The 144,179-nt window shown below is 41.4% G+C and overlaps 1 protein-coding gene across 1 annotated transcript; it reads left to right on the plus strand.

Moving 5' to 3' along the window:
• The first annotated feature begins 3,231 nt into the window (after nt 1-3,231).
• On the plus strand, nt 3,232-70,099 carry LOC124804961 (46 kDa FK506-binding nuclear protein). The gene is made up of 9 exons (XM_047265353.1): nt 3,232-3,387; nt 27,316-27,567; nt 27,647-27,712; nt 56,925-57,032; nt 59,163-59,303; nt 61,077-61,243; nt 61,566-61,763; nt 65,535-65,713; nt 69,708-70,099. The coding sequence occupies exons 1-9, from the start codon at nt 3,378-3,380 to the stop codon at nt 69,787-69,789; spliced, it is 1,203 nt and encodes a 400-aa protein (XP_047121309.1). The 5' UTR covers nt 3,232-3,377; the 3' UTR covers nt 69,790-70,099.
• The last annotated feature ends 74,080 nt before the right edge of the window (nt 70,100-144,179 follow it).

Here is a 144,179-nt window from a genome sequence, read left to right on the forward strand (position 1 = left end):
AACATACCTTTTGCAAATGTTTTGGGTGTGTAGGGAAAACTGATGGTACAGCATTTTCTCGGAGCCTTACTGTTGAAAGGGAAGTTCGGTCTATGTCCTCTTCTCGGAAACGCTGAGAACATATAGTGCTCCATTTAGACGCACGCCAATTCTTCCTCCTCACAGCATTCTCCCACAGAGCTTTCCGACTTTCGTTTTTAGGAAATCTAAAATCATACAGCAGAAAAACACGCTATAGTATAAGTACCGATGTAGCACACGTTCATTCACAATGAAGTTGTAAAATCACACTTAACGAGACAACTTACATATGAAATGTTATTCCCTTCGATTTCGCATCACAATCAGAACGCTTCGTACATCCGAACACCACACAAGTCACCATAATAGCGCAAAATCCTTCCAAAAGCGAGCGACAATCCTATGCACACAAGCTTACAGCAGCAATGTTTTGGTCGGATTGAGATGTCTACCCTCGGCTTCACATAGCTTCACAGCTGTGACGTCACGGCGTCTCCCTCTATTCTTACCTCCATGGCTATAGCACACTGGCAATGTTTTGGTCAGAGTGTCATGGCAGCGAGCCACGCCCCCATGGCTTCAAAACGTAGTACGGCTGGGATACGTAGCGCCATCTCCCCTTATTCTTACCTCCATGGTTTCAGCCATATTGGTCTATTTCTTTGTGTTTGGCATGCGTGTGAATCAAGGAAGTCGAATGATTGTCAAAAAATGGACGAAAATAGTTTCGCGTGGTGATTAAACATTACTTTATGAAAGGCAGAACGCCTCAGGAGACTAAAGAGAAGCTTGATAAATATTACAATGATTCTGCACCTTCGATTAGAACAGTTTATAAGTGGTTTCAAAATTTTCGGAAATGCCATATGTGCACAAGTGATGCTGAACGTTCTGGACGCACTGTGGCGGTTACGACTCCAGAAATCGCTGATAAAATCCATGATATGGTGATGGATGACAGAAGAGTTAAGGTGGATGAGATTGCTAGTGCTGTGGGCATTCGAATGAATGGGTACATAATATTTTGCATTAACATTTGGACATGAGAAAGCTATCTACAAGATGGGTTTCGCAATTGCTCAAGCTTGACCAAAAACGGTATCATGTGAAGTGTTGCAAGGATAGTTTGTAGCTGTTTAGGTAGAATCTGCAGGACTTTAAGCATCGTTTCATCACTGTGGATGAAACATGGATACTTTACTGTACTCCTGATACAAAACAACAATCTAAACAATGGGTTACCAAGGGAGGATCTGCACCAAAAAAGGCAAAGGACATTCCTTCGGCCGGAAAGGTAATGGAGAGTGTCTTTTGGGATTCATAAGGGATAATCCTCATAGCCTATCTGGAAAAGGGTAAAACTATTACAGGTGCATATTATGCATCGTTATTGGACCGTTTGAAAAGCGAAGTGCAAGAAAAACGCCACCATTTGGATCACAAAAAAGTCCTTTTCCATCACAACAATGCACCAGCACACACCTCAGCAGTTGTGGTGGAAAAATTAATGGAAATAGGATTCCAACTCGTTTCACATCCCCCTGTTCTCCAGATTTGGCTCCCTCAGACTACTATTTGTGCCCGAATTTGAAGAAATGGCTGGCGGGGAAAAGATTTAATTGAAACGAGGAGGTGATTGCAGCAGCTAATAGCTATTTTGCAGACTTGGACAATTCCTATTATTTGGAAGGGATCAACAAATTAGAACAGCACTGGGCAAAGTTTATAAGTCTAAAAGGAGACTATGCTGAAAAATAAAAAAGGTGTACCCCAAACACGCAAGTAGTTTGAACAGACTTTTCAAATAACCCTTGTACATAACAAGTCCTGTAGCTAGCCAGAAATCACTGTTACTGGGGACACTGGTTGGGATACTTACACTACCATAACTTGTTTCTTTAGATTATTTTTCCAATGTACATTAAATTTTTAAAAGAAGTTTGTCTTTTAACAGGCAGTTCAATCTACAAATACAAAATTATGTTCATTATTTGCAAAAACTAATAATCTACAAGCAATAAACTTGCTTGCGGCAACTCCTGTGCCCCTCTAAGTAGCTACTGTTCCCTATGGGAAATTAACTAAAACTTTTTTGTGAACAGCAGCTTATTTATTGTCAAGCACTGGCTATTAGAAAGCTCCTGTTCCCACAATTCAAAATACAATTTATCAATGAATAAACTTTCATATGCACCATTCCATAATATAGAAACATTATTTACCTGTGCATTGTATCTAAAGGCTACAGGGAGACAATGGAGACATGAAGCAAATAACAGCACTTGGTTTGTGCATGCACCATGAGTGAAACTGAGCCACGCCAATAGATCTGAGATCTCAAGACTACTTTTGAGGGTGGAGGATACCAAACAGTGAAGTCACCAGTCCCATTGGCCCAGGAAAGAATGGGGAAGAATGTCGACAGTGACCTTTCACCATCCTGTTATTCGCCTGAAGCGATTTAGGGAAAACCTAAATCAGGATGGCCAGACTCGAGCTTTGAGGGTGGGGACAACCCGCACTCTTACGACTGAACATTTAAGATATTAATTGTTGAAAGAACATGGACATAAAACGTCAATTACAATTACAAGGACACAGAGTATAAAGAAGCCCTGAAATATCATATTTATGATAAAGATTGTATCATAAAATTCTTTGCACTCTTAAGGTTTTTGCGCTGGGGCATCTGCCCTACTAGACTCCCGACGGTACACCATTGTTTCTAGGCCTGAAGCGAACTTGCTAACCCAGTCAAATATGGTGTCTGGAAAACGGCTGTTCCAGTTTCTGATTTAGTCAGTGCAGTCACTATTTCTCTTTAATTAAATATTAAAAGTTTAGACAACTTCATGCTCAGTCTAGTAATTCTACTTCTCCTTCAATGTAGAAAAAGTTACTCCGATGATATTGTCGAAAATGTTTAAAAACACAACGTAATTTGACCACCCACGCACGTTTCAAAAACGGTTGTGCTTTTGCATCGGAGAGAAAATCGGTTGTGGAAGTAGGAAACCGGCAGCTAGAACCGGATTTCCAGAATGAATTTTGAAATGTTTCTATAACCAATAAGCCAGAAGAAGTACCGGCAAATAGGTCTACAAAATCTAGTTGTACTAGCCCTAGGTGCTTCCGTTTCCACGGACAACGCATTAGTCTAAAAGTGTTTATATCTATGCTTTATATTCACTGGTATGTTCAGCGCGCCAAGATCTTTGTATACGACTAGGGAAAGCCATTTGTATAACGTGAGGTGGTTGTGAAGTATTGTTGCCGAGTTGATTAAGGTAGCTGATTAACAAGCTATCCACATATTTTTTTTTAAACTTCGCGCAAGTAATACAATTTAGAAGACAATGTTTTGGGGTAAGTGCTCAGTGTTCGTAGATTTGTTTAATTTAGTTAATTGCCGGTGGTTAATGGCCTCTCCATGTGGCTGTGTAGTGATGTACGATGAAGTTACTGTGTAAAATTGCTGCTGGTGGCGTGTATCCTACTTTAATTTGATTTTAGAGTTTAAAGTACCACATCCAATAAAGTTTCACTTCTGAATACTTTGACTGTAATTTTCGGGTAACGCACCTCATGGAATCGGGTATTGCTCAAATTGATGTCAAAAGATACACATGCTTAGCTAGCGAGAAGAGACTACGGAAACTATGATAAAATAATACTTTTAAAAAAAATCAGTACATTCCGTGGAAGTGGATGAAGAGAGATGAATATTTTACGTACCGGCATGCGGCAGAGTGGGTTTGAGAACGACACGTGTTTGCGGCCCAAATAGTGTTAATGCAAAAGAATCGTCAAGCGATGTAACGTTTCATCTGATCCCAGGTTAAGCGATACTTTTAAAAGTGTTTTATTCGGGCCACAAATTACACGCTGAATAGTTTTACCGGACAATGTGGCATATTGTTCTGGATTAGCTTTAGTCGGCAGGATCGTGGAAACTCTTCCGGTCATGCAGATTTGTTTTCCGTGGTAGAATTGAAACATGTTGGCAAGTAATGGGATAGTACCTTCGTAAACTGCACTGTCGATTCCCTCTTCCACCATTCTCTCGTCGGACATCAAATGTTCCCCATTATGCTGGCTCAGAAGGACGTTTTCGGGGAGCGATTAAGTTCTTACATGCTTTCAGCAGTCACAAGTTTATTCCTTCAGATATCCTCGTTGGATATGACGCATCTCATTCTGAAAAATATTTATTCCAATTCGCTATCGTCTGCTTGGCAAGTCTCGTGTCCTTGTTACCGTTGTGCAATTGCTAAGCCATGAATTACCTCCACCCTACTCCAGTTTTTTTCGTAGTTGGTTTTATGTATGTTATCGTATATATATGTAAATGCTCCACGATTTTCGTTATGTACTCATATTCAGATGTAGCTAATTTGTATGGCAGTTTCAGCTATTTTTTAACAAACATGCGTTGTATGTGGACCATTTTGTGACACTAAGGAATTATGCTCGTAATTAGAGATGCATTATTTGCACTGCAATTATAAATCCACAACTTAAATGTGGAGTGAATACCAGTAGCGACCAAAAAGTATTTCCATCTATGCTACAAATTGGTTTGCCATACTCTAGAATTTGGGTAAAGAGACAGTGTCTGATTCCCCCTTTGATTTGACCTGTGATAAGTGTTGACGTCACTGTGGTGCTGTGTTTTTGAACCGCGTCATGTTTGTGGATGGCCTGTTGTATTAAGTGGCGAACTCATGTGGTGAATGTTTGTGTTGTTGGAAGACAGTGATGTGTTGGCAGATATTTTGATTTATTGTAGAGGGGGGGGAGTTGTTAAATGTCCCTGTTTATGTGATATATGATTTGTATTGTATGTTTATGGACCAAAACGTAATAGCCTTAAAAAAAATACGCTGAAAAATTAAGTTATTCGTTATGGGCTGTGTTGGGAAATGATATGACAAGTTTTTTTACAGCAGTGCGACCTGATTGCCAAAAACTTCGTGTCATACATGTATCGAGAGTATGAAGTTGTCTACGCTTTGTGTGTCGAGGTGTCACTGTAACAATATTTGGCGTGCTTGGTGTGCAACCTTATACGTGGTCCAGTCTCATTGTGACCATTGCCTATGTTCGATGTCAACATGCAATAACCAGTCACTGATAGCAAGTGGCATCACTAACAGTGCAGGGTATATAAAGTTTCGGGAGGGGGAGGGGAGGAGGAGAGAAACAGTGCAGTCGTCATCTACCGCTACATGGATACTATGCAAATCACATTTAAGTGGCTGGCAGAGGGTTCGTCAAACCACCTTCACAATTTTCTATTATTCCAATCTCATATAGCGCGTGAAAAGAACGAACACCTAATTTTTCCGTACAAGCTCTGGTTTCCCTTATTTTATCATGGTGATCATTTCTCCCTATGTAGGTCGGTGTCAACAAAATATTTCCACTTTTGGAGGAGAAATTTGGTGATTGGAATTTCGTGAGAAGATTCTGTCACAATGAAAAACACCTTTCTTTTAATGATGGTCCAGCCCAAATCCTGTCTCATTTCAGTGATAACTCTCCCCCATATTTTGTGATAATACTTGATGTACTCAGTCAGTCCTATCTGGTAAGGATCCCACACCGCACGTCTGTATTCTAAGGGAGGACGGACAAGTGTAGTGTGGGCAGTCTCCTCAGCAGGTCTGTTACATTTTCTAAGTGTCCTGCCAATAAAACACAGTCTTTAACCTAGTCTTCCCTGCAACATTTTCTGTGTTACTTCCAATTTAAGTTGTTTGTGACTGTAATTCGTAGGTACTTAGTTATTTATGGCCGTCATATTTGACTGATTTGTCATGTAAACAAAGTTTTACAAATTCCTTGTAGCACTCGTGTGGATGACCTCCACACTTTTCGTTGTTTAGGGTCAACTGCCAATTTTCGCAGCATTCAGATATCTTTTCTAAATTGTTTTGCAATTGTTTTGATCTTCTGAGGACTTTATTAGTCAATAAATAACAGCGTCATCTGCAAACAACCTAAGATGGCTGCTCGGATTTTCTCCCAAATCGTTCATATAGATAAGGAACAGCAAAGGGCCTGTAATACTACCTTGGGGAACGCCAGAAATCATTTCTGTTTTACGCAATGACTTTTCGTCAATTACTTCAAACTGTGACCTCTCTGACAGGAAATCGCAAATCCAGTCACATAACTGAGACAATATTCCACAAGCACACTATTACACTACAAGCTGCTTGTGTGGCACAGTGTCAAAAGCCTTCTGAAAATCCAGAAATACAGAATGTATCTGAAACCCCTTGTCAGTAGAACTCAACACTTCAAGAATAAATAGCTAGTTGGGTTTCACAAGAATGGTGTTTTCTAAACCCGTGTTGACTGTGTGTCAATAGACAGTTTTCTTAGAGGTAATTCATAATGTTAGAACACAATATATGTTCCAAAATCCTGCTGCATATTGATGTTAACGATATGGGCCTGTAATTAAGTGGATTACTCCTACCTTTCTTGAATATTGGTGTGACCTGTGCAACTTTCTGGTCTTTGGGTACGGATCTTTCGTCGAGTGAATGATAATGCATCAGTGTACTCTGAAAGGAACCTAATTGGCATACAGTCTGGACCAGAAGGCTTGCTTTTATTAGGTGATTTAAGTTGCTTCACTACTCTGAGAATATTTACTTCTATGTTACTCATATTGGCAGCTGTTCTTGATTCGAATACTGGAGTATGTACTTCAGTGTCTCTTTTGTGAAGGCATTTTGGAAGGCTGTGTTTAGTAACTACACTTTGGCAACACTGTCTGTGCTACTATCTCCATTGCTATCGCGCAGAGAAGGCATTGTTTCTTGCCGCTAAGATGCTTCATATACAAGCAGAATCTCTTTGGATTTTCTGCCAGGTTTCAAGACAGTTTCGTTGTGGAAACTGTTATAAGCATCTTGCATTGAAGTCTACGCTAAATTTCGAGCTTCTGTAAAAGATCACCGATCTTGAGGATTTTGTGTTTGTTTAAATTTGGCATGTTTGTTTCGTTGTTTCTGCAACAGTGTGCTAACCCATTTTGTGTACCAAGGGGGATCAGCTCCGCCATTTGTTAACTTATTTTGTATAAATCTCTCAATTGCTGCCAATACTATTTCTTTGAATTCAAGCCACATCTGGTCTACACTTATATAATTAATTTGGGAGGAGTGGAGATTCTCTCTCAGGAAGGCGTCAAGTGAATTTTTATCTGCTTTTTTGAATATGTATGTTTCTTTTTTATTTTTGGATGACTTAGGGGTTACAGTATTCAGTCTCGCTACAACAACTCTGTGTTCACTAACCCCTGTATCTGCTTTAATGCTTGTTATTAACTCAGGATTATTTTTGCTAAGAGGTCAAGTGTGTTTTCACAACTGTTTAATATTTGCGTGGGCTCATGAACTAACTGCTCAAAATAATTTTCTGAGCCAACATATTGAGGGTAAATTAAAGTCATCACCAACTATAATCGTATGAGTCAGGTAGGTGTTTGAAATCACTCAAGTTTTCTTTGAATCTTTCAGCAACTGAATTTTCTGAATTGGGAGGTTGATAAAAGGATCCAGTTATTTTATTTCAGTTGCCAACAATGACCTCAGCCTATGCCAACTCACAGGATCTATCTACTTCAGTTTCGCAACAAGATAAACTACTTCTGACAACAACAAACATGCAACCACCAACAGTTTTTAGCCTGTCCTTTTGGAACACAGTTAGGTTCTTTGCAAAAATTTTGGCTGAGGTTATTTCCGCCTTTAGACAGCTTTCAGTGCCTATAATGATTTGAACATCAGTGCTTTCTATTAGCGCTTGGAGCTCTGGTACTTTCCCAACACAACTGCCATAATTTACAAATGTTATACCAGTGGTTCCTGTGTCTATGTTCTTCCTGTGTGTGGCATTCACCCTTTGTGGGAAGCCCTTTTTGTGTTTTCCCAAGGCCCTCTAACCTTAAAAACAGCCCAGTCCATTCCATACAGCCCCTGCTACCTGTGTAGCTGCCTCTTGTGTGTAGCGGACACCTGATCTATTCAGTGGAACCCGAAACCCAACCACGCTTTGGCACAAGTTGTGGAATCTGCAGCCCTTACAGTCGCAGAACTGTCTGAGCCTCTGATTCAGACCCTCCACTGGGCTCTATGTACCAAAGGTCCACAATCGGTCCTGTCGACTATGCTGCAAATGGTTAGCTCTGCTTTCATCTTGCAAGCAAGACTGGCAGCCTTTACAACTTCCGTTAGCTGCTGGAAACCAGAGAGAATCTCTTCTGCTCCAAAGTGACACACATCATTGGTACCGATGTGAGCAACCACCTACAGTTGGCTGCACCCTGTGCTCTTCATGGCATCCAGAAGGACCTGTTCCGCATCTGGAATGACTCCACCTGGTATGCACACGGAGTGCACATTGGTTTTCTTTCCCTTCTTGGCAACCTTGTCCCTAAGGGACCCCATTAAGTGCCTAACGTTGGAGCTCCCAACTATCAATAATCTCACCTTCTGAGATTGTCCTGATCTTGCAAACTGAGAGGCTTCCTCTGAAATAGGAGAGGCAACAGCATCTGGCTCAGTGACAGTGTCAGCCACAGACAGCATGTTGAACCTATTTGTCAGGCAAACTGGGGAGGCCTCACATGCGGCCGCCTGGGAAGTCTTTCGCTGCCTACTGCACCCCGGGGTGACCTCCTTCTCGACTACAGATGAGGCATCAACCTCAGTGCGAGCTGTAACTGGGCTGGCCACTGGTAAGGACCAATTGAAGGACTCGGCCGTGCTGGACATCCGTTGGATCCCCACAGCCGGCCTACAACAGTGTTGCACGTCCACTGCAGGTTCAAGTTGTGTAACCGAAGCAATCACAGCCTGAAGCTGAGAGCAAAGTGTCACGAACTCGGCTCGCATCCGCACACAATCGCAGTCCCTGTCCATACTAAAGACCATGGAAAACTAAACTATGCAGATAAATGGACTACTGGCACGTGCTGTGCAACTCTACTGTAGACCCTGGCAAAAACGCAGGAACTGTGTCTAATAAATTAGATTAATACGCAGAGATTCAAAAACATAACTACCGAAGCCCTCAGGTGAAACTAAATAATTTGCCCCTGATTAAGAACGTGTAAAATGTCACAAAATTAGATTACTTTGTGATGCAAACAAAAATGAGAGAACTGTGGCTATTGGATATTAAGTTTATATGCGGAAACTCAAGAAACTAAACTATTAAAGGACACAGATGATATAAAATTCACTCCTGGTTAGGAACTCATAAAAGTCACAATATCTGTTGCTCAGGACAAGGGTAGAAGCATTCCAAAAGGGCTAAGTTTGTAAACTGTTTTCATGCTGCTGTGGATAAACTATACCATGCACGGCAGAATGGTGCTATCCAAAGCCAACACTGAGGCGACTGGTGCATCACGGGCTACAAATGACAGGGCTGAACGACTGCTGTGTATGGGTGACATTTACTGAGTGGTGACAGATTACAAAAGTTTTATTCTCCGTGGGACAGGTGGCCTTTTGCATGTACGTTCTGCAACGATCATTGGATGGCTCAGGCTGGTGGAGGCATTATGGTCAGTTCTTTCCAAAACTTCATTGGGTCTTCCTGTATGTCTGCTGCAGAAAGGTGGTTATTCAGGCTTTTGTCATATATTCATATTAATGTGACTGGACCATGTAGTTTGCAGCTGCTAGTAACCTGAGATTCCTATCTAAAAATTCACTGGGAATGATTTTCGCATCTCACATTTCCTTCAGTTTGTTGATGTACGACAGTTGGTAACCATTTCATACTGTCCATGCCACCTGTATTTACTGATTTAATGGCTGTCTTGTTTCTTGAAGCTGATGTTTTTTATTATCAAGACAGTCCAGGCGAAAAAATCTCACCTTCATAGTCTCAGATGTTATTGAATTTGCATATGTTGAAATGAAGGACTAAGTAAGGAACACAATTTTTTTTTGTTTTCTCAAAAAAAAAAAGCTCCAAGATACAGCCTCCAAAGACAACACTATGCATACCATTTTGAAGATGCGAATTTTGGAAAAAAATTTAAAATGCTGTATGTCTGGAACAGGTCTACATATTTTGTTGGTTTTTTATGTGAAAGATAATTGCTTTATGATTACAAAGAAATCATCCAAGTGGACTTACCTGTCAGTTCTTTTATTATAGTGTCCTGAACTTTTTATAACTTATGAAAAAAAAATTTATCCAAAAATGCCAATCCATAAAATTTTGATTTTCCCTCTTGATTAGTACCATATAGTTACACATTCCCTGAAAAGGAGAGCTTCCACTTAAGGTTGTTGTAAACAATTCCCCTCCTGCGGGTATGGAGGTTAGAATAGGCCTAAGGTATTTCTGCCTGTCGTAAGAGGCCACTAAAAGGAGTCTCTCACATTTCGGCCTTCATCGGATGGTCCCCTGCAGGGTTTGACCTCCATTTTTCAAAATTTTCGCAAAGAGCGAGCCAATTGGAGAAGGGTGCCTTACCTGGTGTGCAGTGTCCATCATGTGCTGAGACCTCTCGCATCCTTCTTCAATGTGCATCTGACTTCTGCTCATTCTCCAGCTGTTGGGTGAGGTCACCCTCCTGGGTGCATTTTCCTCCATTCCCTGTGCAGTATTTCTGTCTGTGCTGTTGACGATAAAGGACTTCATGCCCATTAGCGCCTGATATACAGCACTGTAGCCAGTCAGTTGTGGTGGGGCCGCCATGTACCCTGATAGCTGTAACCCCCTGACCGAACAGGGAGCGCTTTGCTGATGCCTGCACTGTTAACTCCCCACATATGCCAAGGAGTTGCCTATCTACCTGGGGCATCGGGACTCCCAGCAATAGCCATCCTGCCAGATGGCCTTTGCTGTTGCTGGATGGCACCTGGGGGGAGGGCCCCTGGTTGGAGTGGGTGGCATCAGGGTGGATGACAAGCCATGAAGTGTAGTATGTCATCTCTTGCTGTCCAAAATATGTCAGTGTCGGTCTTGATCAAAATGGCATCCTCTGCCCAGTCACAGGCACTACTCGCCTGTGACAAGCTGTGGGATGTTAGTTTCCATCCCATCCCATAAGAGCTTAAATATGGTCCAGGGTATCATATTTCACAGGGACCTTCTTTTGCAGTCTGAGAATGAGCTGCACTCCAATTTAGTGTTGAGGTGTCCATTGCGTCCACTGTGGTCAGAGGGATAATCAGGTTGCCACAGGTGCCTTTATCTTGGCCTTTGAGGGTGACCCATTACCTGAGAAGGTCAAGCTGATTGTCTACCTCTGGGACATAAAGCCATATATCCCTCCCCCATTGCGGTGCTTTAAGTGCTGGAAGTTTGGCTGAATGTCTTCCCGCTGTACTCCCAGCATCACACGTCGAGATTGCGGATGCCCATCAAATCCCAATACTCCATGTGCCCCACCTCCCGTCTGTGTCAACTGTGGAGAGCACCATTTTCCTTGCTTGCCGGACTGCAGGATTCTCCAGAAAGAAAGAAAAATAATGGAATACAAGACCCTGGACTGACTGACCTACACTGAGGGTAATAGAAAATGAGAGGCTACGTCAGTAGCGAACCCCCCCCCCCCTCCCCCCTCCTACCCTCCCCACCCCAACCATCAAGGATGTCAGTCCCCACTTCTCAGCTGGAGAAGTGTAAGTCTTCCTCAGCTCCTCTTGTCAGGAATGGATCCCTTGTGTCACTCCCTTTCCAGGTTCCTACCAGTGGCAAAGTTGAGACCCGTGAGTGGCTGAAGCAACCACAGGTAGCTGGTTGTAGGGCTTCACGGTCCTCCTCAGTCCCTGAGACTGAATCAGTGAAGCCCTCCCAGCCGGACAAATGTAAGGAGCAGTGACAGAAACCTAAAAAGAAAAGGACCGCCAAGAACAAAGGCACTGCGGTGGACCCACATCACCACTACCTACAAGCTCTATGTCTGAGGATGTGGAGATTCTGGCGTCTGCTGAGGACCTAGATCTCGCTTTGCCCTCAGACACAATGGATGTCAATCACACAGGTACTCATCTAGTGGCTGCAGGTGGCCCTGAAGTGTAGAATGCCTCATTGTTTTATATGTTCCCAGTCTTGTGATCATGTAATCCTCCAGTGGAATTGTGGCAGTGTTTTCCACCACCTGGCTGAACTATGGCAACTGTTAAGCTTTACACAAGCTTTCTCATTGCCCTCCGGGAAACCTGCTTCCTGGCAATGTGGACTGCTGCTCTCTGTGGCTGTAAGGGGTACTACAGGAACTGTAGCGACTATAATAGTATGTCAGGTGGAGTTTGCACCTCTGTCCTGACCTCAGTATGTAGTGAACCTGTGCACCTTCAAACCCCTTTTGAAGCTGTGGCTGTCAGGATAAGGACGACGAAGGAAATAACTGTCTGCAATTTATATCTTCCTACAGATGGTGCAGTACCCTTGAACATATGGGCTGCACTGATTGACCAACTCCCTAAACCTTTCCTACTTTTGGGAGATTTTAATGCACATAACCCCTTGTGGGATGGTGCCATGCTTACTGGCCAAGGTAGGGAGGTCGAAAATTTACTGTCACAACTCGACCTCGGCCTCTTAAATACAGGTGCTCCCACACATTTCAGTGTGGCACATGGCACATACTCGACCATTGATCTTTCGTTTTGCAGTCCTGGCCATCTCCCATCTATCCACTGGATAACACAGGTGACCTGTGTGGTAGTGACCAGTTCCCCATCTTCCTGTCACGTCACTCCCCCGGCGTCCTGGTGGAGGCCGGGGTCCCTCCACTGAGGGTTAGGTGTGCACAAGTGCTTGCCAGTTATGTTGCACACATTCGTAGTTCTCCTGCGCATACGAATTACAGTCTCCTTTTCCCAACCACCACGGTTCATCTCCTGCACCAGCAGCTCAGGCCAGGGCTTACGATTGCGCTTTGCGTCCGGTTCCTTGTGTCTGAACTGGAGTCCGTCCTGTTACCTCTCCTCAAGGTCCATTCACGTACACCTCCATGGTGTACACATAGGCCGCAGATCCTTCTGGAACTTTCGTATGGCCCTAAGGGCTCTGTTAAACCTGCAGCTCTCTGATACCACTTCCTCTTGATTCTTGACGTGTACTGGGGCCATGAAGTGGTTTACACCCCTGGCTCGATTGCGGATGGTCATGTAGGCTTTGCGTATCTTCATGGAGGACATATTGAACAGCACTCCTTTCCAGATGGCTGCAGTGTTTCCACTGCATAGCTGGGAGCCATATCTCTTGCACTTGAGCACACCCACTCGAGTCCTGGTGAGTCATTTCTCCTGTGTACTGACTCCTTGAGCAGCCTACAAGTTATTGACTTGTGCTACTCTTGCCATCCTTTGGTAGCATCCATCCAGGAGCCCATCTATGCCCTGGAACGATCCTGTCGTTTAGTGGTGTTTGTGTGGCCCCCAGGAACTTGCTGGCAGGCTGGCCAAAGAGGCTATGCGGAAACTGCTTCTGTAGATGGGCATCTCCAAAACTGAGCTGCATTCTGTCTTACACTGCAGGGTTTTTCAACTTTGGGAAGCGGAATGGCTTAACAGTACACACAGCAAACTGTGTGTCATTAAGGAGACTAGGAATGTGTCGAAGTCTTCTGTGCGGTCCTCTCACAGGGAATCAGTTGTCCTCTGCCGGCTCTGCATTGGCCATACGTGGCTAACATATAGTTACCTCCTCAGTCTCTGAGGACCCACCTTGGTGTCTGTGACTCACAAATGACGATTGTCCACCTCTTGCTGGACTGCCCACTTTTAGCCACTCTGCAGCGGACTTTTAAATTTCCCAACACCCTACCTTCTGTGTTAGGTGACAATGCTTCAATAGCAGCTTTAGTTTTCCGTTCTCTTCGTGAGGTAGGGATTTATCGTTTGATCCAAGTTTGAGCACGCCCTTTGTCCATCTGTCTCCACCCTAGTGCTTTTAGGGTAGAGGTTTTAATGTGTTGCAGAGTGGCTGCCCCCCCCCCCCCCCCCCCCCCAGGGGGCCCACAACACTTTCGTGGATACGTGCGTAGCGAACACGGGACCCCGAGCTAATGTGGCCTTCCTTCCTTTCTGGGCTGCATACCTTCCTTTTCCGCATCCTTCCCTCTCCCCCATCTTTGCCCCTCCTCCCCACACCTCTAGCGGTTCAATCACACCAGCCAGTCCTGTTCCAATCTGGCCAAATGTGTTACGTGTGGCAAGGATGCCCATGAGGGTGCTTGTCCACCTCCATCCCCTCGCTGCATCAACTGTATGTGTGACCACGCTGCTTCCTCTCCAGATTGCCACGTTTTTAAGGACGAAAAGCTCATCCAGGAAATCAGAGTGAAGGAAAAGGTGTCGACCTTTGCTGCTCGAAAATTATTCGCCAGTCGACAGCCCACTGTGCCTCAGACAGGAAAATACAGCACTGTCCTTGCTTCTCCTCGGCCAACAAAGGAGGCGGCAACACAGACTTGCGACCTCACCTTTAGTGCCACGGTCGTCAGATCGGCCAGCGCAAAGATCGCCTGTTCAACCTCACCACTTTCGCCTGCCCACTCTCTGGCTCACCCTTCATCGGGTTCTGCTAAATCTCGAGCCCAAAAGTCAGACACCAAGACTTCGAAAAAAGAGCATACTCGTGAAGATTTTTTACGTACCCCAACTTCACAACCATCGGTTCCTCCTTCATCTAAACATCATGTTTCCAAGAAGGCTACAAAGAAACCCGGTTCATCTCCTTCTCCGCCAAGGCGTGTCCCATCTACAGCACCACCTGGCGGAAATCGCCCTCGGCCGTCTTCTGTGTCGCCGGGGCGCACTGCTGGCGGCCGATCAACCGGCCGATTGCTGGTGGCAGGAGCTGCTCCTGAACAACCTATGGATCAGGATCTTCTGCCTTCGGCTGAATGCCATTCCATGCTGTCGGTCGCAAGCTCTTAGCAGTCGTTTAGTTGACAGCAACCTTGGTCACATTCCTCCATTTTCTGTTCACCCTATGTCCATTATCCACTGCGGCATTCGAGCCAATCAGGATGAATTGTCGATCCTCTTACGATCCTACTCGCCGGTCATCTTCTGTCTTCAGGAAACAAAGCTGCGTCCCCATGACCGCTTTGTTCTCCCTCATTTTCAGTCCGTCAGATATGATCTCCCCTCTGTTGAAGGCACTCCCGCCCATGGAGGACTCGTGATTTTTCTCCATGATACTCTCCATTATCACCCAATCCACTTAAACGCTTCCAAGCTGTCGCCGTCAGTCTTTCCCTTTCTGGATACACGTTCTCTCTTTGTACTGTATACATTCCATCGTCCACACCAATGGCACGAGCTGATCTCCTTCATCTTCTTGGTCAGCTTCCCCCCCCCCCCCCCCCCCCCCCAACGCCCCAACCCCCATATTTCCTGGTTGGGGACTTCAGTGCCCACCACCCGCTTTGGGGATCTCCACATCCTTGTCCACGTGGCTCACTATTGCTAGACGTCTCCACCAAGTGGATCTACACTGCTGGCCACCGTAAATGCAACACCCTGAAGGAAGCATCCGAATCAAGTGAAATTTACACCATGGGTTTGCAGCGATGAGATATGCAACTGATTAGAATTTCAGCGCAGACGCACATCACGCGCGCCTGTGGCGCCACCTCATAGCGCCATTTAAGGCTTGGCGATTTCGACGAGTGTACGTTCGGCACGTGTGTTTACCTTGTGGTTGTTTCACAAGACGATCAGTTATGCCTCGTAGACAACAGCGAACATCGTTTGATCAAGTATCAGAGTTCGACAGAGGAAGGATAGTGGCTTACCGAGATTGTGGATTATCATACAGAGAAATCGCTAGTCGTGTTGGACGAAACCAAACAACTGTAATGCGGATATGTGACCGTTGGATGCAGGAGGGTATGACGGACCGACGTGGTCGATCGCATTCACCTCGGTGCACCACTGCACATGCTGATAGGCAAATTCTGCGCATGGCAGTGATGGATCGCTCAGTGACATCCCGAATCATAGCACAGCACATTGCGTCTGTAACGCATCATCCAGTGTCTGCGCGTACCATTCGGCGCAGTTTTCAGCAGAGTGGTCTGTCCGCAAAACGTCCATTGCTTCGTCTACCATTGACGCAGAACCACAGACGTCTCTGTCGCCAATGGTGTGATGACAGACGGATGTGGACGGCAGAATGGAATGACGACGTCTTTACTGACGAGGCACGCTTCTGTCTGCAGCACCACGATGGTCGGATTCGAGTGTGGAGACACCGTGGAGAGAGGATGCTGGACAGCTGCATTATGCACCGCCACACTGGTCTTGCACCGGGTATTATGGTATGGGGCGGTATTGGATATTACTCTCGCACGCCTCTAGTAAGCATTGCCGGTACTTTAAATAGCCGGCGCTACATATCCGAGGTGCTGGAGCCAGTTGTCCTTCCTTACCTTCAGGGCTCGGCCACAGCCATATTTCAACAGGATAATGCGCGACCACACGTGGCACGCATTGTCCAAAGGTTCTTCGTCAATAACCAGATTGAAGTGCTTCCCTGGCCGGCTCGCTCTCCGGATCTTTCGCCGATAGAAAACATGTGGTCCATGGTTGCTCAACGAGTGACCCAGATTACATCCCCAGCTGCCACACCAGATGATCTTTGGCAACGTGTGGAAGCTGCTTGCGCTGCTGTACCCCAGGAACACATCCAACGTCTCTTTGACTCAATGCCGAGACATGTGGCAGCGTTGATCTCCAACAATGGCGGCTACTCTGGCTACTGATTCTGGCAGGAACCACATGTCACAGATGTCTGTAAACGTAATCATTTGATACTTGGTCAACATGTTATCTACAAAATAAATTTTGTTGTGCTACCTCTTGTCTTTCTTGGTGTTGCATTTACGGTGGCCAGCAGTGTAGTTTGCCTCAACACTGGGGTCCCTACATTTTTGTCTGCCTCCACGACAAATTTATCTCATTTGGACCTTGCGGTCGGTACTGTTCCGCTAGCTCGGCGCTTCAAATGGTTCGCCCTTGATGACACACACTCGAGTGACCACTTTCCATGTGTCCTTAGACTGCAGCCTCAACTGCCATATATGCACCCGCGACGCTGGAAGTTTGCCCAAGCCGATGGGACACTTTTTTCGTCTCTAGCGACATTCGATGACCGTCACTTTCCGAGCGTCGACGATGAGGTCACACATATTACCGACGTTATTCTTACAGCTGCGGAACGTTCAATACCACGCACCTCCGAATTGCCCCGGCACCCCCCAGTTCCTTGGTGGAACGAGGCATGCCGTGACGCAAGACATGAGCGGCGACGTGCTCTTCGCATTTTCCGCCACCATCCTACTTTGGCCAACCGTATCCGCTATAAGCAGTTCCGTGCGCGATACAGTCATGTCATCCGCTATAGCAAGAAGGCAAGCTGGAAATTCTTTATCAGCTCATTTAACACCTTAACTCCCTCCTCGGAAGTTTGGAGTCGGCTTAGACGGTTCTCAGGTGCGCCTAGTTTCTCCCCCGTCTCTGTGCTCACTGTCATGCATGATACATTAGTGGACCCCGTCGCAATTTCTAACTCATTGGGTCAGCACTTTGCTGAGATTTCGAGCTCTTCAAATTACCCGCCAGCGTTTCTCCCGAAGAAATGTGCAGCGGAAGTGGGACATCTTGCTTTCTCCTCTCAAAATCGCGAAAGCTACAATACTGTCTTCTCCATGCGGGAACTCCAGCATGCACTCTCTTCTTCTCGCTCCTCTGCCCCAGGACCGGATGGTATCCACGTCCAAATGTTGCTGCATTTATCAACCCATAGTCTGCGTTACCTCCTTCGCATTTATAATCAAAATTGGACCGACAGTATTTTTCCCAGACGATGGCGGGAAGCTATCGTCGTCCCTGTTCTGAAACCTGGAAAGGACAAACATCTCCCCTCTAGCTATCGCCCCATTTCTCTCACGTGTAGTGTCTGTAAGGTTTTGGAGCGTATGGTGAATTACCGTTTAGCTTGGTGGCTGGAATCCTGCAGTCTTTTAACACCTGCCCAATGCGGATTCCGAAAACATCGTTCTGCAGTTGACCATCTTGTTGCTCTCTCCACTTATATCATGAACAATTTTCTCCAGAAACGCCAAACAGTAGCAATATTTTTTGATCTGGAGAGAGCATATGATACCTGTTGGAGGACAGGCATCCTCCGCACACTGTTCTCTTGGGGCTTTCGAGGTCGGCTGCCCCTTTTTCTTCGCAAATTTATGGCAGAGCGCACATTTAGGGTGCGGGTGAACACTACTCTCTCCCGTACTTTCTCCCAAGAAAACGGGGTACCCCAGGGCTCTGTGCTGAGTGTTGTACTGTTTGCCATTGCCATAAATCCAATTATGGGTTGTCTCCTTCCTGATGTCTCGGGCTCCCTCTTTGTGGACGATTTTGCGATCTACTACAGCTCTCAACGGACCAGCCTTCTTGAACGTCGTCTTCAAGGATGTCTCGATCGCCTCCACTCTTGGAGCATCGAAACCGGCTTCCGTTTTTCTCCCAGTAAGACCGTTTGTGTTAATTTTTTGTGACGTAAGGAGTTTCTTCCACCCTCCTTACAACTAGGACCTGTCAACCTTCCGTTTTCAGACGTCACTAAATTCTTGGGTCTTATGTTTGACAGAAAACTGTGCTGGTCCTCCCACGTTTCCTATCTTTCGGCTCGCTGTCTGCGATCCCTCAACACCCTCCGTGTCCTGAATGGTACCTCCTGGGGAGCGGACCGAGTGGTCCTTTTCCGCCTCTATCGCGCCTTAGTGCACTCGAAATTGGACTATGGAAGCATAGTCTACTCCTCTGCTCGGCCGCCTATTCTTCGGCATCTCGACTCTATCCACCACCGTGGATTACGTTTAGTGTCTGGAGCTTTTTACACCAGCCCTGTGGAAAGCCTTTATGCTGAGACTGCTGAACCTTCGCTGTCCAACTGGCGAGCAGTCCTTCTGAGTCGTTATGCTAGCCATCTGTGTTCCATGCCTGCTAATCCAGCCCATGACATTGTTTTCGACGCCTCCTTTGATGTGGGGTATGCAGGCTGCCCCTCCTCCCTACCACCACCGGGAGTCCGCTTCCGTCAACTGCTCCATTCTCTTCCCTTCCGCTTTCCTAAAACCTTCTTGACAACTTAGGGTACAGCACCGCCTTGGCTCCGTCCCCGGATCTGTCTACTCCGTGACCTTTGTTGATTTCTCAAGGATGGTACCCCTTCACTTGTTTATCGTCAGGCATTTGCTGCTCTATGTGCACAAATGACGGAAGCCACATTTATTTACACCGATGGCTCGAAAACATCGTTAGGTGTAGGGAGTGCCTATATTGTTGGCGACACCCCAAATCGCTTTCGGCTTCCCGACCAGTGTTCGGTTTATACTGCGGAGCTTTACGCTGTTCTCTAGGCTGTCCACTACGTCCGCCGCCATCAGCGTATACAGTACGTTATCTGCTCAGATTCTCTCAGCTCTCTCCTCAGTTTCCAAGCTCTTTACCCTGTGTACCCTCTGGTCCACCGGATTCAGGACTGTCTGCACTTGCTCCACCTGGGGGGCGTCTCGGTGGCGTTCCTCTGGCTCCCGGGACACGTTGGTATCTGTGGAAATGAGGTGGCTGATATTGCAGCCTAGGCTGCAGTCTCTCTTCTTCGGCCAGCTATTCAATTGATTCCCTTCGCCGATCTACGGAGCGTTTTATGTCTTCGTGTTGTTCTTTTATGGCACGTACATTGGTCGACACTTCCCCATAATAAATTGCAGGACGTGAAAGCTCTTCCTTGTGCTTGGACCTCTTCCTCCTGAACCCGTCGTCGGGAGGAGGTAATTTTAACTAGACTCCGGGTAGGGCACTGTCTTTTTAGCCATAGACATATTTTAAGCAGCGATCCTCCCCCACTCTGTCCCCACTGCTCTCAGCTGTGGACGGTAAGACACCTTTCAATTGAGTGCCCCTATTTTACTCTGTAACGCGCCCGTCTACAGCTGTCGCCTGATATATCGTCAATTTTAGCAGATGACACGCGCTCGACCGATCGCGTTCTCGAGTTTATTAGTGCCAGTGAAACGACGTCAGTCATTTGAAGCTTTTTTTTTGGGGACAACCAACCCCTTTCTGTAGTGGATTTTTAAGCCTTCCTTCTGCTTTTAGTTTCTCCAATTTTATGACTTTCGTTCCCATTGCTGCTGGTTTCCACTTTCGGTTTTTTACTGTTTCCTAAGTCACGGACCGGGCGCTAATGACCATAGCAGTTTTGCGCCCTAAAACAAAACAAAAAAAAAAAAAAAAAAAAAACAGAAAAAAGGTGGCTGGCTTCTCCTTTTTATTTTCATTGCCTGCCAGCCAGCCATGGTAATCTGCTTTCTTGTTTCGATCTCTTCATGTTTCTTGCGTTTCTCTCTGGTTTTCTTCTCCGATTTTGTCCATTACCGTGTTTGTTGCCCTTCTGTCATTCTTGTGGTTTCCTCCTTTCTTCTAGCTGTGTTTTGTATGTATCAATTATTTTTCTCCCACCCTTGTGAAATTACTTTAATCAGAACGAGGGACCGATGACCTTGCAGTTTGGTCTCTTCCTCCCTTTTAAACCAACCAACGAACCATAAGCAATTGAAATTTTTGCCATACGTAAAACCTGTTTTACCATCACATAACAGGGTTGTGCAACTTCTGTGCACTTGTTTTGTACTGAAATTAGCCAGTCGGTGAACTAAAAATGTGTTCCACTGCTTCAGTACCTTCCTTTGATATAGTGATGCCTTCCCGTTGAACCAATAGGAATTGGAGCACTTACAAGCTTCAAAACATTGTGAACAGGAAGTGAGCACTGATGGCATTGTTGCTGTCCTTCAGCTGGAAACCTATATCCAGCTGGTCCATGTTGTAGCATAAAGTTCACTACAATTTCATTTAACTCATAACTGGTGTCTGTAATCTCTGCAATTCACCAGTCATACACACACGCCACAAACATCCCCGTTCGCAGGTTGTGAATCTGAATATTATTCTGCTGTTGTTAAGGTGTTGGATGAAAGAACGAAATTTCTTCTTTCTTGCTCCTTAAAGTGCGTGCAATAAGAGTTCGCCCATCACTTTGAGTCCAAATATGTCCCCTGAATTCCTTTCACAGGAGTAGTATGCTTGGGCCGTTGATCTTTTTTGTGCTCGTGGATTTTTTTTGATTTCCTCTTTGGACAAAAGGCTGAGGGCTGTGGATGTTTAAGATTTCATGACTCTCGTAAAATCCTGAGCATTCTGAATCGCAGCTGTATTTGTTCTGGAAAGGTTGTGCTTTGTAGCATGGTGCTTCAGCAGGCCTCCTACACCATGACAAGGCCCCTTCCTATGACTGACCAGTAGCACTGTATACGTAAATCAGTTGTCACAAATGATTTACTGAATTCAACATGATCAGAAGTAACTAGATTCTCTGCCCCTGTTTGCAGTTGAAGAATTTTGTGCATTGCTAGCAAAGCATGTGCTGAGCCATGTCCTGTGTCATCACTTATAACTGCAACACTTGTAGTCGTGTTTTGAAAATACGTTACTCCTGTGTAAATTGAAACCTGGTAATTACTCCAATGATATCTTTCAGATAAAATGACTGCACTATTTGAACTTTAGCTGCTTTGCAGGATGACCATAATAGGGATATGGTCTTCCAAAGACGCCTTTTACAGATCTTACATTTCTTGATTTGTCTGCCATGTGCTTTGATACTGATGGAATGTGGTTCAAAATTGTTTTCTTCGAAAATGTCTCTGGAAAATAAGTTGAAACTTGCACTTTTCACTGTAGAATGTACAGTATTCAACAGCGAATTGATATTTGTGAAAAATTCGTGGCAAGAGGTGCAAGAGTGCTTTGGTTCATTTTCTTCTGAAGATGGAAAGTCATTCATTGAAGAATGTGGTCAGTATTCATCCATAGCTTTAGAGTAATTTGTCTGGGCTTTCTTGGTGCATATCAACAGTTTAACAGGACTAAAACCTGCCTCTGTAGTTGACTGATTCAGGGTATTTAATTCTTCGTCTATTGATGCAAAATCTGCATCATTGCACCATAGAAGGCTTCACCTTGTTCAGATACTATCTTTGTTATGCTGTCAAAACATTTAGAACACACAAAGTTGTCACTGGAAACATCTTCACTTTGAAACGGTCTTCAAATGAGAACATATTCCCAACCTGAACAAAGTCTGGTTATTTGTTTATTCTATATATCACTCTTTTATGGCTATGCATAGTCAGCACATTTCTTTCCTGTGGCCCCAGTCACAAAACACCCTGCAACTGTGTCAACTGGCAAATTCCTCACAAAACACGGAACTTATGGTCTCAGTTTCTTAGAAGAAAGTTAAAAAGCATAACTGCAACAAAGAAAGTGATAAGAAACAACTGTAACAAAGAAATTAGTAAGAATCAGCTTCAGTGAAGACATATATTAACCTTGTAAGTTAAAAAAAAAATTTTTTAAAAAATGAAATTTGTCCAACTTAAAAGTGGAAGCTCTCCGTTACAGAGAATATAGTACTACATGGTAATAATCAACAGAAAAAAATCTAACTTTTCGGAATTGGCATTTTTGAAAGAGTGTTTCGTAAATTATAAAAAAAATCGAAAGGCGACAGTAAAAGAACTTTGACATTTATGTCCAAACAGAGGATACTATTGTAATCATAAAGCAGTTATCTTTCAAATAAGAAAAACTCTAACAAAATATCTGGAACTGTTACAGGGCTACAGCATTTTTTAAAAATTTCCAAAAGTCAAGTCTTGAAAATGATGTTTGCGGTGTCATCTTTGAAGACCTGTATCTTGGAGCAGGAATTTTTTGAAGAAAACAAAAATACGTGTTTCTTACTTACTTACTCCAGAATTTTAACATATGCTTAAATTCAATAAAATCATAGACTTTGAAGGTAGCCCCATCCCTGTCTGAAGTGATACGTATTATGCGTCATGTTATTTCTGGCGCAGAAGTCTCACCTTCGGTGTATTTTCTGCATATTTGGAAGGCCCCATCATATCTATGAAATTGAACTTAGGTGTTTAGTCCTCTGCTATATTGTAATGTTGGCCCCGTGTACTATGTCTTCCATATTTCCAAGGAACTCACCATCCTCATTGTTATATCCTCTGAGGAATATGCCTGGTTTGAGAGACTGTTATTGCCTAATTTCACCCTGGCTTTGATGGTTATTTCAGCTACATAGTTAACACAGTATCAGTTGTGGCTTGAGTATCTTCATTCAGCACAAAATCGTCTCCGGTCTTTGCTTTCTTATTACTATGCTAGTATAGCATGTAATCTTTGCTGTGTTTTCATCCTTTTTCATTTTGTCTTGCTTATTCCTAGTACAGTACATGTACATTTGTCCTTTCCATAAAGTTGCCCTTCAGCAATATACTTCGCCTTCAGTTTACGAGGGTAAGTCAATTACTATCCGCAGTTTACTTATATTTTTGTTTATTTTTGTAGTACTTTCGTTTTACGTTGATGAGGTGTGGTTTATTTGTTGTTATATCTTTGCAATTTTCAAGCTGCTTGGTAAGTTTAGTTATCACTGCCATCCTGTTAATCATGGCTGCTCCTCTGTCTATTTGCACCAAAGAAAAGCAACATTCGGTGATCCATTTTTTGTGCTCGGAAGGCGTATCAGAGCCGAAATTTGTTGAAGACTTTCAGTACAGTATGGGAACAGTGTTTTGCCACAATGGATTGGAAAATTCCAAAATAGTTGGACAAGTGTTACACACGATGAAGGAGCCGGACGACTGTTTAGCGCCACAAATGAAGAAACCATTGAGCGTTCATGTGAACTGATTCTCTTAGACGATTAACTATTGACGAAGTGGCACATCATCTACAAATTAGTCACGGTTCTGCCTACGAAATCATCCACGACAGACTTGGGTTTCATTAAGTTCGTGCAAGGTGGGTCCCAAAACAACTCATACAGTTGCATAAACAAACATACTTGGACATCTGCAAAAAAGCATTTGGATCCCTATGGTAACAAAGCGGACAACTTCTTAGGATCATTACTGGCTGGCCTCTGTAGCTGAGGTTCTAGATGCTTCAGTCCGGAATTGCACTGCTGCTACGGTCGCAGGTTCGAATCCTGCCTCGGGCATGTATGTGTGTGAGGTCCTTCGGTTGGTTAGGTTTAAGTAGTTCTAAGTTTAGAGGACTGATGACCTCAGATATTAAGTCCCATAGTGCTTAGAGCCATTTGATCATTACTGGTGATGAAACATGGATCCATCATTACGAGCTGGAGAGGAAACGGCAGAGTATGGAATGGAAACATCCAAATTCACCGTGCAAGGGAAAGTTCAAGACCCAACCATCCACAGGAAAACTGATGCTTATGGTTTTTTGGGACGCACAAGGTCCAGTACTGGAACGTTATGGGGAAAGGGGCACATCCGTAAAGAGTGTATCTTACAGTGAGATGCTTAATGCCAGGCTAAAGTTTGCAATTCGAAGCAAGCACTGAAGATTGCTGTCAAAAAGTGTTCTGTCGTGGCACCACAATGCCTGTCAGCATACTGCTGCCAACACTGGTGAAACGCTCCAGAAACTAAAATTTGAAGTACTGGATCATCCTCCGTAGTGCCAATCTGGCTCCTCCTTACTATCACTTATTTGGTCCACTCAAACATGCATTAAGGGGCCGTCGATTTGCCGTGGACAAAGCAGTGAAAAAAGCAGTTCATTCGTGGCTCGCAGCTCAACTGAGATTTCTGGATCACAGCTCAACTGAGGACCTTCTTTTGAGGGCATCAGGAAACTTGCACAACAATGGACCAAGTGCGTTGAAACGCAAGAAGACTTATGTCGAAAAATGGTGTTCTTGTAAGTTTCCTATTTGATTACAATAAAATTTTATAACTACTTTGCGGATAAGAATTGACTTTCCCTCATAATTATGTGTGGGGTTCCTAGTCACTTTGGTTTCCTGGTAAGATCAGTTCTGGTGTTTGGTTCTTAGGTTCTTTGGATGAGCATCGGTCTCTGTAGTTACCATGTATTCCTGAAGTGATAGAAGTGGAGTTTCCATTTAGTGTGCTAGATAGGAGGCTTGTCTTTGTAGTGAAAACAACAAAACAGTTCTTTTCTACTGGCTTTTAGACCTAACAGGGAGGATTTTCTTTTGGGGTTTACTCCCTTAGCCTTTGAAGATCCCTCCTCATGCCATGGAGCAGTAGGATTTATGTGCACTATCATCAGAGGAATGGTCTGCCAGTTCCACTGTACTGAATCATCTCTGCCATTGAGGCCTTCAGCTGTAATTGTGGGCATGAACTCCACGGTATGCCTAACGGTACTGGGTCCCTGTCTGGACTCAGCCCAAAATCTTGGTTGTTGTGAAATACTGATATGTATTGTAGCATGTGATATAAGTAGTCCAGAAGTCAGTAGCTTTGTTTTGAGGTGGGGAAGCCAACAAATGTGAATAAGAAAGGCTGTGGCTAAAGGTTGATCTATTGAGTTGACCCAGGTTTGTGTTCACTCCATATGTAACATGCCTTACATGAGGTAAACCTGTTGTCAATCTGAAGGTTTATTTGAACACACATGCTTATCTAAGCATGATCCTTTTAGAGGTAGTGTGCTGTTGTCTTCATGTGTCTTTTGAGGTGGTTTTGCCCAGCTGTTTACAGGGGGCCTACAGTTTAGCATGGATTCCAAACTGTGATGCAGCATGGCATTTTTAAGTATTAATGAATGTTACAAGAAGTGAAAGGTGTAAAGGGATATAGATTGTAGGACTGACAGGGGATCAAACTAGAGACCATCTTGATTGGGGGGGGGGGGGGGGGGGGGGGGGAGGTTGGTGGCGGAAATGGAAAGACTGTGGATGTATCTGTTGCAGAAGGAGGTTTTGTAGTGCTAGGGTGGGAACAGAGAAGGGTAAAGGTGGATGAAGGACAATGACTAACAAAGACGGAGGCCAGGACGGTTGCAGGAACGTAGGATATATTGCAGGGAAGGGTCCAGATGTCAAGGGCAGTCATCGAAATGAAGGTTGTGGTAGGCAGCAGGCTCAGCTACTGGGTGATCCAGCTGTTTCGTGGCTACTGTTTGTCGGTGGCCATTCATTTGGACAGACAGCTTAGTTTGTAGTTCACATGACTGCTTTGACAGGTAGCCCTGCCTTTGATGGGATAGATGATGCATGTGTCTTGACTGGAGGTGGTGATTGTGGGAGGAAGTAAGAGACAGGTCTTGCATCAGGTCTGTAGCAGGGATATGAGCCATGAGGCAAGGGATTGGGAGCAGGGGCTGTGTATAGTTGAAGCAGCATATTGAATACCACTTGGCGGGGGGGAGGGGGGGGATAGTGGGTAGGACATTCCGCATTTCAGGGCTCAATAAGAGGTAGTCGAAACCCCGGTGGGGAATTTGATTCAGTTGCTTAGCGTACTAATGTTTGGCAGTGAAATAGTATTTGGCTGTGAGAATAGTCTGACAAGTCCAGTTTGTTCATTGATCCCAATAATTATTTAAGCTTGGAAACTATGCTCAGCCCCCCTCCCTATTTTTCCTATAATGCTGTGACTGAAATAGAAGGAAAATTGAGGATCTTTGATGCATTTGCATGAACTAGTTTGTTGCTTAGTGACACCTCTACTGATACAGAGAGCCTGTAGATAGAAGCAAGTGTCACATTATATTTTCTGTGCTTCTTTCTTCATATATTTCATCCTTATAAGAGGTGCCAGCTACAGAAGGGTTTTTGTGTACTTTCATCCTATTGAACAATGATTCCAGCTTGACTGAATGTGAAGTTAGCTGTCTCAAAAGTGTGTATGGTGGGACTGGATAAAATTATAAATTGACTGATTGGAAGCAAATGTAGCAGTGTGTACAGGAAAGAGAGAGTCTTGCTGTTGTCCACAAGACTTAATTGGCCTCTGTTGCAATTTCTTTATATTTAAAAATTGCTATCAGTTGCCTTTCAAAATAGGTTTTTGTGATTGTTTCAAATTGATGCAGAAAAGATTAACATGTCTTGACTTTGGAAAGGCAAATGTACAACTGATATTTTAGGATACTGAGGAAATGGGTTTCCTCTAACAAGTTTTGACATACTGTGTAATGATGCATGCAAAACCAGATTAAGAGTATGCCTGGATATGGGTCATTGTGTGGGGTAGTGGGTAGTTTGACAGAAGTGAAAAGTGCCATCATGAAATGTTGCCAACTATTTATAGTTTTTTGTTGTGCATCTAAAAATGCAAGTTTTGAACAAACAGATATTTCCTTTCAGGACTTGTGTTGGAGCCAGGAAAGAGGTATGCGCAGACAGTGGATAAACCATTCCATATATCGATGGCTAGTCTTGATGTGATGCATTCTGAAAATGATTTGGTGTCAGTGAATGTTAACTTCCAGAATGCAGAATTTATTCTGTGTAACCTACAGAAAAATAAAGTTTTTCAGACACCCCTAGATTTAAACTTCATGGCAGGAGACAAGATTGCATTCTACACCTCAGGAAAGGGTCGCGTTCATCTGACAGGTATGTTATTCCTTTGAGATGATTTTTTCATTGTTCAAACGTTGACTATAGCAATGTCTCATTGGTTTGTGTTTTAAAGGTTACTTGATAGATGACGACGATGACATGGGTATTGAAGCTGAAGATGAGGAATCTGAAGAGGATGGTAAGTACTCGAAAATAATTGTACATAAATGTAAATACCACTCATGAATTAGTCTGTAAGCCTGGTTCAATACAAGGAGTGATCTGTGACAATGGGACATGTGATAGACATGTCGCCAAACCCTTTAGCCGTTATTGTCAGTAGATGAATCCTGATGATTCTGCTGCTTCTTTGTTCAAGCAGCTCCTTATTTGGACTAAAGAGGCTGAGCAGACACTGTTCCAGACTTTTCTACTCTGAGGTGGTACCAGGAATCAAACGCAGGTCCTGTTGCACCAAAGGCAGCAGTGCTAATCATTAGGCTACGGGGGCAGTAATTGTAAGTGTTGATTATTTTTACAGTGAAGCAATCATTAATGTCAGGATTTTTAATGCCTCATTTCTGAATCCTCAATTCAGAAAAGTACTCATAGAAACAGTGGCAGTGAGCTCTTAACTACTGGTAATTATTAATCCGAGAACAAAGTAATTTGATTCTAACGTGGATTTTGAGAATGGCTGTAGACTATTCAAACACCTCAACAAGAAAGATAATTTTCTACACTTTCTGGATGAGCTCATTGCAGCAGTGAAGATCAGATTGGAGACAGCAACTCGTGACACTGAATGTTTCCAAGTAATCTACTGTGCATAAGTGTCTTTGTAGACATTTAGCATCTGAAATATCACATATTATCCAGCAAACAGAACTGGAAATCAGGCCAGCTTATTTGCTCTCAAGAAACAGGATGAAGAGAAGGCACAAGTGGGGACTCTGGTACCCTTAAAAGTGGAGCACTGCCATACACTGTATGCCATTGTCTTGTGTAGAACAACATTTAAATGCATACTGGATTTTTGAGGATACTTCTCAGACACTACTACTTTCCCAGCATTTGTTTGTAGAACAGGAAGAGTCAAGATTTCTTCTAAATAGACTATTACCTGCTTTAATCATTTTGCCGTGTATCTTGCTAAATATCTAAAGTTTGTTCCCTGTTTCAAAGCTGTCATCTCATTTGTACATAACTCTTATACTTAAATATTTTAAAAACAATTAATAGAGAGAAATTTCATTCACAAGGAAAGGGTATGAGGCTCAGAGAACGGACAGAATGGTGAGGTAGTTTAAGAGGCCAGCTGTCTTGTAGTAAGGCCATTCACACTGTTTGGTTTTCATACAGGAGGTTATCCTCCTCAGTAACTGGACGAGATCAGTGAACTTAGTGTCTGTTCACAGTACCTGTATTAAAAATGGTAAGTTAGCTGAGCATATGTAGCATCAGAATGGCACTCTTATCTTTGGTTAGGTGGAATGCAAATCATAGACTGTGGAACCTCACATAGCGAGCATAATTCATTTCAGAATCTTACTCATAGTGCAAAACACTCATTAAGCGAAACACACACATAAATTAATGTAAAATACAATGTGTTCCATGCAGAAAAAATACTAAGTTTTATCTTATTCGTGCCATTTATTCAAAGAAAGTTATACATGCAGTATTGTGTACTTCATTATTCATGATACATAACATAATTCTTTTTTATGTACAGTCATTTGTTTCTGTCAGCGCTTCAACACTTGGCGAAAATGCGGCACAGCATTGTTGTCAGATTTGTAGTGCACATAGCCACTGCCTTATTGAGATGATTATTTTCAGTGTTTGATGCAGCCGATTCCCATGCTTTCAGCATTTCTCTTATTTCATCATCATCAGAAAAACTCCTCTCCACAAGTTCATGCTGTGAAACACACTGCAACTCTGTAAGCTCTTCCGTGGTCATTTCTTGGGTGTGATCTTCCACAACCTCATTGATATCATTGTTATCCACTTCTAGTCCCATGCTTTTGGCCAAAGACAGAATTTCGTTCATTACAGGTGCCACAGGTACTGACTCAGATGCCTTGGTCACATTCAACAAAGCATTCTGGCCAAAGCTTCTTCCAAGCAGAAGTTAGAGTTCTCTTGGTAACCCCTCCCCATGTCTTTTTGATCATTTTGACACAGGCAACGATGTTGAAATGATATTTCCAGAACTCTGACTGGAGATTGGTAGCTTCAGTTAACTCAAAGCAATGCTTGAAGAGTGCTTTAGTGTAGAGCATCTTAAAGTTAGACATAATCTGTTGGTCGATAGGCTGGAGTCACATAGTAGTGTTGGGAGGCAGAAATTGGATTTTGATTAATTGAATTTCTTCAAGGAGGAGGTCTTGTGGGTGTGGGGAATGGGCAGGAGAGTTGTCCATAACCAGCAAGACATTGAGTGGCAGATTCATCTCGAGCAAATATTTTTTCACTGAAGGACCAACCACTTCGTTGATCCAATCACAAAAGAGATCATTTGTCACCCAAACCTTGTTGAATCTCCACAACACATTTAACCTCCTCTTCTGGACTTTACATGTGTTGAAGGCATGAATGGTAAACAAGCAGCAGTTGAATTTTCAAACTGCTGCTTGCATTGGCACAGAATAGTAGTGTGACACTCTTTTATTGGCTTCTAACTGGGCAATACATTCTCCTATGCTATTATATAGATGTGGTTTGGCATATTTTTCCAGAATAGACCCATCTTGTCAATTAAAAATGTTGCGGCAGATAACCATTAGAATCTACAAGCATCCTGCAGTTGCTGACGAAGTTCTCTGTTGCCTTTGTGTCAGAGCTGGCTGCTTCATCGTGCCTCTCAATACTGTGGATGTCGATTCTTCTCTTAAACTTCTCCAACGCCCATGGCTTCTGTGAAACACTTCTTCGGTCTCTGATGATCCTAGCATCTTTTTAACGAGGTTGGCGAAAATCGTTCTCACCTTTTCACAAATGATGTCCTTGTTAATAGTGGCACCTTGCAATTGGTTTTCATTTATCCATATAAGTAGCAACCTTTTGAAATTGTCCAGAATATGAAACCGTTGTCCAGAGACTCACATCACTCCCTGAGAAGCATCTATCTCCTTGATCTTGTCTTTGTTTGTGAGGATAGTGCAAATAGTTGATTTAGACTTATTATATGTGTGTGCTAAATCAGCAATGCTCGCACCACGTTAGTGTTTTTTCAATGATTATATGTTTCACTTCTAAGGTCTTTTCTTTCTCTTATGGTTGTCGTCTTGCGGCTTTATCTTCGGGAACATTTTGCTTTCATTAGCAGAGAAGAAATTTAACAAAGTAAAGCATTAAAATAGTGGTTTAAACTGGCAAATTTTAGCGGGAACTACAGAAAATCATTTTTTGGCAGTTGATGAAACAATAATTCAGGTCAGCTGATTTTCAAGTGCACAGCATATTTTCTGGCCAAAGTTAGTGACAATAGTGAAAGAGATGTATTAACATTGGACCTTCAGCCAGGACAATATGCTGCATGCATTTATGAAAAAGTGCTGGATTGGAAATACTTGAGACTTCATCTTAGTAGAAGTATTCTTTAATAAGCTTTATGTACCCACGTAGCCAAGCAAACTCATTTTATTTGCTGTCAAGGACTGAAAAGTGCTGGATTCCAAAACTACACATTATTGCATTTACTTCAGCACTCTCAGTAACATTGCTTGGCAGACAGCATAGTTTTCCGCGTGACCCGGTATAGCAAATTAATGAAATCTGAAAAAAAGAAAGCATTGTGAAGGAAACATAAGCTCAGGCTAGCTTTATTGTCTGGTACCTTAAGAAATGTATTGGGCATGGGAACCTGTGATAAAGAAACACACTGGTGGACACTGTTACACAGCTATTGAGTGTGGGTCCTATGGCAGTGAGGATGCTTTTTTGGGCACTTTAAAAGAAACCAGCAGTGGTTAAGCCATCACAGACCAAATCAACACATTTACACAATTTCAAATTGGTTCACAGAACTACAACTCAGCAAGCACAAAATATGCTATACTTCGATCTAACACGTCAGTAACATTGCACAATAAAGACATTCAAAATTCTCTAGGAGTCCTTCCCAGAAAGTGTCAGGCAGATGGTTATGAACTCCCCAAAACTTGATGCAATGTGACAGTGGTGTAAAACTTGAAGACAATTTATACAGTGAGTGTTGCAGCTATGCAAAAATTTTACCATCCTTGTGTCCCATGCCTTGGTAATGAACACTTAAATTTTGAAATTTATAACTGTTTTGATTCATAAGTTACCATAGCAGAAAAACGGGCTGAAATGTCATGACGACTTGTGACAAAACACATTCCTTCTTCAGTGTTATACTTGTTCTGACTGGATCTCACTTCCTGGACATTAGGAGTTTCGCTGTTACCTTCCTCAGAGAGTGTTAAAAATTGTAGAGTCTAATAAGATGTCAAGATTTTAGGACCAGTGGAACATGGCGTATTTTAAAAGCACCTCCATATGGTTGTCATTTTTTGGGGTCCATATATGCTGATATTGCACAACCAAATCTATTTTTTTTAGGTGGTTTAGTACATGGGCTGTCTAATGAAAATGATTTAAGAGTTTGCAGGTGACTTTTTGTAAAAGTGGTCAATTTTGGCATGTACAAATATCAACAACTTTGCCCTCTATGTGTAAACCTTTGGAGTATGGTATTCTAAAACCTTGTAAGTTATCATGATCAAAGTTTCAGATTTATACTGCAATTACTTCAGAAGATATAGAAAGCCAAACTTCACATTTTTTTAAGTTACAGGAATTGTGTATTATCTGACTTTGCTTCAAATAGTTTATCTGAAAATTGTTCAAGAAATCTTTTTATATTTCACTGGTATAGGCATGTGTATTCAAATACAGAGATATGTAAACAGCCAAGAACAGCACTGCGGTCGACAACACGTATGTAAGACAAGTGTCTAGTGCAGTTGTTAGATCGGTTACTGCTGCTACAATGGTAAGTCAGCCAAGATTTAAGTGTGTTTGAACATAGTTTTATTGTTGGTCCACAAGCAATGGGACACAGCCTGTTCGCGGTAGCAATGAAGTGGGGGGGAATTCGGTAAAACATCAAATCTCTAACATCGATGCAGCTGGAAATAAAGCCTGCAAGAACAGGTCCGACAACAACTGAAGAGAATCGTTCAACATGACAATTTCAATGCTGTGCCATCAAGTGTCAGTGTGCGAATGAAACTTCATCGATGTGGGCTTTTGGAGCCGAAGGCCCACTCATGTACCCTTGATGACTGCACGACACAAAGCCTTTACACATCGCCTGGGCCCGTCAACACAGACATGGGATTGTTGATGACTGGAACTATGTTGCCAGATCAGATGAGTCTCGCTTCAAATTGTATTGAGTATGGAGACAACCTCATGAATCCATGGACCCTGCATGTCAGCAGGAGACTGTCAAGCTGGCGGAGGCTCTGTAACGGTGTGAGGTGTGTGCAGTTGGAGTGATGTGGGACCCCTAGATACAACTGACAGGTGACATGTACGTTGTCATCCTGTCTGATCACCTACATCCATTCATGTCCATTGTGCGTTCTGACGGGCAATTCCAGCACGACAGTGCAATGTCCCACACGTCCAAAATTGCTATAGAGTGGTTCCAGGAACACTCTTCTGAGTTTAAACACTTCTGTTGGTCACCAAACTTCCCAGACATGAACATTGAGCGTGTCTGGGGTGTCTTGCAACATGCTTGTTCTCTTAAGGATTTATGGACAGCCCTGCAGGATTCATGGTGTCAATTCTGTCTAGCACTATTTCACACTTAAGTAGAGTCCATGCCACATCTTGTTGTGGCACTTCTGTGTCCAGAATGAGATTTTCACTCTGCAGTGAAGTGTGCGATTATGACTTTTCCTGGCAGATCAAAACTGTGTGCTGGACTGAGACTCGAACTAGGGACCTTTGCCTTTCACGGACAAGTGCTCTACCAACTGAGCTACCCAAGCATGACTCCCGCCCCGTCCTCACAGCTTTACTTCTGCCAGAACCTTGTCTCCTACCTTCCAAACTTTACAGAAGCTCTCCTGTGAAACTTGTAGTACTAGCACTCCTGAAAGAAAGGATATTGCGCAGATATGGCTTAGTCACAGCCTGGGGGATGTTTCCCGAATGAGATTTTCACTCTGTGTTCACGGGAGCCCTAGATGATATTAGGCAAGTGTATTAGTTTCTTTGGCTCTTCAGTGTGTTTTGTTTAATAGTGTGCAAAAAGTTACGCAAGATGGCCTAGTTGCGTTTCTTTCAAGAAAATATTGCCAGAGATGTTATGTCTCAAAGTTGCTGAAAACTCTAGGTGCACATAAGCTCTGCTTTGGGGTCAAACAAATGACTATATTTCTGGAAGTATTATACTGGTGAAAGTAAAACTTCACCATATTCATTGGGAGCATGGACGAATGTCCACAAAAAATTTCAGCACAATCTGTGATGGTGATGTAGGAACTCTTCTGAAATTAGACCACTTTGCATGGAATGGCCCTGCTTTAACTAGTATGGCTGTACAGTCTTGACAGCCAATTCCCACTATTGCCAGGTACATGTTTGGCTTTTGCCGTCTGACATTGTGGGTACTGGTAGCTGTACTCCGTGGGCACTGTTGGCTTCCACCAGACATCTAGCATATAATTCATAAATGTTCTCAGTTCTTGGCTGTTTTTCAGATTCCTTTTGATACTGGAGAATAAAGTTGTTGATTACTTGACATTTGGGTTCGTGTTCATCATTACTGTGAATAAGAACTACAGTATTACACATAAATACAAAATTTAAATATGTTGCATTCTCATTTTACAACTACACAAACACTTGAACAACAACATGTTTGAATACTGTTATCAGTGTTTAAGTACCCGAATTGCACAACTTCACGCTACAGTTTGGCAACACTTGCAAGGAGTTGATCAGTTGAACAGAATGGGTACTCCTAAACAGGTTAAATGATGACTTTACAATTAATCAGTTGATGTTGTGCACCTCTGTGCTATCCGAAGTGGAAATGGAATTCCCTATCTGGATATTGTAAAATAAGATTCTGTAAAAGGTAAATTATCTCAGAAATGGTACAAGCAAAAGTTTTAAAATCTGTTTGTATCATATAGATTGCTTGTATAACTGGTAAAGTTACAGGAATTGTGTATTATCTTGTAAGGGAAAATATTTTTTCTTTAAGCTAGACTTTTTCTTGTAAATTTTAGCCTTATTTGCCTGATAAAATTCTGAAAACATTTTTGTTCATATTTAAAATAACCTCAGGGGCTGCAAAATATATATTTGAGTATAACCTGAATATTTTAGCTTTCTGTATTGAGTAGAAACTGAGAAAATGAACCTTTTGTAGTGAAAAAATGAACTTGGGGAAATTGAGAGTCCAAAGTTGAGATGTCAAAACTTTCTTGCTGCACAACATGGATCATCAGGGTCTTCATCTCTCAATGCTAATTTCTTGTTGGCACAATTTTTTGTCATGTGCATCCCTGTTGTATATCTTTAGCTTGTTTTCTGCATTCCTCAGTGTGTTGCTGTCCAAATGTTTGAGTGTGACGTTCATATGTCCACACACACATTTTTGAGTAAGCTGATCCTTATGACATTGTTCACTCTTTGTATTGTCCTGCCTACAAAGACGTTAGAAGAAGATTAGTATTTGCCTTGCCAAGTCTTTCAATTCTGACTTTGTTGTCTCCGTAACACCAATAGACAAGTATAGATATTATTTTTTTCACCAGTTACTAAATCCTTATCAGTATCCTTGTGACACCATGTATACTTAGTGTGTCCAAAATGTCATACACAAATGGAATTTTTCAGTCATACCTCAGGTTCTATTGATCATAAAAAGGTAGGGTCAAATATTTGATAGCAATCGGGTTAGGGACTATTTGTATACCCAAAATTGTAATGGTGTCACTGTCCTACAGTACAAAGTATGAATATTACACACTTCCTCCTCCTTAGACAAATGGGAGCAAATTGGTTCGCTCGTTTTACATTTGATGTGGTCTACAGTGGGCTTGATGGGACTTATGGAGGCACCATTAGTTCATGGGCAGTTCCTTGGAAAATTCCACAAGGTTTTTTACTGCTTTTTGCTGTTTCCAGCAAACCGAAACCCAGCAAAGGATTTCAAGGTGTTTGTGCACAGCAAATGGCTGAAAATTTCATGGTATATTCTGAAGACCTGAATTGTTGAACAATTTGAAAATTTTCTTTCTGTTTCCAAAATACAGAGGTTCAAAGTTACACTACTTGTACATGTAAAATCTGGTTTGAGGCAAAACTGTAGCTCATAAAGTGACGTTGCATGGAGAAATATGTTGTAAAGTGTCTTCGTTATCCTCTGGGAACACAATGTCTTGTACTGAAGCACATGCAAAATTTTGTGCATGTAAAATCCAGTCAGAGGTGTAGAATTAGTTTTGCATTATTTCCATTTCATGAGAGTTACATGCCCTTCTGCACCAGGGAAGAAAAGGTAATGAGCAGAAAATTCTCCTGTTAGAGCACAAAAATGCGAATATGTCTGGCTGAAAAGTGGAGTACCAGCTGCCTCATTCTACCTTCCTCAATGCCTTTAAAATTTTTCCCATAAGTTTTGGCATTTGAACATGTTTGTCCTTTTTTATGCTGAGAGAGACAAGTGGCGGTGGCAGAGAGACAAATAGTAATAAATACTAGAAGATAGTAAACTGGTTGTTTCAGAGAAAGAATGAGGGAAGACAGTGGCATTGTAACATTGTTGAGTGTCAGAACAGTGCTAGAGAGAGAGAGAGAGAGAGAGAGAGAGAGAGAGAGAGAGAGAGAGAGAGAGAGAGAAGTGTTGGTAAGGAATAAGATATTAGCTATTAGCAGTAAGAGAGAAGAGGGAGACAATGACAGTGAGAGGAGATTGTAATACTAAGACAGAACAAAGGGACTGCCTGTGATACAGGAGGCAATGACAAAGGGGCACAAAGATAATGGCAAAGAATTGGGCTGAATGAATGAGAAAGGGATCTGGGAGTAGATGGGTATGTGAGTTAACATTTAGTGGAATTTAGGTGAGTTGACTCTTAAAGTGAATATGTTTGCATGCCATAATTTTTGGGAAATTCTGTAAAGGTGCCGAGGAACGTAGAATGAGGCAGTGGGTGCTCCACTTTACAGCGTTTTAAATAAACGAGAAGATATTCACGTTTTTTGTGCTATGATAGGAGCATTTTTCCACTGGTTGTATTTGCACTAGCTCTCCACACCTGTCTGGTACAGTCAAAGTTGAGGTTCATCATTGTTGGACAGTGTATGAAAATACACTGCCCATACAGCTTTCTCAATTGCATCTACTCAGTGAATATTCTGCCTAATTTCTAATCCATAATGATCTTGGCGTGTCTTTATAGCTGGCAGTGTCAGTCTATCCTTGGCACTAATTGGTTTCCAATCATTAAGGCAAGTTTACTCCTAATGACGAGTTCAGTTTTTGAAAATGGGCCCCATTCTCTTCTCCACATGCTCCACACACTCAAATTTCTTTATCTTTACCCTATCCCCTTATGGTTTGGATGGAACAACTTCATTATAGGCTCTGCAGTCTCCATTGCCTAAAGTAACTAATGTGCTGTACATCATAAATGAATGTTGAGAAAGTTTCTTCACTCCTGCTGCTTCCATGGGTCCACTTGCATGACTGAAATTTACTGTAAACTTGTGCAAATGAAGCTGCTTTTGTCTTTTCGGAAGTCTACAAAATTTGGATGTAATAGGAACGTCACTTTGCCTTTGTCCACACTTGGGGGCTGTGATGACACCGTTTTTTGAAGTGTGCCTCACTTTCTCCAAGTTCCGTCACATGCTGCACTTGCATCCCTTTCATTGCCACAATCCACATTTTGCAAAACTGCATCCTCTACTGCAAGTTCCATACATATGTTGGCAACATCTACAGATGCAGACCCCCATATGTAATTATAATTGCTAAATTTTGATGGGGAGGAACCAGGTTCATTCTCCCACATAGCATATGTCTGGCTGCTTTTCCCTCCCCAATGAAGTGTAGGCCGTATACCAGCCTAATATTGCAGCTGTAGAATTGACTATTACTATCAGTTGTATCACATGATGGAAAAAGCTAACACTTCATTTATAAATTAACTGTAGCTCTGTAGGTATTTCTATATGTTTATTTCCAATTCCATGCCTTAACTCTTCCATTGTTTGCACTCTATCTAGTTCTCCAAAACACCGGATAAAATAGAAATGCCAGCTATTTCAAATTCTTCACTGCCGTTTTTTACAGTATTATACTTATTCTTTACAGTGTTCAGTTTCTTGTGCTTCGAAATAGGCCTGTTGAGGTTAGAAGGCACTGGTGAAACATAAATTTGTAAATTCACTGTTCTCTCACTTTTTTCTCCAGTCAACACATTTGAATACTTTTATTCTGCCTAAGCCATTAATAATTAACATGAAACTTCCTGGCAGATTAAAACTGTGTGCCGGACTGAGACTCGAACTTGGGACCTTTGCCTTTCATGGGCAAGTGTTCTATCATCTGAGCTACCCAAGCTCAGCTTGGTAGAGCACTTGCCCACAAAAAGCAAAGGTCCCGAGTTCGAATCTCGGTCTGGCACACAGTTTTAATCTGCCAGGAAGTTTCTTATCAGTGCACACTCTGCTGCAGAGTGAAAATTTCATTCTGGAATAATTAACATTACTATTATTAGAAAAATTAATCACTTTCTCACAGTAATCACTCATCACCAGAAACCATGTGTATAAATCCAAATATACAGAAAAAAAGAAAGAATGAAACAGGCGAACATAAAGTCCCATGAAGCCAAGTGTTACCAGGCTAGTCAACACAAAAGAATTCAGCTTCATATCTCATACAAATAGTGGCAGATTTGAAAGGAATCTCTAGGAGAAAATTTTCTCAGGTTGACTGCTAAGGCTGCTGCCATATTGATGTCTAGAACACAAGCAAAAAATTAAACACCAATTGAAAGACAAGTCTAGAGATGCAGAAAAAAATAGACTGAAATTCCACTTGGTTTCCTATAATTATAACCGAAATTAGGCTATGTAATACTTCCTAAGAGCAATGTCTATGTGACAGCAAAGATACGTAACATGTTGTCTGCAGAGACAGACAATACTGAGCTGTGTCAACAGTTACCTGTATGGCTCACAACACAAGGGATGTACTCTCCAACTACGTGGGGACTCTGTGTTTCTGGCCCACTTTAAAGTAATTTGAGTGTGGAACATGATAGATATCTCTTGCTAATGTTATATTTATTCACTTTTCCACCCATAATGAGTCCAAGGAAGAATAAGGAGAGACAATTCTTTCACTACAATTACATTAAAATTAGTTTGTGATTTGGCATTTCAGTGAGTCAGGTGGCTGGGGCTATCTGCTGTCCAATCGTAGCTCTTTCTTGATTGCCACAGGCCCACTGTGTTGCCAATTTTGTAGGTACGTCCAGCACCTTCCGAAGTATGGCTGTCAACACTGCCGCCCTCCCCCTTCGCCACTCTAATGTGTTAGTAACAAAGTAATTTTAATCAGAGTATAGCAGGTGTGTGGAAAGTTCAGAGCCATTGTAGTCCCACAATCTCCCCCCCCCCCCCCCCCCCCCTGTTTCCTTCAGTCTGTGCTTCCCATCTGACCCACAAACCATGATGATGTGGATTCAGCTTCTGAAAGGGAAGCAATGATTAAGGGAGTCACAGGATTGTAAGCTATCCCTGAGCAGGCGGTAAAGAATACCAAAGAGAAATTTGGAAAAGGCATAAAAACTTTTCTGCCGATAACATTGTAATTCTATCAGGCAGCAAAGGACTCAAAAGAAGATTTGGAATGAATTGATTGCTTTGATAAATATCAAAGTAAAATAACAGATTAGATTAAGAAATGATACTCTAAAAGTGGTAGAGTTTCGCTATTCGGGTAGCAAAAATATATAGTGGTCGAAGTACAGATTCTGACCCAGAGCTATACTTTGCTACACAGTATGGACATTGTTTAGTAGTTCTGAATTTTGGGACTTCTCTGACAAGGAACTGACTTAGCTGTCTCATATTTGCCAACTAAAAACTAACTCTATGTGAAAGCTTTGAAGTTCGCATACGGCAAGCAGGATGAATGGTCTTGTATTAGCTTGTTTTGTCTGATGCTATGTGCTATGAAATTTTATCATAAGCAAAAGTTGAATTTAATCTCTGAAAATTATCACAAAATGTGGGCTCAACTTCGCACCATAAGAAAAAAGAGTTTATAGGGTCTCAATTAATTAACCTGGCAGATTGAAGCTTAAATGCATTATGCACTATAGTTTCCTAGTTTTGCTAAAGTCCCCTGAATAATGGAAATTATTACTTCAGTGTTAATGACCAAAGGTTTTATTTGAATTAGAAACTTTGTCTTGTATATTTCAACTACAATTACATATATTGCCGTAAGCAGAATGCAATAGAAGTACCTTTTCATTTTTACATTGTAATTTTTATTCCTATGACATTTCTGTTTGACGAGAGCACTTTTGCTCAGATGCTGTAAACTGTGGTATGATTACATGTAGTCCATGTAACTTCTGTTCTGCTGAAGATTACCCTAGTGCTGTCGAAACCATGGTCAATTGACAAATTTTTGTGCAACCGAAGTGGCTGTACATAAGTTTCTGTAATTAAATACCGTATGGTTGCTGAATCACAGCCAATAAAATGTTTAAAATTTCAAGACATATAAAGATTTAAAAATATACTATCTCAGTATGATAAGTTAGGTGCTTCATTGCCCACACCTCTTGGGGTGCAGATCGTGCCACTCTGCTTCGTATATACCAGTCTCTGGTCCAGTCCCCCTTGGTCCGTAGTTAGCAGGTTTATGGCTTGGTGGTGCCTTCAACTTTGAACTCATTAAACCCAGTCCACTATTGCGTTTAACTGGCTGCTAGCACCTTCTGGATTAGCCCTGTAATCTCTTCCCTTTCCAGTTCAGATAGTCCCAACTTTTGGTTTCCTATGAAATTCCCACCTGTGGGTCCGGGGTTAGAATAGGCCCGAGGTATTCCTGCCTGTCGTACGAGGTGACTAAAAGGAGTTTCACATGTTTCAGCTTTTATGTCACGGTCCCGTATAGGGTTTGATCTCCATTCTTCAAAATTTTCCCAAAGAGTGAGCCAGTTGGGGAAGGGCGCCTTACAAGGTGCATCGTGTCCATCGCGCATTGAGATCTTTAGCCCACTTTCTCACCGCGCATTGCAGTCCTGTCCATTCTCCAACTGTTGGGCGAGGACACCTTCCTGGGTGTGTTTTCGCACACGCACTCTGGAGTGTCAATTTCTGCGTCTATGATGACCATGGACTTCTTGCACCTGATATCCAGCACGGTAGCCAGTCCGTTGTGTTGGGGCCGCCATGTACCCTGTTGGTTGTAGTCCCCTGACTACACAGGAATCACTCTGCTGATGCTTGAGCCATTAATTCCCCACATATGCCAAGGGGTAGATGCCCATCCCCCTGGGGCATCGGGACTCCCGGCAAAGGCCATCCTGCCAGATGGCCTTTGCTGCCGCTGGGTGGCGGCCGTGGGGAGGGCTCCTGGTCAAAGTGGGTGCCATCATGGCGGATGGCATGCTATGAAGCATAGTCCATCATCTCTTGCTGGTGGTGAAACACCAGCAGTCTCTAAGCGATCTCGAGCTCAATTCAATGCACAGAAGTAAGACCCCAAATCGTTCCCCTCCCTGGCCACACCATGGGAGGAACGTCAGGCTAAGGATGGCAGCAGATCTTATTCTCCCCTGTACCTTGTATGTTCGAGAGCTGATGGGGAATCTTTCATGACGAAGCCACAGTTTTTTGTTGAGCATTTAGAGGAAATGTTCAGGGAGGTTGAGGGCTTATCCATAGTGAGATTTGGGTCAGTCTTGATCAAAACAGCATCCTCTGCCCAGTCATGGGACTTAACTTGCTTGTGACAAGCTGGGGGATGTTTCTGTAACCATCACGCTCCATAAGAGCTTAAATATGGTCTAGGGTATCATATTTCGTAGAGACCTCCTTTTGCAGTCTGACGATGAGCTGTGCACCAATTTAGAGTGGCGAGGTGTACATTTCGTCTGGAGTGTCCACGGGGTCCGAAGGATAATCAGGTTGCCACCGGTGCCTTCATATTGGCCTTTGAGGGTGATACATTGACCGAGAAGGTCAAGGTGATGGTCTGCCGGTGTGATGTAAAGCCCTATATCCCTCCCCCGATGCGGTGCTTTAAGTGCTGGAAGTTCAGTCATATGTCTTCCTGCTGTACTTCCAGTGTCACATGCTGAGATTGCGGACACCCATCACATCCCAATACTCCATGTTCCCAACCTGCCATCTGTGTCAGCTGTGGAGAGCACCATTCACCTTGCTTGCCTTACTTCAGGATTCTCTAGAAAGAAAGGAAAATAATGGAGTAAAAGACCCTGGGCAGACTGACCTACACGAGGCTAAGAGAAAATTTGAACTCTTGCATCCTGTACGTATGACATCTTACGCTGCTGCTGCAACAGTTGTGGCACCGTCAGCTCCACCAGCCCAGGTCACCTCTCAGAGCTGGAAGACTACACCTGCCCTCTTGATGGTGGGGGCATTTCCCTCCCTGTTGCTGCTGCACCACCCACTTCGGGAGCAACACCCCATCAACCATTGGGGACATCCATCCCAACTTCTAAGCCGGAGAAGCATAGGTCTTCTTCAGCTTCTCTCGCTAGGAAGGGGTCCCTTGGGTCACTCCCTTCCCAGGTTTCTTCTAGTGGGAAAGAAGACACCCGCCAGTGGCTGAACAGCCGAAAAGCAGCTGGCCGTACGGCTTCATGCTCTCCTCAGTCCCAGAGACTGAGCCTGTGAAGTCCTCCCAGCAAGAGAAACACAAAGAGCAGCGAGAGAAATCCAAAAAGAAAATCCCTAAGACCAAGGAAATTGCAGTGGCACCCACACCACTGCTACCTACAGGCTCTGTGTCTGAGGATGGGGTGGAGATTTTGGTGTCCACTGGCATCCTAGATCTCGCCATACCCTCAGACACAACGGATATAGACTGCTCAGGCAATAAATCGGTGGCAGCGGGTGACTCTGCCTCATTGAATGTTCCATGCCTTCCCAGTCTCATGATGTAATCCTCCAGTGGAATTGCGGCAGTTTTTTCCACCCCCTGGCTGAGCTGTGGCAGCTGTTAAGCTTTACATCTGCTATCTGCATTGCCCTCCAGGAAACCTGGTTCCCAGCACTGCGGACTCCTGCCCTCCACAGCTATAAGGGATATTACAGGAATTGTAGCGACTATAATTGTCAGGTGGAGTTTGTGTTTATGTCCTAAACTCGGTGTCTAGTGAACATGTGCCCCTTCAAACCCCCCTTGAAGCTGTGGCTGTCAGAATAAGGACGACGCAGGAGATAACTGTCTGCTATTTATATCTTCCTCCAGATGGTGCAGTATCCCTGAATGTTTTAGCTGCTCTGATAGATCAACTCCCTAAACCTTTCCTACTTCCGGGAGATTTTAATGCCCATTACCCCTTGTGGGGTGGTACCATGCTTACTGGCCAAGGCAGAGATGTCGAAACTTTACTGACTCTGCCTCTTAAATACTAAGGCTGCCAGACATTTCAGTGTGACTCATGGTAGTCACTTCGCCTTTGATTTATCAGTTTGCAGTCCAGGACTTTTCCCATCTATCCACTTGAGCACATGACGACCTGTGTGGTAGTGACCACTTCCCCACCTTCCCCACTTTCCTGTCACTGTCCCAGCATCAGGCACATGGATGTCTGCTCAGATGGTCTTTGAACTAGGTGGATTGGGGAACTCTCACCTCTGCCATTACCGCTGAATCTCCCCATACGGTAACATCGATGTGATGGTTGAGCAGGTGACTAGCACAGTTGTTTCTGCTGCAGAAAATGCGATCCCTCTCTCTTTAGGGTGCCCAAGGCATAAGACAGTCCCTTGGTGGTCACCGGAAGTCGCTGAAGCAATTAACGAGTGTTGGTGAGCTCTAGAGCGGCATAAGTGGCACCCTTCCCTGGAGCACCCCATAACCTTTAAACGGCTCTGTGCTCGTGCTCGCTACCTTATCAAACAACGGAAGGAGGAGTGTTGGGAGAGATATGTCTCCACCATTGGGTGCCACACGTTACCTTCCTAAGTCTGAGCAAAGATCAAACGTCTTTTCGGGTACCAGGCCCCAACAGCTGTCCCTGGTGTTACCATAAATGGCGAGTTATGTACTGACGCAAACGCAATTGCTGAGCACTTTGCTCAAGCCTCTGTGTCGGAGAATTACCTCCCAGCCTTTCGCACACTCAAACGGCGGCTGGAACGGAATGTCCTCTCATTCACTACACACTGCAGTGAATCCTATAACGCCCCATTTACAGTGTACACAGCTCCTGGGCCTGATCGCCTCCACAGCCAGATGATAAAACATCTTTCAACTTAGTACAAGCGACACCTTCTCGTCATCTTCAACCGGATCTGGTCCGATGGCGTATTTCCATCACAATGGCAGAAGAGCAACATCATTCTGGTGCTCAAACCCGGTAAAAACGCACTTGATGTGGATAGCTATCGGCCAGTCAGCCTCACCAACGTTCTTTGTAAGCTGCTGGAACGCATGGTATGTTAGCGGTTGGGCTGGGTCCTGGAGTCACACGGCATACTGGCTCCATGTCAGGGTGACATTCACCAATGTCGCTCTACCACTGATAATTTTTTGACCATCGAGTCTGCCATCCTAACAGCGTTTTCTAGACGGCAACACCTGATTGCCGTCTTTTTTGACTTATGTAAAGCATAAGACATGACTTGGCGAAATCATATCCTTGCCACATTGTATGAGCGGGGTCTCCGTAGACCACTCTCGATTTTTACCCAAAACTTCCTGTCGCTCCGTACTTTCCACGTTCAAGTTGGTGACTCCCATAGTTCCATCCATATCCAGGAGAATGGAGTCCCGCAGGGCTCTGTATTGAGTGTCTCTATTTTTAGTGGCCATTAACGGTCTAGCAGCAGCAGCAGCAGTCGGGCCCTCCATCTGACTTCTGTATGCAGATGACTTCTGCATTTTGTACTGCTGCGCCAGTACTGTTGTTGCTGAGCGGAGCCTGCAGGGAGCCACCCACAAGGCGCAGTCATGGGCTCTAGCCCACAGCTTCCAGTTCTGAGTCGCAAAGTCGTGTGTCATGCTCTTCTGTCAGTGTCGTACCATTCGTCTGGAACCCACACTTTACCTTAACCCTTTTAGTGCCAGACGTTTCCTCAAAAGATCATGTTAAAAGTGCCATGAGGTTTTACAGTAAAATACAGACCTCTGCCATACTTGCAATAAAATCTAAACTAATGCATAAAGGAATGTTTTTTAATTTTTAGGGAATGCTGCTGGCTACAGTAATATGTGCACTACACATTGTCAAAGAACATATTTTCAGATAAAAAAATATTTTCATGATGGGGTTTATCGAAAAAAATTAAAACTTTGATTTCAATTTACTCTGAGACCCATCAAATGATGATATACTCAAAAATTTCAGGTATATATGGAATCTCTGTAGTTTCCTTAACAAAATATCATAAAGGAATACAAAATTTTTTGTTATACTAAGGAAAAAATCAAAAAGAACATAAAAAAAATGTTTTGCTCTGAACATGGTCAGTTCTTCAGTCATAAATCACTGACAAATGTGAGGTTGCAGTTATGACAACTACTTGCACACATGCTGACCAACACATGAAGGATGCAGTCCTTTCTTGCAACAAACACATACTGTTCGTGAACGCTGTTTCTTATCCTTCGTAGAACAAACACTACAGTAGTGTTCCTTTCTCCCCGGAAGAGTCTCTACACCGTATACTGTTGGAACAGGTACATTTATATCTATTGCACTTGGGGTTGCAGTCCTTGCCTGAAACCATTGTTTAGAAAGTTTGCAAATGACTATGCTGTTAAGCTTCAGCCGTGTAAATGGTTTGTTGTTGGAGTTTAGGCTTTCCTTATACAGAACATATGCATTCATCAACATCCTGGCAATTATGCTGAACACTACCTTCTTCCACATGTTGACAGTGCTCCTCTCATATAAATAGCAGTATGCCATCATATCAGATGAGCCAATACCACCCATATACTTATTATATTAAAAAATCACATCTGGTTTCTTGACCGACTGTCTGTTGCGAATTGTCTTTTCTGATGATGTAGCAGAGGATGATGTACTCACAAGGAGGACTGAGTTTCTCTGTGATTTCTTCTGCCTGAAGCCACAGAGAAGTATAAGAGATTTCTTGAAAAACTTTAACTGACCTACAGCATAATTCGACAGAAGACCACATGGCAGGAATTTTCTGTTTCTTCTAATTGTTCCCGTTAGATAAGTGCTGACTGAAAACAGCTTTTCTGCCAGAGGAATAGGTGTAAAAAAAAGTTACCGCAAAACACATGGTAACCTAAAGCATGTAGCTCCCAAGAGCTAGTAGTTTCATGATGACTACATATCCCAGGCCATTCTCTTTTATTTCGTTTTTGTCTTCATCAGTTTTTGCACCATGGTATGCATAAAACCCTAGGCAGTAATTTACTAATGAATCACATAGCATCCAAAATTTGACTCCCCATCTGTGATGTTTATTGGGGAGGTACTGGATTAGCTGTGAGTGTGCCTTTGTCCCAACAAGACTTTCATCAATACTCAGTTGCTGGTGTGGAGTGTAGCAGCGACGGAAAACATTGTTGGCAATATCCACCAACACTTGAAATTTGGCTGTTGGATCGTATTATGCGTGACCAGGAGGGTGAAGTTTCGAATTGTCTACAAAATGTAAGAACCGCAACAACAACTGAAACCTGTTGCGTGAAAACATTTGCAAAAACCACGGTGTCAGAAGGTTTGCATCAGTTGATCAATAACTAAAAATTTTCGGTTTATCAGTCCCATATTCAAAATCACTGCTATAAAAGCCCTCATTTCTGATACAGTTGTTGGTTGCCACTGTTTGATTCTCAAATTTGGCGATAAATGCGTTGACTGAATCACCTGGCGAGCGTATCTGTTAGTCTGTCACCATAATAGTAAGAAGCTGCTGCGAAAAACAAAACAGGACTTGAAGAAGAAGAAGAAGAAGAAGAAGAAGAAGTCCTCTTCTCCACCAGACATCTCATACTCTGATTCACTTTCTGCAAATTCATCTTCACTTTCACTGCTTATCATATTATTGTCTAAATCACTTGTATCGAACCACAACTTCTTACTTGACGCCGCCATGCTGCCGCGGAATACTCAGTAAATATACAGCACCAGAGAAGTTTATTTTACTCGAAATATCGCACTGACAATCGAAAAGAGGATCTATATGCTGTGCCTTTGACCTTCCTTCTGCGTCTTGGCTAGGAAATACTAACAACTTTGTCTTCAAGCGCGGAAAAAATGAACGAGAAGGGCATCACGATCAGATCGTTTCTGGCACTAAAATGGTTAATGACGATCCACTCTCTGTAGTGGACACACACACATTCCTAGGACTGGTTTTTGACACTGGATTGACTTCGCTCCCTCGTCTTCATCAGCTTAAGCAGAAGTACTAGCAGCACCTCAATGCCCTCCGTTGCCTGAGCAACACCAGTTGGGGTGCTGATCACTGCACGCTACTGCAGCTCTACAGAGCCCTTGTCCAATCACAAATGGACTATGGGAGTGTGGTGTATGGTCCGGTTCGGCGACAGGAGCTTTTAGGACGAGTCCAGTGACCAGCGTACTGGTAGAGGCTGGTGTCCCTCCACTGCAGATCAGACTTGCACAACTGCTCACCAGTTACGCAGCACACATTCATAGTTCCCCTGCGTATCCGAATAACCGTCTCCGTTTCCTGCCCGTGACAGTCCATCTCCCGCATCGGCGGACCAGATGGGGGCTAATGATTGCTGTTCGCGTGTGGTCCCTTATCTCCGAACTTTAGTCTTTCCCTTTACCACCTCTGCTTGCAGCACGTTCACATACACCTGCATGGTGTACACCTCGGCTGCAGCTTTGTTGGACCTTTTGCATGGGCCTAAGGACTCCGTTTACCTCGTCGCTCTCTGCTGCTGATTCCTCTAGATTCTTGACGTGTTCTGGGGCTCTGAAGTGGTTTACACCGATGGTTCAATGGCTGATGGTCACGTAGGCTTCGCATTGTTCATGGAGGACATTTTGAGCAGCACTCCTTGCCAGTTGGCTGCAGTATTTTCACTGCAGAGCTGGTGGCCATAGCTCGTGCTCTTGAGTACATCCTCTCATGCCCTGGCGAGTCATTTCTCCTGTATACTGACTCATTGAGCAGCGTACAAGCTATCGACCAGTGCTACCCTTGCCACCCTCTGGTAGCGTTCATTCAGGAGTCCATCTATGCCCTGGACCAGTCCCGCCGTTCCGTGGTGTTTGTGTGGACCCCAGGACACGTCGGAATCCTCGGCAATGAACTTGCCAACAGGCTGGCCAAAGAGGCAACGCGGAAACCTCTTCTGGAGACAGGCATCTCCGAAGCTGACCTGCGTTCTGTCTTACACCTCAGGGTTTTCCGGCTTTGGGAGACGGAATTTCATAACAGCACGCTCAAGTAACTGCGTATCATTAAGGAGATTATGAATGTGTGGAAGTCTTCCATGCGGAGCTCTCACAGGGAATCAGTTGCCCTCTGCCTGCTCGCTTTGGCCATATGTTGCTAATGCACGGATACCTACTCCGTTGCGAGGACCCACCTCAGTGTCACTGTGGCTCCCAAATGATAGTCGTCCACCTCTTGCTGGACTGCCCACTTTTGGCCTCTCTGCGGCAGACTTTTAACTTTCCCAGCACCCTACCTTCAGTGTTGGGCACTAATGCCTCCACAGCAGCTTTAGTTCTCCATTTTACCTGTGAAAGTGGGTTTTATACTTCTATGAAAGTTTAAGTGCATGTCCTTTGTCCCTCTGTCTCTTCCACCCTAGTGCTTTTGGGGTGGAGGTTTTAATGTGTTGCAGAGTGGCCGACTTTCCCTTTTTACCTCATGGTTGGCCATCCACTGTAATCTGCTTTCATGTTTTACTCTCTTCTTTTTCTAGAATATGTTTTCTTGTCCTCTTTTGTTCCTTTTAGTGTTCGTTGCCTTCCCTTTGTTCTTGTGGCTTTTCCTTTCTTTCGATTTTGTGTTATGTGTTTCCTTCGTTTTATTCTCAAACTTGTGGCACTGTTTCATTAGGAACAAGGTACCGATGACCTTGTAGTTTGAGCCCTTCTCCCACCTTTAAACCAACCTACCTATGAAATTAACATGTGACAGTTTGCTGACAAACCAACATATCCTATTATTATTATTATTATTATTATTATTATTATTATTATTATTATTATTATTATTGCATGCAAGGAGTGTTGACTACCTACCACCCGCCCTTGGGTGGGATTACCATTTGGAATGTGCCTTATAGCTCTCTGGTATGACCTGCCCATCTTCCTTAGTGTATACTTCATGTTCCATCTCCCCCCCCTTTTCTTGCATTAGGTGGTACCTAAGTCACGAGTTAGGACCAATCTATTTCAAGGACCTAACGTCTGTCTGCTCCCATGACCTTTTGATGTCTATTCCTTTCAGTTTAATTTCAGGGTACTACTGTCTCTGACACAGATTGTTCTAAAATTATGGGTAGGACAGGTTATATGTTTCAGACTCATCCGTCGGAACACCATTAATTTCAAGGAACGTGTACTTTTTTGACAGAGCGCTTCGCCATTGATATAGCCCACCATTTTATGAAAGACCTCCCTCAGTTGTGTTTTAACTTGTAGTGACTCTGAGCAATCTCCAAGCCGTTGATCGATGTTTATCTTGTCACCCTGTGATACCTGCTATTCATGATCTTCTCTGTGAACTGCCTGCTCTGTTTTTCTCTGGTCCCAAGTTGTGTGGATACCCAGGGAATGAACTGGCTGACCATTTGGATAGAGATAAGATTACCCCTTCACTTTGATGATCCCAGGGTGGATTTGCAGGTGAAACTAAGGCCTCTGCTCACTTGGAGATGAAACATTGGGGTACTGCTGCTTGTTATAAACTCTGCACTATCAAGGAAACTATTGCTGCATGGCACTCGTCCCAGTGTTCCTCCCAGAAGGAATGCCCCATATGTTGATTCTTTATTGGTCATTTGGTCATACTGGACTGACCCATAGTTTTATTTTATGTAACAAGCACACCCACATTGTAGTTGCAGAGCCTTACTGACATTTGCTCGTATTCTGGTGGAATGCTGGCTCCCCATGCAAGGCATAGCATTCCCAATTATTTTCCTAATGGTTTTTATACTCAGTATATTAAATTTTAACTACCTTTTGGCTGGGTTTGTTGGGAGTTGGAACTGTTTCTTGCCACATACTTGGTCAGGGTGACTCTTTACCCTATTTGCTTGGCCTGCTGCCTCCATCTTCCTTTCTTCTGTATTAAGTGCTTTTAGGTGGTTTGCGTCTTTTTCTGCTGCAGCCTGTTTCCCATATCAGGAGCAGCAGTCCATTGATTAGTGGGTGCTGCCTCCTCATCAATGCTTTACTTGTGATGAAATGGGGGTGGGATGGCTGTGGAAGATAGACCATTGCTTTCACAGGTGGAAACATTAGTAGTACTCACTACCCATCACTCGCTTGCACACGATGCAGAAGCATGTTGCTGGTAGTTTCATCACTATGTATTATCGTATGGTGTGCTCTCAATGAGTGTGGGTCAATGGACATGTTGCCCGACCATGTGACGGAAGAAATATGGAATCTATAAAACTTCATTGCAATGCAGTGGCACTAATAGCCCTGGCAAGTGTTGGAATCCATTTAGAATTTGAATTTCTTAGCAGCTATAGATTTTACATGTTTTCTGTGGAGGAACTGAAAGCTGTGGGCCTGAGATTTATAAAGTATTAAACACAGTGACTGAATATGATTATGTATGACGAAATGTAAAGTTATAATCTAATATTGAGTGGAACTCTAAATTTACATGAAAATGAAACCTGATGGAATAATACTCGCATTCAATGTGCAGTTAAAATCGCAATTACGTTGTTATATCTGTTGATGAGGCTAACAACTGACTGTGGTTGTCTATGTTCTTTATAATTAACAAAAAAAATTCAATTGAGCTACACTGTAAGTTCTCTCAAGTAAATCAAGCAAGCAAACTAACATTACTTGTTACAGCTGTTAATATTAAACAGCAATTGATAGTGAAGAGGAGAAGGAAGGGCAAAGGAGTAGTAGTGATGGGCATTATTTGGATAAATATCTAGCTGCATAATTATTCAAATAAGTGGCTCTTTCAAACAAATTTTTTTGCAAGTAAATTATTTGTAACTAAAATAATGAATAATATAGAATGCCACTGTGTTTTGTGTGTTTCCTTCTATTGAATTCTATAACTAGCATTTTCCCTTGGCTCTGTCCAGTTTGTGTGATAAAGAATTTTTCAATGGACTAAAAAAGTTCCAGATTAAACAGTTAAAAGGTTTTGCAATAAATTTCTCTGTTGCTCTCCTAAGATTATTTATCACTTCTTTCACTTCTAGCAATGGCAAAAATGCCAAGTCAAGTGGCACTTGGTTGGAGTACTGGCTGTATGTCGGTTCAAAGTTGGACGTCAGGGGTTGTCATCATGCCTAGTAAAGCACTGTAGTGTTCAGCGCAACCTTCCAGTTCAGTGCAGCTTTACTTACTTCACAGTGTAACAAATACAGCATGAAAATACTGGCTGACGGCCTTAGAAATTACGCTACCAATGCAGCCCAATTCATCTAAGAGGGCGGTTCAGAAAGTAACCTTCGATTGGTCACAGTGCGGGTTGTGGGGGGAGTAGCGACGCCATCTGTGCGTTCACGCACTCAACAGGTCAGTCGGCATCAAGCCGTGGTCGAGTGAACGTCGTACCTGCGCTAGTTTAGTTTTTGCGGCAGTTTGAAATGTGTGCTGCAATAGAAAACCCCGCCAAATGTGAAGTGCGTGCTGTCATAAGGTTTTTTACAGCCAAAGGATATTCTGCAGCAGCTATTCATCGTGAGCTTTGTGCCGTGTACGGACCAAGAGTTATGAGTGAAGGAGTTGTCCGTGAATGGGTACGTTTATTTAGAAGTGGACGAGAAAAGGTTCATGATGAAGAGAGGAGTGGTAGACCATCATTGGTGACTGACGAACTCGTTCAGACAGTTGATGCGAAAGTTCGTGAAAATCGACGTTTCTCAATGTCGGAGTTGTCTACTGGTTTTCCACAGATTTCTAAGACACTCTTGTACGAGATAGTGACAGGAAGATTGGGTTACCGTAAGTTCTGTGCACGATGGGTGCCCAAAATTCTTACCGACCACCACAAAACTCAAAGAATGGCCTCTGCATTAGACTTTCTGTCACGTTATGAGGACGAAGGAGAACCATTGTTAAACAGAATCGTGACCGGTGACGAAACCTGGATTAAGTACGTGAACCCTGAGACAAAAGAACAATCAAAGATGTGGGCACATTCAAATTCGCCTACCAAACCAAGAAAAGCCTCGCAAGATTTTTCTGCCAGAAAACTGATGGCAACGGTGTTTTGGGATGCCAAAGGGGTGTTGTTGGTTGAATTCATGGAACGTGGTACGACCATTAATCAAGACGTGTACTGTGAAACAATAAAAAAGTTACGACGGGCTATACAGAACAAACGCCATGGTATGCTGACTTCCGGTATCGTTTTTTTTTGCACGATAACGCCCGTCCTCACTCTGCTCGCAGAACAACGGCCCTTCTTGAGTCCTTAAAGTGGGACGTTATCAACCATCCACCTTACAGCCCAGACCTGGCGCCAAGTGATTATCACCTCTTCATGCATTTGAAGAAATGGCTCGGGTCACAGCGGTTTGATGACGACGAAGAGCTCAAAGATGCGGTCACAGGCTGGCTCCAGGCACAAGCGGGTGATTTTTATGCAGAAGGAATTTCAAAGCTTGTGAAGAGATACGATAAGTGCCTCAATCGCTATGGAGACTATGTAGAAAAATAGTGCAAAGATGTAGTTGTAAGATGTATATATTAACATATTTTTATTTAACTTGGTGTATTTTTTTAAATCAACCGGAGGTTACTTTCTGAACGGCCCTCGTATTTCTGCCTCTGCCAGTGCTTCCCTCGCACCCTGTACAAACATGTGCAAATACTCAATGTAAGTAGCCAAAGATGGGAATGCAGATGACAGAAAATCTTAATATGCACATCTTAGATTACTAACGCTAGTGGATGTGGGCGTCTCCTTAATATAATTAAACACTTTGTGTTTGTAGTGTTACAGATTGGGTGAACCATGCAAGAACTCCATGGTTAGTAATGACTAATGTCAAACTTTTAATGTAAAATCGCCTAAAACATTCCTGGGACATTGCTTAACATGGTCATTCAAAAATCTTTTAGAATTGACTCTGAGTAAGCTTGCCATTAAAAGATGGAATAGTTTTTCAATGTTAAATTTGTCTATGCAGCTACATAGAACTTAGATTGAAAAAGTCTAGGAGAGAGAGTGATATTATGAGAAGGAAACTTGCTACTCACCATATTGTGGAGATGCATTGCCTGAGACTGCAGTTGCATGAGAGTTGTGTGTGTGTGTGTGTGTGTGTGTGTGTGTGTGTGTGTGTGTGTGTGTTGTTGTTGGCAAAGGCCAATGGCCAAAAGCTTCAATTGTGAAAGTTTTTCTGTTGTGCCTACCACGACTCAGGATCTCCGCTGTATGGTAAGTAGCGACTTTTCTTCTCATAATATTGTTACATTCCATCCTGGATTTTCCATTGTTTGAGAAGAGAGACCCAGGTTTGAGTGTGTAAGTTCATAACATTGTATCACACTGGTAACTTTGAGGCAGTGTCGGGGGTGATTCGAAGTGTTTCACCTTTTCACACCAACTGCAGTTACTGTAGCAATGTCTTACCTATAATTTAAAAACCAGCAGTTCACCTGCTTTCCTGTGAATGACCAATGTAGGCTTACAGCAAACTACAAGCTACAATAATAGCCAAAGAAATGTTAAAGAAATTGGGTCAGGAATTTCAAATGATGTTATAGCATAAGCAAATAAGTTTTATTTCGAGCAAGACTTGGGAGACGAAGCTTATGTGGGATCACAGTGAATTACTTGCAAAAAAACTAGAGCAGAATTGATGATTTCTCAGTTTTTGTAGAAGACGATTGCGATTTGAAAGTCCTGTGTCGCCATCCTGAAAAAGATTTCAGGGAATGTCACACACCAATATTTTCTTCACATATGTAACACTTTCTTTCTTTAATGATATCAATATAATGGAAGGAAACATTCCACGTGGGAAAAATTATATATAAAAACAAAGATGAGGTGACTTACCGAACAAAAGCGCTGGCGGGTCGATAGACACACAAACAAACACAAACATACACACAAAATTCAAGCTTTCGCAACAAACTGTTGCCTCATCAGGAAAGAGGGAAGGAGAGGGGATCTGCTTGTGTCTGTATGTGTGGATGGATATGTGCGTGTGTGCGAGTGTATACCTGTCCTTTTTTTCCCCCTAAGGTAAGTCTTTCCGCTCCCGGGATTGGAATGACTCCTTACCCTCTCCCTAAAACCCACTTCCTTTCGTCTTCCCCCTCTCCTTCCCTCTTTCCTGATGAGGCAACAGTTTGTTGCGAAAGCTTGAATTTTGTGTGTATGTTTGTGTTTGTTTGTGTGTCTATCGACCTGCCAGCGCTTTTGTTCGGTAAGTCACCTCATCTTTGTTTTTATATATAACTTTCTTTCTTTAGTGTGCAATAATGGCAGATCACCTCAAATCAAACTTTTCAGTCAGATGTTTCTAAAAAAAAAGTTTTAAACACCAAATTAAAATCAGCAAAAAGTACATTTGTTTAATAAATGACAAAGAATTGTAGCAGCATTGTTATTCACAAATAATAAATCATTATTTTAATCTGTATTCATAATTTGAATAAATGTGCCCTTGGTGGGAAGCAAAGCACATCTCACATGTGCACACTGCAAATTTGCAGTCTACGTGCGAGTGTATGTGAGCACATTCCTGGTGGATGTCACAACTTTTGGATGAAGGAACCCTTGACTGAGGGACTCAAGACCTCATTGTTTAATCCTCTACCCCCAGTCAACCATCCAACAAAAATCTGGGCAGTATTAAGGAGATAATTATTGTGTGGTGTTTCTTCTTCAGTTTCTTGAGAGTTCACTGCCTTACAATGGCTTTGTTTTGGTCAAGTGTGTCTGATCCATGCCTTTATCCTCTATAATCAGCCACCTTCCTCTCTCCCACCAAATGTGTTGGCAATTCTTTGCTGACAGTAGCTCACACCCTCGTGGAGTGTTCCCTCCTTACAGCAAATTGACCTGTGCAGTGTCTTCAGCTCTCCTTACCTTCAGTGTTGGCTGGTTATGAAAATACAAATAGATGTCTTCTAGTGTATTATTTTTCTTTCTCCAGCATCAGCACTCAGATCAGGGTTTGACCAGTTGGTGGAAGGATGCCAGAGGCTGCATGCTGTGCCTCGTCTGTTCCTGTCCTGCTGGCAGCAAATGTTGTTTCCCTTTTACTATGTTTCTATTACATTTCATGTTCTTTGTCTGCTACAATCTCAGTACTATGGACCTTTTTATGTGGAGTGAGCCCTCCTTTATCTGAGTAGAAGGTTGTTAATTACATCATTATTTTATGCATGTCTCTTGTTGCTTGAGGATTAGGTATGGGAGGAGGTAACTGTTACAACAGCTACAGCTCAAAGCTTCCCTATCTGCTTCTGACATACTGTTAGTTTACAAAGCCCCAATTTGCATCTCTTTTATATTTTGTGGAATTACTTTGTAAGTCTGGGAATTATAAAATGGTCTGGACGTGTCTATACTATTTTCTGTGCACTATGGTACATTTTAGTGGCTTTTGCTTCTGGTTAGCAACATTTTCTCTATGCACTTGTTTTGTGGATGGAGGCCTGATCCCTTAGTTCGGTCCCTTAATCCTGCAAACAACTGAACAATCAATTATGATAGTCCAGTTGAAGGGAAAAAATTGTATCTTGAGAATTTCCACCTTGTGTAAATTTGTCAACCAACCAAAAGGCTGTGAATGAAAGGAGAATAATCTTCAAATTAATCAACTTGCAATTTTAGAATGGCTGTAATATAGAATTGCTAATTAGCTCTGTGGAGGAAGAAAATGCACTGTGAAGTATGACAGTTCTTACATTTCACATTGTATGAATTTACATTTCTTATTGATACTGATGTTTATGGAGTGATGTGATTAAAATGTAGGGGTTCCTTTTTGATGACGGGAAGGTTCCTTGAGTAATACATTCAATTTGGAATGTGTGCTTAATGAAAGGCTTCAGTTTATTTCATCTGCACTGTACAGTTGACAATTATTGATCTACATGAAATAAAGTCATCAACTTCTGATCAGTTTGCGTGAGGACGTTCAAACTGCGCAGTTGGCTGTGGGACATAATGGGAATTAGTATGTGCATGCATGGTTTGGTTTAGCAATGAAGCCCACTTTCATTTGGATGGTTTCATCAGTAAGCAAAATTGGCGTTTTTGGGGGACTGAGAATCTGCTTTTCGCTATCGAGAAGTCTCTTCACCCTCAGTGAATGGGTGACTGTGTGGTGTGCAATATCCAGCCATGGAATAATCTGTATGATATTCCTTAATGGCACAGTGATTACCGAACGGTATGTAAAGGTTTTGGAAGATGATTTCATCCTCATTATCCAAAGTTACCCTGATTTCAACAAAATCTTGTTCATGCAAGATGGAGCTCAATCCCATCGAAGCAGGAGTGTGTTTGATGTTCTGGAGGAGCACTTTGGGGACCGCATTCCGGCTCTGGGGCACCCAGAGGCTACTGGCATGGGCTTCAGTAGGGCACCATATTCTCTGGATCTGAACACGTGTGACTTATTTTTGTGATGCTATATTAAGACAAGGTGTACAGCAATAATCTCAAAACCACAACTGAGCTGAAAATAGCCATTCAGGAGGTCATCAAAAGCATCTCTATTCAGACACTTCAGCAGATCACACAGAATTTCGCTATTCGTCTAGTCACATCATCGCCAATGATGGCAGGCTTATCGAACATATCGTAACATAAATCCGAATAGCCGTAGTGATGTTTATATATTGACTTAAGTGTGCGCATGCTGTAGTTCGTTAACTAATTTACATTTTTTCACATAGTTCAGTAACTGTCACCTTGTATTGTTAATATTTAAATTTGGTCTGTTTTTATCAGTTGTTATTCTGTTGCAGAAACCCCCCAGAAAAATGATGTTAAAGCCACCAAACAAGAAAAGCGGAAGAGTGTAGGGCATACTCCAGGAAAACCAGCACTGAAGAAGAGCAAAATGGAAAGTGAAGGTACACAATTCCATAGAGCTTATGGGTGACTTTTTCTCCTATCAGGACACTGTTTTTTAGGTGTTGATTTTAAAACTTCATAGTAGTTGGCCAGAAGAAAGTAAAACACTAGACTCAACGCAAATTCGGTCCCCAGTAGTCCGGTCTCTCAATAGTCAGGCGCAGATCCAAAAACACGTGCCACAGTGAATTATCGTGTGCAACAATGCGTAGCTAAACAATGCTTTATATACTGTATTTGAAATTGTAGCTTTGTTTACAGTTCGGAATCATGTCTTCTAAAAGGAAACAAGTTATGCTAGACCTCTAGCAGAAAATCGAAATTTTAGATAAGTTAAATCTAAGTTCTTAGCAGAAAGTCATTGCTGATGAGTTTAGTGTTGGATGAGCAACTATTTATGACACAAAATAAAAGATAGTGATATTCAGTGGTACTCAACACGAATGGATAGAGAGTTTGGAAAACGGAAGGTTATGCGAAAGAGTGAGAATGAAGAACTGGATGTAGCTGTTCACAGATGGTTCATACAACAACACAGTAAAGGAATTCCAGTTAGTGGCCCGATTATAAAGGAAAAAGCAGCTCCATTTAACGAACCACTTGGCAGTAGTAACTTGGTTGCAGCGAGCGAAGGTTGACTATCAAACTGAAAAAAAAAAAACATCGCATTCAGCAGCAGTCAGTCACCTAACGATAAGAATGCTGATAAGTTTGTAAGCAAGATATGGAAGATAGTAGAGGAAGAAGATTTAACTGCCAATGCCTTGTATAATGCTGATGAAACAGGACACTTAAAAGATGCATCCTTCAAGAACATTAGCTGCTAAGAACTAGAAGGAAGCTCATGGTTACAAGCAACAGAAACCGCATGTAACATTAATGGCATGTTGTAATGTAAATGGTAGGCATAAACTACTGCTTATGGTGTTTGGAAAATCCCAACATCCATTTTGTTTCCGACGCACTGACAGACTCCACCAGTCCAGTATTGTGCTCAGAAGAAAGCGTGGATGGACAGACAAATAGTCTCTCGTAGGTCATTATTGACATTCACTTCTCGTCTCCTTGCTGAACGAAAGTGAAAACTACATTATCAAGGTTATGCTGAAGGTGTGGAAAGCAGTTAACATAAGTGATGGTGTTTTCCAAGCAACCAAAGCATGGGATAAAGTGGAGAGTGCTTCCCTAATGAACAGCTGGAGAAAATTGTGGCCAAGTTGGATCCAGTAGTGACAGTGATGAGGCAGTCAATTCGGAATTATCAATTACTTTGTACAGATATGTTCCACAACCTTCCAGGAGGAAAAGAAATTTATGATGATGTTACTAAGTGGCTGAATGAGGAATGTAATATGGACCAAACTTCAGCAGATGAAGAAATAATCAAAAGTGCGCAAGAAAGTAATGATTGAAAGTGATGGAGAGGACGCAGGAGTAGAGAGCATGAAGATTTCTCACACTGCTGGTGCTGAAGCTGCAGAGGTCTTCCTGGAGTACATTATGCAAAAACCAGATACATGCAGTTCCAATGTAATGCTTCTAAAGTGGTTGCATGATAAAGCATGCCACCGTCGCGTATCATTATTGCGACAGTTCAAAATTAGGGACATATTTCATATTGAGTGATAAGACTATAATTATGTACAGTAGACACTCAAGGACTAAGTTGTCTTTGAAAATTAATATATTTTTGCATTTAGTAAAGTGTATCCTCTGTTTTAAAAATGTATACTTTGGTTTGATGAAATACAGTACACTATATCCTGTATGTTTTCAAAATAAATAAAATAAAATAAATTTCAGACACTCAATAATATGGCACTTCTGCTAATCTGGCACCCATGTGTGCCAGGAATGGCCGAATTTGCGAGAGTCTAGTTTATATGAAATAGAAGTGTGATATGTATGCTGGAAGGAATGAATAGTATGTCTAATTTCTGTTTCAGGAAAAATATTGTCAGTGACAGGTGATTGCATATTGTCTCTACTCAGAACTTTAGTCTCAATTAGCTTCTATTTTTTACTTTCTATTTTGGATTTTCCTTTTGGCATTGAGATGCTACTGTTGCATTATATGAAGCCCGTTTTGAGTGTTTTGCATTGATAAACAGTAGATTGTCTCGTTTTAGATGAAGACGATGGTGATGACGATGATGACAGTGATCTTGAGAGCTTGGGAGACAGTGATGAGGAAATGGAAGTAGAAAGTGGTGAAGAGGATGAAGATGATGACGATGATGGGGAAGAGGAAGAAGATGACTCAGACGAAGGTAAGTCAGGTTGCTCATAAAGTGTGGGCTGTCACAGCCTTCGTGATTTTTATGAGCATTAGACTATGATGTAGATGTATTTCTTTGCCTAACTTCCAGTGATGTCTCCAGTAGTGGTAGACAATGCATTAGACAGAAAAATATACTTTGGGCTATGGCCCGATGACCATAAAACAAAAATCACCAAACCCAGGTTGTTGTTAATAAAACAAGCTGTGAACTTAACATTAGTCATAAGTAGTGAATGCTGGAATGTGGCTAGTATCTTACTTATTCAGTGCGATAACAACTTTGTGTCAAATAAGAAGAGTAAATTTATATTACATTGTATTAAAAATTAAGCTCTAGACAGTCAATCTTTAAAATGCGAGACTGATTCAAAAAGTATCAGCAAACTACTTTTTGTGAAGCATATACGTATCACACATATGGACAAGGTGTCATTTTTGCAACATAATTACCCCCTTTTCGATACACTTCTCATACCATTGCACCGACGTTCCTATTCCATTCGAATAAAAGGTTTTTGGTTGTGCCCAATGCAATGAGTGCACCACTTTTTTAACCTCATCATAAGTTTACGATTGTTGTCCTCTGAGAGTGTCCTTCAGGAGTCCAAACATGTAGTAATCTGAAGGAGTGAGATCAGGGCTATATGGGGAATGCAATACAGTCTGAAGTCTGTCTCCAAATGACAGAGTTACAGCCGTGGTGTGAGGGCATGCATTGTCGTGAAGGGTAAGAGTGCCTCTAGTGTGATGGCTCCATATTGCTAGCTTTAGCTCATTCGGGAACATGGAGCTGTACTTAGCATTGTTCACTTTTTTGCCCCTTTGCCAATAGTGGCCCAAAATCAGCCTGTTCATATCCCAGAAGAGGGTGAAAAGGACCTTTCTGGCAGAGGGCTGGAGATGTCGCCATTCTGAAGACATTCTTTAACTTCCTGGTTCATAGTGATGGACCCAGGTTTCATCTCCTGTGACAATACGGGTCAAAAAGTTGTATCCTTCAGCATTATATTGTGCAAGAAATCATGTGGCAGCGTGAACATGTCATATTTTGTTCACCAGCAAGCATCCTATGCATGCATTGGGCGCACAAAAAACGGTACTTGAGAACCTCATAATAACAGTAAGAGCAGATCTGCCATTGGTACTCAGTTCCTAGGCTAAAATTTCTAAAGAAATTTGCCGGTTCTCATGAATAATGGTGTCAATATGTCCCACATTCTCATCAGTAACGGACGTGCTGCGACAACCAAAGCTTTGGTCATCTGTGACTGACATACGTCCACTTTTAAAGGCATTTACCCATTCTTACACTCTTCTCTCACTAATACAGTTATCTCCACATCTTTCCAACATCCTTCTATGGATTTGTCAAGATTTTACACCATCTGACCTCAAAAATCATATTGCTGCTCGTTGTTCTATGATGCACACAGCTATGAACGCAGCCACTTTGTTTAAACTGCCTTTCCCAATCAGCTTGTCATACCATCTGTTGTTGGCATATATGCAAGAACCTTCTCAAAACATGCAGCTTCACTTCCCAGTAGTTTCAAATGCCTGACATGTTAACTGCATTCAGTATTGATAGTTTGCTGCTAATTTCTGAATTGGCATCTTATAAGAATTGATACAATGATTTTTGTGAGATAATAAATTAATAAAGTCACTAACAATACAGCTTTTTTGGATAACATTTCAGCCTTTATCATAAGATTGTTCATGTTTGATGCTTCACGAATTTGACTAAAATTCTCTCTTTTAGTTGAAGAAGAAACTCCTCAGAAACAGCAACTTCAAGGAAAGAACAAAGAGAAACAGCAGAGTGCGCAAAAACAGAATAAACAAGTGAATACTCCAAATGAAATGAAAAAGAAAAAGGGTAAAGGTCCTGATGCTGTAACTCCCAACACTCCAATAGTTCAGGCAAACGTGAGTGCTTGTGCTGGTTAAGTTTTTAATAATTGTAGTGTGGGTTTTTTTGTGCTGTAAAAAAAATTGTGTATGTTCCATAAGAGGCAAGGCAAAAATGTGAAAATTGACTGAAATAGGTTTGCCAATTTGTTCGTCGTAGAAGTGAAATATGTATGATTTAAATTTTTTATTTGCTTAAATTGTTAGAAATAAATATTAGGCAGGTTAAAGAGCAATTTGCTATTCAGCATTAGCATTTATATTTATTGTTGAGGGAACATTTAAAATAAACAAATATTATAGTTCATGTAATACTAACAGGCATATGACTTTTTAACAGGGCACTCCAGAAACACAATCAGCAAAGAAAAATAAGAAGAAAGGTGGTGAAACTCCTGGAGACAAAAGTGGGCAAACTCCAAAGCAAGCTCAAACTGGTTCACCTGCTCATACACCACAGAAGAAAATCCTGGAAGGTGGAGTAGCTGTAGAAGATACCATAATTGGCTCTGGTCAAGTTGCAAAGCCCGGAAGATTTGTATGTTGACATTTCAATTATGTTTTTATATTTGTCTTGAGGGGTATATTTGCTCAATAGTGAATGTGTATGGAATTGCAAATACGGAATAAGAAAATTGAGGAAGGACCATTAATTCGGCATTAAGCGAATACCTAACCACATAGTTTATTTTCGGAAGGAATTGAGTCCTGTATGCGGTCATCTTTGTGACTCGTTTTAGTGATGTTTCTTCTGCAGCTTTGCATCAGAATGAGTGATGTTATGCGGAACAGATTTTACCATCTTTTAAGTGAATCAGTGAATAAGAAAGAGGACAATAATTTTTATGTAACTGCTGAGCAATATAAATCTGTTCACTATGGACATTTGAAATGATATGATCTCAACAGTGGAGGTGGAGAGAAACTCGTAACACCTATGTCTGCTGGGAAAGAAGAAATTCTTTATTACGTTTGTTTTGATGAACTGTTTGACGTAGTACACGAAACCCACATTTCTATAGGCCATAGGGGCCGAACACAGATGATTGGATGATTGTGGAAGGAGGATCGTAAGTACAAGAACGTGACTTGAATCAGTCGTTCCTTATTTGAGATTATGGGAACCATTGAAAAGGGGCGTTATAGTGAAATCTATCACACATAGTGAAATGAATTCACGATGCCAAATATCGACATGAAAGCAAACCCAGACAGTAAGTCAAAGTTCATACTTGCATACCAAGATCATTCGACAACATTTGTTATCCTCCGCGCACTAACTTCGAAAAGGGCTGATGAAGTAGCATATCATCTTTTGGACATTTTTACCACCTTTGGTGGCCCCAAGTATCCTTCATTCTGATAATGCTGGGGTGTTTTGTAACCAAGTCATTCAAAGTTTATGTGGGTTGTTGAGTGATACAAAGATAGTCCATGGGAATCAGAGGCACAGTCAGTCTCGGGGATCAGTCGGAAGAGCAAATAAAGATATTGAAAATATGTTATCAACTGGGATGGAAACAAATTAAACTTCAAAATGGTCTGAGGGGCTGAGGTTTGTGCAAGCAATGAAAAATAGGGCTTATCATGAAGGGGTTAGATGTTCACCATATGAAGCCATGTTTGGGGTTCCATTGAAAATGGGCATTGCGACCTCAGTTGTTCCACATGATTTCATAAAAAATATAAACACTGAAGAATACTTGGAAACAATGCTAAAACACCACTTCCACGGACTTGCTGGAAATTGAAAATGACAGCCAAGGAATTGATGTCAGTGAATCAAGCACTGGAACAGAAGGAACATAGGTGGAAGGTGCAGTTGCATCAGATGAGGAAGCACTAGAGATACAGGATTTGATGACAGTTAACAAATGTAATTTGAAATGCCACAGTAGTCAGCCTTGTTGTAACAGAAATTAACATTCACGAGGTAACATTTTTACTAAAATCTTCACTAATATGGAATATTGCTCATTATCACATTGGAATGCAATAATGTTTAAAATACGTAAATTTACAATAAATACAGGTTATTTCAATGCTGATTTTTTAATGAATATGGTTTTACCAGTTGATATGAGTACATTCTAAGATTTATCAACGTCTCATGGTAAAAGTTCGAAATCTATGCATATAATAATAAATTTCGAACTTTCACCACACTGTGATTGTAAGTCTTGGGTTTCACCAGTTAATTTAAGGATTTACCAATCATCTTACTTTTAGAGTAACATACACACACGCCCACAGCAGTGAAAGTGTACAAAAACAGAATTAGTGACTAAGAATTTTTTGATAGGAAGGACACAGCATGTTTTCTTGGAGTTTCGTTGTCAGATGTAGAAGTAACTGCTGGTGTGTCCAAGGGAAATGTATTGGTTCCGTTGCTGTTGATGTTGTATATTAATGGCCTTGCGGACAATAATCATAGTGTCTTAAGACTTTGTGTGGACTATGCAGTTATCTATAATGAAGTATTGTCTGAAATGATATTCAGTCGGACTTTGATAAGATTTTAAAGTAGTGCAAAGATTGGCAATGTGCTTCAAGTGTTGAGAAAACAAATTTGATATCATATGACTGTAATGTCAAAGAGTCACAGTTGTAATTGGCCAACTCACACAAATACTTGGGTGTGACATTTGTAGGGATATGAAATGGTATGATCACATAGGCTCAGTTGTGGTAAAGTTGGTGGTAGACTTTGGTTCACTGGTAGAGTACTGGGAAATACCAATCAGTCTAAAAAGGAGATTGCTTACAAATCACTTGTGACTCATTCTAAAATATTGCTCAAGCATGTGGGACCCATACCAAATAGGACTAAACGGCAATATTGAATATGTACAGAGAAGGCCAGCACGAATGGTCACAGGTTTGTTTGGCCCATGAGAGATTTACAGAGATGCTGAAGAAATTGAAGTGGTAGATTCATGAACGCAGACGTAAAGTATCCCGAGAAAGCCTTCTTGTCAAGTTTCAAGAACGAGCTTTAAATGAGGATCTGTGGATATGCTACAACCCCCCCACCCTCACCACCACCACCACCACCACAACCATTTATCATTCATGTAGGGAGTGTGAGGAGAAGATAAGCTTAATTACAGCCTGCCCAGAGGCACTTCGAAATCACTCTTCCCATGCTTCATATGTGAATGGAGTGGGAAGAAACCCTAATAACTGGTACAATGGGATACACCATCTGCCATGCACTTAACAGTGGTTTGTAGAGCATAAACATATATACACAGATTACTGGCCTCTTTCTGTCTGTCAGAATGAACTTCGTGTTTCTCATATGTTAAGCCATTTTACTGACTGAAAGCTCCATACATAACCTTACGTGAAGCTCACCTTGAGGGTTCTTTCACTTCTAGTGATCAGTGTAATAGGCTTTCTCATTTCATAAAGTTATTCATTTGGGTATAATTTGCTGTAAAATAGAGAACTAATTCTACCACTTAATTCACATTTAGCCCACCACCTTTATTCAAAAATAATTTCTTGTGCTGTTTTAGCCAGAACTAATCATTTAGGCTGAAACACATTAAAGTGTACCTTTTGTTGTGTTGAGGTAGACAGGTGGTACTTAAACCCATAGTTTGGAGAATTTTAGTGTGAAAGGCACAGTTAAAATGGATTGATGATGTTCCTATTAAAAGTACAAATGTGTTTACTCCTTTAGAGGATATTAAAATCCTGAAGAAATAGAACTGATTGTGGTGCATCCTTCACTATCTATCTTCATGGCTGGTGTTGTACCTTGTCTTTCTGTTGTGTGAAAGTGTCCCTTACTAGCAGTCTGCTGCAGCAGGTAGAACACACAATGTCTGTCTGTGTTTGCACAAAAATTGGGAGCCACAGGCACAGACAGCTCGAAGCTGCTTATCTGTGCTACTCTAAAGGCCTGAATTCTGCATTACTCCCGTTGAAGACCACACACAGTCTTTAAATTTGTGTATGTGACATGAATGCTGGTAAAGTTTCCTAGTACAAGATGTGGTGATAAATTACAAAAACATAATTGATATGAGAACTACGTAATTTTTTATGTGGATGTTGTGCAGTTGACACACACATTGGGTGGATATGAAATCATTGAAAACCAGTCTTTCCAAGCAGACTGGGAGAACTGGGATCATCTCCAAATGGCTTTACGGCTGTCAGATAGAATATGTGTTGCTGTGTCCAAGACTTGTCTTTAGTTTTAAACTTACCATTATTTAACAGAAATTTAGAATTAGATAATGATGATTTTACAAGGTTCATGTTCTGTACTTTAGGAAATGAATATTTTGTTTTCCAGGTTACTGTGTATTACACAGGTCGTTTGAAGCAAAATAACAAGAAGTTTGATGAAACCGTACAAGGACCTGGATTCAAATTTAGGTTAGGAAAAGGTGAAGTAATAAAAGGATGGGACATCGGAGTTACAGGAATGAAAGTTGGAGGAAAGAGGAAACTTATTATTCCCCCTCATATGGCGTATGTACTTTTAATAGCTACTTCCAGTATTTTTTATATAAGCTATTTCATATTTTTAAACAAAAGCTGAAATTATTTTTTTTTAATTCAGTTAAATGTAATTTATTGCTTTGTATTTATTTTAATGAAGGTATCGCCTAAAATTTGTTTGAAATGACTGATCTGAGAAATTTTAGCAGTAAATTGAGAGAGAACATTCAACAAATAAATATTGATATTAATAATGAAAATATCAAGATGTTGAATTTGTCCAGTTGTTGCAGGTGATATGGATTGCAATGTCACACACTTTTCAGGAGGGATAATTTGCTCAAAATTGATTTTTATACGCAGACCAGAAATCTAGACAGAGAAAAGTTATTTTGACCAACTGTTGGCTAAAAGTAGTGCTCATAGTACAGCTGTAGTTCTGTTACACGCATTTTTCCCATTCTGCTTGCTGTGATGTAAATATTCCCTGCTGTCCTTGCAAGATCTCTCACACAAGAAAGAATCGCAGGGGCAGAGAACCTCCAACACAGTAAAATAAATAACTTCCCAGTCAATTTACCATCCTGATTAACAGTTGGCATAGTCGTATACAAGCGGTTACACCATTGATGTTAGTTGATCTTGATACGACTCTTGAAACTGCTAATTTCCAGGTTTCTTTCATGTGCATTTCCTTTTCAAATCCTGATTGGTCGGTGTTGAAAACAAATTACTTAGTGAACAATGGGATACGTTTATCTCATCTACAAATTTTTGGGCCGATTTTGCAGTTTGCTGTGCATTGTCAAGATAACACTTTGTAAATTTGTTATGTTAAGTCTTCCAATTCTGCAGCACTGTTTGAAGCTATGCAACCATCTGCTGCTTCCCTTAAAATACCTGTAATCTGTGATGCACATGATTCTATATGCATAATATAGTAGATAACTATCGTGCATATCCTGTAAATTCCATTGATCATCTTTGAAACACGCAAACGCCAGGTTTTGTAAAACATGTACTTTGTCCTCATAATTGTTTTCTACTATGCTGCAGATGATCTTCCATGTGTTCAGTGCCCTTTCTGTGGACAGTGAATGCCCTTTATTACTTTTCACTGAAGAGAGGGTTTGTGACTCCAGGTCCAAAAAGGATGATGAACTACGTGGCCTGACAGCTGTTGTTCGTATCATTTTCACTTGTTCAGCACATATCATCATTGTACTCCTAATGTAAATTGTCCACACAGGCGAGTGTGTACGACGCCACACATTCCACTGACTCATCTTGCAGAAATGATAATATTTCATCTGCCACTTCTTTCGTACTCTGAAATTCCTTGGGTTCCTTTCTCATGAAATGCCAACTTTGGCAACTTTTGTTGTAGATATAATGCAATGCTTGCTTTGTAAGTTGTTGCCATTGCTCCCCCTGCTGTGTGTGTTACTCGTTGACTAAACCATTAGAATCCAATATTGTGGTTGCAGGATAAACATGCGGGGTGTCGAATGCCTTTTGTGACCCTGCACTGGAGGGGTTCCTTGTTTTCACCTTGATTATAATTCAGTTTTGTTAGTTCGATTCGTGAATATTGTGCAATACTTTTGATAGCATTATTACTGTAATATGGAGTGGTGTCTCATTATCTATACATTGTCAAACAGTGTGAGGAATTGAAGGGTGTAAGAACCACATGGTTAAGTTCAGTTTTACATCACACCATTATTAACCTTCTACAGTTCATACTCGCGTGGTTATATGTCTCACCTCGTGGATTGGTGAATGGTTCGTATGTTTTACTTCCAGATGTATACAGCATTGTTTTTTTTTTTATGGCTTTGCAACAAAATGTTAGGTGTTCGTGCAGTTTTATGTGTGACGAACTTTTAAAACTATTCCCTAAAGTGGCGACTACCACCAATATCTTCCAAAAACTATTTTATGAACATGTAACCTCATACAATGTTGCTATATGTCAGTTTGACATGAACAGTGTTACATGTGCGACATAGCCCCAGAAGCAGTCTTGGTATGCCTCTTGTTATATGGCAGGAAGTGCTATCTGCGAATTTTTTATATAGTATATCATTGCAAATCTTCATCCTTTCAACAGTCTTTTCAACTTTGAAAATTGAAGTCTATAGAGGCGAGGTCTGGAGAGTACTTAGGATGAGGCAGCACAGTGATTCCAGTTTTTGTGCATTCGTCGCACACCAACTTGCATGAATGTGAGGGTGTGTTATCGTAATGCAAGACCCATGAATTGTCTTGCCACATTTCAGCCTGTTTCCTTCTGACTTGACCCAACGAGCATTTTTTTTTTTTATCTTGGAGAACATTTTCCAACCCATTGTGAAGCTTGAACGTTGGTCTCAGCATCACCACCACCAGTTATGATTCTCTTAAAGAACACCTCGTTCTCATTTGCGCAGTCCAAAAGCTCTTCACAGATTGTGAGGCAAAGGTTTTTCTAGGCTTGACTCATGAGCCACGGAATGAACTTGACAGCAACATGATGTATTCAAAGATGATGTGTAAAGAATTCATGACATGATGCAACACAAGTGTTACATCCATCTGCAATTTCTTCTACAGTCTGTCTTCGATTGGCACACACAATTTCCTTAACATTCCTGATGTGACCATCATTGGTAAATGTCAAAGGGCATCCTGAACTAGGGTCATCTTTAACTTCTGTCTGCCATTTAACTGTGTGAACCATTCGTAACACCGAGTACAGCTTAAGCACTCATCACTATAGGCTTCGTGCATAATTTGATGTGTCTCCATAAAGGTTTTCTCGAGTTTCATGCAAATTTACCAGGTGTACCGGTTTGAAATGAGCGTCTTTTTACAATGAAACACTAATTTTGAATTGAAAGTACTGACCATCGCTTTCTATACATTTCGACCACCATTCTGGCAATTTGTGGACACCACGCCAATAGAAATGTTCGTCTTTTGAAGTAAACCAATCAGACACCCAATTTTCGACTTCTTCGTAAGAATCGGTGTTCCTCATCCAATGCGTGTCCCATTGATGAAAACAAATGGTAGTCGGAAGGGGCCAAGTCTGGTGAATATGGCGGGTGGGGTAGCAGCTCCCAGCCAAATGTTTTTATTGTATCCTGAACCAGTTTTGCTTTGTGTGCAGGTGTATTGTCGTGTAAAAAAATTACTTTGCCATGTCTTCTGGCCCATTCTGGTCTTTTTTCGATCAATGCAGAGTTCAAATTGATCATTTGTTGTCTGTAGCGATTAGTATTCAGTTTCACCGGGTTTTAGAAGCTCATGATACACCACACCTTTCTGATCCCACCAAACACAGATCATTGTTTTCTTGCGGAATCGATCTGATTTTGCAGTTGATGTTGATGGTTGTCCTGGATTAACCCATGACTTTTCCTGTTTAGGATTCTTAAAATAAATCAATTTTTCATCGCCAGTAACAATTCGATGAAAGATTGATTTTCTTTCTTGTCTTTGAAGCAAAATTTGACAATGTTTTTTCGGTTTTCCATCTGTCTTTCATTCAATTTATGTGGCACCCATTTTCCACACTTTTGGATCTTTCCCATAGCTTTCAAATGGTCAGAAATTGTTTGTTGTGCAACATTTAGTATTGCTGCCATTTGCTTCTGACTCAAAGTATCATGTTCATCTAATATTGCTTGCAATTCGGCGTATTCGAACTTTTTTGGTGGTCTTCCACGTTCATTTCTTACATCAAAATCATCGTTTCTGAACCGTAGCTGGAGACAAGTGTAAAACAATTACTGTGTAAGGTGGTCATTGTGTTGCCATAAGGCTGTTTGTAGAACAAAGTCTGAAGTTGTTAGACCACCTCATGTTTGGTTATAAGCTGAGAAATCTGCTGTACAGATCCAGCTTGAAGCATTTTTTATGGTTTGGAACTCAAATTACTAATACTCATGTTTTCTCATTGCAAATAGAGGAAACTTAGACTTTAATAAGTACTACTGGCATAAATTCAACTTCTAATAAAACTGCTGTATTTTTTCAGGTATGGTGCCAAAGGTTCACCGCCAGTTATTCCACCGAACAGTGCTTTAGTATTTGAAGTGGAATTAAGAAATGTAAATTAACCTTACTGTGGTAAATGTCGGCGGGACATTGTAACTGCAAAAGACAGTTCTTGGATTTTAAAGTAATGATGCTGGGTTTTAGTTCACCTTGAATGCTTCATTATAATTGACTCATTGACTTGACTTTCTGCCACTGGGAAACCTATGTATCATACAGTTTTGTATATGATATTTGGTTGAACATATTCCAGTAGTATTGTGTATGGCTCAAATGAGAGTTGTGGTGCAAGATTTGTCGTGCATGCAAAGGTGCTGTGTTGTAAATATTTTGTCATGATCATTGAACACAGAATAAATTTTTTTAATAAAATTTGTGCAATTTGTATTTTGACACACTCCACCCTGTCACAATTTTCATAGTAACCTACAGTATACTTATTGACACCAAAAAAATTATAATATAAATAACTGCCAACTCCCTTGTAAACAATACGAATTATGTAAAGTAATAGTCTCTGGAGTACGCTGTTTGTCAGTAAAGTTTTAGAATTCAGTGAAAATGTAGCTTCTAAGAAACCACATTGCCATTTAGCCTGCAATAAAAACATTCCATATTTAGTAAAGATTCCTTCAGTAAATCATACTTATTTGTCATGTGCTTACGTAAGTTTTATTTTGTGTCTGATAGTGAGAATTACTCTGCAACAAGTAGCCTTTTGTCTCATGATGTTCTAGGGAACACCGAAGGTTTTATGGACTGACTGTAGAGGAATGTTGACCCTCTTGCTGCTACTGATGTGTTATCTGGATTGTGTGGCGAGAGCAGCTTTTGTTATGGCTGTACTGCTCCCCAAATGCTGGTGTCTACACTGAGAAATGACATTCTGGCAGATATGAAATGCATATAATCTGATTTTGGAAAACAATTAGATGAAAAAATATTATTCCTATATATTTTACAGGCTATCTTCACTCAAGAAAAGATTGAATTTCTCTTTGTTATATGCCATAGTTACTGTGCTGCATCAAATTGAGTAAAACGTGAAATTTTGCAAAAGTAAAAACACATTGCATATGGTGGAATTTAGCTCATACATTAGTGATGAGAAGTAGATAAGATATCAAAATTTTATTTTACATTGAGATCTGAACAATATTTTGTTCTGGAGTTATTAGGTTTTACATCAAATGGACAATCATGAGACACATGACCATTCACAACTTTGCACATCGCAAATCATGGTCATACAATTGTCTTCTCGTAAATGATTCAAGATATCGAAAGGAGGTTTATTTGCAGATATGATCATGGAAAAAATGAGTCCATTGGTTAAATTCTTTTTTTTAGTTAGTACTAAGGTTTGTAATAAGGAGATTAATAAAAATTTTTTGTAAAAATCTGAACAGTTTTCCTACATTTTATGGACTCTGTCTGAAATAAATTGAACAAGTGATGATGCAGTTCCGCCACCTAATATATGACAAACTTTTTTGAGTGCTGTTTTGCCTGTGGTCACTTGGCAATGTGTATTTGTGTTGATTTTTTATCTAAGATGAGTAGTCACAATTGAACGATGATTAGCAGTTGCAGAGTGACACAAGGAGAAATTTTAAATGTGATGAAAGGAGAAGTAGCCAACAAACAAAGATCTGGAAATGGGAATGTTAGGTGAAATTGAAAAAGTTAATAAGAAAAACCTCTGTGCCAGCTAAAGCCATTAAGTCTGCATAAGTTAATTTTGGGAACAGTTCCAAATGACAGAAGAAATTTTCTGGTTTTGCTTTTCAATTGCTATCTGGTGAACTTGGAAGCTAAGAAGTCATTCATTGAAGTATCGTTTTCAAAGGTGGTGTCAGGAACAACCTGCAATATATTGTGTACAGATGGTGGGATGAAAAATGAAAAGCCTACAGATATTTGTTTATCCAACATCAACAAACTTGTGGCAAAAATTAATGAGATACAAAGTGAAGAGAATGCTACTGATGAGGAGGATGACCCAATTCAAATGGATAGTCACAAAAGACTGAGTTTACTCGAAAGGAATACAGAAAAAGATTCTGATTTAGAAACAGGTGATAAGGTGAAACGTCATTCTCACTAAATTCACAAGATCAATGAAAATTTTGTCATTTCGTGATGCTGAAGGTGCTCTTCAGTCATTTAGCGGCAATGACATATCCAGTTAAAAAGTGGATCATAGACTTCAAGGAAACAACTTTTTTAATGGGTTGCAGTCAATTGCAAATGCTTGTTTCTGTAACAACAACAAAAGAAACACATGGTTTGGTTATGCTTTTATTTGGGATGAGAAAAGCCTTAAATTATGGGCTGCACCAAAGAAAGATTTGCAGGAATAATTTGACCCGAAAGCAAGTGCTGCGGAGATTAAAGTGTTTTTCTTGTGGGTTTAGGGCTTACATTTTCTTACACCATAGTTATTTTCTTGTTGTAGAGGTCCTAACCAGTGCTCGCTTCCCGCGCCCAGGTTCGATTCCCGGCGGGTTCAGGGATTTTCTCTGCCTCGTGATGACTGGGTGTTGTGTGATGTCCTTAGGTTAGTTAGGTTTAAGTAGTTCGGAGTTCTAGGGGAATGATGACCATAGATGTTAAGTTCCATAGTGCTCAGAGCCAAGAGCCTAACCAGTGCCTCTGAACTGGTATCAGTAGCAGAGGAAAGGCTTGACTACTTAACATTCTACAGCTGGTATTGGAGCAAAAGAAGAAAACTTCTTCTCGTGAAAAGGCACATCCACTACTTTCCTTCTACAAACATACATTTTGTTGAATTGGTGTACAGATCATTGACTCGTGAATTGGAGAACACCCCAACTTTTCATACAAGACACACCTCAAAGGCTCAACATGTCATAAAAGATTACAATATGTTTTATTTGTCATAAAGCCTTCTTGTTTTTTTTTTTTCATTCCTGGAAAGGTGATTGCTCCTTGACGGTCAAGCCGTGACGCCAAAATGCGAAAGGCCCTGCCCACAGCAGGTAAAAGCATTTTTGTTGTCGCACCTAGGTGTTTTCTTGTATTCCACACCTCCCCTGTATTGTCTGCACATACAAAAACACTTGTGTATAGTATATGTTCTGCGACTTACTCCGTCCTTATTATACACAAGGAGTATGAAATGAAATGTCGTTTGCCTAAATTGCTTGTAACACTTAAAGATGCACCAATTGCTGTCTCGACAAAAGAAGAAACAGAAGAGTCTCTTCAAGAATATTTTCTCATAATGAAGGAAATAGCCAGCTGTGCTGATATTAAAAACTCACTATTTAATTATTGATTGACAGGATAGAAGAAGACTAAGGTACAAAACTTGTACTTCACGGTGCAGGAATTGTGAAAGTTTAAAGAAGAATGAAACATTATATAAGATCTGTGAAGTCATCGCTGAAAAGAAAATGTAAGTTCTAGCAATGGAAATTTAAACTTCAGTAAGAAAGAGGCTAAAGACTCGAGTAACAGAAATATTGAAAGCACAGCTTGGGAGGCAGTTTCAGTTGGGGTCGCATATCTAATGATTGCAACCACAAGAGCAAGGGAAAGATATGCTTAAACTGGAATAAGTTTGGCCATACCTTATCGATGCGTGGAGGAGAATAATGATTAAAAGGTGTCAACGAATGCAAACACTGTGCAGAGTATTGGCACTTGTAAACTTAAAAGTATGAAAAAGTATCTGAGAGGTGAAGGTGCTAACTGACTGTGCCAGTCAATTTATTACAACGGTATGTTTTTGAGATATGGATGCTCAGTTTGCGAAAAACAGATGTAGTCTGACAGGATTTGGAAAAAACTTGACGTCTCCATGATGGTATTTTACAGGCTTCGTTGAGGCTGAGGATGTGAAAATAGAAACACATTTTTGTGGTTTGTAGAGACACTATGAATTCAGAAATGTTTGTTGCTAACAACTTTCTAGATAAAACTGAAGCTTTAATAAACAAGGGTGGAGTTACTATCAGAAAGCCAGAAGCAGAAGCTCATCTTATATGTATCCACATAGCAGACAAACCAGAAACTCCGTTAGTGATGAAACAAAGGAACACATCAAAGATTTTGTGACTGACTACACTCTAAAAAGTCCACTGATGTCAGGATGAAGATAATTGTGTGATAATTGATATACAGTAGACACAGAAGATTGTTACCAGGAGAGAGAGAGAGAGAGAAATTGTTGACGACCAAGTCCAGAAGTTGTATGATCAAGGAATAATAGAACAAATTTCATCTGAATATGCAAACCCAGTTGGAATTGTAAAAAAGGAGAATCATAGATCTTTTAGTTAAACTACAAGGCACTTGTGTGTTTTCCACAGTAGACTTCAAGAATGGGTTGTTTCAGATTGCTGTTGAAGAGCAGCCAAAAATATACCTCATTTGTGACACACTCAGAGCAGTTTAAATTCAGGAAAGTTTAGTTTGGAAACACATTTACTTACATGGACATAATACTAACAATTATTGGTGATGAGACACTTCAGTGGCTTTGTTTAGTATTAAAAACTGCAGTAGAATAGAGCTTGGAAATTAATTATGCAAAATGCCATTTCTTGAAGAGAACAGTTGAGTTTCTTAGGTATGTCTTCTGAGAAGACAATAGCTGTTCAAAACTTTCCAGAACTGAAGCCTGTCTTCAACACGGTGAGGTACGACTGTGAGCATTCCGTCTTCAGGCCACGAGTGGCCTACCGGGGCCATCCGACCGCCGCGTCATCCTCAGTGGAGGATGCGGATAGGAGGGGAGTGGGGTCAGCACACCGCTCTCCCGGTCGTTATGATGGTATTCATGACTGAAGCCGCTACTAATCGGTCGAGTAGCTCCTCTATTGGCATCACGAGGCTGAGTGCACCCTGAAAAACGGCAACAGCGCATGGCGGCCTGGAGAGTCACCCATCCAAGTGCCGATAGCGCTTAAATTCGGTGATCTCACGGGAACCGGTGTATTCACTGTGGCAAGGCCGTTGCCTGAGGTATGACTGTGGGAAGATGATTATAATAAAAAGACACTTATAAATCAGCATTGGACTTCAGTATCGTGCAATAGAATTGAGACAGGTTCGTTCTCTGGAACATGCTGTAAACACTTATGGTTGCGACATCGGCAGCCAGTCCATTGCTTCACTGTTTTAGGACGGACCCGAAATGAGTATTTGCTGAGAAACATTAAAAGTTGTTAGATGAGGACAAGGAGTAAATTAATCAATACAAATGAATTGAATAAATTTATTATTGTAATCCGGATAATCCAAATCAGCAGTGCATGACAACCTTTTTTCATCCATTTACTAAGACAGCTACAATGGAAGAGAGTACAAGACAGTAATGAGGCACACTAGCATTTACCATAAAAAGAAACTCCAGATAAAAATAAATTGTAGAACATATCTCTGAGATTGGGAAACTGTGATGGTAATAATAAATTGTGGGATTACATAATCTCTTTGAATGGCATTGGCACAATTTTTGACCATGAATTTGACAATGCCATTCAACAACGCACAACATAACATCTATTCATTCCTTTTGTTCCTGAACTCGCATAACACTTAGTACATTTTATCACAGACACGGACCAACAAATATGCTGATTTAATTTACATAGTAGGAACTGTTCATACACATAGGACAACATTTTCTTTGTTTTGAAATAGTTTTTCATTACTGTATTTAAGTATGTTAGATTGACTGACACAATCTGTTTCATCACATTGGTGAAAATGTAGGCCACATGCCCAGGGAAGTTGGATGACAGGAGGTGACAGAGGCTGGCCCACAGTTCCACTTAGTGAATGGGATCCAGGAGATGAGTTACTGTTCTTGAATGTCACTTCTCAACCAAGGCATCATTTAGATAGTTGTCAAACCTTCCACATAGGCTGGGATTATGAAAAGATTGTACGACAGAATTGGTGGTGCTTTTGCACAATTCTCAATGTTTGAGAGTACAAAGGGTACAAAATTTATATTTCTAAACAACATGTAAATAGATATGAACACATTTGTGTATATTTTGATAAATCTTATGCTATTTTAAGAGATTCTGTAATTTCCTACGAGATCTCCTTAGTTTTATTCAGGGTCGTTATTTACATCTTTTGAATTTTCATAATGTTACCACATAGGCAAAAGTCTATCTCGACAATCAACTCTCCCGTACAAAGACTCCCTTCTGTATTCAAGACACCAAACATTTCCTAGATTGTATGAAATTGGTGTCAGTCCCACTCCCACTACACGTCTCCTTGTCACCATTGCTACCAACCCTCTATACCAATATTCCCCCATGTACATAGTCTGACTGCTGGTAAACATTACCTCAATCACAACCCACCTGACTCCAAACCTACAACGACCTTCTTGCTCACCTTAATCAACTTTATACTTATGAACAACTACTTTACCTTTGAATGGCAGACATACAAATAGATCTGGGATTTGGACATGAGAAACAGAATGTCTTGTTCCTGTACCTAACTTTTCATGAGTCACTTGGAGGGGCTCTCCTGGAGTCCATTAGCCTTCATGCCTGGTTGGATTTAGATACATTGATGACGTCTTTGCCATATAGAGTTGTGGTGAGGCTGACCTGTTGGAATATCTAAATACCTAAATTCCTAATACCTAAATTTCAACATGGTGTTATTCATAATGCCATGTCACTTTCCATAATGTTGACCTCATCTTCACTGAGGGCCAGCTACATACTTCTGTCCACATTAAACCCACTAACAAGCAACAGTACTTACATTTTGACAGTTGCCATCTTTTCTACGTCAGATGTTCCCTCCCATATACCCTTGGCATTCGAGGTAAATGTATTTGTTCAGATTGAGACAGTTTACACCAATTCACCACTATTCTAACCTCAGTCTTAACTGGACATAATTACCCTACCAGCCTAGTTCAAAAGCAGATTTCCTGGACCATCATGTCCAATCCTTGATCCTTCCAAAAGACAACTTAGGAATACACTTTGTCACTCAATACTATCCTAGTCTTGAATGTATTAACGAGCTACTTTGATACAGCTATGACTTCCAAAAATTGTGCCCCAGAAGGTCCATTCTAGCTGACATTTTGCCTGCTAGATCTAAATAGCTTTTTATCACCTCTCCCTCCACCCAAGCCCCAATCTCAGCAATATCCCAGTCAGACCCTACACTCCTTGTGCACCCATTTCCCTGGCTCCTACCCCTTCAGCAGTCCTCGCTGTAAGATTCGCTCTATGCACCCTTCTATCATGACCTATACGAGCCCTGTAACTGGTGAAATATATACTGTCAAAGGCCACCTGTGGAATGACATGTCGTGTGTCAGCTGTTATGTAAACACTCTTCAGCCTTTTACATTCATCAGTTTTGATGAATGGGCATAGGCAGAGTGTATATACTGGCAACACAAAATGTCATGTTGCAGAGCATGCTCTACAACATGGGTCATGACCTCGATGCCTGTTTCACCACATTTGCTTTCTTGATTCCTCACCCTCCCGCCAGTTTCTCAAAACTATGCAGGTGGGAACAGGCATTACGGTATGCCCTTGGTTCTGACATTAATTTATGATAATTTCTTTGGTCTCAACTTTTCTTTCAGTAACAATTCCTTCCTTCCCTCTCCTTTAGTTTTCTACGTACTTTATTTTCTGACCTGTCTATTTTTCCTCTCCACCCCCTCCACCTGTGTGCAACTTTCCATAACTCTCCCCATTTCTTAAACCTTACCTGTACTTTTCCTTCAATCCTTTTCCTTCCCCTTCAGCTCTTTTGCCAGAAAAAGGAGCCACTGGCCCTGAAAGCTTGCATTTTCCTGTAACCTTTGTGTGTGATTTCCCCTGCTGCCGCTTAGTAGATTTTTAATCCAACCAATTATATTTTCAAACACTGATTACTATTATTGACCGAGTGGGAAGCATAGGTTGATACTCACCAAATCGAAGAAATGTTGAGTCACAGACAGGCACAATGAAAAAGAGTGCTAAAATATGGCACTGAGCCTGACTGCAGCTGTCTGACGTGAGCAGAAATCTGCCGGGGAGGGTGGTGAGGATAAGGAGGTGGCATAAGGACAGGAGAGGGGTAGGAACAGCAGGTTAGGGATGGGGGAAGATTCAGTGCTGCCTGTGGGAGCATGTAAGGATATTGTGTGGACAGGGTAGGGCTGCTACATGCATTGTCAGGAGGCTGTGCTGGTGGAGGGAGAGGAGAGAAGTAGAGAAGAGGAAAAGACTAGTAGGACGGTTGACAGGGTAGAAAGTGTGTGTAGTGGTGGAGACAGACCAGGGAAGGTGGTAGGTGGAGGACAGAGATTAGGGAATGTTGGGGACAGGTGATTACAGGAACGAAGGCTATGTTAATAGGGAGAGTACCCACCCGCACAATTCAGAAAACCTGGTGTTGGTAAGGAAGAATCCAGATAGTGCAGGCTGTGAAGCAGTCTTTAAAGTTAAGCACATCGTATTGGGTAGCAAGTTCAGCAACAGGGTGGTCCAGTTGTTTCTTGGCCAAAGTTTGGTGGTGGGCATTCATAGAGACAGACATCTTATTAAACTTCCTGGGAGATTAAAACTGTGTGCCCGACCGAGACTCGAACTCGGGACCTTTGCCTTTCGCGGGCAAGTGCTTTACCATCTGAGCTACCGAAGCACGACTCACGCCCGGTACTCGCAGCTTTACTTCTGCCAGTATCTCGTCTCCTACCTTCCAAACTTTACAGAAGCTCTCCTGCGAACCTTGCAGAACTAGCACTCCTGAAAGAAAGGATATAGCGGAGACATGGCTTAGCCACAGCCTGGGGGATGTTTCCAGAATGAGATTTTCACTCTGCAGCGGAGTGTGCGCTGATATGAAACTTCCTGGCAGATTAAAACTGTGTGCCCGACCGAGACTCGAACTCGGGACCTTTGCCTTTCGCGGGCAAGTGCTCTACCATCTGAGCTACCGAAGCACGACTCACGCCCGGTACTCGCAGCTTTACTTCTGCCAGTATCTCGTCTCCTACCTTCCAAACTTTACAGAAGCTCTCCTGCAAACCTTGCAGAACTAGCACTCCTGAAAGAAAGGATATAGCGGAGACATGGCTTAGCCACAGCCTGGGGGATGTTTCCAGAATGAGATTTTCACTCTGCAGCGGAGTGTGCGCTGATATGAAACTTCCTGGCAGATTAAAACTGTGTGCCCGACCGAGACTCGAACTCGGGACCTTTGCCTTTCGCGGGCAAGTGCTCTACCATCTGAGCTACCGAAGCACGACTCACGCCCGGTACTCGCAGCTTTACTTCTGCCAGTATCTCGTCTCCTACCTTCCAAACTTTACAGAAGCTCTCCTGCGAACCTTGCAGAACTAGCACTCCTGAAAGAAAGGATATAGCGGAGACATGGCTTAGCCACAGCCTGGGGGATGTTTCCAGAATGAGATTTTCACTCTGCAGCGGAGTGTGCGCTGATATGAAACTTCCTGGCAGATTAAAACTGTGTGCCCGACCGAGACTCGAACTCGGGACCTTTGCCTTTCGCGGGCAAGTGCTCTACCATCTGAGCTACCGAAGCACGACTCACGCCCGGTACTCGCAGCTTTACTTCTGCCAGTATCTCGTCTCCTACCTTCCAAACTTTACAGAAGCTCTCCTGCGAACCTTGCAGAACTAGCACTCCTGAAAGAAAGGATATAGCGGAGACATGGCTTAGCCACAGCCTGGGGGATGTTTCCAGAATGAGATTTTCACTCTGCAGCGGAGTGTGCGCTGATATGAAACTTCCTGGCAGATTAAAACTGTGTGCCCGACCGAGACTCGAACTCGGGACCTTTGCCTTTCGCGGGCAAGTGCTCTACCATCTGAGCTACCGAAGCACGACTCACGCCCGGTACTCGCAGCTTTACTTCTGCCAGTATCTCGTCTCCTACCTTCCAAACTTTACAGAAGCTCTCCTGCGAACCTTGCAGAACTAGCACTCCTGAAAGAAAGGATATAGCGGAGACATGGCTTAGCCACAGCCTGGGGGATGTTTCCAGAATGAGATTTTCACTCTGCAGCGGAGTGTGCGCTGATATGAAACTTCCTGGCAGATTAAAACTGTGTGCTCGACCGAGACTCGAACTCGGGACCTTTGCCTTTCGCGGGCAAGTGCTCTACCATCTGAGCTACCGAAGCACGACTCACGCCCGGTACTCGCAGCTTTACTTCTGCCAGTATCTCGTCTCCTACCTTCCAAACTTTACAGAAGCTCTCCTGCGAACCTTGCAGAACTAGCACTCCTGAAAGAAAGGATATAGCGGAGACATGGCTTAGCCACAGCCTGGGGGATGTTTCCAGAATGAGATTTTCACTCTGCAGCGGAGTGTGCGCTGATATGAAACTTCCTGGCAGATTAAAACTGTGTGCCCGACCGAGACTCGAACTCGGGACCTTTGCCTTTCGCGGGCAAGTGCTCTACCATCTGAGCTACCGAAGCACGACTCACGCCCGGTACTCGCAGCTTTACTTCTGCCAGTATCTCGTCTTCTACCTTCCAAACTTTACAGAAGCTCTCCTGCGAACCTTGCAGAACTAGCACTCCTGTAAGAAAGGATATAGCGGAGACATGGCTTAGCCACAGCCTGGGGGATGTTTCCAGAATGAGATTTTCACTCTGCAGCGGAGTGTGCGCTGATATGAAACTTCCTGGCAGATTAAAACTGTGTGCCCGACCGAGACTCGAACTCGGGACCTTTGCCTTTCGCGGGCAAGTGCGAAAGACAAAGGTCCCGAGTTCGAGTCTCGGTCGGGCACACAGTTTTAATCTGCCAGGAAGTTTCATATCAGCGCACACTCCGCTGCAGAGTGAAAATCTCATTCTGGAAACATCCCCCAGGCTGTGGCTAAGCCATGTCCCCGCTATATCCTTTCTTTCAGGAGTGCTAGTTCTGCAAGGTTTGCAGGAGAGCTTCTGTAAAGTTTGGAAGGTAGGAGACGAGATACTGGCTGAAGTAAAGCTGCGAGTACCGGGCGTGAGTCGTGCTTCGGTAGCTCAGATGGTAGAGCACTTGCCCGCGAAAGGCAAAGGTCCCGAGTTCGAGTCTCGGTCGGGCACACAGTTTTAATCTGCCAGGAAGTTTCATATCAGCGCACACTCCGCTGCAGAGTGAAAATCTCATTCTGGAAACATCCCCCAGGCTGTGGCTAAGCCATGTCTCCGCTATATCCTTTCTTTCAGGAGTGCTAGTTCTGCAAGGTTCGCAGGAGAGCTTCTGTAAAGTTTGGAAGGTAGGAGACGAGATACTGGCAGAAGTAAAGCTGCGAGTACCGGGCGTGAGTCGTGCTTCGGTAGCTCAGATGGTAGAGCACTTGCCCGCGAAAGGCAAAGGTCCCGAGTTCGAGTCTCGGTCGGGCACACAGTTTTAATCTGCCAGGAAGTTTCATATCAGCGCACACTCCGCTGCAGAGTGAAAATCTCATTCTGGAGACATCTTATTAGTTGTCACACCCATGTAGAAAGAGTACAGTGGTTGCAGCTTAGTTTGTAGACCACATGGCTGCCTCTGCATGTAGCCCTGCCTTGATGGGGTAGGTGATGCCTCTGACAGGACTGAAATAGGTGGTTGTCAGTTTTGCATCTAGGTCTGTTGCTGAGAGATGAATCGTGTGGCAAGAGATGGACAAGAATGTTGCGTAGCATCGTTGGATAGCAGAATACCACTGGGACGGGTGAGGAGAATATTCCTCATTTCAGGGTATGATGAGAGGTAGTCGATACACTGGCAGAGAGAGTGATTCAGTTGCTCCAGTCCTGTGTTGTATTGCGTCACAAGAGGAGTGCTCCTTTGTGGCCAGACAGTGATTATGGGGGGAGGTGGTAGCTCACTGGAGATAAAAGGCATGGGAGATGTATCTCACTGAGTTTGGAGGGTATTTCAGTCTGTGAAGATCTCGGTGGGAACACTGGGATATTTGGAGAGGGATTGTTCATCACTATAGATCTGACGACCATGGGTCACCAGCCTGTATGGAAGTGACTTTTTGGTATGAAATGGGTGGCAGCTGTTGATGTGGAGGTACTGTTGGTGGTTAGTAGGTTTGATGATGTCGGAAGTACTAATCCTTGAGGTGGAGGTCAACATCGAGGAAGGCGGCTAGTTGGGTCGAGGGTGTAGTTTGTAATAGTGAACAGGAAGGAGGTTGTAAGTTTGGTGTAAGTTGTATAAAGAAGAGCTACAGAGAATACTGCGCGCCGCTTCCAAGAACAGTGCTAACAATGAAGAAGTATCAACTATTGTTCTGAATAAGCGGCAAAAATTCGCGTGGTCTTCATGGGAAGCATCATATTATTTTCATGGACAATTATTTTACATCATATGATCTGTTCAAGGACCTAAAATCCAATGGTGTGTACACTTGTGGAACAATAAATCCCAGAAGGAAAATCATACCAAAACTCAAGGAGGAAATGGAACAGGAAAGAGAGGAATTCGATTACAAAATAAGCAATGATGGCATAGTAATCTACTGTACAGATGGAAATATAACAGGGCAGTCAACTTGATTTCAACATGTCATTCACCATCAGATGTGTCCACAGTAACTCGAAAAATGAAAGATGGAACAATAACCAATATCACTTGTCCAATTGTATTGAAAGACTACAATTCCAGTATGAACTATGTGGATAATTTTGATCGACTAAAGTCAGACTATGCTATTGACAGAAAAAGCAAGAAATGGTGGCTGAGATTGTTTCTTCACTTTTTAGACTGCAGTGTGACAAACGCGTTCATTATGCACAAAGAAATCGAAATGGAGCAGTTCTCCAATAAAGACTTCCGTCAAGAGGTGTACAAAATCTTGTTGGCTCCAAAAACAGTTTCAGTGGCAGCTAATTTTGCTTCTGTATCCCAAAGTAGTACAGCAACCCAAATCAAATCACACAAACCATACATAGACAAAAGCAGTAAACAACAACCAATTCACTCATCATCTAGAAGATAGGCAGTTTGCAGTTCAAAGAAAAATCCTTTGCGAACAGTGTGGATGTGTTCAGTGTGCAAAGTACTTTTGTGTCTGAAAGCAGGCAAGAACTGTTTCAAGAGATACCAAGAAAATTAAAAACTAGTTATTTCAAAGTTCAACCACCAAATATCGAATTTGTATGCTGTAATGGGGTGGTGGTTACCTGTAGTGACCACATTTAATGTTAATATTTTGTTGTTGTTCAAGTGAATTTTTACAAACTCAATGTATAAAACACGTCAAGACAATAAAAGAAATTTGAAATTTGGAAATAATTTTTCTTGCCCCATTAGGGTAAATGTTAGTCGTGTTTACCTGCCCCTCAAAGAGTTAAGTAACTGTAAAATCTTGGAAAATGCGGCGGAGATTTCCTGGATTAACTTATCCCCCCCCGCCCATCTGGCTTCACTGGATTCCGAAAACCGGGAACAAAACCGTCCAAGGGGCTTCAAGAAAATACAGTTACCTGCTCTTATTTGTCAGGCTTGACATGAACATAATAGATAATATTTTGAACACACAATTTATATTTATGTTTAGTAGCATCAGAGGTCAAGAGAGTCTTTCACGGAAGTTTACCATGAAAAGTAAAAGTTCGTGTAGCCCAGATAACAAATTTCATATAACGATTCACCGATGACGTCATGCAGCCACCGCCATGTCGAGGCGCTGGATCGCAGGCAGGTAGAGACCGCTGCTGAAACGCTCCCGACCATGTGGATGATCGTCGGCCACACCCTGGTCTGGATCTGTTGCTGTCTGGAAGTATTACTGCAGCAGGTTACACGTCCGTCTCGTACAAGATGAGTAGATGAAATGTCGAAACAGGGTATCAGTAACAAGATAATTATTATATTTATCCTGTGGAAGAAGTATTAGTTTCAAATTCACAACTGGTCACTGTGGCCAAGTGGTTCTAGGCGCTTCAGTCCGGAACCGCGCAGCTGCTACGGTCGCAGGTTCGAATCCTGCCTCAGGCATGGATGTGTGTGATGTCCTTAGGTTAGTTAGGTTTCAGTAGTTCTAAGTCTAGGGGACAGATGACCTCAGATGTTAAGTCCCATAGTGCTTGGAGCCATTTTTTCTAATTCACTGTCATTCACACGGATTCATACGGCTTGATTAGATTTAGATTAGATTTACTTTCATTCCAATTGATCTGTAGTGAGGAGGTCCTCCAGGATGTGGAACATGTCAGAAAAACAACAATAGATGACAAATATTTACAACTAAAACAAATAAGCTAATGTACCATTCCACAGGTCCCAAGTGGAATGATCGTCATTTTTTATTGAACACTATATGGATGAGTCATTTTACAAATACTAATGCACTGAATTTAAAATAAAAAAGTTTTTTATTTATTTATAATGTAATAAACATGTAATAGAACTACTATAATACTTATTTACAATGAACGCATTACTGCACTGAAATGGTGCAGAAGTTAGATTGTACTTACACACACACACACACACACAAATTTTCAATGAACACATTACTGCACTGAAATTTGCAGAAGTTATATTGTACTTATGTACAAATCAGTTGGTTTTACTGAGAAATTCATCAATGGAGTAGAAGGAGTTGGCCACCAATAAATCCTTTAGGCTTCTCTTAAACTGAATTTCATTGGTTGTTAAGCTTTTTATGGCTGCTGGCAAGTTATTGAAAATGTGTGTTCCTGAATAATGCACACCTTTTTGTACAAGACTACATGACTTTAAATCCTTGTGAAGATTATTCTTATTTCTAGTACTTATTCCATGAATTGAGCTGTTGGTTTGAAAAAGTGATATATTTTTAATGACAAATTTCATTAAGGAATAAATATATTGGGAAGCAGTAGTTAGTATCCCTAGTTCCCTAAACAGGCTTCTGCAAGATGTTCTTGAGTTCACACCACATATAACTCTTACTGCACGTTTTTGTGCCCGGAAAACTTTAGCTTGGCTTGATGAATTACCGCAAAAAATAATCCCATATGACATTATGGAATGAAAGTAAGCATAGTATGCCAGCTTTTTCATTTTTATATCCCCTATGTCTGACAAAATTCGCATTGCAAACAGAGATTTGTTAAGATGCTTCAGCAGTTCTGTGGTGTGCTCCTCCCAGTTGAATTTATTATCAAGCTGTAATCCCAAAAATTTAACACTGTCCACTTCTTCTATCTTCTTGTCATCGTATGTTAGACATATACTCGTGGGACACCCCTTACAAGTTCTAAACTGCATGTAGTGTGTTTTTTCAAAGTTTAATGACAAAGAATGGGCTAGGAACCAGTGATTAATGTCCACAAATATTTTATTGGCTGATCTTTCTAAGACTACACCTGATTTGCTATTTATTGCAATGTTTGTATCATCGGCAAACAAAATGAACTTGGCATCTGGTAATGTTACTGATGAAAGGTCATTGATATACACAAGAAAAACCTTGTGGGACCCCACATGTAATTAGTTCCCAGTTGGATGATGCCTGATAGCTTGATACATGTCTCTTTCATAATAACACCCTTTGTTTCCTGCCAGAGATATAAGATTTGAACCATTTTGCAGCATTTCGTTTTACACTATGATATTCTAATTTACTTAAAAGGATATTGTGATTTACACAGTCAAATGCCTTTGACAGATCACAAAATATACCAGTTGCCTGCAATTTTTTGTCTAATGAATTAACCACATTTTCACCGTAAGTGTAGATAGCCTTCTCAATATCAGAACCTTTTACAAATCCGGACTGTGACTTTGACAGTATGTTATTTGAGATAAGATGGTTATAAAGCCGACTGTACATTACTTTTTCGAAAATTTTTGAGAATGCTGGCAACAGTGAAATTGGACGTAAATTTGATGCTATTTCTTTATCTCCCTTCTTAAACAGTGGCTTAACTTCAGCATATTTCAGCCATTCAGGAAATATTCCACTGATAAACGACGGTCTGAGGTATTCAATAGCAGCATCTACCGAACCTGACAACCCCATCTTTTCAGTAACAGTTATAAAATGTTTGTTAAAAAGTTCTGCAACACTATACACACCTGTCACCAATGTATCATTTACTCTTAATGCTATTTGTTCCTCTTCACGTCTGGTTCTACCGGTCTCCTCCTTCACTATATCCCATATTGTCTTTATTTTGTTATCTGATATGACTATCTTTTCCTTGTAATATATTTGCTTTGACATCCGTATTACAGTCTTTAATATTTTGCAGTATTTCTTACAATGTGCTATAGCATCAATATTGGAAATGTTTCGGATTGACAGATACAGTTTTCTTTTTGTTTTACAAGATACCCCTATTCCTCGGGTAATCCATGGCTTCTTTGTAGGCTTTGCTCTAACCTTGGTAAGTTTTGGGGGAAAGCAGTGTTCGAATAAGGTAAGCACTTTATTAGCAAAAGTGTTATATTTTTCATTCATGCCATGAGCACTGTCAACATCAGTCCAGTGAATGTCTCTGAGGAGTGTCCTAAAACAATCAATTTTTGGCTTACTGATTACCCTCTTGAGCTCAGATTTAACAGATTTTATATTCTGTTCAGTATTAACATTTAACAGAGGGAACTGCATGTCATGGTCTGAGAGGCCATTGACTATTGGTTTTGTAATATAATTTTGTTCATTGGCCTTTTCTATAAAGATATTATCAATGGCTGTTTTTGAGCAAGTGGCTATCCTTGTGGGAAACTTTACAGTGGGAATTAAGTTGAATGATAGTGTTACTAACTCAAATAAGTTCTTATTGGGAGAGTCTTTAAGGAAATCTACATTGAAATCACCAGCAACCACTATTTCTTTGTTTTTGGTTGTTAAATGGGCCAGTACAGCTTCAAGGTGGTTTACATACAGATTAAAGTTACCTGCAGGTGCTCGATATACACTTAATATTATGAAGGATTTTTTGTGAAATTCTAATTCTGTTGCACATGCTTCCATATGCTGTTCTAGGCAAAATTTATGAATGTCTATGTTCTTAAATTTATGACAGTTCCTGATGAATGTGGCAACTCCTCCTTTCTCCGTTTCTGATCTACAAAAGTGAGATGCTAACCTAAACCCTGCAACACTTAAAAGTTCTATACCAGTGGTCACAAGATGTTCAGAGTGGCAGATTATGTCAGCTGGGTTTGAAGACTCTAATTCATCTATGCAGATAGTTAATTCATTAATTTTATTTCTCAGTCCTCTAATATTTTGATGCGATAAAGATAGCTGACATTTCACATTGACTGAGTTAAAATTGGGTAGAGTTAAAACATCTGCTGACTGTTGAAAATTCTTAACCAATGGCTGTTTATGCTGATGTAATAAGCTGGAATTATGTTTTTTTTATTTCTTTCTCAAACTGAAGGTTTGTCTCAGTCCTAACCTCTCTTAAAATTTGCTTTCTTTCTGTCCTAACTACCCTAAAAAAGGGTCTTTTCTGAACCCTATAACCACTGGTATTTTACCACTGATGACAGTGCCTGCCCCTTTAACTTTCCTGCTATTTCCCCAGCCAATTTACCCTTCCCCTTCCTGTTGAGTTGAAGGCCATGCCTAGTATAATCCCACCTACTGAGAGAATCAACATGAACCACACCAATCTGTGACCCCGCACCCGACATGAGCAGCCGTTCCAGCTCCAAATTAACTCTCTTGACAGAAGAGTTCAAATGAGGTCGGTCATAGTGCCCAAGAACAGATACAAACCAACACTAGTAATGCATGGATGCCGATGCAATCTTCGCCGGGTCACACACTACACTGTACCCAGGATCTCTGTCAATACTGTTACCTGCCCCACCCACTATCACCACGGTGTTTTCCTTAGTGAAATCTTCGCAAAGTGATCCTAAATCCTCTGTCACCTGCTCCAGACCATCACTAGGTTTAAAAAAATTGGTGACCTGGTATTCTGATCCTAGTTCATCCTGCAAAAGTTGGCCAATACCTCTTCCATGGGAACTACCTAAGAACAACACTTTCTTTCTCTTTACTGATTTCCCTACATTCTTACTTTTCAATTTGCTGCTGAAAGTTTGTTGTGCCCTGTCTACACCTGCAACTGCTTGAGGCTCACCAGCTTCTAACTGAAGCAACAGGTCAAATCTATTTTCCACATTCACCATGAAGCTGTCAGACAAAGTTCTAGGCCTGTTCCTCCTGTTGCCTGTTGCCACTTCCCACCTCACTTTACCCTTCTCCCTCCTTAACCTGTCAAGATCTCCCCTGGCCTTGTCTAACTCAGCCTGAAGGGCGGCAATTTTCCCCTCCTGTTCTAATATCTTCCTATTTCTACTACAAATCCTACAAAACCACTGATGAGTCTCATTTACTTCCCCTATTCCCGCGCCACTACAGTCACCCACATGGAAAAAACTACAGCACCCATCACACCAAAGCCCAGACCTAACAATTCTACGGCAAGTCAAGCACTTTTCACTCATGATAAACGTAATAGTTTATCAAGAATAAGTCAGTTAAATTACAGATAAACACGAAAATGTGGTTACACAAATATGGCCTATACGCAACTGTGTGTAAACAAAAAAAAGTGCAAAGTTTCTGAAACAACAACAACTTAAACTTTACGCTACTTTCCGGAAATGCTAGTTAAATACTGAAGAGGTACGCTAAGTTAAATTGCTGGAGAGAGAGCAAGGAACAACTAAACGAAATTTGTTTTCGGACGATGCCCTGCATCTTGACACTGTTTATTTGAATGTAGTGATTCATTGTCAACTTTTAATTAACTGTGCACACGTAAGACACTGCACCGTTTTTCATTCTGGAGTCCATCGTGTGCTTTGTTTATCTCTTGCAGTAAGCAAACATTTCCGCGAGGCGCTGCGTAGCCAGTGTTGCATTATATTGTTGCCGCGCGGCTGGCTGTACAGTCTGTCTCATGACATTTCGCACGCGAAGATGACTCTCGTGACACCTTTATTTGAGGTCTACAGTTTTACGTCGATTTTAATATTATCAACAGTTTTTCAACGTCCATGTCGTTACTACTAACATTAACACTCTATGAGCGTTCATATGTTCTATAATCATTGTTCATCACTTTTTTTTAAAAAAAAAAAAAAAAAAAAGTTTTTCACGCGTTCACTAGAATTTTATAGTTCTTGTGAGACACGCTTCAATGGCCTGATTGCTGCTAGGGTTTCATTAACCACACAACAGAGAATCGTATATGCAATTGGCACTTTTACAAAATAACGAATTTTTTGTTCATGTGCACATTTTAATAAAATGATAACAAAGATCATATACTGTTAAAAAATAAGAGACAAAATGACTGCTAGGATCTTCTACATTGTTCTGACCATAGGATCATCATTGAACTGTGTAGATACCAGTACATTTCCATATTTGATGAGACACATTTTATTTCTGTTTATTTATACTCATTCAGTCATATTTTTGTTAGGATTAATACCAGATTATGGGACAAATGCCCATGTTCGTATCACTTAACAAGAGAAAAGCTCATAAGAGCAAGCGGAAAATATAACCGCTTAAGGAAAAACGTACCCAAAACGGTACACAACAGGAAAATGTTCCATGAATAATGAATGCGCATACAGACAGACATGCAACTCACACACAATTAACAGTCGTTACGTGTGTGCGTTTACGTAGCTGAGGTTCGTAGAAACATTCATGACTCATTTACCCTCGTACATGAATAAACACAGTATCTATGTACATAATTATATTGTGAATTTCTATAACATACATAGAAAACAAAAAAATTATGTTTACTGAGATAGGACTGACAGTAACTTGTATCGAGTAAATAACGTTTTCAGAATTATTAAATTTCTTATCCTAAAAACATTCTCCCCTTTTTGAGATTTATACTTCATGAATACTATTGTGTAACTACTGGCATGTAACCTTACAGACTGGTACATATAAATTAGTGAGATTACTTATAACAACATTCTCATTATAGCTACTATTTACATTTTTACATCTGTGCAATTGTGCATATGTGCTGGACATATTATTTTCTATATATAGGCAAAAAAATGGATTCCTACTGCAAATATTTCTTAATGACTCTGTGACAATACAGTCCTTTTAGATTCCCTGTACTGATATCTTCTAGCACATAACATCCGTCATGTAGAATTGGGATTATTTTAAATGATCCTTCATATAGTAATTGCCATTTTCTATTCTTCCTTCTGATTAGTGATACCTTGGGATGCGTTCTTAGCAATACCAATTAATGGACACAGTATTGCTGTTTGTTAGTAAATTTTTTTATCAAATTTTGCCTTGCGGAGTTCTGCTTGACGATTTATATTCTGTAATGCCATATGCAGTTTCTCCTGATGTGTTATTTTTTCTTCTTGGATCTTCGGTGTGGGATTAGCCCATTCATTTACTTCGTTCTTCTGTTCGTTCATGAGTTGACACGGTGTAAAACTGGTTGATGTGTGCGGTAAATTATTGTAAGTTTCCATTAAACTGTTTAAGTATTTTACCCACTTAGTGCGCTTAATGTGAACGTAAGTTTGGATGAACCGGTTTAGGTCTCTAAAAGTTCCTCCTACACCATTGATGGTTCCATTGACACTTGTTGAATATTTTCTTTTTCTTCCCTATCAGCGACGGCAGATTCTTGATAGAGTTGATCTTCGATTTTCTTACCGTCCTGATAGCGAATCATATTAACGTTCTATTGCAGAGACGTATTGCCTTCATTCTTAGTCTCGGTCTCCAGGTGAAGGCCTACAGGAACCGAGATTGGTTTGTTGACTTTGGTATATTTTGTTTCGGCTCAGAGGATATCTCCACTATTTTGTGATTTTACAGTCGGTGGTGGTCTACTCGGGTCCCACCATTGTGGATACTGGTTATTCGACATAGGTATAGCCTTTACGTAATTTACTGGCTGACCCGGATTCATACAATTTTGTTACGGCTGCCAATGACTTGGCCCTGGTTGTCGCCAATATTCATTATCACCTCGCATGTTTTTTGGTTTATCTTTGTACGGACTGTCCGATTTATTTTCATTTCATCTTTTACGATTAGAATTATTATTAATATTATTGTTGGCATTTTCATTACTATATTGCCTTTGATTACCATTCGGATGCTGGTAGTCATTGGTTTCCTGGTAATTATTATTATTATAGAAATAATCATGTATTTGGTTGTAATGATTTTTACCATTACTATACTTTCCATTGCCATGGGTTTTGGTTTTGTTTTTCTTGTGACAGCCTTCGCCCCTATTTCCATTACACCCACTTCAGGAAACTTTGCCGTTAGAACAGTTCACACTATTTGTTGCGTTAGAATTCTTTCTGGCGTCTTCTTGGATTAAGTCTAACTAATCTACCACATAAAAATTCCTTAAGATCAGCATCTGTGACATTAAACAGTTTCTCCTTAATATATATTGGCAATTTATCCTTCAATACTCATAACAAGTTCCATGTGGTTACTGGTTCATCCCATTACCGTGTCATATTAATGTATTTTTCAAAATATATTCTCAAAGAGCCTGTCTTTGGTTTATACAGGGTGGTCCATTGATCGTGACCGGGCCAAATATCTCACGAAATAAGAGTCAAACGAAAAATCTACAAAGAACGAAACTCGTCTAGCTTGATAGGGGAAACCAGATGGCCCTAAGGTTGGCCCCCTAGATGGCGCTGCAATAGGTCAAACGGATATCAACTGCATTTTTTAAAACAGGAACCCCCATTTTTTATTACATATTCGTGTAGTACGTAAAGAAATATGAATGTTTTAGTTGGGCCACTTTTTTCGCTTTGTGATAGATGGCGCCGTAATAGTCACAAACATATAGCTCACAATTATACACAAACAGTTGGTAACAGGTAGGTTTTTTAAATTAAAATACAGAACATAGGTACGTTTGAACATTTTATTTCGGATGTTCCAGTGTGATACATGTACCTTTGTGAACTTATCATTTCTGATAACGCATACTGTTACAGCGTGATTACCTGTAAATACCACATTAATGCAATAAATGCTGAAAATGATGTCCGTCTACCTCAATGAATTTGGCAATACCAGTAACGACATTCCTCTCAACAGCGAGTAGTTCGCCTTCCGTAATGTTCGCACATGCATTGACAATGCACTGACGCATGTTGTCAGGCGTTGTCGGTGGATCACGATAGCAAATATCCTTCAACTTTCCACACAGAAAGAAATCCGGGGACGTCGAATCCGGTGAACGTGCGATCATGGTATGGTGCTTCGACGACCAATCCATCTGTCATGAAATATGCTATTCAATACCGCTTCAACCGCATGCGAGCTATGTACCGGACATACATCATGTTGGAAGTACATAGCCATTCTGTCATGCAGTGGAACATCTTGTAGTAACATCGGTAGAACATTACGTAGGAAATCAGCATACATTGCACCATTTAGACTGCCATCGATAAAATGGGGGTCAATTATCCTTCCTCCCATAATGCCGCACAATACATTAACCCGCCAAGGTCGCGCTGACATTCCACTTGTCACAGCCATCGTGGATTTTCCGTTACCCAATAGTGCATATTATGCCGGTTTACATTACCGCTGTTGGTGAATGACGCTTCGTTGCTAAATAGAACGCGTGCAAAAAATCTGTCATCGTCCCGTAATTTCTCTTGTGCCCAGTTGGAGAACTGTACACGACGTTCAAAGTCGTCGCCATGCAATTCCTAGTGCATAGAAATATGGTATGGGTGCAATCGATGTTGATGTAGCATTCTCAACACCGACGTTTTTGAGATTCGCGATTCTCGCGCAGATTGTCTGCTAGTGACGTGCGGATTAGCCGCGACAGCAGCTAAAACACCTACTTGGGCATCATCATTTGTTGCAGGTCGTGGTTGGCGTTTCACACGAGGCTGAATACTTCCTGTTTCCTTAAATAACGCAACTATCCGGCGAACGGTCCGGACACTTGGATGATGTCATCCAGGATACCGAACAGCATACATAGCACACGCCCGTTGGGCATTTATCACAATAGCCATACATCAACACGATATTGTCCTTTTCCGCAATTGATAAAAGGTCCTTTTTAACATGGGTAATGTATCACGAAGCAAATACCGTCCGCACTGGCGGATTGTTACGTGATACCACGTACTTATACGTTTGTGACTATTACAGCGCCATCTATCACAAAGCGAAAAGAATGGCCCAACTAAAACATTCATATTTCTTTGCGTACTACACGTATATGTAATAAAAAATAGGGGTTCCCATTTTAATAAAAACGCAGTTGATATCCATTTGACTTACGGCAGCGCCATCTAGCGGGCCAGCAATAGCGCCATCTGGTTTCTCCCTTCAAGCTAGACGAGTTTCGTTGTTTGTAGTTTTTTCGTTTGACTCTTATTTCGTGAGATATTTGGCCCGATCACTATCAATGGACCACCCTGTATACCTCTGCGGTATATACAATCTTCTTGAGTCGACGCTGACCAGAACTGATCGGGAAACGCCTTCTCAAATTCGTTAAATGTCTTGCATGGTTCTGCTGCGTTCAACGCCCAAAGCGATGCGTCACCGGAACTGTGTGAAACCACAAACTAAATTTTCTGTTCCTCTCCAGAACTTCGGAAGAACACTTCTAAGGTTTCTAATAAAAACTACGTGATGAATATCCGTTTTACTCTCCTCGTTGAATACTTGGAATTGACGGTGTTTAATTAAACTCTCTTCATGCTGTAAGGTACTTGAGTGCATGTAATTGTCATTACAGGCGGTGTACTGACTGTATTACAAGTACACTCTGCTTCATAATTCTGGTTTCTTGGTGAAACAAATTGCTGATGGAATACGGAATGATTATCGAAGCTTGGTCTTTTATGCACTGCAATAGAGGTTGTCGGAAAATTTTCATTGCTCCCTTGTTTGTCAGTACCAGCGTCTTCGTTGCTGTGTGCTGACGTTGTATCAAAATTGTGCTTTTCCATGTTCAGTGCCTTGGCTGCTTCCGTTCAGACTTGTTTCTGTACTTTTGGGGGATGTCATTCTGTACTGACTCCACAGTAGTAGTCAATGCTTTGAACTGGGTTTCTAACTTATCTACTTCGGTTTGAAGGCTATTCACTTGAGTTGGTATGTTTGCCAACGGTTCAATACTAGTCTTTATCACACTGATTTCTTTGTGGAAATGGGTCGTAACTGCTTTATCACGATCGACTAATACCTGATTAATCCTCTGGGCAATTTTCTTACGTAGTTCTATAAAAATATTGTTTATTTATTCCATTAATTTCCTATCATGCTCTTGTTCCCTGGGCTCGTGCTGCCGTTCACAAGCCTGCTCACTTCGCTCGGGTTGCTGTTCTTTTTTAGCCTTTTCTTGTCTACACTCGCATTCCTGTTCCATGATATTGAACTTTTCAAATAATAATGCTAGCATTTTATCATCTGGTAGTGGCATATGTTGAGAATTGCTAGTTTCTGCCCCTTGCCCGGTAGAAATATTATCATTTACTTCTAAAGGTTTTACTGCAGGAATGTCCGTTTGTGTTGACAACTCCTCAGCTTCATTTTCGCTTGGAATATGAGGTAATAAATTGAAATCATCAATATGTACATTCTCAAGTACTTGCACTTTAGTGTGCGAAGGAGGGTCTGATCACCACCACCTAAAGAGAAGGCCGCGGCGCGCTCTTGTGACGTCACGCAAAGCGGGCCAGGGTTGGCTTGGCGCCGCGCTTAAGGATTCGAGACGCACGGCCTGCAAATCTTTGTCGAACGGTTTTACAGAACCTGTTCCGTAAAAAATAATTAATTTCTGAAATACTTCTAGCTTTATATGGCAGCTTCATGATGAAGTGCCAATCATTTCGATAATGGTCATAACTATTGTGGTATTTCACAGATGAGTATCAAATTTGAGAACGTTGCCATCAAAAATAGGGGTCGCTATGAATTTGTGTTTGATGCATATTATACATTCTATTGCTGAGTGTGAAATACAGATGAGGTTCGGAATTTTTCGTAAAACTTTAGATCAATATCTGCTTCCAATCTCGAACAAATTGAGCATCTGCGGCAACTTCACTTACGATCGCAACGAGCGGGAATGAAATATTCATAACGCCTCTCATATCTCGTAAACCGCTGGAGATAACGAAACGAGATCTTTGCAAATGATACCACGCAAAGAGAAGAGTACTTTGCGTATGGTTAAAATACGTAACTTTATCAATCGCGATATAGCAGAAGCTATAATTTATAATTCTTTTTTTTTACCGGTAATGTAATTGCTTAAGACTTATCAATAACCAGTGAAAACGTACGAGTGCGGGATGTAAATAATATTGGATATACATGATAAAACAAGGTACATTTGTGAAAAATGCACTGTGATTTTCTGGACCAGACGACTATTATTTACACTCACTTGAAAAAGTCTGCACTAATACAGTGTATAATATTAAATTCCTCTGCCTTCAGTATCCTAAATAAATATTCTGTAACTGTTTACAGAACGCCCTCAGGAAAGCTGAGTACATTCCCCAAGCAAACAATCACTTTTAACTCACCTTTTCTCAGAAACAAAAACAATTATTCGTTGTTATTGTAATGTAAATTTTCTTTCCTGTAAAAATATGGCAGATTTTGAGCATGTAATGAGCCGTGTGCAGGTGTTGACTTTCTCACAAGAGTTGCTAAGAACTTTACAAGCCTGATTGACAATACTCTGCAGATAAAAGAATTAGCAACATATGTTTAAGTGAAATTTTAGATGTATTCTTGACCATAATGGTCAGCTGTTCAAAATGCATGCTGTAAGTCCTGCAAACAACAGTAGTTTTATCAACAGGACCTTTATATAAGTCAACAGTGAAAATCTACAAACCTTCAGCAGACATTTGCAGCAGTTGGAATGAGACAATGTGTCACGCTAAAAATGTCACTAATAAATTTAACCTATTTCTAGATTAATTTGTTCCATTGTTTCAAGCTGTATTTCGTAATAGAATTTCATTAAGTGTCTACCTACGTTACTGCAGGAGATAGTGACTCATTAAGGGAATCAAGCTATCCTATAAACAAAAAGGGAATGCTGTATACAATACTGAGAATTGTATCAAACTTCAGAACAAGGGATACTACAATTCACATTTGCACTTTAGTAACTCCAGGGATGGATCAGAAATCACTGCTGGTGACTACATCAAGTTAAATTCTTTGTAATATGTAGACAGATTACTGTAACATGAGAACGGTAGTACTCAGCATGCTTAAAATGATGTAATTATTAATAGTTTATGTTAATGTAGGACTATAAAACACTAGAAGTAATGAACTATAATTTATTTAAGTCAGTCATATGTACATCTACTTCCTGAAAATGCTGTTACAAAATCCAGGGCACAACATGGTTCAATTACAGAAATAGATCACGATTTCCATCTTAAAAGGCAGCAAGCCTTTTCTACTTTCAGAATGATTGATTAGTTGTACACATTTGATATATTGTATTTTGTGAAAAATTACAGTTGCAAAACATGTCAGATGCGTATAACAAGTTACATTACCAGTCTTACAGTCTATAAAATTTTATAATTGTGACTAACAATGACTTATGTTGCTGACAAAAGTATTAACTCAGACAGAGTAATAGAGCAACAAACATTTCTTGGAATGTATGCACCATGATATAAAGGTGTACTGGGATGAGGCACTACTGAAGGACATTCAACGAAGTGAAAATGTAGCTAGTCGTTGGAAACTAATAAGAAATGGTAATACTGAGTACGACAACATATCAGACCAACCTCACATTACAGTTGAATACCTGATCCACAACTGAAAGAACTCTTTTATATTGTTACTGCACAGCTATGCAACATTTGTTGAAAACCCTGCCATAAGCTAGAAGTAGGCCAATTTCCTTGTAATGAACTGAAGTGTGAACAAAATAAATCAGAGGAACTAACTCTGGGATTAACTAAAGATGTACAACATAAATCAAAACTGTAACAATTTTACACTGATTCCAAATTAAACTTAATGGTGTAGGATATAATGTCCTACACATTCAAATAAAATGCAGCAACATGACACTCCTTAATGTTTGTAAGAATACTCTCCCTCTATATAGGTGGGAAGAACTTTTCCTTAATTACTATATAAACACCACCTTTCACATTATTCCTGTTAGAATAAACTGTTTCAATTTAACTGACTGTATGGAACACTGAAGCTGTATTTTAATGCTGTGAAGTGATTTTCTATATCACAAGATTCTACAGCTACTGGCAGAAACAGTTCAAGAACACACTTTTCACTCAGTACCAAAGTGTGTGCTGTTATGAAATTTTCTAGCATATTAAACACATGTGTGGTCCAAGTCTGACACACAGCGTCACACTACCAAGGGGTTTCATAAGTTAAAAAAAAAAAACACAATAAGTAACAAACTAAGGGTCACAGTCTGGATGAGATGCAAATTTGGGAATGGAGACCAACTACTGTGTCTGATATTAAACTATTCCAAACTGTGAGTGGAATAAGCAACTACTAGAATGTAACTATGTCTCAGTAAAATAATATATGCAAAGCGATAACTAATTGTTACCCATATGCAACAATACTGACAGCTTGTATCAAAATTTAGATGAACAGCTATTATGAGAAGTAACTACATTAGGAAACACCCTGGTGTCATTCTGATTCAGGACAATGGGAGAAATCCATTTTTGGCTAACCCTTTTGTAGTATTATAATATTCTATCGCAAGTTTTATACGTCTGCATGCCAAAATAATAGCCTCTAATTACATACATAGTTATAATGAATTACATGAGGTTTAATACAGAATTACTTTAACAGATTTCTTCTTGTTGGGCAGCACATGCTCAACAAATTGAAAGGAAGATGTAAATATTTGTGCACAGAATAGCTGAAAGACATAAAAACTTTACTAGGAAAAACTGGCCCAGTTTCAACCTTAGGCCAGTATCAGGTGCACAGATGGATGTGTACACAAACTGATAAAATTTTACAATGATGAGATTGAAACTAGCCATTAGTGCTGGACAAAGTATTTACTTCAGCTGAATAGTCTGCATGGAAACAGTTGTGACCTTCTGACATTTGAAACTGTTGGAAGCAAATTATCCACAACTTACAGGCTTTATGGACCAAATGACTATTAGTGTGCATTCAGTTGAAGGTACTACACCAATATGGATTATGGAACCTGCCTCTGCTTTCAGTGGACCAAATACAGTGTAACTGAATGTGTGAGACATAATAGAAATTTTCTGTGACATCTGATAAATGTGCTAGCATGTAAAATGTGCGCAAATTAAAATGTGCTAAGCTTCCGTTTCTTAAAAGAAGCAGTAAAGGTGTCATTCTTTTTCTTAATGTAATTATTTAATAATGCGTTGGTGGATGCTTTGACTAACAACTTCAGTATTTCATCTGCCGAATGACCATTACTGCAAATAAAGTCTGTTAAGAAGAAACTTTTCTTCTGAACAGCATTTATGGTTACATTTTGAACAAGCACCCTTTGACTGTTGGATGACAAAAATTTTTTTTCATTAGGGGCAGATATTAATTTCTGCACAGTAATGTAATTGTAAATAACAACATTCACAACATCAGGCTGAGGGAATAACAGACCACCCCTGTCCAAATTTTTGATTAAACTAAGATGTTGTTCACCATGCAGACACATTTCTTTGTCTAAGAGAAGGTATTTGCTGCACACCTCACACTGCTGTTTCTTCAGTACACTGCGAACACAATACCCTGCTAAATATGTTAATATTGGAAGGTATGTTTCTGCCTGCCTGAAATCTTCCTCCAAATACATAATGTCAACCATAAACTCAGAGTCTGTTTGTATAGTCCCTTTTGTGTCATCATTACAATTAAAGATGAACCCTTCTGCAACAGGCAGTTTACCAAAAGTACTTGAATTCAACATGAGTGGTAACATGTTCTGCATCCTCATCTTCGCTTCCACTTCAAAAATCTGTCTCACAGATATGAGATACTGAGAGCCAGCCATTGAATGGTAACTGCTAAACCTTGCTTCCAGAGAATCAGTCTAAATTTTCCCAGCAAAAAATAAGTGAAACCAAGCTCTTTAGTACAGTACCTTGCCATCTCAATCAAACCATAGGTTGTGTGTGTCAGAGCTATATGTGTATCTTTTGAAAGGGTATTATTTTTCAGGCCTAAGTCCTTCCACTTATCAAGCCACACAAGAAACTTTTCCAAAAAAACTAATTTTTCATCATTATTACTTACAGACAGAGGGCACTGGAAGAGATCATTTAGTCGAACACCTTTGTGAACTGTCTTAACATTTACAATTTTCCACCATGTAAGTATAATTTTAATAAATTCTGCAGTGGTCTGGTAATGTAACAAGTTTTTCTGTTCTCCTAAAGTTGAAACAGCTTCAGCTGTATATTCACTGAATACCTGCAAAACAAGGCTCACATTCTGTTTCTCAAGTGAAGATGGATAAAGAGACTTCAAAGAAAGACCATAAGAGTGCTTAAGTAGACCATTACATTCAATCTTATGAAGCTGCCTCAATGCTTCAAAAGATGCCATTAACACCTGACAATCATCACTGCTTCCATCAAATTGTGGATATTTGAGCAAAACTTGAGAGTCCTTTTGATTAACCCAATTATTACGAATACACTTAAGGATGTGGACAGAATCAATTATAAAAAATAGTGGCTGAGTTGGATTAGCTGGATGTGGGTAAACTATACTGAGTTTTGGAGGTGAGCTAAAAAGTGCCATAGATTTCCTATTTAAAGCATTGTTGTCACTAACTACACAAATAACTTTGAAACCAATGTCATAAAGGCCACATAATATTTTCTTCACATACAAAAATAACTGTTCAGCTGCAAGGTTTCGCACTGGAAGGACATGCACTACTTCTTTAAAACAAGACAGCAATGATTGTACCATAAAGACATACGCTGTAGTAGCAGCCTTGTCACTATCAAATGCTGCCCCCACAATGTTTCCTCCCTTGTAATCAAAATAAGGTTTAATATGAATTTCATCCATCATTCATGAAATGGTACAATCACTTTCCTGCAAAGATTTAAATCTTTCCTTAATATACAGGAGCATAGCACCTTCATTTTGTTCATTATGAGGACCATTAGTATATGAGGAACATATTTTCTGTAAAGTTCTTGGATGAGGAAGAATAAGATTGCCAGATGACCTCAAAAATTTATAGGCATGAGGGGAGATAGAATGCAGGATACAACAGAATATAGAAAAGTGAGGATTAAACCTATAGTTTTCCTCACAGCTACATAGCAACTTAACTTGCTCACTTAAGAATTGAATTTGTTTCTGTTTTTCTTCATCTACAGAACTGCACATGTCATTTAAAATGTCCTGTATAAGAAGGCACTGGATTTTTAATGAATTTTCTTTTGCACTGACTAATTCTTTCACTTTGTCTAATACTGCAAACAAATCATTCATATTTGAAAGTTTGTGTGATATTTTTCTACTGCCTATCTTTCTTATCTCAGTGTTACTTCGATAGGCAGACAACTGCAAATCATTTGTCACTACTACAGATACAGACACAGATGGAGCAGGCAATACAGTAAGCAATAGAAATAGGACACAGTCACTTCTCCTAACAATGGTCCATTCACTGGGAATGGTTTCTCTTTCTAGGCACTGCAGAAATGCTTCAAAAGTAGAAAATAACTTCCTCGAATCATACTCTGTTTTGGTTACTATACTGTCTTTAATTGCTTGTAGAAGATGTTCATTGTCCAATCTAGCTCTCCTTTCCTCTGCACTTTCTCGAGAGCTGGTGGATGGAGTAGACAAATAGCTTGGGCAGCCTGGTAACACTGATGGGACAGCACCCTCTCTAAGTCTCGGTCTTGAAAGCTTGACAGAAAGCTTTGTGCCTTTCACTTCATCATAACATTCTGTATGGCGGCACATGTCAGATTCGGTGAAGTGAAGTTCACAAACCTAAAACAAAGTAGTGTGAGTCAGTACAATATACAGCATGATCTAGAGATGTGTGTCTGTATGTGAAAGTAAAAAACACTGGATACTCATTCATTTTCCACCAATATCAGCTTGACAGGTCACACCTTAGTGGAAGTACACAAATTATTTAGGCCTAACAGCAATATACCATGTTCTACAACAACATGCATATTCCATTTTAATATTCTTTTATTAATTAGTACTATAAGCACTATGAGCATACCTCACCAGGCATCAGTATATGATGAATATACCTGTGAACTGCTTGTGTTACAGCAGTACTGTGATATTTATGGAACTGTAAGAGTGAAGTTCCTATTATGGATTAAGTGGCACCAAATTTCAGTAATCTGTTGGATTCTGCATGTTAACATAGCAATTATTTTATAATTTTGACTTTACAGTTTCTTCATTGACATGGTATAAGAGATATCAACAGCTGCAGAATACTATTTCACTGTGTGTGTTTTTATACCAGTGCATATTAAAACTGTGTCATTGCAGGTAACACTGAATGAGGGTCTTGAAATATGCCTAGCACAAATTTCATGTTTGGATAGAACAACAACTCCAAAGCAAACGCATGCCAAACACAAAATAAAGTTGAACAGATGCCAACATAAATGACACACCTCAGTAAGACAGTCATGACCATCCAACTGGGAGTATGTTAAGAAAATATCCACTAAACATTCCGTGCCAAGCAGTGCCGTATGAACTAAATGACACTTGTCATTTCAATTAACCATCTGGAACATTTAAAATACCGGACAAATTAAGTAACTGGATGCGTTATTAACAAGAATGTCATTATACGAGGCGGCTCAAGTGATACAGAACGCCACTGAAATCTGTTTGTGAAGACAACTATTCTGCATCGTCACCTGAAGTTAGGTTAGGTTGAAAGATAATAATTTGATCGTGGGTTGGCGAATGTCTAACAGGAAAAACTAACACATAGAAAAACAACACAGATATGCTTCATACGGAGAGATCGCTTTTTAAACATCAAAACAGCAATTTCAACATTCGTTAGCACTCATGCTAACTAATGCGAGACTGAAAAACAACACCCACTCACAAATAGAGAATAAAACGTATCGGTAATGCGTAACAAAATACGAACTGCAGAGAAATTTAAACACGAATAAAAAGTAACATGAGCCACAAATTTATATTTCGTTTTCAAAATCAAAATAAAGCCACTTGAACACGAATACTAGGCCTATTTACCGCGAACTTTTGCTCACAATTTTAGTCAAATGTATCCAAAATGCAAGATATTCCACCAGAAAAATAATAATAATTGTACTAGGTATATAGTTTTTACATACCTTCGTGTGCTCAGTGGGTTGGAAATTGTCCCGATGAATTGCTGAAAGCCATTTCCAACGCAGATTCGCATCTTTCGGAAAGGAAAACAACATTACTTTCGGACCTGTTCCGTAATTCCCACGACACCTTGGCACACAACATTTATAAAACATGTTCACAGTAGCTTCACTACACGTAAACTCTGTAATCGCTAGTTTAAAGCACGAACATAGCACTCGATCCAACAAACGTGTAGATAAACAAACGCTTCGAAACACAACATGGTGGCCCGCTTGGAGTGACGTCACGACCTGCTATGAATTTCGCGCCGCGGCCTTGTCTCTAGGTGGTGGTGGTCTGATGCAATTTCTGCATCAGCATGCTCATTCGACTTTACTTGCTTCTTTGGTCTAACCATGTTTGACACTTGACACTAATATTGTGCAAATATATATATATCACTGACAATAACAATATTTCCCACAAAATACGTTACAGCTAACACATATACAAATAACACTAGTTAAATGGGTGAAATGTGTCCACAAAATATCTACAAGACAAATATACTTAAAAATATTACACTCGCAGTCACAATAATGAAGCACTGCTACTTAATGCTGCTGTCACTGTACCTAAACTGCTGTGAATTTGCAACAACGTACATGTAACGACAAATACGAACATTCGCTCTTACATTTTCTCAGCCGTAGATCGATAGCACAGCTTGATTGTTCTTAGTTGTTTCTCGCAACATTCCAGATGACATACACATACATAAAGTAATTTCTCCCGAGTCGGATTCTCAATGATACATGAAAAGAAAATAACATAAATATTAATATTTTGTAATGGTACAGTACACCTGTAAAGAATTACAATATTATAATAAATGCTGTGTATTGTGGCCCCACGTTGGGCGCCAATGTGGAGTGCTGTTAGGATTGCGGTATTTTACAAATCGTGGGCAGGACTACAACAAAACCAATTACTTATTATTGGCGTAACATGAGGTTTCATTTAATCGCTGCCTGTCCCGGCTAAAGATAGTTATTTTGTTAAAGATATCTCCATCCGGGAACGTGTACCAATGTTGTCTGTGAAGCAGTGTAAATGGCCCTAGCTTCATGCACAAGAGTGATCCCATGTATTTTACCGAACTGTTATTCAAGGGGGCAACGTTTTTCCTTAACCAAAATGAACTACACTCCTGGAAATGGAAAAAAGAACACATTGACACCGGTGTGTCAGACCCACCATACTTGCTCCGGATACTGCGAGAGGGCTGTACAAGCAATGATCACACGCACGGCACAGCGGACACACCAGGAACCGCGGTGTTGGCCGTCGAATGGCGCTAGCTGCGCAGCATTTGTGCACCGCCGCCGTCAGTGTCAGCCAGTTTGCCGTGGCATACGGAGCTCCATCGCAGTCTTTAACACTGGTAGCATGCCGCGACAGCGTGGACGTGAACCGTATGTGCAGTTGACGGACTTTGAGCGAGGGCGTATAGTGGGCTTGTGGGAGGCCGGGTGGACGTACCGCCGAATTGCTCAACACGTGGGGCGTGAGGTCTCCACAGTACATCGATGTTGTCGCCAGTGGTCGGCGGAAGGTGCACGTGCCCGTCGACCTGGGACCGGACCGCAGCGACGCACGGATGCACGCCAAGACCGTAGGATCCTACGCAGTGCCGTAGGGGACCGCACCGCCACTTCCCAGCAAATTAGGGACACTGTTGCTCCTGGGGTATCGGCGAGGACCATTCGCAACCGTCTCCATGAAGCTGGGCTACGGTCCCGCACACCGTTAGGCCGTCTTCCGCTCACGCCCCAACATCGTGCAGCCCGCCTCCAGTGGTGTCGCGACAGGCGTGAATGGAGGGACGAATGGAGACGTGTCGTCTTCGGCGATGAGAGTCGCTTCTGCCTTGGTGCCAATGATGGTCGTATGCGTGTTTGGCGCCGTGCAGGTGAGCGCCACAATCAGGACTGCATACGACCGAGGCACACAGGGCCAACACCCGGCATCATGGTGTGGGGAGCGATCTCCTACACTGGCCGTACACCACTGGTGATCGTCGAGGGGACACTGAATAGTGCACGGTACATCCAAACCGTCATCGAACCCATCGTTCTACCATTCCTAGACCGGCAAGGGAACTTGCTGTTCCAACAGGACAATGCACGTCCGCATGTATCCCGTTCCACCCAACGTGCTCTAGAAGGTGTAAGTCAACTACCCTGGCCAGCAAGATCTCCGGATCTGTCCCCCATTGAGCATGTTTGGGACTCGATGAAGCGTTGTCTCACGCGGTCTGCACGTCCAGCACGAACGCTGGTCCAACTGAGGCGCCAGGTGGAAATGGCATGGCAAGCCGTTCCACAGGACTACATCCAGCATCTCTACGATCGTCTCCATGGGAGAATAGCAGCCTGCATTGCTGCGAAGGGTGGATATACACTCTACTAGTGCCGACATTGTGCATGCTCTGTTGCCTGTGTCTATGTGCCTGTGGTTCTGTCAGTGTGATCATGTGATGTATCTGACCCCAGGAATGTGTCAATAAAGTTTCCCCTTCCTGGGACAATGAATTCACGGTGTTCTTATTTCAATTTCCAGGAGTGTATATTAAATCTCTTCTGTACCTTAGCTATATGCATTAACATTTAAAAGTATTTCTCCCTGTTAATCACTTCTTATTCAGCATTTACCAATAATCCCCGCTAATGGCGGCGCTCCTTTGTAGCTGATCAGTAAACTTAACAATTATATATGATGAAAATCACAATTAAATAAAACTCCAACAAGAAGACTGCTTTCAATGACAGCTAAACTCTATTTTTCATTAATAAATTAGCTCAAAATACAGTTTTTCACTGACCTCTGTGTTACAAGGTGTCAATCACGTCTGATCATTACAACAGTTCGAACAAGAAGAAGAAGAAGGATTTTTCTAGAAGAATCATAGATAACAAAAGATGGGGATTTAGATTATCTTTTTCCATGAGTATTGTCTGAGATATAATTTTTTACAGAAAATTAAATTATGTCACTGACAATAATTATTTATTATTTTAGCGTCGATGAAGTCCATTTTTATTAATATCATGAGAATGTTCACTCACATTTCACACACAGCGCTGTTGTGAATATCGCTCTGAATAAAATATAGTCGTGGATATTACACCCCGTGGTACATGGCAAATTTTAACAGGGAATTAAGGTAAAATTACTGAAAGCAAAGAGTGCATCTGTAACTAATTCTTCGAGCCTCTGTCGTAAGAATGAGAGTAACAAAGCTAACATCCATGATAAAATAACGGAATCTGCTTATCTCAGTTCAGAATAAATATAAAAGTTAAGAAACATGCTTTGGAAATAGTTACATGGATTTGATGAGAAACTAAGTGTAATAAATATGTATCTGTACCACAAGGATGTGTTCCCACACTGACATATTTTGCCAAAAATCCTGTTCGTTCTGCAGCTGTTGACCAAGAGATAAAACGAATGGTTTGTTAGAATGTCACTGAATTATCTCATTCACCTTACTGTAGTATAGATACACATAATTGTCTGTTTCGCGTAGGCCTAAATGCATGTGATATTAGCAAAATTATTTTACCAGTTCACACACAACCCAAAAGTTTAGACAAATTGTTGCAGAAATTCCAATTTATTACCTCATATTCCAAGCGAAAATGAAGCTGAGGAGTTGTCAACACAAACGGACATTCCTGCAGTAAAACCTTTAGAAGTAAATGATAATATTTCTACCGGGCAAGGGGCAGAAACTAGCAATTCTCAACATATGCCACTACCGGATGATAAAATGCTAGCATTATTATTTGAAAAGTTCAATATCATGGAACAGGAATGCGAGCGTAGACAAGACATTTTAACTAGCGCTGACCTCAGATATCCTACTGGCAGGACTTACTGTTCAAAGACTCTGGGAATTATACAGTTTTTGTTCAACCTGGTAGAAGCTGTTGGGACTCGGTGTAAGTTCCGGAATATTCATTGCTGCTAAAGATACAGTTCTGGGACGTGACCTGCTGCATAAGGTAACGCTGTATGTAGACAAAATTTTAATTGTTACTGCTACGTGGGAGGAACATCTTGATTTACTTGATAGAACATTATCAGGGTTGCCACAAGTTTCCCCAAGTGAAATTCCCTGCTATTTCTCTGATTTTCAGACACGTTTTAACATTTTTTTCCCTGAGAAATACTGAGACTGATTAATTGAGAGGGTTTATGGGGCCAAACGGTGACATCATCAGGCTTACGATTCCAAAGTTACTCACAAAAGGAAGAGGGTCAGCTAAAAGTGGATGGATCCAGTCAGGTGAGTCAAACTGTAAAACAAGGAAGTTAAGGCATAAAATGTTAGACCAAATCTAAAAACTGATCTTTCCATGGGGGGGTTATCATAGGGTCCCAGACTGAGAAAACGTGAAGGGAGGCCCAAACCACCACCACCCTGCCTCTGCTCCAGGAGTAAAGCAAACCCCTGTATCCGGAAATAACCACTTTCACAGAGGAAACTGAGGACCAGTTCAACCATCCGTGAATTGTGTGCTAACATTAAAATTAAGGAAAACTATACCTATCATGAAGGGGACATTCTACCAATATGTGAGATGTCGTCAGTCTGGCTCCATAACTATATTGTGGTGATGGTTCGTTATACAGGAGGACATAATGGATGAGCCTGGTATGACCAATGCATAGACGGCATTAAGCAGTGGATTCCTTCTGAGAGGAGTGGAAGGAAGAGAACCAAAGCGCAGCAGTGGACACCTTCCAAGAAGAGCAGCAGGCAGAGCACGAAAGCATAGTAGTCTCCTTGACTGTGTGGAGTTTATTAATGAGAGCAGTAGCACACCAGATGTCTTTCCACTTTTTGGCAAAGTGTGATTTGATGTAGATCTGTATATCTGCAGCTGGAGTCACCAAAGGGAATGGAGTGTATCACCTTATTTAGCCAAACAGTCAGCTCATCCATTGCCTGGGATACCCACATGACTTGGGACTCAGAGAAAGACAGCTGAACAGGTGGCACGGCCAAGGACGGAGAGAAGGTCATGGACAGCAGAGACCAAAGGATGACGAGAGTAGCAGGCTGCTCAGTGAGTCTGTACATATTAAAGCGCTGTGGAGGGAGGCCCGAGTAACAAAATGGAGGGTTCTGGTAGTGGCTAGCAGCTCTGCTATGAACATGCTACACGATTCCGACAGTAAATGGTGTTCTAAACCAGCAGGAGACGTGAAAGCGTATCCCACTTTATTTATTGTCTTAGAACCATCAGTGTAGAAGATGGTAGCTCCCTCGAACTCTGCAAGGATGGAATGTACAAGACTCCAGAAGACCACAGGGGCGACAGAGACCTTAGTGCTCTGGAATAGGTCAGTCCTAATCCATGGTCTGGGCACCATCCAAGGGGACGTGTGGGAGGAAATACATGGGGCGCATTTCAGTGTCAGGTCCTGACAGAGGGAAGTGAAACGCATTCCAACTGGCAATCCCACACTTGGACAGTGATCAGCAGGGAGACATCCCTCACTTGCAAAGAGGACAGGTTACACGGGATGGTCAATGAATCAGTGAATGGTGATTGCATAAGAAACAGAGAGTTGTCTGCATCGTATTTGTAGAGGGGGAATCTCCACTTCTGTGAGTAGACTGTTAATGGGACTAGTGCAAAAGGCACCAATAGCCAGAAGCACCCCACAATAGTGAAAAGGATCAAGTATTTTGTGAGCAGAAGGAGCTGCTGAGCCATAAACCTGACTTCCATAATCTAGTCTGGACAAGACCAGAGCACTGTAAAGATGGAGAAGAGTAGCATGGTCTGCACCCTAAGATGTATGGGTCCGGAGGCAGAGAGTATTAAGCTTCCGCATGCATGTAGTCTTCAGGCGGCAAATATGGAGCAGGTAGACAGCCACGTCAGCTTTTCATTAAAAAAAGGCCCAAGGAACAGGACTGTGCTGTAACATCTAGGAGCTGGTCACCTAAATAAAGTTCTGGATCAGGGTGTACTATGATTGACAACAAAAATGCATAACCCGCATTTTGGAGAGAGAAAATTGGAAGCCATGGGAGACAGCCCATGCAGAGGCCCATCGGATGGCCCCTTGGAGCTGGCACTCAGCAGACACTATCGAGTGGGAGTTGCACCAGATGCAAAAATCGTCAACATACAACGCTGGGGTAACCTGAGGGCCAACAGAGGTTATAAGCCCATTGATGGCTATGACGAAGAGTGTGACAAAACCCTGTGGGATACCATTCTCCTGAAATCGAAGGGTGCTGAGTGAAGTGCCAACTGGAACCCAGAAGAGCCAGTGGGATAAAAAAATCGCGAACAAAATCTGAAGGGGGCCGCGAAAGCCCCATGCTCACTAAAATGTGATGGCTCCAAACCATGTCGTATGCTTTACGTAGGTCAAAGAAGACTGCGACAGGGTACCAACAGTTAGTAAAAGCCAGTCAGATTGCAGTTTCGAATCTGAGTAAATGGCCAGTTGGAGATTGTCCTTTCCAGAAGCCGCCCTGATATGGGGACAAAAGGCCCTGAGATTCGAGAACGCAGCATAATTGAAAGCTAACCATCCTCTCAAGCAGTTTAAAAAGTACGTTCGTCAGGCTAATTGGGCAGTAGCTGTCAAGAGACGTTGGGTTCTTCCCAGGGTTAAGGACTTACTCACTGGTCATACCGGACTCGAGAGGCCATTACCGCGGCAACGTATTTTCGCCATCTGTCCCTGCCTTGGGCTATTTCCTTCCATTCACCTTCAATACCTAGGCTCCTCAAATCAGCCTTCGCATTTTCCTTCCATCTACGCCTCGGTCTCCCCACAGGACGTCTTCCTTCTAGGTGCCCTACCACTACTCTGCGCCCTGCCCTGCCCTCAACCATTCGAGCTACGTGACCCGCCCATCGCAGCCTACTTGATTTAATAATACTGATTATGTCAGGGCTTGAATAGAGTTCGTTAAGTTCGTGAACTTCTTCGTTATGCAGTTTTCGCCACTCTCCGCTAATGTCATCCCTTTTTGCTCCGAAAATTTTCCTCAAAATTTTGTTTTCAAATACTCGAAATGGCTTAACATTTTGCACAGTGAGAGACCAAGTCTCACACCCATACAGCATAACTGGTAGAATAATAGTTTTGAATATTCTAATCTTTAAATTCCTAGACAATGTCCGTGATGAAAGTAATGTATTCAGTGAGAAGTAGCACGCATTTCCCGACCATAATCTCTTCTTCATTTCCGATTCAATCTCATTTCTCGAAGTGATGTCCACGCCTAGATACTTAGATTTGTTCACTTTTTCAAACTGCATGTCTCCAACTCTTAACATTTCCTAATCTACTGCTGTTGGCATTCTAGTAGTAACCAGGTATTTAGTTTTGTCTTCACTTATCCTTAGACCTACATCTTCACTAGCCTTGATTAACGCATTCGCATTTGCTGTTACAGATTCTTTCCTATCGCTAATTATGGTTGGTTGTTTTGGGGAAGGAGACCAGACAGCGTGGTCATCGGTCTCATCGGGTTAGGAAAGGATGGGGAAGGACGTCGGCCGTGCCCTTTCAGAGGAACCACCCCGGCATTTGCCTGGAGTGATTTAGGGAAATCACGGAAAACCCAAATCAGGATGGCCGGACGCGGGATTGAACCGTCGTCCTCCCGAATGCGAGTCCAGTGTCTAACCACTGCGCCACCTCGCTCGGTCGCTAATTATGTTTGGATCATCTGCATACCCTAATATCTTAATATTTCCAATTAACTCCACACCCTCTGAATTATCTGCTGCCATTCGTACAATATCTTCTAGGACTAAAGTAAAATGTAGCGGAGACAGGGCATCTCCCTGCTTAAGTCCGTTCTTTATTACAAATTCTTCTGACTCCGAGTTCCCCACGTGTACTCTACCTTTTGTGTTTTTTCAAATGCGCTTCTATAAGTCTAACATACTTCTTTGGTATTCCAATTTCCAAACTAATTCTGTACAATTTTGACTGCAATACTGAATCATATGCTTTTGTAAATTCTATGAAAAGATTATGAACTAGTTTATTGTATTCCCATTTCTTTTCCAAAATTTGACGCAGGGTGAATATTTGGCCTGTAGTTGATCTGTTCCTCCGAAAGCCGGCTTGGTAATCCCCCACAATTTCATCTGCATATGGTGTACGCCTGCTTAGCAGAATATTCGAGAACATTTCGGAACATACTGGTAATAGTGATATCCCTCCATAATTACTACAATCCATTTTGTCACCTTTCTTAAAAATTTGGATCAGAATCGACTCCTGCCACTCTTCAGGTATAATCTCTAAATTCCATACTTTAGTTATCACTTTGTGAACTACTTCCACCAATTTCTGTCCCCCATTTTCAACTAATGCTGCAGTTATGCAATCTGATCCTGGTGCTTTATGGTTTTTCTACAAGGGCTATCCATAAAGTACATTACGTTTTCGTTTGTGTCCGTTAGCGGCGGGGCTAGCGCGGTCATCTTGGTGTCATAGCATTCCGCCGCTCAGTCGGCATCCTGCCGTGCTAGTGAGAGGTTCGTGCTGTACTCCGTTGAGTTACTGTGACAGTTTGAAATGTCAGCATTAATTGAAAATGCCGCGAAGTGTGAAGTGCGTGCTGTAATAAGGTTTCTGACTGCAAAAAACTGTACACCGATAGAAATCTATCGGCAGCTTTGTGAAGTGTATGGGGACAACATAATCACTAAAGGTGGAGTGCGTCAATGGGTCACAAAATTTAAAAATGGCCGAACTAACGTTCACGACGAAGAGCGAAGTGGAAGACCCAGCATAGTGACTGCCGAACTTGTCGAAAAAGTCGATGCCGCGGTCCGTGAAAACCGTAATTTCACAATAACGGAACTCTCTATGAGTTTTCCACAAATTTCACGAAGTTTGTTGCACGAAATCAGTACCGAAAAGCTTGGTTACCACAAGTTTTGTGCAAGATGGATACCAAAAATCTTGACAAAGATTCACAAAAATCAGCGAATGGCTGCAGCGTTAACGTTTGTGGACGCTTACGAGAAAGATGGCGACTCATTACTCGATCGCATCGTTACTGGTGACGAAACATGGGTTAAGCATGTGAACTGCGAGACAAAATTGCAGTCAATGCAGTGGGGACACACAAATTCCCCCCAAAAACCCAAGAAATGCATACAGACAATGTCGGCAAGGAAGGTGATGGCGACTGTCTTTTGGGACAGAAAAGGTGTGATTTTTGTGGATTTCCTGGAAAGAGGCACTACAATAAACTCTCAAAGGTATTGCCAAACTCTGCACAACCTCAGAAGAGCAATACAAAACAAGCGCAGGGGAAAGTTGGGCTCAAAGATCTTGCTGATTCACGACAACGCCCGGGCCCACACGGCAAATGCCACTCGTGAAGTTCTCGAATCTTTTAAGTGGGAATTGTTTCCTCATCTGCCGTACAGTCCCGACCTGGCACCGAGCGACTTCCACTTATTCGCAGCAATGAAGAAGTGGTTGGCTATGCAGCGTTTTGATGACGACGCACAGCTTCAAGAAGAGGTAACCACGTGGTTGAAGGCGCAGGCGATCGAATTTTACGACGAAGGAATTTCCAAGCTCGTCCATCGCTACGATAAGTGCCTTAATTTAAATGGCAACTATGTAGAAAAGTACTATTTAAGTGTGGCTTTCATCTGTATATAATAAAAAAAATTCCAATACTTTATTTATTTTTAATTCCAAAACGTAATGTACTTTGTGGATAGCCCTCGTATTTGTTGATTACATCTCTTACTTCCTTTAATGTTGGCTCAGGTATCTGCGGTTCTGCTGTATGTATTTCGTACGCCTGCTCATTTCCTGCTTCCTGGTGTACATTTAATAGATGCTCAAAATACGCCCTCCATTTACTCAATATAGCACTGGGCACTGTCAGTATTCCCTCAGCATCCTCTCGAAGTACATTTGTCCTAGCCTTGAAGCCCTTCCTATACCCATTTATGTCTAGGTAAAGTTCCCTAATGTTTTTTGTTTTACTGTTTGTTTCCATTTTTGTAATTTGATTGTTCAAATAATCCCTCTTCTTGCCCATAGCCTACGACCAACTTCCCTTCTCAAGTTCAAGAACTCCTCTCGTTTTCTGTCTCCCATTCTATCCCAATATAATCGCGCTTTTCTCCTTTCCCCTACCAATTTCTTGCATTCCTCATCAAACCACGGTTTCCTCCTGTTCTTCTTAATTGTACCTATTGTGACCTTCGCTGCCTCATAGATATTATTCCTCACAGTGATCCACTGTTTATTTACATCCTCATCTTGATCTTCGTGTGTCCTGAGAGCATCAAACCTGTTTGATATTTCTATCATGTACCTTCTTCTAAAGTTTTCATCATTTAGCTTGTCAGTATCGAACCTAACAAGTTCTGCATTGTGACACCTTGATGTTGCTGTAGATAGCCGTTGGTGAACTTTGGCAACTACAATAAAATGATCAGAATCGCAGTATGCTCCCCTGAAAGTCCTAACATTTTCTATACTAGTGTGCCATCTCCGATCTACAAGAACATGATCAATTTGGTTTCGGGTGTGTCCATCCGGAGAGACACAAGTTGCTTTATGAATGTCTTTCCTTTTGAAATATGTGCTCTCAACAATCATGTCTTTTGAAACAGCAAAATTAACCACCCTTGTGCCATTATCATTCGAAATGTTATGCAAACTTTCTTACCCAATTGTAGGCCGGAATGCTTCCTCCTTCCCTATCTTCGCATTAAAATCACCTATGATTAATTTTGTATCATATGAGGAGAACTCATCCCACAGTTGATCTGGTTCTTCATAAAAGCCGTCTTTAACAACCTTTTCAGTGTCCTCAGTTGGTGCATGTACATTAATTACTACTAGTCTATTCCATCTGTCGGACAACACTATAACTGATAGTTACAGTATAGCTTAAGGACAGGGACAATTATACTTTCTCGCCACTGTGACGGGAAGGCACCCATGAGCCAAATGTGGTTGAAGACCCTGAGTAGATATTGCTCCGTGTAATGTCCAAGTGTTGGATCATCTCGTTGTGGATGCAATCTGGGCCAGGGATATATCATGTGAAAAGGTAAGAGCCTGTAAGAATTCCCATTCAGTGAAGGGTTCGTTATAGGATTCCGCTTGGTGAAGGTTGAAACAGAAGGGGGAGTCTGTTCAACGCTGTGTTTCTGTTCGAGAAAGGTGGCAGGATAGGAAGAGGATGCCAATGCTGTCACAAAGTATGTTGCGAGGTGTTCTGCAAGGACCAATGGATCAGTAGACCGAGCACCTTGGAGGATAAGCTCCTGGACAGTTGACTGTCACTGGTGGCCGAGAAGGCTACAGAGCTTGGACTAAACCTGCGATGAAGAGCCGTACATCGCCAGGGAGGAAAACTAGCGCTCCCAGCATTCCTTTTTACTCCGCTTAACAAGGTAACGAGCCTTAGCAAGGAGATGTTTAAAAGCAAGGGGGTTGGTCTCTGAAGGGTGTCGTTTAAATCGTTGAAACGCCCGTCGGCGATCCTGGACAGAGACTGCTACGTCCTGGGTCCACCATGGTACTGGTCGACAATGAGGGGGACCTGTGGATAGGGGGACAACAGTGCCAGCAGCATGAAGAATAGTGGCAGCAATACCCCGCACGACTACTTAATGCAGCGCGACAGAGAGGTGTCGGAGTGCACAGGAGACATATATATAGGCCAATTGGCCCTGTGGAATGCCCAACATGGAGGCCTGTCCGGAATGACAGAACGCTGGAAAGTGGTCAATGTCACAAAGATGGTCGAGGGGTGACCAACGTAGGCAAGCCACAAGAGCAGGGGAGGAGATTGTGAGATCGAGAGCAGTAAAGGTTCCATGAGTAGCACTGAAGTGGGTAGGGGAATCATCATTGAGGAGGCACAAATCAAAGTCTGTAGTAATTTGGTCAAGTAGAAGACTTCTATCCAATGAAGTGCGACTCTCCCACAGGGGGTGGTGTGCACTGAAGTACCCAAGGGGGTGGGAGTTGCTGTATTAAGGTAGATAGTTCAACATACTGAAGTGGCCTACCTGGAGGGAGGTTGACATTGCAAATGGTGATTGCTGCAGTCGTCTGCACTCTTAACTGCTATCACTTCCAGGTTAGTATGAACAGGGATTCAGTCATTAATAACATAGGTGCAAATCAAAGTGCAGACTCCTCCAGACGCTATCCCAGGTCCAGCACAGTTCTGACAGAACATTCAATAACACGAAACTTTAGAGAGTGGTCACCACGAAAGTGAGTTTCTTGAAGAGCAAGACAGAATGAAGAGTAGGAGGAAATGAGGTGTTGTATTTCCAGGAGGTGGCGATAATATCCATTGCAAATTCACTGGATTATCGTGTGGTGAGAGTCCAGGTGAGACATAAAGAAGCTGAGTGGAGGTCAAGTCACTTGGTCGGTGGTCTTCACTTTTGTGGCGGTGTTCGTAGCGACAAGCAATTCGCTGTAGAAACGGCTTACGAAGTCACCGCCACACTTTTAATAGCGGGCCGACCGGTCCGCTGGAACAGTGAACAGAAAGATGATAACCCAAACACTCTGATTAAATAAAAGTCGGTACTTATCTTTATTAACGAAGGTACAGAACACAGTAGTGAACTCCGTGTCTACAGAAATCTGTCTAGTTCGAGTCAGAGCGGCTAGGTCAGCGTCGGCTGACGACAAACAACAACTCTGCTGCGATGAACACACAACTGACTAGCAAGTACACAATTCGGTGGCGAGTATACAACTGAGCGGCGAATACAGAACTGTCCTAGCGCTCGCGACTCCAGCGCTTAAGAACCCAGAAGCCAGCAGTGGCGCGCGCAGACTTGCGGCGATTTCCTGTCTCGCTGGCGCTGCTTATGCGGACGGCGTCCGGACTTTGATGCTGCCAACCTTTTGGCAGCGGGCTCGGGTGGCATTACTGGCTAGCATATAACACTCCTCCCCCCCAAATCGCCGCACCGTCGTTGAGTAATGACGTGGCGAGCGTCGACGGCGGGGGAGGGGTCTGGCCGCAGGCGTAGCAGAAGAGACCGGAGCGGAGACTGTTGTCGGTGGCAGTCCCCGGTCCGCACCCCAGCATTAGCTGCGCGGGGCCTCGGGAAACACCGACTGAAAACCGAGGTCAGGGTGCACGCCTGTGACCACGGGCGCAGCTTCTGGTACTGGACGCGACGGGGCGTCGGGACCCACGAAGAGAGGCAGCGTCTCCTGACGCTGCATCGACGGCTGCTGAGTGGGGGCCGGACAAGGCGCTGCGGTGTCAGACTCCTTGGGGGTGCCCAAGGAAAGCGGCTGCAGGACAGGCTGCACAGCCACCGCTTGGGAAGGCGGCCCGGCTGAGGGGTCGACGTCCATCAGCTCCGAAGGCGGTGGCGACTGAAGAGGGACCGCAGGCGCCGGAGCGACCACCTGGGGCGCTCCCGGATGAAGCTGCGCGGGAGGCATCAACGGGACGGGCTGTCAGCGTGGTAGCGGCGACGGCTGCTGCTGCTGCCCTGGGGGCGGCAGCGAAGTCGGAAGGCGCGGCTGGAACCCGCCGCGGACCAAATCTGTGGACAAAGAACGAGCGGCAGAATCCGGGCGGCCAGCGCGGCGCAACTGGTTCTGATGCCTCCTGTGCACCCCAGTAGCACCTTGAACAGTATAAAAACCGCGACCCTGGACACTTATCACGGTACCACGTTCCCAACGACGGCGACCGTGATAAACTCTGAAAAAAACGGCGTCGTTGCGCTGAAAACGCGTGCGATGCTCAGAAGCGGCGGGTCGATCCGGGGGGTGCAACAACCGTAGTAGGGTGCGATGACGACGGCCGTGGAGAAGCTCCGCAGGCGAAGGGCTGTCGCGTGGCGTGGTCCGGTACGACGACAGGAACGTGACGAGGGCCTGCTGACGAGAGTGCGTAGCACGAAGCCGGTCCATATGATCCTTGAATGTGCGTACAAAATGTTCCGCTGCACCATTCGATTGAGGGTGGAACGGCGGAGTAAGAACATGGCGAATGCCATTGGCAGAACAAAAACTTTCAAATTCAGCAGAGGTAAATTGTGGACCATTGTCAGACACTAAAACTTCTGGAAGACCCTCAATACAAAAAATTGAAGTCAACGCCTGTATAGTTTGGGCAGACGTTGTAGACTGCATGGGCACAACAAACGGAAAATTACTAAATGCATCTATCACGATGAGCCAACGAGAATTCCAATATGGATCAGCGAAATCAATATGTACCCGCTGCCAGGGACCGGCAGGGCGTGCCCACTCAAAATAGCGTTGAGGCGGAGCAGCTTGGTGTTCGGCACAGGTCGAACAATCTGTAGACATCTGCGTAATCTGCTTATCAATGCCGATCCATGTACAATGACGGCGGGCAAGCTGCTTGGTGCGGACCACTCCCCAATGACCTTGATGCAACAAGGCGAGGACCTTGGATTGGAGCACTTGGGGAACCACTACACGAAGCTGGTCATTCTCGGTGCGTAACAGCAAAACTCCGTGCGAAACAGACAACGAATGTCGTTGCGGATAATAGCGACAAACCACAGGATTCGATATGTCCTTTGCCTTGGACGGCCAACCACGTTGAACAAAACGTAATAGTAAACTCAGATGAGGATCCGTATCTGTCTCACGTGCCACCCGACGATAATCAATCGGAAAATCCCGGAGGGATTGATGCTCATCGGCGTCAATCTGATGGCAAGAGTCGTCAGAGGAATCGAAGACATCATCCGCAGCAATCGGCAATCTAGAAAGCGCGTCAGCGTTTGCATGCTGAGCTGTAGGGCGATACATTATCTCATACTAGTATTGTGATAACAAAAGAGCCCAACGTTGTAGTCTCTGAGCTGTCCGCTGACGAACTGGTTTAGACGGATGAAACAGTGACGTCAGGGGCTTGTGATCTGTTACTAAATAGAATGGTCTACCATAGAGGTAGTGATGGAATTTTGTGACACCGAACACAATAGCCAACGCTTCCTTGTCCAGTTGGCTATAATTACACTGAGCTTTGTTTAGCAATTTAGATGCGAACGCAATAGGACGTTCGGTGTGACCGACTCGGTGAGACAACACAGCACCGAGGCCGAAAGAAGAGGCATCACAAGCTAACACCAGAGGCTTGTTAGGGTCGTAATGGACCAGACAACGATCATTCAATAAAGCCTCTTTAAGCTGCTGAAAGGCTGATTGGCAATCAGCTGACCACACAAACGGAACATTCTTACGGCGGAGACGATGCAACGGTGCAGCAATCTGTGATGCATTAGGTATAAACCTAATATAATATGTCAATTTGCCAAGAACTGCTTGCAATTCGTGCAGATTGCGAGGGGCGGGCAAATCACGAATAGCTGCTAAATGTGACTGGGAGGGATGAATGCCTTGAGCATTAATAACATGTCCCAGATACTCCATCTCCGTAAGGAAAAATGAACATTTATCGATGTTGCAACGTAGGCCTGCCTGAGACAACACTTAAAACAAACACTCCAAATTACGGAATGTTCAGCAGGCGTCCGACCGGACACAACAATATCGTCTAAATAGTTGCAACACGATGGCACATTAGCCAGAAGTTGTGACAAAAAACGCTGAAAAACAGCTGGAGCTGACGCACAACCAAAAGGCAAACGCAGAAAACGGAACAACCCCAACGACGTGTTTATGACAAAATACTGTTGTGATTGCTCGTCGAGGGGCAATTGCAAATATGCTTCACGGAGATCAATTTTGGAAAAGAAACGAGCTTCCCCTAACTTATCCATCAGCTCGTCCGGTCTAGGCAAAGGAAAAGAATCAATGACAGTCTGAGGATTAACTGTCGACTTAAAATCAGCACACAAACGTAACTTGCCAGACGGTTTCTTTATAATAACTAAGGGAGAAGCCCACTGGCTCGCTGAAACGGGTTTAATAACACCGTTGTTTTGCCAACGACGAAGTTCATCTTCTACAGGTGCCCGGAGGGCGTGAGGCACTGGACGAGCACGACAAAATCGAGGCTGAGCATTATCTTTTAACGTAATATGAGCGGCAAAGTTCGCAGCACAACCTAGTTCGTCTTTAAATATGTCACTGTATCGTTTACACAAATCGGTTATGCTGTCTTGAGGAACAACAACAGAATTAATTTGCAACACACTGTCTTGGATAGACAGGCCAAACAAGTCAAAACAGTCTAATCCGAAAATGTTTACACTGTCTGTAGCGCGGAGCACTGTGAATGAAACTGTTTTTGTATTGCCACGGAATGTGGCTGGCACGCTACATATACACCTAACACAGGAATTTGTTCTCCACTATAAGTAGCCAAAGAATGTTTTGCCGCTGAAATTTTAGGGCGGCCGATAGCCGCATACGTAGCACTATTTATGAGAGTCACAGACGCACCAGTGTCTAATTGAAAATTGAAGGTCTTATCCTGGATGCGTAGCTTCACAAATAGTTTATTGAACTGTCTCTGGATCGGTGCAGTGGAGGCGGAAGACACAAAATCAGCGCGTTTAGCGCGTGTTCGCTGCTTACGACAACTCGTGGGTTGGGCGGGTGGAACAACAACTCGCGCTTCACTTGCAGTCTGTACATTACTTTTTACAGCGTTTGAATTACGCTTGGGTCGCATAGCAGAGGGCTGGGTGGGTGGCTTATTGCGAACAAGGTTATTACCCACACGAACCGTGGAAGAGTCTTTAAACGCGACCTTCTGGACGGGCTGGCTTTGAAGAACATGAATATCCATGGGCTGGGCAGCACTAGAATTGTTCTTGCGTTTACGCAAACTAACAGTCTGGATGTGTCCTTTCCTTTGACAAAAGTGACAAACCGCGTTTCTTAACGGGCAACGTTCACGAGGATGAGCAAGAACACACTTAGGGCAAGACTTAACTCTATCATTTTGCACACGCGGCTGACGAATGTGTTTAACATGACGCGGCCGGCTAGTGTTTACAGTCTGACTCTGCCGGTGGGGCCGCGGGCGTGACATAACTTGCTTAGCACAGGCAATTTGAGAAATACATGGCTGATCTAACTCACACTCGGCATAGTCAAAAGTATCTTGGGCTTCAATGATGTTCATCACAGTCTCTAATGACGGGTCAGGCAACTTTAAGATAGCAGCACGAATACGAGAATCTGCAATGTTTTGAGTAATAGCATCTCGTAACATGACATCACTGTAGGAAGCTCCACACACACAATTAAATCGGCACTGACGGGTGAGGCCCCGTAAATCTGTTAACCACTGTTTATTAGATTGATGTGGCAGTTTCTTTAATCTGAAGAACTTGAATCTGGCTGCTGCCACATGAACTCGCGACTCGAAATACTCAGCAAGCTTGTTAACAACGACGTCATAGTCTATAGCTTCTGGCTTGGATTCCGGGAACAACTTACAAAGTAGTCGATAGACTTCCACGCCTGCAGTGGAAATTAAATAAAGCTGCCGCTCAGTACCCGTGATTTTGTAGACTGTCATGTGCGCCTGCAACTGCGCGAAATATTCTCGCCATTCTTCTCTTGATGCATCAAAAGCACGGAAAGGTGGTGCTGCCTGTGCTTGTTCCTTTTGTGTTGGTGGATTAGCCGCTTGTTTGGCGATTGCTTCCACCAGACTTTGTATTTGCTGACTCTGTAACAAGATCAACTGTTGTAAGTCGGCAGACATAGTGAACACAAATTAAACCAGCCCCCAAAATTTTATCGCTATAATTAGTATAACCAGAAACAAGTTGAACCAGCCCTGCACACGAGTTCGGAAGTCCTCGTCGCCAGTTTTGTGGCGGTGTTCGTAGCGACAAGCAATTCGCTGTAGAAACAGCTTACGAAGTCACCGCCACACTTTTAATAGCGGGCCGACCGGTCCGCTGGAACAGTGAACAGAAAGATGAAAACCCAAACACTCTGATTAAATAAAAGTCGGTACTTATCTTTATTAACGAAGATACAGAACACAGTAGTGAACTCCGTGTCTACAGAAATCTGTCTAGTTCGAGTCGGAGCGGCTAGGTCAGCGTCGGCTGACGACAAACAACAACTCTGCTGCGATGAACACACAACTGACTAGCAAGTACACAATTCGGTGGCGAGTATACAACTGAGCGGCGAATACAGAACTGTCCTAGCGCTCGCGACCCCTGCGCTTAAGAACCCAGAAGCCAGCGGTGGCGCGCGCAGACTTGCGCTGCTTATGCGGACGGCGTCCGGACTTTGATGCTGCCAACCTTTTGGCAGCGGGCTCGGGTGGCATTACTGGCTAGGATATAACATTCACCAATGCGGATGGGGTGACAACCATAAAAACTGGATCTGATTCGGGATGAGATGGAGGGGCGAAGTCCTCTGGGAAGCCAGGGAAGCTTCGTCGTTTGACTTGTGCTGCTTCTTCTTCTCCCTTGGAGGGAGGGAGGAAGCGTTATCAGTAAGGTAATAGGTGTCAGTGATGTCAGGATCAGACAGAGAGTGAGTGGCTTTGGGGTCCTTGGAGCATGGGTCTCTCCTCTAGCCCTGTCCTGAGAATGCCAGGGAGGGGTGTTCTGAGACGGAGCCCCATCCATAGCAGGAGTTAGAGAAGAGTATGTTTTCCCTGGTTGAGGAGGAGGAGGAGAAGTTCCTAGAGGGGAATGGATGGGAGCTGCCGAGGGTGAGGAATCAGAAGGGGTCAAGATGGGGACAAGGGAGAGAGGTGAGGAGGGGAAGGTGTAACTGAGGCATAGGTAGAGGAGAGATTTACGGGATGAAGTCTGTCAAATTTCTTCCAGGCTTCAAAGTAACTGAGACAGACGAGAGTCTATATTTCCTGAATTCTTTTTTCCTTCATATACACTGGACACTCCAGTCAGTGGGGAGAATGGAGCCAGAGTAAAAAAAAATGGCTCTGAGCACTATGGGACTTAACTTCTGAGGTCATCAGTCCCCTAGAACTTAGAACTACTTAAACCTAACTAACCTAAGGACATCACACACATCCATGCCCGAGGCAGGATTCGAACCTGCGGCCGTAGCGGTCACGCGGTTCCAAACTGACGTGCTTAGAACCGCACGGCCACACTAGCCAGCGGAGCCAGAGTAGTTTACACAGTTAGGCGTGGGGTGCAAGGGCTCCCCACATAAGGAGGGCGATCACAGTCACCACAGATGGGAGTGGCATCGCATTGCAGGACATGTGGCCGAACTTGAGGCAGTGGAAGCAACACATTGGAGGTGGAATGTACAGTTTCACATCACATCCATACACAATTACTTTGTCTTTCTCGGGCTGGATATCCTCCTTTAATGCCATGATGAAAGTGCCAGTGTCTACATGATGGTCCTTAGGGCCTTTCTGGACACACCAGACAAAATGAACGCCATGTCTTTCCAGATTAGCCATAAGCATCATCAAACTCGAGGAGAAGGTCCCTATGGAAATATACTTCCTGTGTCATACTGAGTGACTTGTGAGGAGCCAGAGATCGCCTTGCTTGATGACTCAACTTCACCGAACTTGTCCTCAGTATGTTCCACAAAGAAAAGGGTTTGGTGGCGGCAAAAGTCTCCCTGTCAGTCCTGGTACAGACCTGGAACCATGGGAAGGGTCTCGCCCCAAGCCGGCAGGACGGTCATTGCCATGAGTTCTGGGCAACCAGTCCTAAGCATGCACAAGGTGTTCACAGCACAGGTACCAGCAGTGTGGTCCCTGTGATATCAGGGGGCTCAGCCAGATGGGTACATAACAGCCTCACCACATGGACTGGCTACTGAGCTGGTGACCTAGCAAGGAGGCGAGCGAAAGGGGGGGAGGGCAGGAGCGGAAGGGGGAAAAGGGAGAGGTAGAGGAGGAGGAAGAGGGGGAGAGACAAAGACACTATGGAAGGAGTTCTTCCCCATCTGGCTTGCATTACAGATTTAAAATTTAGAGATGGAGGTTAAATGCCTGAGGGGGGCTGAAAAAGAAAAGCCAAAAAGGGAGGAGGGAAAGCAACCAACCAAAACCATAAGACAAAGCAAAGTCATGAAGATAGCCAGGGAGACACAAAGAAGAACACCAAGAGAAGGAATGGAAGGGGGAAAGGGAAAGGAACGAGGACAAGGAAGGAGAAGGAAGGGGAAGGGAAAGCAGCCCAGAGAAGAATAAAGGCTGTAATAGCTCAGGGACCCATGCGTGCCACACATGTACCCACCAAAAAGCTGTTGGCCACCTGGGAGGATAAATTTTGAGATCTCAGCGGTAAGTAAAGACATAAGTTGACAAAAATGTAAGGACTTCTGTATTCTAAACATGTGAGCAAAAACCTTCAGTACTAACAACAACATCTTTTGCAATGAACTGTTTTTAGATGGAGAAAGCAAGTCAGACGTTACATATGTTTCACTAAGACCATAGATGTTGTTTTATTTCAATAAAACAAAACACATTTGGTGACAAGAAGTTAATTCATTGGAATCACAAGACAGATTTAAAATATCTTCATTGGTTTCTGCAATAACCTCAGAAAAAAGTAGGCCTCTTGAAAGAAGTGTATAAGGCAGGGAAAGGTTGTGTAAACCAAACCTATAGGTAACTGCCAATAAAATGTTGGTTCTACTATGTTTGTTATTGTCAGTTATTGCCCACTGTGTTATGTCTATTACTTTACAGGTATTGTGTGGTTTGCTTTCATGAAATATGTCAGTACATAATGCACAAACTGCCAGTGACTGCCACTATTTTCTTCCTCTTATCAACCATACTTTCTAATACACACAACAAAAAAGTTTTGAATCACCTGGGTTCTGAGAGTTCCAGAACCTGTACAGAAAATTGGGATACAGATCAACACAAACATCATTTCCACCATTTTTATTGATCATGAAAACCACACAATGTATGTTGTACCACAATACACAAGAGCTTCGGAGGTGGTGGTTCAGATTGCTGTACTCACTGGTACCACTAATACCCAGTAGCACATCCTCTTGCATGCCTGTATTCATCATGGCATACTATCCACAAGTTCAGCAAGGCACTGTTGGTACAGATTGTCCCACTCCTCAACGGCGATTGAGCGTAGATCCCTCCTTTTCAGTCTATCCCAGACATGTTCGATAGAGTCCATGTCTGGAGAACACGCTGTCCGCTCTAGTTGAGCGATGTCATTATCCTGAAGGAAGTCATTCACAAGATGTGCACGAAGGGGGCACGAATTGTAATCCATAAAGGCGAATGCCTTGCCAATATGCTGCCAATATGGTTGCACTATCGGTTGGAGGATGGCATTCACGTATTGTGCAGCCATTACGGCACCTTCCAAGACAGCCAACAGTGTATGTCGGCCCCACATAATGCCACCCCAAAACAGCAGGCAACCTCCACCTTGATGCACTCACTGTATAGTGTGTCCAAGGCGTTCAGCCTGACCAGCTTGCCTCCAAACACATCTCCGACAATTGTCTGGTTGAAGGCACATGCGACACTTATCGGTGAAGAGAATCTGATACCAGTCCTGAGCAGTCCATTCAGCATGTTGTTACGCCCATCTGTACTGTTCTGCATGGTGTCATGGTTGCAAAGATGGACCTCACCATGGACGTCGGGAGTGAAGTTGCACATCATATAGCCTATTGTGCACAGTTTGACTCGTAACATGACATCCTGTGGCTGCAAGAAAAGCATTACTCAACATGGTGGCGTTGCTGTTGAGTTCCTCCAAGCCATAATCCATAGGTAGCCGTCATCCACTCCAGTAGTAGTCCTTGGGCAACCTGAGCGAGGCATGTCATCGACAGTTCCTGTCTCTCTGTATCTCCTCCGTGTCCGAACAACGACGCTTTGCTTCACTCCGAGACGCCTGGACACTTCCCTTGTTGAGAGCACTTCCTGACACAAAGTAACAATGCGGACACAATCGAACTGCAGTATTGACCATCTAGGCATGGTTCATGGTTGAACTACAGACAACACAAGCTGTGTACCTCCTTCCTGGTGGAATGACTGGAACTGATCAGCTGTCAGACCCCCTCCATCGAAAAGGCACTGCTCATGCATGGTTGTTTACATCTTTGGGCGGTTTTAATGACATCTCTGTGTCTGTGATACAATATCCACAGTTAACGTCTACATTCAGGAGTTCCGGGAACCAGGATGATGCAAAACTTTTTTTGATGTTTGTATGTAAACTACTTTCAAAGTCCCAAAATGTATTAGAATAAATAAATAAATAAATAAATAATGCCGCACTGTACAATGTTCTTGTGGTAAAACAGTTACAATTCCTGAAATCCACTGCCTGTGGCATCTGGCCTGCCAAGGAGCACTGCAGTCCTGAGTCCATGGATAAGCCATAAAAATCTGCCGCATTACACCACACACAAACAGACCTGGCTTGCAGGCAGATCAGTGAGACTAGATCCAACAGGCAGGGCCTGCACATTAGTGGGAAACAATGGCCTTCAGATTGGCAGGCCTGATCCGTTAGAGGTACCCAGAGAAATGGCCTGCAAGTTTGGCCCGTCATGGAAGTCCAGCTATTTATATACCACAGACACCATGTTGACAAAATGAGACCGCAGTGATCAACCCATGCAACAGATAACTTGCATGAATACTCCAAAATTCAGCTCAGGTAGCAACTCACAGTAAAGATTATCACTGAGCTGCAGACAGGCACATGGAAAAGACAATCACACTGTCACAACTAATTTTTTAGCCACAGACTTTGTCAGAAAATGAGAACACATACACATTCAAACAATCATTCAGACAGAACTCATGCACACCTGACCACTGTCTCTAGCCACTGCATCAACAGTCTCTGAGAATCAGATCCAAACAAACCTCTCCTCACGCCTCCCTGCCTCTCATCAGCAGTTGCTAGGCTAGAAGAAAGAAGTGGTGGCAGCACTGACTGAAAGCTGAAGGGAGTGGCAGAAAGGGAATAAGCAACAGAATGAGGTAGTAGCAAAGCAGCTCACGTATTCAATTGCACCCAGCCAGCGATGATGCATGACATCTCAGCAAACAAACCATTTCATCTACTGAGACAAAAACTAGATTTTTCCATCGTTTTTTATAATTTCCTGACACGTTTGAAATTCCCTGATATTCCTGACTTCCAGAACTTGTGGCAACCCTGATTATGTAAATTTTCACAGGCTGGAGTCACAAGTAGTCTCCAAAAATGATAGTTTGGTAGAGAAGAAATTAAATTTTTAGGACGTATTATCTCTCCTTCGGGAACAACACAAGATCCTAGCAAAATAAGTGCAATAAAGAATTTCCCAGCTCCTAAGACATAGTGACAGCTACAGGCTTTCACTGGTCTGTGCTCATTTTGTTGTTGTTTTGCACCAGATCAATTGCTCAACACCCTAGCACTGTTAAATTGTTAAAGAAAAATACAGTATGATGTTGGACAAGCAAAGGTCACTTGCACTTTGATGATGTTAAATTATTCAGTAAATTCTAAAATCTTGTGTTATCCGAACATGAATTTGGTCTTCTGTGTTGCCATAGCTGCATCTTTTTTCTGGTCTTGAGCCTGTCTGTTTCCAGTGCCTAAGAAGTACAATACGACTGAAAATAATATGGTTAGTTCTGCAAGCAGAACCTTTTCAGAATGTATAGTACACATTCAACTACTGAACTGGAAGTTTAGCTGTAATGTGGGCAGTCAAGAAGTTTTACTATTGCTTTTGTGGCAGACATGTTAAGGTATTCTGCAATCACTACGCACTGCAAGTTAGCCTTGCTTCAAGAATATAGTTTTGAGATAATGTACTTAAAAGATAAGGATAATTTCTGCCACAAGGTCTAACTTATCTGACCAAATTGCCAACTACCAAATTCCCTTGATGAAACACACACGTTACAGGCAATACTATTTAGACACGTACTAACATGGCCATGCTACCAGATGCACATCTCTGATGATATAAAGTCAAGACATTACTCAAGCCATGTCCAATTGAATACCTCATGCAACACTACAAAATGCAAAACAGTGCATTGTCTTACAGGTGTAAAAATTATAACTGGTGTGTGTATACCTGAAGCTTGCACAAACACTTTAGTCTGACGTACACATTATGTTTGGGGGCACTACGAAGCATCAAAATGTCCAAAAAAGCTGAAACTTTATTGCTATTTTCCTAATATGTGAAGATATTTAGAACAGTTGTTGAAAACTTGTCAAATCTGTGATAGAATGAAACCCACAAGCAAGTTCTGCTGCACAGAGCTACACCCTATATTACCAACTCAACCCTGGCAAGAAGTATCAGTTGATGTTGCTGGTCCAGTACCATCTGCATGACTTGGAGTTAAGTACTTAGTAGGCCTTTATGATCTTTTTTCAAAATATGTCAAGCTGTATGCAACAAAGATGACAACAGCACCTATCATCATCAGAAGAATTCTTAGGAACTACAAAATGGACATTTGATAAGTCTGTTAAATTCCTAACAGATAATTCTTCAAATTTTACAAGTGAAAAATGGAAAGGTTTCCTGCAGGATTGTAATATCAAAAACATCTTGATATCAAAATTTCATCTGCAAAGTAACCCGACTGAACATATTTTCAGAGAGTTTAACTGTTTAGTACATAGATGTGCAAGTACACAAGGTACACATTACGTGGAATTAATTGAACTGTCTGAGGACCCAGTAAACAACTCATCGATTTATGCAGCCCTATATACAGCCTCAGTTCTCTTAATGAACAGTAAAGAAGTTAACTACTGGATAAACCCATTATCGCAATTGCCTAAAAAAGAATTAATGCTGGAAGAAAATGTGAAGGATATGCTGACTGCACTCACTGAACAGATTAGAATTTGAAAGAATGCATATGACAAAAAGTTAGGGCATGTACAAAAATATTCAGTTGGAGAAACCATATTGTTAAATCACATCTGAAATCTTCAGTCCTACAGAAAAGAAATAGTAAATGACAACTACTGTACACAGGACCATATAAGGTTATATGGACACCATGTCCAGGGAGCTATCTTTTAGCTTTTCCTAAAACAAGCAGAATTAATAGACTTTACAGTCACCATGATTTGAAAAGGTATCTGCAAGAGTAGGAGACATGATTGTGATTGTGTGAATGGAGAAAATGTAATTAGTAATTCACTAAAAAATATGCTCTATGCAATTTTGTATCTGAATAGTTTTACTTTGGTGTACCAATTTCTGTGCAGTGAACACTGCATAAAGCTCTGAACTGTTTTTCCTGGAATATGCAGACAAACGTGTTTCTCTGTAACTAGATGAATCAGAAAGAAAAAAATTGTACATACATATTGCAAGAGGATGTACTTTGTGTACAGTATGTTCATATGTGACACTGATGAATACTAAAGATAAAGCAGCACAGTAATGTGAAACTAGAATATAAACTAAAGGAGCAGATTTTTTTAAAGTGATCACTACTTTTCTAGTAGCAAAAGTTAGTACTTGTATGGGTTATATTAGCCATTAAGATGTTTTGTGAGTAATCAGTGGTTATTTGATCATGATATTAAAGTGGCTGAAGTTAATATGAGGTCTCAAGCAGGACACAAAATGTAAATATTTATGATATAATTAACAGTATGGTATAGTAGTGCTATTTTCTGATGGTTTGTGTTTGTGAAACAAAAATTCATGAGCCTGAATGAGGTAAATTTCTAGTTCATTAACTGTAAATAGATAAGCAGATGTAGTTAAGTGATGAAAGAATATTTCAGTGTGGAAGTTGTATGTACAATAAGATATGACATTCCTCTTATTTAGCATAACTTCAGAGTTTCAATTGGATTGGTGGGTATTTTTACACACACACACACTGTAATTATTCTGCTTTGAGCAGATGAGCCGCAACTGACAATAGGTAACGATCTGTTGTCTAAACTTTAAGTCAAACTGAATCCATATAGTGGTTAACCTTTAAAACAGAATCAGTTCAGTTTAATCAGTAACTCACCAAAAAGAGTACCTTATTCAATGTAAATACTTTTGTAAATAATGACAAAAGAATGTAATGACAGATGTCAAATTAATATCCTTTGTGTAAATATAATGAAAAGGTCTTTTAGTTCCAATAAGATTAACAAGATCTGTGGGAACTAATTTGAAGTATATTCATGTAACATAAATGATAAAACACTTAAGTGAAACCCAGTGTTGAAGCTATTGAAGATTTGCAACTGGAATAAGAGTATTAATGGACTGGGTAATATGTGAGTGACATCCTGCATGTGGCATGTGTTGCGTAATGCAACCAGACAGTTTCGCTGATCTTGTCTAGGTTCATATCTATGAGTCTATAACTGCTCGTGGTTCAGCATGCAGAAGAAGGAAGTCTTTGTGTTGACTGGCAAGAATCCATCACAAGAACACATCTGAACATGGTAGCCACTGCACTGTATCACCAACTACACACATACCCAGTGATAGGCCCTGTCATGCATGAGAAATTTGATTGTTGGCACTGTATCGCACAAGCGGCACTGTTAAAAAAAGTTCAACCAAGATGATCATAGTCAATATGAAAAAAGGTCTAATGGGAACACTTATTGTGCCTGTCACGTACCTTAGTAAAATGTGAGACATACTGAGCACACATAGTGTGTAATAAATAAGCAACCAATGAATTCCACTGCAAATAAATAAAAAGCTATTATAGAAAATAAACTCTAAACCAATGACCCCATAGTAAAAATAATAGCATGTGGCTCTCCTAATTCTATTTCTTATATATCTATATTTGACTTGTAAGGAATTGGGCACCTGATGCCTGTACGAGTGACAATCCAGTTGGTTCATGATACTTCATTCCAATCCAACAATGCAACTTATCACCTGGGTCCTATCCTTGGCAGCATCTGACAACAATTGACATCACCTGTCACCTCCCCTAGGTACATTTTTCTGAGTGCTGAAACTGTGTTAACCAAACTATTTTAGATTCTTTGTAACTGGACAATGAAATCAATTCTTAGCTTTCATCAAATGTCAACCGAACAGACAGCAGAAGGTGCTGCTGTTGTACAATTTAGATTAATTATATGTGACATAAAGCCAAATTAATTTTGTTTAATATTGCTAGTATTTCCTGCCATACCTTGTTTTAGAATATATTTTACAGAATTGCTATCGAAGAACAATTGAACACTTGTTTACCTGTATTAGATACATAAACACTACACTCAAAGTAAAAAAAAATGATCATGACATTTATGAACTATGAAAGAAATCTTTTAAATATGCCAATATGTGTATGTATGTATAAAAATGTAATGTATACTGAATGACACTACTTATGACTGCAAGTGAACTGTAATGGTGAAAGATTGTGAAAAGTAATTAACCCCCCTATGTAAAGGTATATGCAGAGTGATGGTTGTGTGAATGGCATCATCAGGTCGACTACAACAAACTGTGTCAATGCCATTCAAGGGGGCTGTGTAGTAGGACATTAAAAATGAAGAGATGGAATCAACAACCTCCCAAGATCTGAGATGTTGTAAAAAGTACAAGCTCTGTGATATTTTGTTATGTTTTTGTCTGAAAAAAACATTTGCACACCTAGCTCACTTCTTTTGTATCACTTATCTCTTGGCACAGTATCTGTCTGCACAGATAGCAAAAAGTGGCACTGTTGTACGATTTAGATTAATTTTATAGGGTGTAAAGCCAAATTAATTTCGTTTAATATTATTAGTATATCCTACCATACCTTGTTTTTGAATGTATTTTACAGAATTGCGATCAGAGATCGAAATCAATTTTGGTGTTGCTAATATAGAGATGCTTCTGGTCAATGCCACTGCAGCAGCCCAAAATGCAATTGCATTATCAATAATAGACCCACATTTTTCCAGAATTTTGTTTTCTAAATCTGATCCATTTAAAGAAACTTTGCTTTTCAGCACAATACTGACATTGAAATACTTACTTTTTTTCACTGTTAATTACTTTCCTGTTCCAGGGATCATTTTGCACAATAGATCGTCATGATGTGGAACGAGTCATTTTACATTCATATTGTAAATTAATTTGTACATCTATTTATACTCTAAACATCACCATATAATTATTTTTTCCCCGAAATGAAAACAAGAGACACAGATTGAATTAGCAGTTCCCACCCACCACCTTTTACACATTACAGACATAGCAATTATTCTACGGAATACGAGTTGTCAAGGAGAAAATTTTTCAATTTATTTTCAGATTTTACCTTGCTGTCTGTTAGACATTTTATATCACTGGGTAAGTGGTCAAACATTTTTGTTGCAGCATTGTGCACCCCTTTCTGTGCTAAAGACAACCTTAATGTTGAGTAATGAATGTCATTTTTCTTCTAGTACTGTAATTATGTACCTCTTTGTTCCTTTTGAACTGTAGTGGATTATTTACAACAAACTTCATGAGGGAATAAATATACTGTGAAGCAGCAGTAGTCAGAATGCACAACTCCTTAAACAGAAGTCTACATGATGGTCACTGGTGAGCACCACATATTATTCTTACAGCACATTTTTAGGCAACAAAGACCTTTTTTCGTAAAGATGACTTACCCAAGAACATTATATTCCATATGACATTACTGAATGAAAACAAGCAAAATATGTCAACTTACTGATTTCTCTCTCCCCAAAATTTGCTATGATTCAATGCCCAAATATGGCTGAACTAAGTTGTTTTAGGAGTTCCAAAATGTGTTTTTTCCAATTTAAAGTCTCATCAATATGTACACCAAAGAATTTTGAAGTTTCCACCCTCTGTATCACTGGTGCAGTGCCCCTAGAGGTGCAGAACTGAATACGACGTGTCTCTGTGCAATTTAGGGTGAGGTCATTCACAGAAAACCAGTCAATGATACTTTTGAGAACTTTGTTCACCATTTCTTCCATTTCTGTATGTATACTGGGAGTGATTACAATACTGATGTCATCTGCAAAAAGAACTGATTCTCCTTGTTGTATATTAGATGGTAGATCATTTACATATATGAGAGACAGTAGTGGACCTAAGATTCAGCCTTGGGGAACCCCATACATGATTTCTTTCCCATCAGAATTGTGTCCGTGGCTTCTGTTGCTTGAATTACTACTAGGTACAACTTTCTGCATTCTTTTGGATAGATATGACATGATCCACTGGTTGGCAATACCATCAATTCCATAAAACTTCAATTTATTTAGGAGTATACTATGATTCATACAATCAAATGCCTTGGATAGATCACAGAAAACACTTACCGGGCATATGTTGTTATTTAATGCTTGTAATATCTGGTGTGTTAAGATATAAATGGCAGTCTCAGTAGAGCAACTCTTCTGGAACCCAAACCATGATTTGCTGAGGATATTATTGTTGCCAAGCAAGATACTATTCTAGAATACATCACTTCTCAAAAATTTTGGAAAATGCCAGCAGTGAAATTGGTCGTAGATACTGATATCTCTCTTATTATCTTTCTTATCACTCTGAGGACTGACCGCGAGTGTCGACGCTCAACCGGCTGGTACTGAGTGATTTCACAGTTTTTCTGAATTTTCTACAGCAGATTCTATACCATAGAAAATAGATTGCTCTTTTGCATTTAAAAACCACGTCCATTTCCTTCAGAGTACTGCAAAGAAATAAACATTTACGTTAGTGACAAGGGTTGTATATTAATTTGAAAGATTGTTGTTTCCACAGTGAAAACAATTTTTTTTTTTTTTTAGATTTTAGGACCTCTAAGGGACATAGGATTGAAGTTGTTAGTTTTAAATGAATAACTATTGAAATATGAACTTTTATTTTATTAATAATCTACATTGGCTTTTGTATGAAATATTTCCAGACAGTTTGGAAAACAATAATATCGCGTGTCTTTCCTTGAAACTTGACCATATCTGGCCTTGCTTGTTTCTGCGCATACTTTGCACATTCTCTGAGGCCACTTAGACAATTTTGTGGGTGGAATCAATTTTGGAAAATGTCTTCCACTTAAGGCCCGTCCACACGTTACGATCTGTCTGCGCAAATGTCTGCGCACATCACATCTGCGCAGACAGATCGTTGCGTGTGGACAGAAGATTTGCACCAACCTGAGGTGTGTGCAAACCTGGAAGTTGGAGGTTTGAGCGAAACCTCTCAAATCTGTGGGTTCAAACCACATTTGCGCAGACAAGTTGGAGCGTGTGGACAGGAGATCGCCGCAAATCTGGCGCGAAACAGCTGTTTGCTCAGTCTAGTGTTTGCGTGCACAGGGCATTAAATTGGCTGATACTCGTCAGTGTTCTCAAGAGTTTGTAAGTGAATTCATTGAAATATGTAGAAACCACCCATGTTTGTGGAAGATTAAAAGTAAAGAATATAGTGACCGAGACAAAAAGACTGCAGCATACAATGCTCTAATTGAGTTATCCAAAGTTCAGAAATATAGATCTGGTGTAGGAGTAGATCAAGTATACCAGCCAACGTTATGGTATTTTGATCTGCTTGGCTTTCTTAGTGATCAAGAAACGCCAAGACCAAGCAGGAGTACAATTTAAGATGAAATTGGAGTGTCAATGTTACCGCCAGCCGTTCATGAGGAGAAATTGCCCTTCTTATACAAGTATTTTTTCTCATAATATGAAGGGTTACAAGCTTTAAGAGATAATTATAAGTTTCGACATCCATCCGCAAATAATTTCGCCAGTCGTTAGGTTCGTCCTGCAACTCTCTCAGTAAATTTACGTGAGAAAACTGCTTTCGCTTTAGCAGCCACTGTCTACACCATTTTGCCCGCTTTCTCTGTTTCCTGCGGTTGGTCTGAATGTTTTTTGCAACACAAGTTGCGAACACAGACCACAGCAGAACTTCCTCCATTTCTATATTTCAAAATAACTGAATAAAATGTTTGACGTTTACGGGGAGCGTAGTCGCTTGCCACTGATATTTCTTTTCTACACCGACAGATGGCGGGCGAGTAGTAGATTGGGGTTTGTGTCGTGTGAACACACCACATTTGCAGCGATCTTTTGCATGTACAGACATCTGCACCGATGTCTGCGCAGACAGATCGTTGCGTGTGGACCGGGCTTTAGTCTGTTGATGGGTGAACTATTCTGAGAGTGCGTGAGTCTAAGAGGCCACCTTTGTGAACCAAGTTCTCTGCTAACTCTGTAATGTATTCAACCAGATGTTTGCTTGTATTTCGCGACGTTTTGTACAAAATGTACGAATTTACAGTCATGAGCATGAAAATGTGAAAGAAAACTTTTTTCTACCACTTTATTTGTTTTCGTTCAAAAGGACAGTACGCCATTAGCTGGTCGCTATTATCCACACCAGCTTTTTTACTATTGTAGTCCAAAACACAGTCTGGTTTAATTTTTTCCACCATTCCAAATTTAGTTTTTACACTGACATTTTTTGCCGTCATTTTATGCTTTGTTGTCAAAAGAAAAACGTCTCTGTTGTCCTTCCATTTTACAAACAGTAAGTGATCTCGTCTGCGAAACGAAAGTTCATTTTTCTTCAATTTCTGGCCAACAAGATGCCTTGGTACTCCTTTTCTATTTTTCTGCACAGTACCAACAGCCTTAGTTCTTTTCCCACAGAAATAATCCAGTAAATCAAGGCTGGTGTAAAATCGGTCCATGTATAATGTGTGACCTTTATTATGAAACGAATGACACAATCTGTCTACAATGTGTAAAATGCTGTTATCGGCATTAGACTGTTTCCCAGAATAAATTTCACAGTTCAAGGCGTACCCACTTTCACTTAGCATAAAAATTTTTACGCCATATTTATTAGGTTTATTTTCCATATACACTCTAAAACTCAGTCTACCACGAAAAGGGCAAATTCCTTCATCTATAGTAATATTTTCGCCTGGCTTGTAAGCCTTTCCACTTTGGGTCACGCATCTGTCGTATATAGGTGTTACCTTATGAATAGGATCGTGACCTACCTGGTTTTTAGGAATATATGTTGCGTTATCTACGAGATGTAACATTTGTAGAATTGACAAAAATCTATCTCTTGGCAGACACTTTGTTGCAAATGAGGACTGCAACACGGGATTTGTTGACCAGTAGTCAGACAAAAAAAAAAAAAAATGGCTCAGAGCACTATGCGACTTAACGTCTGAGGTCATCAGTCGCCTAGAACTTAGAGCTAATTAAACCTAACTAACCTAAGTACATCACACACATCCATGCCCAAGGCAGGATTCGAACCTGCGACCGTAGCGGTCACGCGGTTCCAGACTGAAGCGCCTTTAACCGCACGGCCACACCGGCCGGCCGGTAGTCAGACAGTTTTGGTTCCTTGAGTAGCCACATATGCAAAATGATACCAAAAAATTTATACAGTTCACTAAGTTTCACTGTTGTCCACTTACGCCACACTGACTGAGGCTTCAGTTTTCCTGTAGCACCTAGTGTCTCTATTGTCATTCTAGCGTAACTGTTTGTCTCTCGTTTGATCAGTCTCACCAGTTCTTCATCGAAAAAGTACGTGAAACAATCAAACACTGAAGAATGTTGGTCAATCCCATCTTGAATTCCACAGGATTCAGAAAAAACAGGAAGCTGGGGAGTGATTGTATCGTCATCTGTCCACTGGCCAGAAGAATATGGCAAATTGCAATGACCAGTTGTGTTTGTCGTGACACCGATGTCAACAGCCTCATCTTCAGGTCTACCTGACGGTTCACCGTCCGAGGGATCGTTTTCATCTATAAGAAAATTGGTAAAAGTTATTTTTTTTCTGACCAGGAATCAAACCACAGAATTACGGAAAATCGGGACAAAAAGTAGCTTACCATTACTAATGACAAAATCTGCAATTTCTTCATCTAATTCTGAACAACTATTGTTCAATAAAAACTCTATTTCTTCATCTCGCAAGGCCATGACGAAAATAAAGCGCAAAGCTATCAGCCGACAACAATGTAAAGTTCCGAACTGCCGCGCGCCTGTGTAAGTCGAGCGTGAACAGTGCTGCCTGGTGAGGACAACTGTAATGAGCTCCATTGACATTAGCGACGTCTTTCACTTGTTTAAAAAGCCATTACATGTAGATCTGCACACAGCTGTCATTTTGGAACGTCAAATAAGTCCAGATTATTCAATGGAGCTCAACTTATGGGAATTAAATGTAGAAACCTGGTTCGAATGCGAATAATGGTTCAAATGGCTCTGAGCACTATGGTCAGTAGTCCCCTAGAACTACTTAAACCTAACTAACCTACGGACATCACACACATCCAGGCCCGAGGCAGGATTCGAACCTGCGACCGTAGCGGCCGCCCGGTTCCAGACTGTAGCGCCTAGAACCGCTCGGCTACTCCGGCCGGCTTCGAATGCGAATAATCGCGAATGCGGTGACAGACTAACACAGTTACCGCTGTAGCAAATGCGAAAAAGGTCTTTGAGCGGACCAAATATATGTAAAAGTTACATGCATATTCCTTGCATTTTCTGCGGTTTATGTATGATATTGTTCATAATATGTATCAAAATATTCTTTGAATGCTTATTCATTAACTTTATTTTCTGATTTTACCTTGTTCTTTTAGGTATTATTGCGAGAAGTGCAATAAATATGGTACCTTCAAATATAATGCAAACCTAAATATTAGGCAATGCCATATGTCCGTCTGTCATCACAACAATTATTCCGCACTCAAACTTTACGAGTTCCACAACTAACGAAATAATCACCCTTCAACTAACCTAGGCCTCAGACAACATCACAGAGAAGTCCATAGAAAATAGAATTCCAGAAAAAGGGGGGGGGGGGGGCTCCCAATCTTGTGCTCCTGGAAAAGTATGTGTTATGCTTCAATTTTGGTCGTTGTTGTGTAAACAAAGAACTATTATGTCAATGTTTTGCACGAACTGCATCATCCTATACCTTATTTAGTTTTTCAGAATCCGGGTTATGTTCATATGGCATTGGGATGAACAAAGCTGATCGAGGAATTATTAATAGATTAATAGGTCTAGACAATACTCACATTTTATCAGTTACAGTGAAATGTGCAATAAAACATTTAAAATAAATCATAAAGTTTCAGAGTGATCTCGTATGTTTTAATGTATTAGACATTCACTCATAGTTCTTTTCCATATTCTATATTACAAACATAGGGTCTAGTCTGCTAGCTACAATACGGTATGTGGTGATGGGTATCATGTATGACATTTCTCTAAATTTTCTCAATAGTGTTCCATGGAAAGAACATGCTCATCCAGGGTTTTCTCATTTGAGTTCATGAAGCATCTCCATAATACTTACATGTTGATTGAGCGTACCAGTAAGAAATCTAGAAGTTCACTTCTGAACTGCTTGGTTTCTTCCTTGAACTGACCTGGTGGGGATCCCAAAAATTCAAGTGGTACTTCAGAATGAATTGCATCAGTGGTCAATACTGGTGGGTTTCTCTCAACTTGTGGTCTGAGTGACACTCCCCTCATTCCCAATCTTCCCAAATGTATTCATATTCCCAGAGGAAGGAACTACAAGTACAGAAAGCTAGAAATAATGTTTTTTACTCAGTTGTTGTTTCCTCTAATAGTTCATACAAACCATTTTATAATTTTTAGAGAGCACCATCAGCTGTTCATATATCTGTAAAGTTAAATATCTGTTTAATATGAACATTACTGTTATCCAGTACATGCATCCTTGAGTCCTAACATTATGATTAATCATAGGAGAGGAGGCTAATGAGATACTCTTTTACTTTATTTTGGATAATTTACTTTAAATCATTATCGATCACAATTTGAATTTATTTGTGGTCATCTTCAGACCCATTAGCAGTGGCTGTCTGTGGAGCAGAACTCCATATGGCAGTAAACCACTGTTTCAAAAGTAATTACATTTATTTAATATCTGGGGTTTCCAGTTTACTGTCTGATGCCTGCTAGCAACCTGTTAGACTACAGGGTGTAGAATAAAGGAACAGTGATGGAGATCAGCACCATCCATCACAGATAAAATTCTGATTTTGCACCAGAATGTAAATTTCTATTCTGAATCCGAGGTAGAGAAACATTCTGTGCAAGTATTATGGCATTTAATTTCACATATAATACTAAATTCACACTTCTTATTAACAGCAAATAAAATTAGGGGGTTAATATATTGACATGAGAGTGTAAAACTCGACAATGAGGAGGCTTCTGTAAGATGTCAAACTATCACTTTTACACAATAATCTTACTCACGTGGATAAAAAGTTCTCTCATAATATTCCACATCAAATCTGAATAGAATCCCATGCTTTTGATTACTGCCTCCATCACCACTGTCAGGGGCCAAGTCTGACTGTCATAAAATTAATGAGGTTCACACTTATGCTCAGTGGACACAATGCAATTGGCTAAATTACATAATGGAGAAAGCATATCCTACAACAAAACCCTCTGCATCCATAGGCTACATTTTTTGCAAGCTGTCCAGCATAGATTGCAGTGCCATCACTTGTAATATATGGTGAACTAAGTGTAGTTTTTCTCTGTAATTTTTCTTTCCAAAGTGGATGCTTCCATGCATTGCTTAATTATACTAATTAATTTGAAATTGTGTGAAAATATTGTGTTATATTCATATATACTGCCTTATGTGCAATATGTGGTCTGTTCCTGTATTAGAAATTAGCAAATAAATATAAACTTATAATTACACAGCCAGCATGTGTATTGTTGTGATCGTACAGTCTAATTTCAGTTGCTTCCATAATTACAGAGACTTAACAGCTAGAAATATGGGCCAGATCCTCATCTGCTTAAAGGCTACCTTGCATTTACTCACTAAACAGTTCTCGGAAACTGCTGATTTTCATTTTTTTATGTTTGAGGTTGATTGATTGATTTCTTTATTAATCCATGTAACAATTTACATTGTGTGGATTTCGTCAGCAAAATCATATACAATACAATATACCTACAATTATACACATAAAATTAGTATTTACACACATTTTTGAGGTATCTTAAATTAGTTTTATATCCTTGTGTAATTTGTAATTTTCTTATAGTACTGTACAATTTTTGATTACATATCATAATTATTTCCTCATGTATTACAATGCAGGCTACTTTAATTACACTACATGTTTTAATTCAGATAGTCCGTTACTGCGTAATAACTTTTATTTAATAAAAAAAATTTTAGTTTTGTTTTGAACTGTCCGATTGTGTCAATATCTCTTATTTTTTGGGGTAATTTATTATATAATTTAACAGCATTGTACAACAAGCTCTGCTGAGTTTTAACTTTATTTTTCCTCTCTAGATGCAGATTGAATTGGTTTCTAGTTTCATAGCTGTGTACTAATGAATTTTTCATATAGCAGTCAATATTTTTTTTTACATACATAACACTTTGAAAAATGTATTCACAGGGGACAGTTAGGATTTCCAGCTTTTGGAAATGTTCAAGGCAGTGAGCCCTACTGCCACTCTTGGTTATTATACGAATTGCTCTTTTTTGTAATTTGAAAACTATTTGAATATTTTTACTGTTGACTCCCCAAAATATTATTCCATAGGTAATAACAGAGTGGATATAAGAAAAATATACAGATCTGACACATGTAGTATCACAAACTGCAGTCAGAATTCTCAGAGCATAGCATGCTGTAGCGATTCTGTTACTAAGTATTTTAATATGTTCTTCCCACTTTAACTGACTGTCAACATGCATACCAAGAAATTTTGTGTAGTCTACACATTCTATAGTTTCATTGTTTAACTTAAAGTTGTTAAAGTGTGGTTTTTTGCAGACATAGAAGTTAACAGCATTTGTTTTTTTAAGATTTAGTGTTAGTTTATTATTGGATGCCCACTCACGTACACTGTTTAGTGTTTGTTCGGCTTTTTCTTTTAGTGCATCTGGTGATTTGTCACTGATTAGAACATTTGAGTCATCTGCAAACAATATTGTTTGTCCATGCTTGATGCTCTGTGGGAAGTCGTTTATGTAAATGAGGAATAGTACTGGGCCAAGGACACTACCCTGTGGGACACCTATATTTACATAATTTGGGTCTGAAGTATACTTTACAATATAGTTTGAGCAACTTGAAATATGTGAGATTTCAGTTATCTGTCTTCTATTTTTTAGATATGACTGGAACCACTTTTTCACAAGTCCCCTAATTCCAAGTTCATCTAACTTATTTAACAATATATTGTGGTCTACTGTATCAAACGCTTTAGTTAGATCAAGAAATATACCTGTTGTGTAGTTCCCTTTATCTAATGCTTCTAGAATGTGTTTTGTGAGGTGTGCTGTTGCTGATTCTGTGCTTTTCCCTGATCGAAATCCAAACTGGTCAACAGACAGTAAGTTGTATTTATTTAAATAATTGATTAGCCTATCTTTCATAATAGTTTCTAATATTTCTGCAAAGCATGATAGTAGAGAAATTGGCCTATAATTTTCAATTATTCCTGCATCACCTTTTTTGAAGAGAGGTAGTAATTTCGCATATTTTAAATAGTCTGGAAAGTAGCCCTGCTTGAAAGATTGATTTATAATATCAACTAAAAGTGGAAGTAGGCTCTTGATACAGTCCTTAATTATAAAAATGGGGACTTCATCCAGACCAGCTGAGTTTTTGTTTTTCAGTTTGCTGACTGCTTGATAGACTTCTTCCTGTGTTGTAGGGAATAACACCATTGAGTGTGATACACCATTATTTGGCTTTTTGACCTGAGGGGCTGTTAGAAAATTTTCCTGTAATTTTATTCCTATGCTACTAAAATAATCATTTATATAGTTTGCCAAATATATTGGGTCTTTTATTAAAGTCCCTTCCTCTTTGATTTTCAAGTTTGACAGATTCATTTTCCTGGTACCAGTTTCCTGCTTCACAATCTTCCATACTGCCTTATTTTTGTTTTCAGCAGAGTGCACTATTTTGGAGTTATGAGCTCTCTTTGCTGCAAACAATATTTTCCTATATGTTTTCCTATATCTTTTATAAAAGAGTGAGAAAGCAGGATTAGTTTGGCTGTGTTTAATAGAGCTCAGGTACTTTAGTGTTTCAGATGATTTTTTGATTCCTTTTGTGACCCACTTGCTTTTTCCTGCTGTTGGTAATGGACATAATACTTTAGGAAATGTTTCTTCAAAATTTAATTTAAACAATGTCATGAAATTTTTGAATTTTTCATTTGCATCTACCTCTGAGTATACTGAGTCCCATGTTTGTCCTGCTATCTGTTTGGCAAACTCATGTCTATTTTTTTTAGAAAAAATTCGTCTGTAAATATGCATTTTCTTTGTTTCTTTTGGAGCCACTTTTATATTAATGATTTGAGCTGAGTGATCAGATAATCCTAGCTCTGCTACCACCACCTCACAGTTTTCTTTGCCTAAATCTGTTAATACCTGATCAACAGCTGTCTTTGAGTATTTAGTTATTCTGGTTGCACTGTTAACCATTGGAACTAAATTGAAACTTTGAGCAAGACTTTGTAATGAGTCCCATGTAGAATCAGGATTCAGTTTATCCACATTTAGGTCTCCACATATGAGAATGTGGTTCTTTGGAGTGGATATCTTGTCAAGAACATGATTAAGTTTGGAGAAGAAGATATTGAAGTCTCCACTAGGAGATCTGTATATAATCAAATTCCTACACCTGTATTGGTCCCTGATTTCAACTGCTGCCAGTTCAAAATGTTGCTCTTCACTGATTACACATAAATCGCTTCTGGTCTTATACTGATAATTTTGTTTTACATAAATACAACACCCTCCACACTTCATAGAAGTCCTACAGTATGCACACGCTAAATTATAAGACTGCAAGACTAACTGATTAATTTCAGCCTCATTGCACCAATGCTCAGTGAGACAAACAACTGAGCATTCTGTAGACTCCAGCTCCACTTCTAGCTGTCTGGTCTTATTTGCTAGGGAACATATATTTTGGTGAACAACTGTTAAGTAATTTTTTCCACCGCTATTTGCATTCCCACTTTTTTTCGTTTTAATGTCGTTCTGTTTTGGTTCAACTGCTTCCTTATTACGATTACACTCACGTTTTTTGTTTGCATATGTTATTCTTGGATAGTCACCCCCTGTAGACCGTATTAGTTTCCCTTATTTTTTATAATTTTACATAAATCCAGGAGCATTTTACTGAAAGTCATTGCACCTAGTCTGTTTAGGTGCAGGCCATCCCTACCCAGACATTTGTCGTCGAGAAATTTATTTGGGTCAACAAACACAACACCAAGTTCGTCGCACTGTTCCCTAATGCCGGTGTTTATTTTGTTTGTATACGCGTTACTCACCGATCTTCTTTGTAGAATTCCGTTGATAACAATTCTGGAGCTTTTAAACAAACCTTTGGCTGACCGAATTACATTACGAATATCCTTTATGATTTCATCTTGTCTGCTGCTTCTAATAGAGTTTGTCCCTACGTGAATTATCACGCCTTTAAAATTTGTGTTGGAATCATTGTTGTTTTGGTTGGATTTTTCCGTGTTCCTAATGTTGTTGAAATGTTTCACAATCTGCTGTGGTCGGATTCCAGGGCGAACATCGACTTTACAGTTCGGAACCACTACATTTTTTAACATGGAATCGCCGATAACAAAGAAATCACTTTTGTCGATCTGTTTTGCTGGATTTCTTTCACATTTATCTTTTTTCTTAAGGTGATGATCAACACAGCAGTTAGCAGTAGTTTGTATAGGTTGTCCTACATGACTGATACCATACTCACAAGGAATATCATAAATCCCTAGTACACTGAGCCTGAGAGTATGTTTGTCAGGTCACAACGTTTCTTTAACTTTCCTAGGTGACAAAAACACTCCTCTGATTCCTTGCCTTTTTACACTCTAACTTACCCATTGTACCACAGAATGGAAGCCATGCTGTCTTAGTCCGCATGACTTGGCTGATGATTACTTCAACAGATTTGACCTAATTTCATATACAGAATGTTTGTTTGGAGGGAGGGGGGAGGGGGGGGGGAGGAGTTGGATTGTGCAAGAGCAATGGGAAGGTGAGGAGGTATGGTCAAGGGTATAAGTAAGATAAATAGTGACTAAATGGTGGTGGCAAGGAGGCGGGGGGTGGTTTGGAGTCGTAATAAATACAAAACCAGAAGAGATTATGTCACAGCATTATGACAAGACTATGGACTACAAGTCATAAGGCATGATCCCTTCATTATAAACAATATCATGCTTTGCTGAATATGCAAACACATACAGCAATTCAATAATAATCGTGAGGATAAAAAACATTGTTTGTACTAGATATATACATCAAAACAAGTGTAGAAGGAAAAATGCCTTCAGCTGATTCCAAAATCACAGGGTAGACTAGTATCACAAAGACCATCATACTACACCTAATGACTGCCAATACCAACCATTATAAGATGACATCCAAATTTACCTATTAGTGTTGACACTGATAGCCATCAAAACATATAAAGGGCATTTTCTGGAGTGTAGTTCCACAATCAAACAAAGATATTCCTCTCTTCTGCTCTTATATTGTACACCTTCATGTCCCAACCCTCCTTCCACCGACCCTTTAATCCATGTTCTGCTTCATCTTTCCTTGATCATGAATGTTCACTTTACGATATGCAATCCAAACCCCTCCTGCCATCCCCCCCTCCCCCCCAATGATCTGTCTCAATGTTGACCCTTTGCCTCAAGTGATGCAAATGTATTACTGACCGCCACTCACCCTATGGTCAAGGCAGACTCATTGCATCAGATACACTAGAAGGTGCTTTAACAGCAGAGCCTATGGTGAAACAAATGATACCTGAGCTGTTCCAAGCAATGCACCAGTTTCTCTGCCACCGCTACACCCGAATGCAGCAGCCTGAAGACAGCTGACCATAGTTAAAAGCACCTTCAGCCGATCATGAACTGCAGCCAGCTCCTCTTGTGTCCAACACACACCCTATCCATCCTACCATTTCTAACTTAAGAACTAAACTATGAAAACAAACAAAAAAAGCTAAATATGTGACTTACTACTGTTTGACAGAGGCTGATGGCTTCTCCCCGCTCTAATAACATTATATTGAATATATTTGTGCTCTTACCTAAGTGCTGGAATAATTTAATAACCTGTTTATGCACTGTAAAGAAATTTCACCTTCAACTTATGTGTATGTGTAATACCTGCTAGATAGTTGATATGTTAATATTTGGCATGATACTCTGAAGTAAAGTTTTTTTTCTCTGGTATGTTAACTTATTTGCTTATGAATCTAAATATGCTGAATGTGTCATACATATTTTGTGATGTTTCTGGGCAGATATTCTGATGATGAGCAATGTCTGAAAAGCATTACTAATTAGTGCAAAAGTGGCTAAAACATATACTGTTGTTTGCTTAACACTTTCTGGTGACTTACCCATAATAATTTAATCGTTGCACACTATTTCCTTTTGTATTTATTTTAAAAAATAAAAGCAACTTCCTATACAGATATAATGGTACATTGTACTTGGAATTCAATCTTTATTTCTTGTTTCATGGTCCTGCTAGTATTTCAGTTTCTATTTATTTTTAATTGAATTATTATAATTTTTTTTCTGTTTTCAGTTCGTTCACTTAAATTATGAATAATTTAAAAGTACGTAAAACATTAATCATATAACCAGCTGAAATACTAAGAAGCACTTCCAGAATTTCTGTAGAATGAGTTAACACCATTATTCCAATCACTTTAAGGAAAACTATCGAAACAATCATTTTAACTCTTTCACTTTACAATTTAGTACTGTATTTGGTGGGATGAATTTATATAAGATACATTACTTCTTGAAAAGCTGCTGGCAAGCAAAACATTTTTATTGAAAATGTATGTACAATATTATGCAAGTGTTTATTTATGCAAATAGTAATATTATTTAAATAAACTGAAAGTAAGTTATTTCTGTACACTGCAAGATTTTGAAATATATTCCAATTAATTCACAAAATTTACTTCCTTTATGCAATTTTCAAGTGCATGTTTACTTCAATGATACTTACTCTTTACTTTCACTTGCCTCTTTTTTTCCATCACCTCA

The sequence above is a fragment of the Schistocerca piceifrons genome, chromosome 7 (genome assembly GCF_021461385.2).
Source record: "Schistocerca piceifrons isolate TAMUIC-IGC-003096 chromosome 7, iqSchPice1.1, whole genome shotgun sequence".
Taxonomy (NCBI): Eukaryota; Metazoa; Arthropoda; class Insecta; order Orthoptera; family Acrididae; genus Schistocerca; species Schistocerca piceifrons.

Excerpts from the sequence above, each read along its gene's own strand:
- LOC124804961 (XM_047265353.1), top strand. Across the intron at positions 27,713-56,924 it reads TGAGGAATCTGAAGAGGATG|AAACCCCCCAGAAAAATGAT; the intron begins GTAAGTACTCGA and ends ATTCTGTTGCAG. Across the intron at positions 65,714-69,707 it reads ATTATTCCCCCTCATATGGC|GTATGGTGCCAAAGGTTCAC; the intron begins GTATGTACTTTT and ends GTATTTTTTCAG.